Here is a 115,038-nt window from a genome sequence, read left to right as displayed (position 1 = left end):
TGATAAAAATGTAAATGTAAATTATCTTTTTTAAAATCATCTGTATAGTGAGACGCGTATGTAATGCCAATTATATAATTACAGTTTTGATATTTATTTTACTCGGGGAGGGGGTGGGGAGGGGATAGGATATAGCTTGTTGTAATAAGATTGAGTTGTATGATGTATTTTATGACATGGTTTGTTTAAATAATTTGACTTTGGCATTTACAAACACATGTACAAATTGATGGGTAAACCCAGAGGGTATTATCATTCCATTGTGTGTTCAGTTAACAATTGTAATAATAATAATATTCAAGACTCCCAAATTACCGCTACCGCTCCAAAAATATTCTACCGTATTTCCTTGAATAGTCTCCCGCTTCAATTAAACGCCCCCACCACTTTTTTCAAACAAGATGTTTCAAAAATGCTGATAATTTCCACGCTATCTTGTGTAGTAAGCTTAGGGCTCTTTTTGAATTTCCCTTACACAGGAAGGTGTGCGCCATCCTGCAGCTTTCCTGTGCTAGCCTTCTTTTGTTAAAATCCTTCGTGATTATAACACTGCAATTAGCCACTTCACTGACTTAAATTAGGAGCACGCTTTCCTAACCGAGCTTTCCTAAGGTGCGCACTTAGCGAGGGGAATCCTGCCTTCTTTCTGTGTGAAAACGTGGTAGGGTATTTCAATATGAGCCCTTACCAAAGTGCACACATGGTCGCTAATGGCATGAATAATTTGCGAAAATCTGGTCGTAAACACAAAAGTGGATCGCAAGTCATCATTCCTAAGTTCATAGTTCATCATTTCAGCGTGAGTTTTACCTAATGATTTTAACAGGAATTATTGTTCTAAAAATGACCCCTAATAAAGGCCCCACCCTTTTTGGAAAATGCAGCGGCCCAGGGGCGACTATTCGAGGAAATACAGTATTCTGAAAGTCAGCTATTACAAAATCCAAACATAGAATAGTGAACCCAATTTCATGGGCAGTCAAGAGTATGGATAGTGTTTGTTGAAATAGCATGCCTATGGAATGGTGACACTTTGGATTATTACACGTCTTGCATATTCATGAGCTAATGGTGCCAATTGATTATTAATATTTTCTGCTATTCCCCTACAACCTCAATCCCAGTGTCAAAGTTGGGTGCCAGAATAACTTGCACGTCAGAACCATATTGAACGTAATATTTTTACTGCGATGCTACTTTCTAAAAATGAATCTTTGTTAGCATACTGTAACTTGGAACTTGATTTTGTAATGTTGTATCAATGAATAATGGTAAGTTAATGTGTATTTATTTAAATTAAAATAAATGAATAATTGGCACCATTAGCTCATAAATAATTATGTAAGAGATGTAATAAAACAAATACTACATGGTGCAATCGGTGAAACGGGTCAAACTATTTTTTCGTTGGTACTGACTACAGCCTATCACCACTCACCCTCCGAGGGGTTGGGGTGATAGGCCCGTAGCCAGTACCTTGGGAAAACTAGTTTGCCCTATTTCCCCTCTAGCCATATAGTATTTGTATAATACAGTGCGCTTATGCCCTTATTCCTCTGTGTCCATACTTTGTCGGTCATAATGAGGAATTGGGAGTCATGCACCATCATACACTCCTGAAAAACAAGAACTATCTGCGTAAATTGATAAAAGAAGCAATGAACTTGTTTACATGTGAAAGCATGTTGGTTACTATTGTTTGCATTTTGTGATACTACCGCAATCAATTTTATATACAAATCTACTGGTTCATGTATGTACAGGGTATATATATAATCTGTCACTCAAGAGGTTGTAGGACCCTGGTCTGCCATGATGTAGACACACAGCAAGAGGTCCGCTCTCACATAGAACACCAAAATTGTTGGAAAAGCTTTGTGTGCATTTGCAAATCACATAAATCCAAAACAACAAGATGGTGTGGGGAAATCGATGTACCTGATGATGTTTGACATTTATGAATGTGGCATGATTTAGCAAATCAAGTCTTATAAAGTTGGACAGAGCCTAAAAACATGCATTATTTGTTGTAACTTTCCAGTGTTGGTGTGATAACATTTTGCATGTGTCTTGCTGCAATATGAAATGCTATTGACTTTTAACCTGACCTTTCAGGTCATCATTGTATGGGACATTCCACGGTTTTGGGACATAGGTAGGTAAAGCTGAGTAACCAGCGCTGTGTCTCTTCTCTCTTGTAGATGATGCAAGGCACACAGTATTAGGTGTCGTATCAAGGTCAATAATTTTGGTTGTGTCCTTAGTGTGATATTTAGAGAATAAAGGTATTGTTTTAAGCCACTGGAGTGCATTTATCGTCTCATATAACACTGGCTAAATCATTATTTCAAGTAAAACAACAAGGAGAAGCCGTTTTGTTTTACGCCAAAAATAATGATGTTGCATCTTGTATGAGACAATAGATGCACGACAGCGGCTAAAACAATACCTTTATTCTCACTCCTAAACACTTCAATTCAAATATATATTTTAAAATCATAAGTATACCAAATTGTAATCAAATCAAATCCTACATTTTACAAGCAATTACCTAGGGCTTAGAATCGATCAGTCCCGTTGTTGCTATGCACCTCCGATTGGTTCAAATAGCGCGTACATGTACGAGTATCACATCGACACACACGCTTAAGTGTGTGATATTGTGTCATATCACACGATTAAGAACCAATAAGATTGCAGGAACTTTCTTGTGCATTTAAGAATAAAAATTCTGATGACTTGCTACAAGAGAGAAGAAAAAATGTTGGTTACTCATAATTAGTCCAGAGACAGTGGAATGGCCCTTCTGTTTTGTAACTTTCTGTGATACTTCATTGCAACTTTTAAATAGACAAGATACCTCTGTCTTTAACTGAAACATCCCATCTACATAAACTTCTGCTGCTGAATCAGAGTTTTAATTTTTTGTAACAAAAGCAACATTTGTAGCAATTTCTCATATGTGCCCATCCACCACAAACTGGTCGTAAAGTCGGCATTTTCCATTTTGAGATAAATCAAAAATAGTATATGGATTTCTATGTAAAATATATGAGGAATTTGACATTAGATGAACCATAACTTCACTTCCAGATGTCCGATGAAGCTGGTTGAGGTGTCATTTTAAAGCTGAAAGTGAATTCTTTCAAAATCTGCAATAAACAGAAAATGACCTAGAGCCGACTTTACTACCACTTTGTGGTGGATGGTCACATATACTGTATCATAAAAGATCTCAATAACTTCAAAATCTATGCACACTTTTTTGGGCATGTTTCATTTTTACTGTAAATTTCTCTCCTTGTAAACTCTACACAGATGAGCAGATCTTTGATGTCACAAGCTATATCACTTGCCATATGTGTACTATATTATAATTCCTGGCGTTCTATTTTGTATCATGTCCATTACGCTGGTACCCTGCATTGTATGTTTCACTCGCTGTCACCCTTGACCAGATCTTCAAGCAGAGGGCTATTATAGGGCACCATAGCGATGAATAACACCCAGTCAAAAATCTGACCCAGAATTAGCCTGTGATTTGCCTGTTGTACATGGTCTACATATGCAAGTCCTACGGTCCACTAGTCCTAAGGGTTGCTAGTCAAAAGTGCTCTAGTACCCTTATCCAAACCTTTAACCTAACCCTAACTTTTGGGTAGTGAACTAACACATTTTTGTAGACTAGCAATTCTTATTGTCGGACTAGTGAACAGTAGGACTAGCGGTCAATTCCCTTGTATGGAATAGTTCTGGTATACCATGCGCACAAGTCTAACCCTAACCCCAAGCCTAACTCTAACCCTAACCCTAAAAAATAGGGTGCACAGGGTAAACCAGAATTGTACCCCTTGTACTTGGGCAGTCAGAGGTGTCATCAATGTGCCAACATGGAGGGTACCAGCTTTGTTACTGTGTCCAGTGGCCTTGTTTGTATTGTATGTTGTATTCAATGTATGCAAGCAATTACCAATGCTATTTATATCCTTGTTGTCTATGAGTAATAGTACGATTAGTATATCTGTTTGATCCCCATATTCCTACATGTTTTTGTAGTCAATGTTACATTTTACCTTCTAGTCTTGTAACTGCTGACAAATGAAAAGTTACAGTTTCTGTAGGCCTATTCAAGTCTTTGTAGTAACTGCTGATGAATGAAGAGTTACAGTTTCTGTTGGCCTGTTCAAGTCTTTGTAGTAACTGCTGATGAATGAAGAGTTAGTTTCTGTAGATCAGGCATTCTTACAAAACTAAGTTCTCCTTTCAATTTGGTCTTATATTTTAAAAATATGTGTTTAATTGGAATTGGAGACAAAATCGAAAAGAGAACTTACTGTTTTATGGAAGAATTTTAATGGTTTATGCATCTTGCTGATAAGATGACCGATCAGAATCTGTCAAATGTGAATTTGTTAATGTGATGTGCTGCAAATGTTACAGATGATGGCTTGATTTTACAAGACTGGAATTGTATTAACACTTGAATTGATTCCCTTAGGCTGCGATCACAGAAGTATACGGTATTCGCTATACGAAATCCGCTCATTCGATCAGGAGTTCATATAGGAGTATACTATGTGAACTCAGCCTGATCGAATGAGCATATTTTGTATAGCGAGTATAGGTCAGTTTACCAATTTTCTTCGTCTAATCAAATGCTTGTAACTTTACTTCTTGAGGTCACATTGCATTCAACGAGGTGTCACAATGTGCAGAATTAGATAGTGCATCTACTAGTATTCAAACCAATGAATTTACCCACATATGGTTTAGTTTTAAAATTAGGACGGTATACGCTGCACTAAAATCGAACACGCACATTATACTATACTATACGCAGGTATACGGCCTTTTCGAATAGTGCCCTCTTATGTGACCCGGTACTATGAAATTACCTTGCTCGATTTAAGCTATACGCGTGCACCTGCAAAACGTGCACCGTATACCCGAATAGTATACTTAGATGTGATCGTAGCCTTATGTGACCCGGTACTATGAAATTGCCTTGCTCGATTTAAGCTATACGCGTGCACCTGCAAAACGTGCACCATATACCCGAATAGTATACTTCTATGTGATCGCAGCCTAATGGATAAGGGAATCAGTTGATTCCGTCAGTTTCGATTCCCTTAATGTCTTGTGGCTTTACCACAGATAAAGATACTTTTGATAGGTTTTTAGCATGATATCAATGCAGAGAATCAACTTCATATACCGTAAAAACGTGATAGTTAGCATATGTGCTTACTATTGAGCGCTTTTGAAAACATGAAATTGTACCAAAGTCCGGTGCTTTACCAACTGAGCTAAATGGGACCGAGACATAAATTTGCTGGTTTACTTGTTCGTATGTAACTATGTGAATTGATGATTTGCTCAAAACCCTTTACACTTTTGTGAATGGAGCTCCTCATGTTTGCATGTTTCAAAAGCGCTCGATAGTAAGCACATATGCTAACTATCAAGGTTTTACGGTAACATATTTACCTAAATTGAAGTACTGTAAGAGTGGGTTTTAATTTGGCATTCTTTGTAGTCTTACCTTCATGTAGCCTCCAGAGTTTACCTATAGACCCTATCGAATAAACTCAACCGGAACAGTATAACAATTGAAATGGCAGACATATTGGTTCTAAGCGACACAGGGACAGGTCTCTAGTTCGATTCCACAACCAATTTCATACCTATCACCTGTCATCATGCGAATTGCCCCATGCTACCTTACTGAAAGCAGAATTTTATTTAAATGAGGATCTATAGCAGAATAGTCGACTGCAGATCCGTCGGATAACGCTTTTCAATGGGAAATGAACTTTGCTGCTGGATGATGTCACAATGAGGTTAGCATTTTTTCCGTATTGAAAAGCGTGTTCCGACGGATCTGCACTGGACTGGCTTCATAGTGTCAAGCTTACTATCTAAGTCTGCAATAAATATAAGCCTGTTGTCATTGTATAATCCCTCAATGACAATAGGCTTATATTTAGTGCAGACTTAGATGAAGGATACACACTCTTAGTAAGCTTACTCAAAATCAAAACATGAGATATATAGTATCTATCATTTTGGGTCAATGATAGAAAACGTGATAAGCTATATGTCAAACAAGCAAGAAATTCAAATAGTTGCTGCCCGAAAAACCAAAATTGTACAAAATTTAGCGCTTGTTACATAGTGTTGCATGTGTTTGTAGAATGAAGTCTTGGGTCCCCCAAACTTTGTCAATAAATGTTCTTGCAAAAGGATAGCACCACAGTACCTGTACTTTTAGCAAAGATCTGAACATAATGTATTTTGGTGTAGAAATGAGTGCAAAAATGATTTGCTCCAATATAATGTCAATAATATGTATATACTATACATAGCAAAATGATGACATTCAATTCATGATAAATTTTGTGATTGTGCATTATTCTAAGAAAATGATTTTTAAAAAAATGAAGAGTTATACAATTGCAAATGATAGTTTCTATGTTACTAATGATACAATGTTGATCATTGAAGCAAAGAATGCAGGACTTATTTTTGTGGACCAATAAGAAGTTGGTCGTTTTAATATTTTTCTTGTTTTCTTGCTGGATATAAATATAAAATAAATTTTAATGAGAGTTATTTAAATTGTGAGTGATTGAGATTTTATTTTTGTCTTGTGTAACAGTGCATAATTCGCTGTCGTAGTGCACGTTACAATATGACCGTTGCTAGGTCAACTGGATCACGATTTCTTTGTTACGAACCAATGATCGAAATGATCACAACACAAATCCTATGGCATATCAAAATTCGGAACAGGTGTATGAGCCCAAGCTTGGAGCAGTAACCATTGGTTACTAACGTGCACTACCACAGCGAATATTCAATGGGGTTTACTAGACCTTTATCCTGCGACGGCACTTTATGGATATTGGGATCTCAAATGTAAACAAACAACATGGGCGTTTTCCATGTGCCTGTGATGTGAAAACACCAAACACAGCATGTTTTCTACTCAATTTTGTCATCTTCCACTCCAGTTTCCACAAAATAATTACAGTCCAACCTCTCTTATCCGGACCTCTTTTATATGGATCTCTCTGTTATCCGGCTGTGAAATCTTCACAGGAAAACATGTTTTTGATGAGCATAAAATTAGGTGATAAAACACCTTATTTCATGCTCTGAATGCTTAGCATGACATATCTGTGTTGCATAAAGCACTCTAAAGCCATCTTTTAGTGTTATTACCCCATGTTAAAACAATATTTGTTGTCACAATTTCAGTACTTGGGCCAGTCAATGCAGAATTACATGTAATTCACTTATCCGGACAGTGCTTGGTCCCATCATGACCGGATAAGAGAGGTTGGACTGTATTTAAAATGGGAACTCTATACTGGTTACCTTTGTTTCAGCTTGTTTTGTTACTACAAAATACAAAAGATATGGAAAAACCGCAAAGCAATTTGAAATCAATCTTTGTTTTACTTTTATGGCGTGACAAACTTCAGGTGTAATGCGAGCTGGCCGTATCGTACAGGACGCCTATCGTCACGCAAAGTTGATCGCGCACGCCAGTATGGTATTAGACCCAATATCAATTGATTGGTGACATCTGGGAAAAGGGAGATGCTTCAATACCATAAATATTTGCGTAATGGCGCACATAGCTATAGGCTCCTCATTGGGTAAATTTCACTTACAATAGAGAGCTCCCTCCTCTGAAGATCCCAACAAAAATGAAGGGTCTCTATCCTTATTTCCTGGTGGGATTATTTATGGGCAGGCACTTTTAGTAAAGTTTTATTCGCTAATTTTCTGTGACAGAATAAAAAAAATCAACAAGAAACATCATGTAACATAATAATAACCATTTTATTGCACATTTGACTTAAATGCAAAGTGGCAGGCAGCAAATTTGCTTAATGACACTTTTAATACACACAATAACATAATGGAATTCGATATAATAATGGGTTATATATGCGTAACTATGGTAACAAAATTCACTGACCAAAATTATACAAATTATATCTAGATACAAGAGATGTACATGATTAATAATATATTTGAATTTCATTTGACATGTTGAAGCCCAACTATGGCATATTTGCTACTACATTTACATCACATCATTGTAATTTGGAAATAAAACTTTGAACTGAGTCTGCAGGTAAGCTTGTGAATTGGTCCTTATAATGCAGTAAATATAATAGTCATTTCAAGGTTAAGCCTGTTATTATTTTTATAAATCTCTACTGTAACAAAGGAATTGATTTGTTAAAAAATTCATGAAAGGATAACACTGATTTGGCTGTATGCAGAAATCATTGTGGCATTATTATGCGTGCCAATAAAACCTGCAGTGTTGCTGAACTTTTCAGTGTCAAGATGGTTTCCCAGACTGCATTGAATTCAAGTAGCCCAATTTTTATGAATCCAAAAAAGCACCTAATACTGAACAATATAGGGGGGGTTACCCAAAATTAGGATGTAAATCTGAGTGGAAAACCACTTAACAGCCAGGCTGCGTTCACATAGAAGTATACGGTATTCGGTATTCGCTATACGAAATACGCTCATTCGTTCAGGCTGAGTTCATATAGGAGTATACTATGTGAACTCAGCCTGATCGAATGAGCGTATTTCAGATAGCTTAATATCAGTATGTCAGTTTACCCATTTTCTTCGTCTTATCAAATGCTTGTAACTTTACTTCTTGAGGTCACATTGCATTCAATGAGGTGTCATAATGTGCAGAATTAGATAGTGCATCAATTAAAAAAATGAATTTGCCCACATATGGTTTAGGTTTTTAAAATTTGGACGGTATCGCTGCACTAAAAAATCGAACATCTTGCGATTCCCACTATACTATACTAAGCGCAGGTATACGGCCTTTTCGAATAGCTCTTATGTGACCCGGTACTATGAAATTACCTTGCTCGATTTAATCTCTACGCGTCCACCTTCAAAACGTGCATCGTATACCCGAATAGTATACTTCTATGCGATCGTAGCCTTATGTGACCCGGTACTATGAAATTGCCTTGCTCGATTTAACTATATACGCGTGCACCTGTAAAACGTGCACCGTATACCCGAATAGTATACTTCTATGTGAACGCAGCCCCACGGACCGACACTTGCAGCAGTAGTCCAATTTTGGGCAAGTAGCAGCATGATTTTTTTCAGTGCCTACAGCAGCGAGGAGGGGGTGGTCTGAAGAAGATTTTACAGCATCCCACAATACACAACAGTGCAAGATTCCTATTGCACCCACCTGCACAGATACAGTGTTGTTAAGGTAACTGAGTGGTACTCTGTACCACCAGCAGTGGTACCACACTGTTACTATACTGGTAATCCTCTGGTACTGCACAGTAACAGTCAAGTATCTTGGCAACAATTTACCTGTGCAGGCAGATACACTAGAAATCTTGTAGTGTAACATTATCAGTCATACACACGCACTGCGTGTTAAAAAAATGTGACGCGTAAAGAGTGTGGTGCGCTCGGCAAGTAAAAATCTCGCAGCTGTTGGCACGCCAAAGAAGCATTTACACACGCATTGCACTGAAATAATTATTCTCATACCTCCAGTTTCTGAGATCTATTTACTTTGTACTTCTATGTGGACAGACTGTATGTGTATATTCGAATGAGACCATGCCAGACAGTGCTGAATCAACAAGTGTGCACAGCTTGCAGCTGTGTGGGGTGGGATACTGCTGGTATCTTTATTGTGTATTTGCAATATATAAAAATACAACTACAGGTAATTTAAAGTCAAGAATGTATAAACTGTAATTCTATCTACACAGAGGTATATTATTTCTAGAGATGTATGACGTCACACCAAAAACACCCTGAAAAAACAATTGGTGTGAAGTCATATGCTTATTTAAAAAAAAACATGAAGGGTACACTAGCAGTACAGAAAACATGTGAACTATGTTTTATAAAGACACAAATGAAGCAACTTACAAATGGATTATGGATAATACACACACCCCAACCCCTACTCGTAAAACATGTGAATCAGGGATATCTACATATAGCTATCCAACTGAGACTATCCAAATGTGCTTATGCTATTTAACATTGCATGTGTGGATATATCCCTACTTTGCTGGAAAAAAATCATGTGTGTGTATCCCCAATTAAATAGTATGTAATCAGATTGGTCTGATTCTGTACTATGCAATAGGGGATCTCACCCCCCCCCCCCCATGCCTAACTTATGCGTTTAGTGCCCTCTAGGGGGGTTGCATTGCCACATTAGCATAGCAAGTAAACCGGGGATATCCCCATTCACAGGCGTATCCCCAGTTTATTAGTATATGAACAGAAGTGTACCCCCCATTTCACACGTTACACACCCCCCATATAATAGCAGGTGTATTCTACATTATTTTCTACATGCAGGGATAGCCTTATATAGTCAAATTTGCAATGTGTGAAATTTCTGTTGGAACTAGAACTTTGATGATCATAATGTGGAAAAGCAGAGTACTGTGAAAAAAAAATTACCAATTCTGTCACTTCTATATCTTATTCAATAATTTCTGGTATCAATTCACTACCATTACCATGACAATAAAATGTTGATGGAAAAAAAATGCAATTCTAAAAAGTATGTTCAACTTCCTTCACCAAACCCGATAATGATTTATCACTGTCGGTCATTGATTTTGCATGACTTGGACCCGTAATGTTTAACTCACCCTTATTTCCCACAAAGATAAACCAAATTTGACTCAAAAATTGCAAAATTCCCCACAATTTGATATGCATTTATTACACTGGGAAGCAAAATAATCCAAATTTCCCTCAAAATTTTGAAGTGTCTGTGGTGAGGCATTCTCTTATTTCCATGGGCATGATTAGGAGACATTTGTACAGATAATCTTGAGATTCAGATATCTTACTTACTCCATTATCATACCTGCTGTTTATAGCAGTATAACCTAGTCTTGCCAGTTGGTTTACATTATAGTGTTGCCACATATAATACCACCCAACAGTGTCCCTGATATAAGCTTCCTGGATTCCACTTGGCCTATTCCAGTTGAAATCAAGAAGACATGACCTTTATCTACCATACAGGGAGTGTGACTTTCAAATGTAGTTACCATTGGTTACCTGAATGGGCAATGCCACTTGAAATCTACACCCCTTGTGTGGGAGGTTAAGGTGATGTCTTCCATAGGGGGAGTATGGATTTAAACTCAAATAGCCCAATTTTTGCCCGGTGTGGTGACACTATACAATCAACTTCAGATTTGGACATTTAGGCTGTAAAATGACTTATTATCACTACCCAAGAGCAACTGTTATGTCATGGAAATTTCATTTACTAACTCCCTGGTAGCATTTCATCAAGGAGTTCTGGTAACCATGAAGGAAATTGTAGAAATTGATGTCAAATCTTTAATCTTACCAATTCTACTACTACCTACTAATAAAATTCAATGTATATATAAATCATACAAAAATCCAAACCATATAAAATAATTGGAATAATGCTTATAAATGGAATGTAGTACAGAAAACTATGACAATTTACTGACCTTACCTCAAACATGTGACACAATCTGATCCCAACCAAGCCAAAGGCAGCAATTTTGAAAATTGAGTTAATTATCATCACTATTTTCCCAATATAATCAAAGCCTACTATTGATGATATACTTCTATACAACATACTTGTTTTCAAATGAGCTATTGCGGTGCCAATTTTCTTGCACATTTTATTGTTCTTTCCCTATAGGAAAATTGCTAATTGTGTTCAACGTGGAACTCTCGGTATGCCAGCAACTTCGCAAGTAGCAACACAAGGGCATATGCTGCAGCCCAACATTATCAGAACTGACCAATTGCATGAACACGTGTCTGTGTCCTACGCTGTATAGGCCACTTGTACGCAGTGGGAAAGTTCTACGATGAACACAAATTATCTAATTTTCCTATAGTGTTGGCTGTACCTCAGTTTCATAATTGCAACCTTTGACCTAGTTAGACCCGATCGCATATTTTGATACATCAATGCCAATCCTATCAACCTCAATTTTATGCTTGGAAAAGAACAAAAAGTTACGGTTCCCAAAGATGGCCATACATTGAAAATGGTCATATGCCTACTGAATGACAGATGTTTGTGGGTTATTGTTTTCAGTAGGAATAAACTGCTGAAATGGTGGCCTTGCAATATTTGTTATATAACTTATATTATATATGACCCTTCAATTTTAATTACAATATAATTGGCTAGTCTATTTGAAATCCACACTCCCACTGAGGTAGATGTTGGAAATCCAAACAATTTCAACAGTTTAATTCCAGATCCAATCGCTTTCATCCAAAAGTAGTGGAAAAAGTATGCAAGTTTTTGGAATTCCAAAGACGATTTGTCATTGGAGGTCAAATTGTGTAAAAATCCCAAATGTATTTTTTAAATTTTAATTATTTTCAACTGGAATTTATCACAAAACTGGCAAAAATTTCCCGCTGGACTGACTGTGAAACTGGAATTATGATGGTAGTGTAATCTTCTGCAGGGGGTGTGTGGATTTTGATTAGAACAGCCCAATGCTTCCTACTACAGTTTGTCCACTTTGAAGTATGAAGTAAAGTATGCAGTAAATTACGCAGTTTCTGTCAAGAGGAATTAACAAGCTGCTAGGCGCACATAAATGCATGAGCGTCTTAATACGCGACGCACGATACGCTTATGCAAAATGCGCGCACCTTACTTCATACTTCAAAGTAGCCAAACTGTACAAAAGAACTTTGACCACCACAGGCATCATAGTTTTAATATAAAACCATTATGCCATCAATTATTTAATTCCTATCACTATTTTATCACTATCCTCTATTACACCTTAACTACTGACACTGTAGATCAGAAATATCAACTGTACCAACAATCCAATACGTATACAAATATTATTAAGCCATTCTTTAGGGATGTAAAAAATGTTGCCATGGTAACGCTGGATCCTTTGATGAAAACAAACATGTTGAGCATTTTTGAGGAATCAAGTCAAAGAAAATTAACGTATACCTATCTAAATGACCTTCCAGTTTATAGGTTGTAACATTGGAAATGTTTCGGACACCTCAAAGAATGGCCTTGTTACATTATATTGTGGGATAGGCTTTTATGAAGAGAGTTCATAACAATTGCCAAGTTTTTTAGCAGGTTCGCCAATCGCCATCAGATGAGTTTAGAACTGTCTAAAAAACTTAACCAAATGTTATGAAAACCCACTAAAAAACTTACCAATTTTTACAATATATTATATTGTTCACCTTTTCCATAAATGTCATAATTTTCTTTTAAAATAATAAACACAGTACTGATAATACAAAATGAAAGCAATACTTGCTCGAGGGTTTCTATAATAATTACAAGATAATATTTCAAAATGGCGATAAATATGTAGTACATAATACATAATGTTAACATAATCAATTAAGATAATTAGCAAAAATCAAATTCTTGTACACTTGTTGTAACACATCGTTGGGCAGGAAAAACCTATGTGTCATTGGCCCCTGAACATGTTTAAAGCAAAACCCCTTATATAAACTGGTTGGCAGTTTTGTGTTAAACATGTTCAGGGGCCACAAACACATGCCAATGAGGTAGAACCAACGAGTACCAACTTCACCATCTTTGCGAGTTGCTTGTGGATTGCAAAATTGTGTGCATCCGGCTTGTGTTATTGCAGTTGATATCCATATACCCCCTATGGAAGACATGACCTTAATCTTCCATACAGGGAGGGTGAATTTCAAAAGGGGTTACCTACCTGAATGGGTGACTTCGTTTGAATTTTACACCCCCTGTGTGGGAGATTAAGGTCATGTCTTCCATAGGGGGTGTATGGATATCAAATTGAATAGCCCATTATTTCACTATGCAGCCGACAACATATGATTCAAAGAATATGTTTGCATGTGATCTGCATGTAACATGTAACATTTTGTGTCAAACAAAAACACTAAATGCTGCATGCACACACAATTCGTCGGACGCATCACATACTGGTCTATCTCGAAAAACACGCATTTTAAAGAGAAAATCGCAATTGAAAATCTTAGTATTAAGTTAGCCTTTCTATAATTTATTTAGACTATGGATTTTAATGAAAGTGGTTTTAAATTAAAGTATATACTTAACAGATTTATTTAAGTGGAATCTTGAATTATATTTACCTTTGCAATATTGCTTAAAACTACACTAAAGGTGTAGTTCTGTATGTGAAATAGTTAATTTCCTGATATCGTATTTAAAGTGCATTTCATACTGGTCTATCTTGGGGCTATCTCGATTTCGCGAACAATGACGTGATTTTAGGCGCATCACATACTGGTCTATCTCGAGATAGACCAGTATGTAATGCACTTTCAATACGATATCAGGAAATTAACGATTTCACATACAGAACTACAACTTTAGTATAGTTTTAAGTAATATTACATACGTAAATATAATAAAAGATTCCACTTAAATAAATCTGTTAAGTATATGCTTTAATTTACAACCACTTTCATGAAAATCCATAGTCTAATTAAATTATAGAAAGGTAAACTTAATACGAAGATTTTCAATTGAGATTTTCTATAAATGCGTGTTTTTTTCGAGATAGATCATTATGTGAAAAACGTATTTTGAAAAAATCAGAGATAGTTTAAATTTAACATTTTATTACTAATTATCTAGGAAAATTGAGGTCTGTAATTTGTTGTATTGGAAGAGCTTCGTAAAAAAGAACTATATACCAATTTTCTCAAAAAAGTATGTGATGCACCCGACGAATTGTAACACTGAAGCTTAAAGCCATATTGTAACATTTCCATAAAATGTTAGCTTTTACAGATATATAAAGCAAAGAAAATTGGAATTAACTACCAGCGCCAATGTCGCCAATGCGTATCAATCCAACTGTTATTCTGCGGCACGGCCCTTTGATGTGTCTGTGTGAAAGTCCTGCACGCCATGTACGTACTGTGTTATAAACATCGCGTACGCGTTGGACTAATATTTCCATTGTAATAATTAGACAACGGTTCCTGCATTTTATTCACAAAATCTTTGACAAACCTACAGCTAAGTATTCATTTTCGCAGGGTGTGATGTGCCCTGAGTAATTTGATTTAATTTAATTATTTAACTTTGTTTACAAGCTGAAAGTATTTCATGAGATGGGAAACCCCTTATGCGTGCAAGACAATGGTGTGGAAAGTCATTTTGGAATTCCCCCAAATTATTGTAAACAAAGTCAGATCTATGTTTGGAACTTGGAAAGCCCCAGTTCATTATTGCACCATCAGGAAAACCCCCCAGGAAGTGATGTAATGTGAATGTGTATAATTAATATTGGGAAATCCCAAGATTGCAGCAATGTTGTGAAAATGTGATTGAAGTAATGGTTTATTAATAGATGATGGGTTTTTTGGCATGAGTACTGATATAAAAAGCTGGAGGTTTTTGTTGGGACTTTACAGAATGTCATGTGAGATTGAAAACTCCACATGTGTGTGATGGTCTTCGTGCTTCAAAAAAGAAGTACATTTTAACCAGTTTATATAGCCAATAATTGAGCTAATTTTAATACAGCAACGAAGAAGACAGCGAGCACACAAAAGTGCTCTTCCTCATCAAAGGATTAAAAGTTCTTCTGTCAAATTGCTGGAGTTTGCTGGGTTTGTGAAGGCCACGCATCTGTCAAGAAACAGTGGAGCTGTGTTAAAGAAACCGGTTCCCTGGAAAAAGAGTGATTGGTGAAAGAAACACCATTTTGGGAGAAAGCAGCGCAAGGAGATGTATTTGAGAAGAAAGCAGCGCAAGGAGATATATTTGTGGAGATAGCAGCGCAAAGGAGATTGGAGGAAGCATCATCATTTTCGTATGAGGATTTTATATGCAAGGATTTATAAGCGCAAGTGTACACTGGTTTTCGCAGAACAAGTGGATAAGGATATATTACATCAGTCGTCCGGAACATTGCAAGAACTCTAGAATCACCAACAAGAAGACCGCTGGTTAAGTACCGATATGATAAAACTGATTGTGTGATTTTATTGTAATTGTTGTTTTATGTACCAAGCATACACTATTTTCAATTAAAGACTTAGATTTGTTAGCTTAAAACAGTGTATTTGTGTTGTGCATTCGTGTGAGTTCGGGTAAAAGGTGATTTTGGCCTTGAGTCAAGTACGACTCGTAACAAAAATTGGGGGCTCGTCCGGGAAAATACACTGTAAAAAAAGTTAACATTCATTTACTGAGTCTTGAAAGTGAAAGTACAGTATGACAGAGTTCAAAGCAGAAGAGTTTCTTGAAACTATAGATTGGGAGAAATTTGATAAGTTGAAGAAGCCTGATTTATTAGCACTTGCCAAACATTATGACTTGAAAGTAAAGCAAACTACAAGAAGACAAATAATCAAAAATGTCTTGATTGAGGTTTTAGTTGATGAAGAGTATTTTGATGAATCCATTTTGGGCAAGAGAAAAGAGGTCGAAACTGAAATCGGTGGGGACTCTGCAGTTAAATTGAAAGAGTTGGAAATTCAATTAGAACTGAGGAAAATAGAAATGGACCAAAAAGAAAAACTGGAAATGATCAAGTTAGAGAATGAAAATAAAGAAAAACAAGAAAGGCTAGATATGGAAAAACAGAAAATGTTTATTGAAGAAAAGGAAAAGGTGGCAAAATTGGAACTTGAGAAACAGAAAATGGCAATGGAAGACAAAGCGCCATGAAAAGATGGCGCTGGAAGCACATTTGAAAGAAAAAGAAATTGAGTTTGAACAAGAGAAGTTGGCTAAGCTAGGTGACAAATACTCATCAAGTTTCTCCTCAAAGTCAAAGTCAGGCTTTGATGTTACAAAGTATGTAAAGCTTGTGCCTAAATTCAAAGAGAAAGAGGTTGACGAGTACTTTCAACATTTTGAAAAGGTAGCTACAAATTTGAAATGGCCTCCAGAGCATTGGACCCTACTGTTACAAAGTAGTTTTGTGGGGAAGGCCAGGAAACTTACTCAGCTCTACCAATAGAGAAGTGTAATAATTATGAAGAAGTCAAACAGGCAGTCCTTAAGGCCTATGAACTGGTGCCTGAAGCATACAGACAAAAGTTCAGAGATTCAAGAAAGCAAGCAGATCAAACCCATGTAGAATTTGCTAGAGTAAAAGAACAAATGTTTGACAGGTGGCTTGGGTCAAAAGAAGTCAAAGATGATTTCGCCAACTTAAGCAATTAGTTCTTATAGAAGAGTTCAAGAAATGTGTCCACGTTGACATTAAAACCCATTTGGATGAAAGCGCTAGCAAAATTAAGACGCTAAACGAAGCGGCGACAATGGCGGACGACTATGGTTTAACTCACAAATTGAATGCCAGTAGATTTAGTCATAACAGAAGTTATTCAAACAGGTTCAGCCATAATCAACCTAGAGCAAATCAGGGTGGTACACAAGAAGTGAAACCTCAGTCTAATTCACAGCATAGTGCTGGTGGTAGAGGGACCCCAGGGAGTTCAGGTCACAGAGCAAAATTTGGGACTGAATTTAAAGCCTAAGTAACTTGTACTCATTGTAAGAGACCAGGGCATACGATGACCCAGTGTTATTTCTTAAAAGGCAGACAAGACGCACAAAAACAGCAGCAAACTGCTAGTAATACTGTAGGATGTGCAGTGTCACTTGAGTCAAAGAAACAAGTCAGTCAAATCAAGAAACAAGAATTCCCACAAAAGGGAGGTGAGACAGACAAGGTGTGTGAAGAATTTGAACCATTTGTGTTGGAGGGAGTAGTATCACTTGGTGAGAATGGTAGTCCAAAGCCCATCAAGATTGTGCGAGATACGTGTTGTGCACGGTCTATGATTCTGGAAGGAACTTTGCCCTTTAATGAGGCTAGTTCAGCAGGTAATGCTTTGATCCAGGGTATTGGGATGGAAATCATTAGTGTACCTCTCCACAAAATTAACTTGACATCTGACTTGGTTTCTGGTCCTGTAACCATAGGAGTTAGACATGAATTGCCAGTCAAAGGAGTGTCCATGTTGCTAGGAAATGATTTGGCAGGGGGGAAGGTTTTTCCTGACCCAATAGTCACAGATAAGCCCTGTATACAGGATGATAATAGTGAGGAAGAGGAGATATTTCCTGCATGTGCAGTGACACGGGCAATGAGTAAGAGAGCCTCATTAGAAACAATTGAGGACAACCAAATTGATGACTTAGGCTACAATTTGGAAGACACATTTGTGTCACAGTTGAATGAGAAAGAAGATAAACTTCCTTCTCCAGGGGATAAGAAGACCCTCAAAATGACACAGCCTCTGAGCATGAACAAATTAGGGAAACCATGAGAGACCCATTAAGTCATGACAAGCTAATTCTGGAGCAACAAAATGACCCAGAACTCAAAGAGATCAATCAAAGGGCATTGACCCTAGAAGAAGCAGAACAAAATTCTGTCTGTTTTTACAAACAAGATGATGTGCTAATGAGAAAATGGCGCCCCCTTGATGCACCTGCCGATGAAGAGTGGAAGGTAGTGCACCAAATTGTGGTACCAAAAGTATACCACACTGAAGTAATTAACATAGCACATGATAGTCCCATGGCAGGGCATTTGGGTGTTAAGAAAACTCATGAAAGAATTCTGAGACATTTCTGGTGGCCCACTCTCAGAAAAGATGTTTCTGAATATTGCAAAACATGTCACATATGCCAAGTAGTAGGGAAGCCAAATCAGAAAATACCTCCTGCTCCATTGAAGCCAATTCCAGCCTTTGATGAACCATTTAGTAGGGTTATTATTGATTGTGTAGGCCCCCTACCAAAGACTAAGTCAGGTAATCAGTACCTTCTGACAATTATGTGTGCGTCAACACGCTTTCCTGAAGCCATACCCTTGAGAAATATTAAAGCAGTGACTATAGTGAAAGCTTTAACCAAGTTCTTCACATTTGTGGGGCTCCCCAAGTCCATACAGTCAGACCAAGGATCAAACTTTACTTCTGGAGTATTTCAGCAGGTCATGTATCAATTAGGTATAGAACAGTATACCTCAAGTGCTTACCATCCGGAATCACAAGGTGCACTAGAAAGGTTCCACCAAACTTTGAAAAACATGATCAGAACATACTGTTTGGAATTTCAGAGGGACTGGGATGAGGGAGTACACTTGTTGTTGTTTGCTGCTAGGGAAGCTGTTCAGGAAACTTTAGGATTTAGTCCTTTTGAGTTAGTGTTTGGACACACAGTGCGCGGGCCCTTAAAGTTGTTGAAAGAAAAGTGGCTCAATGAGAAATCAGATATCAATTTGTTGGATTATGTCTCCAATTTTAAGCATAGGCTTAACAGAGTAACTGATATCGCCAAAGAGAACTTGAAACAGGGTCAGGCCAAAATGAAACAATGGTATGATAAACATGCCAAAGAGAGAGTGTTCAAACCAGGTGACAAAGTTCTAGTACTGTTTCCAATTCCAGGACACCCATTACAAGCCAGATATCATGGTCCATGTGAAGTGGAGTCAAAAGTGGGTGAAGTAGATTATATTATCAAGACTCCTGGTAGACGCAAGATCAGGCAGTTATGCCACATAAATATGCTCAAAGAGTATGTTGAAAGAGGTGACAGTGGCATTCCAAAACCTGTGTGTACAGTAAAACATGCTGATAATGTAGACAAACATGCCGATGTAGACAAAATCGCCAATGTAGACAAGAGTAAAGATGACAATTCTGATGTCACATTTGACCAGGATAAAGAGCTAGAGCACAAAGAGTATAATGTAAAATTGAACAATTCTGATGTGCTCACTAATTTGGACTCAAAGTTAGGTCATCTTTCTCAAGATCAACAAAGTCAAATTGCAAATTTGATTCACAAATTTGACAATATATTTCCTGATACGCCAAGTAGAACAAATGCTGCATTTCATGATGTAGATGTTGGTGATACTAAACCAATTAAGCAGCATCCTTACAGAGTCAATCCATTGAAAATGGAACATCTCAGAAATGAGATCAATTACATGCTAGACAATGATATCATAGAACCAAGTAGTAGTGAGTGGAGTTCACCATGCATTCTTGTTCCCAAGCCTGATGGTTCATACCGATTGGTCGCAGACATGAGAGCTGCAAATGTTCATTCAAAGACAGACTCGTACCCAATTCCAAGAATTGATGATTGCATAGACAAAATTGGGAATGCAAAATTTGTTAGCAAATTTGATCTTTTGAAAGGGTACTGGCAGGTTCCACTCACAGACCGTGCCAAAGAGATTTCTGCTTTTGTACACCATTTGGTCTTTACCAATACAAAGTTATGCCATTCGGGTTGAAAACGCCCCAGCAACATTTCAGAGAATGGTGAACCAAATTGTGGCAGACATAGAGGGATGTGAAGCGTATGTAGATGATTTGATTGTTTACAGTCAAACTTGGGAACAACACATGGAACAACTCCATCAATTGTTTGAGAAGCTGTCAGAAGTACAATTGACAGTCAACCTGGTAAAAAGTGAGTTTTGCCATGCCACAGTCACATACTTGGGATATGTTGTAGGTCAAGGTCAGGTGAAACCTATCAAAGCCAAAGTTGAAGCAATTGAGCAATACCCCACACCTGTAAACAAGAAGGCACTCATGAGATTTCTAGGAATGGTTGGCTATTATAGAAAGTTCTGTCCAAACTTTTCAGAGATAGCAAGTCCTTTGACTGATTTGTTGAAGAAAGATGCAAAATTCATTTGGTCAGAACAATGTGAAAATGCTTTTCGCAAAGTCAAATCAATACTCATGAGTTCACCAGTGCTAACTGCACCTGATTTTCAGAAGCAGTTCAAGTTGACTGTTGATGCCAGTGACATAGGCTGTGGAGGTGTTGTGATGCAAGAGGGTGAAGATCAAATTGACCACCCCATATGTTACTTTTCAAGGAAGTTCAACAAGCACCAGAGAAATTACTCCACAATTGAGAAGGAGTGTCTAGCAATGCTATTAGCATTGCTACATTTTGATGTGTATTTGGGTACCACAGTATACCCTGTGCTTGTTTTCACAGATCACAATCCCTCACCTTCATCAACAGGATGAAGAACAAAACCAAAGACTGGTGAGGTGGAGTTTGACCTTGCAAGAGTACAATCTGGACATCAAACATATTAAGGGAAAAGACAATGTAATGGCTGATGCCCTGTCCAGAATTGCATAGAAAAACCTGAAAAACAAAAATTCCTTTTAAAGGGAACATGTGTGACAAGTAGTCACTGTGTATGATGAGTTAAATACTCAAAGTTGATAATATGTTGAAGTTGATGTAAAAGAAGAAAACATTTAAGAAAGTTTTCATTACATTGAACTTTCTTCTTTTAAGGGGAGGTGTGATGTGCCCTGAGTAATTTGATTTAATTTAATTATTTAACTTTGTTTACAAGCTGAAAGTATTTCATGAGATGGGAAACCCCTTATGCGTGCAAGACAATGGTGTGGAAAGTCATTTTGGAATTCCCCCAAATTATTGTAAACAAAGTCAGATCTATGTTTGGAACTTGGAAAGCCCCAGTTCATTATTGCACCATCAGGAGAACCCCCCAGGAAGTGATGTAATGTGAATGTGTATAATTAATATTGGGAAATCCCAAGATTGCAGCAATGTTGTGAAAATGTGATTGAAGTAATGTTTTTTTGGCATGAGTACTGATATAAAAAGCTGGAGGTTTTTGTTGGGACTTTACAGAATGTCATGTGAGATTGAAAACTCCACATGTGTGTGATGGTCTTCGTGCTTCAAAAAAGAAGTACATTTTAACCAGTTTATATAGCCAATAATTGAGCTAATTTTAATACAGCAACGAAGAAGACAGCGAGCACACAAAAGTGCTCTTCCTCATCAAAGGATTAAAAGTTCTTCTGTCAAATTGCTGGAGTTTGCTGAGTTTGTGAAGGCCACGCATCTGTCAAGAAACAGTGGAGCTGTGTTAAAGAAACCGGTTCCCTGGAAAAAGAGTGATTGGTGAAAGAAACACCATTTTTGGAGAAAGCAGCGCAAGGAGATGTATTTGAGAAGAAAGCAGCGCAAGGAGAGATATTTGTGGTGATAGCAGCGCAAAGGCGCTTGGAGGAAGCATCATCATTTTCGTATGAGGATTTTATATGCAAGGATTTATAAGCGCAAGTGTACACTGGTTTTCGCAGAACAAGTGGATAAGGATATATTACATCAGTCGTCCGGAACATTGCAAGAACTCTAGAATCACCAACAAGAAGACCGCTGGTTAAGTACCGATATGATAAAACTGATTGTGTGATTTTATTGTAATTGTTGTTTTATGTACCAAGCATACACTATTTTCAATTAAAGACTTAGATTTGTTAGCTTAAAATCAAACAGTGTATTTGTGTTGTGCATTCGTGTGAGTTCGGGTAAAAGGTGATTTTGGCCTTGAGTCAAGTACGACTCGTAACAAGGGTATGTAAGTTGAATAAAGTACATTACAATCAAGTAAAAAACAGAAAAATATTGAGGGCGTCCTCCTCAGCAAATGTTAAAATATGGTTTTAAAGACACCAATTATCATTCCATTTCAAGCTTTCGCCTATAAATACTGAAGCTACACAATTTACCCTCCTTGAGCGACAAACTAATACAGTGATAGTATCACACAGGGCAAATTAGAGTTGGTACTCTTTGAGTCTATTCTCTTTGGTGTATGCAGAGTCTAAACCATAGATTACATCTGAACAGTCTGACCCTAATAAAAACCAGGTCCCAATAAAGATGTTAACATCTTAAAAACTATACTGTTCTGCTGTGAACTTCCGAAGTGCTACATGCTTTACCTTCCTTACACTATACCCTTCCCCAGATACCTGGTTATTTCAAGTTATTTGAAAGTATTATTATTTCGGCATTGTCCCTTAATAGGCCCGTAAAATGGCGGCACTCCTAGCTTACTGAAAAAAAAGTGCACGCGAGTTCATGCAGAGGGTGCTGGACGTGATGACGTTAAAATTTGAACGGTTGCATGCCGGGCGGGCGAGCGCCGTATGAATAGGCCTATGAAATTTTATTTTTTATTTTATTTAAATTTATTTAGGCCTAAATTTATTTTTATTTTATTTGACAATAAACAAAAGTAAAAAAAGAAATTGGTCTAGACCTATAAATAAAAGCAGGCCTAGTTATAAAATATAAGTAAAATCAAATTATGAAACCGTAGGCCTAGGTCTAGACCTAGGCCTATATGCCTAAATTCCGTTAAACAAAAAATAATGAATGGGCCTAGGCTAAGACGCTTAGTTAATTAATTTCTAATACAATCTACGGAATAAATGCCATATTTTTAGGACAAACATAATTTCCATGTATTAAATCATGCTATTTATTCCGTCTAAATTGGAAAGGACTAAGCAAATGAGAATTATTATATATAATTTTTTAATATTTGTCACAATTGGTTCTTAAACTTTTATTGGGCTTATAAAATATAGACGGAATAAATAGTAGGCCCTATTTGTCATTAAATGTTCATAACATTCTATTTATTCCGTTGGAAAACACAAATAATAATGATCGAAAAGCCTAATCTTAATTTACACGGAATAAATTGCATTTGTATACGGTACTAGGTAGCCTAAATGATCATTATACTAGGCCACTAGGCCTTACCCTCTATTGTCTAATTTATGCCCTAATGATAATAAATGCTATTTATTCCGTTGAAACAAACACAAATATGAAGATCACATTAAATAGGTCACTTACTGTTATATGCCTAGGCATATGATGCTTGTGGACTCATGGACTCAGTTCAATAAAATATCCGGGTAATATGCAATACATTCATGCATCGGGGCCACTGCATCAACACGAAGGGGTATTACATGTATGGTACAAACACGCAGCTTGTTGTTGAGTACAAGAACATTCAGCAACTCTACCATGCATGCATGTCTAATATACGTGTTACGGTGAAAATATGTTTCTGCACTGCTCAAGCAATGAGTGCACGTACACACATGCTGTTGAGTGCAGAGCTGTCATGGCTGTGTAGTACAACTTCAAGCATACCCGAGCCAACGTTCAAGAGTGCAATGCTGTGAATTGAGCTCTAATAACATGTACGGTCTATGTCGTGTACGTATTTTGCATAGGCATGACAAGCAGTGCGAGTGAGTGCAGAGCTGTTCAAGCATACCCGAGCCTACGTTCGCTACACAAAAGTTTGCGATTTTCTCGTCTGTATAAACAAGCCCCCCTGGAACAAATAGGTCCGTCTAAAACAAATAGATCGTAACCACTTCTTTTTAACCTTCTTCCCCCAAAACTATCCTAGCCCCTCTTTTGCTGGTCATAAAATCCCCAAAGAAATCCCTTTTCTCACCCCTCCGGGCGGGTGTTAATTTAAGCTTGTTTGCTATTTTTATTTTGGTGGACGCTATATATTAGTCCTTAATAGGCCCGCCCTATGGAGCTTCAACTCGTAAAAATCACCAATACGGGCTTATTAAGGGACTAATATAAGTGTGTTGGATATCGTCAAGCTTTATATTAGTCCCTTAATAGGCCCGCCATCTGGAGCTTCAACACGTTAAAATCACCAATACGGGCTTATTAAGGGACTAATATAAGTGTGTTGGATATCGTCAAGCTTTATATTAGTCCCTTAATAGGCCCGTCCTATGGAGCTTCAACACGTTAAAATCACCAATACGGGCTTATTAAGGGACTAATATAAGTGTGTTGGATATCGTCAAGCTTTATATTAGTCCTTTAATAGGCCCGTCCTATGGAGTTTCAACACGTAAAAAGTACCAATACGGGCTTATTAAGGGACTAATATATAGCGTCTGACCATAATAAAAATAATACAATAGCAAACAAGTTTATATTAATACCGGGTCCCGGAGGGACGAGAAAAGGGATTTCTTTTTGGGGATATATTTTCCAGCAAAGAGGGGCTAGGATAGTTTTGGGGGAAGAAGGTTAAGCAAGAAGTGGTAACGGATCTATTTGTTTCAGACGGGCCTATTTGTTCCAGGGGGACTTATTTGTTCTGACGGACTTATTTAAATTGGAAGTGGACAAGCCTACAATAAATCAAATGTTATTTCATAATTAATTATTACGGTCCTATGGAATACGGAATAAATGCTATGTTCATAGGATAAAAAATGTGTAATCGTGCTATTTATTCCGTTTGAAATTGAAAGGTCTGAGCTTAGAAGTAGGCCTAATTATGATAATTATGTCCTTATTAATTCTACGGAATAAATGCTATACTTATAGGACAAATTATAATTTTTATATAATCGTGCTATTTATTCCGTTTGAAATTGAAAGGTCTGAGCTTAGAAGTAGGCCTAATTATGATAATTATGTCTACGGAATAAATGCTATACTTATAGGACAAATTATAATTTTTATATAATAATGCTATTTATTCCGTTTGAAATTGAAAGGTCTGAGCTTAGAAGTAGGCCTGATTATGATAATTATGTCCTTATTAATTCTACGGAATAAATGCTATACTTATAGGACAAAATAATTATAATTTTTATATAATAATGCTATTTATTCCGTTTGAAATTGAAAGGTCTGAGCTTAGAAGTAGGCCTAATTATGATAATTATGTCCTTATTAATTCTACGGAATAAATGCTATACTTATAGGACAAATTATAATTTTTATATAATCATGCTATTTATTCCGTTTGAATTGGAAAGGTCTGAGCTTAGAAGTAGGCCTAATTATGATAATTATGTCCTTATTAATTCTACGGAATAAATGCTATACTTATAGGACAAATTATAATATTTATATAATCATGCTATTTATTCCGTTTAAATTGGAAAGCGCTAGTTATTGAAAATGGTCATTATTGTTTCATATGTCAACGGAATAAATGCCATGTTCATATATTTATTTATTAAATTATTTAAAAACATATTTACTTAGTTTATTTTTTTATTTATTTAAAATATTAATTAAATAAATAAAATTTATGAAATGTATTGATTAAAATATTTATTAAATCGTTTATTTATTTATTAAAATATTTATTTATTTATTTATGAATTTATTAAAATTATTTATATATTTATTTCATTATTTATTTATTTATTAGATGTATTTATCAAAATATTTATCAAATTTTATTTTAAATTATTAATTAATTTATTAAGCAATTTATTATTATATTAAATGAATTTAAAAAAATTAAATCATTTATTTAGCTATTTTATTTTATTATTTTTTTATTATTTATTAAATTATTTTATTTATTTTGGCCTATTATTTATTTAGGCCTATTATTTATTTAGGCCTATTATTTATTTAGGCCTATTATTTATTTATTTATTTATTTATTTATTTATTTATTTATTTATTTAATTATTTATTTAATCATTTATTAAATCATTTTTATTCACGCTATGCTGTGTGTTGTGCAGAAGCGCGTCGAAGGCGACCTTTGCTTTGAGTCTACTGCAATACGCTGTATATTTTCAGTAAGCTAGGGGTCTTTATTTCATACGGGCTTTTTAGAGGACAATGCCATTATTTCCGGGTGTTCTCTTTTGGTCACCATTACATAATGGTCCAATATGGAGGATTCCCCATTGTCATAGCCATTGGATTCAATGGAGAGTCCACTTGCTCCTTTCTAACTTCTTTGGTGAATACAATTTTTGAATTGCTTCACAAAATGCAAGCATGCACAAATTAAAGGCAACACTTGCCCGGTGTATGGCAAAACAATCCATAGATTTCACAAAATAGTCAAGTCGACTGCTCAGTCCCAGAAGTGGGCAAGGTTGTGCAATTGTTGCCATGTGTAGCTGCCATGTATAAATCAGTATAATATACTGTGTGTAAATTGTTCACAGGGCAGCTACTGCACTTACCCACTTCTGGCACTGATCAGTTTAAGTGGAAACAAATATTCACAATGAAGGATGATTCGATGAACGAGATGTGTATTGCTTTTCACACACAAGGCAAAAGATATGGGTTATATCAAATGCACACACCAAATAGTAATGAGTAGCGACATTTATAACAAGAATAAAACATGGAGAGCTCCCTCTATATTTCCTGGTACTAAATCGGGTCTAGTCAACTAATTGAAGACAATGTTACATACGTGAAAACTGCTACATATTGCTTTTAAGCTGATAAGGCAGTTTTACAAAACAGTTCACATGAAAATATACATGTTTCACAAGTTATTGGCGTTCCTCAGAGCAACAAGCACACACAGTTATGTAAGGGCAACAAAATTGTATTGACTGAAATCCATCCTCCTTCCTCCTGACATCTTTTATATGGATCTCTCTGTTATCTGGCTAAATGATCTTCAAAATCAAACCATGGGCTCTTCTAGTTGAAATCAATACACCCCCTGTGGGCGATACACCCTTATCTTCTACACAGGAAGTGTGAATTTCAAATGGGGTCACCTAAATGGATGACTCTATTTGAAATCTATAATCCCTGTACTGGAGATTAAGGTCATGCCTTCCATAGGCAGATAGGGGGGTGTATGGGTTTTAACTGGACTAGCTCAATGTTTTTCGATGCCATGACACCTTATCTTCATGTTCTGAAACATTGGGAGGACATCTCTTTGTAGTGCGCAGCACTGTCTTATACACCCACTCTTGTAAATGCCGCCAAGTGTGGAGGTGTGTGTATATTCCAACTGGGGAGATTCACACACCCACATTCAAACTGGGGAGATTTTTTTACACAAATCTCACAGCAACCGCCATACTGTGGAGGTTGCTCTAATCAGAAAATGACAGGTGGTATACCCCCCTCTATGGCTCAAAAACCCCATTTTTGAGCTTATCTTCAACTGTGGAGCTCCACGGTTGTTAGCAGACTCCACAGTGTGAATGTGACAAAACACACACACCTCCACAGTTGGAGGCATTTACAAACGCTGACATACCATCTTTTCCATGTTACCATAACCACCCCATATTCGCAGATCACACGGTCATCTAAAAATGAGGTTCTACCCGCAAAGGGTGTGTTGCATGTGCGTACGCCTGTCAAACGTGTGCTTTAACTGCCATGTATGCTTTGCAAAAGCCTTCTGACATGTGCTAGAAAAGCATGTGAAACACACTTTTTGTGCACGCATTTGCAGGGAGAACCTCGTTTTGGAAGCAAGATGGCGCATCAGTGCAAAGGGTGAATAAGTTATTTGTTGGTGTACGATTTTCAATCCATTGAATTCAATGCAGAATTACACCCAATTTATTAATCTGGATGTTTGACTTAACTGGCCAATGCTTAAATTGGATTTGTTAAGAATTTTCAAAAATGCCCACGGTGATGGCCATATAGAAAAGAAACATCAAATGTAAGCCAGCGCATAACCCACTTCACCTAACAACATATTCTTTACTCAAGTGGTAATGCAATGTTTGGCTTGAGTTTATAGAATGTCAAAGAGCCCAAGAAACCCATGACAACTATGTTTTGATCACACCACAAAGCCGTTAAGTATGTAATTGGTCACATCAGTGCTTATGCACATCATTGCTTTGTAGTTATCTAGGAGGCCGGTCGACTGCATATCCGTCAGTACACGCTTTTCAATACGGAATAAATGCTAACCTCATCGTGACATCATCCAAGCAGCAAAGTTCATTTCCCATTGAAAAAGCGTGTATTGACGGATATGCAGTTTACCGTTCTGCTAGTTATTTTGGTCAAATGATGCATATGCCCATCATTGCTTTGTACTTAATTTGGTCAAATGCATATGTGCATCTTTAATTTGTAGTTATTTTGGTCACATGAAGCATTTGTGAAAATACACCGATTGTGTCTTTAGATACTTTACTCTGATCATAGTACTCAGAGATGCCAGTTTTCAGGAAATTTCCTGACTTCAAGGATTTTGCTCAGATGATCCTGCATGAAAGTTATTCCTCCTTCCACCATCTTGTGGGTGCAAATCCATTTGTGTGAACATTCGTTGGACACTACGCACTGTCGTCAGTTTGTGCGGTGTTTTGCATCTGCGTAAAGGATTGAATGCTGAAGGCACCTAAAACAGGCCAGTACCTACAAGATGATGGACATGTGATATCACTGGAATAACATTCAAGGCAAGAGTACATATTACATATCTCTTAGACATATATAAACCAACTTGAATTCAAATGCATTTACTCAGCTGCATTATGCATACCATGTGTTGCCCAAGCTTAGCTTTGCAGCTGCACACAAAAACATACATTTTAGTTACAGGGACTTATGATCAATCTGGTGCAAAACTCTCTGAGACAAATTATTATTCAAAATTTTATATCCCCTTGAGGCTGTATACAAACATTCATCAGCCAGGCTTGTAATGGGCTATTCCATTTAAAATCCACACTACCCCTTTTTGATTAATCACACCAGTCTAAAATGCAGATACTCCTGAAATTTTACCTGTCTGACAGCGAGGTTTCTCACCACCTGCTACATACAGCCTGCATCCCTTCCCTCCACCATGCAAAGATAATGTATGTGTTACAAATGTGCTATAAATTTTCATAGCTTGAGTGGAGTGGGGAGTTACCATATGTGTTAAAGTGTCTCTGTAGTTTTGCGCTTGATTACAGATGTATAAACTCCCTGGACATTACTGGTCATCTAACAGCATTTCTGATTGGTTGATAACTTGAAATTCTCCTTTCAACTGCCAATTATGACTAGGCTTTAAACTATTTATGGTCAAATTTGCATTTGCAGATGATTTTATTAATACCCTCCTTGATTGGTTCAAAATTTGACACAATATTCATTTTGGCCAATCGGCAGGTAATTCTCATGGGGTTAACCCACCTGACATGCTCAATAGAACTTGAATCTGTCATAACTTTCATAGGATACAATACCTCAAATCATTCACAAAACTTTTTTCCCACATAGAAATCATTGGTTAAAAACATTGAATCAATCAATTTATTGGTACAACTAAATTACTCCAAATTCCTGCTGTGATCAAGCTCCATTCCTACAAAATATCGCCAGGACATTTCTTTTCAATGTACATACATGGAAGACTGAAAGTGGTAGGGTATCACCAGACTCTTCATTTCTTTTTCGCTTGAAAGACGGTCGCCATTTTGTTTCTCTGCGCTCCAATCTTATTGAAGAGTGCTCGCCTTGCATCCTCACTGCCTAGCCCTGGATGAGACTCCATGGAGGAGCTTCTGTCAGGGAAAAGAAACATATAATGTTGCTATTAGTACAGGTTTTACAGGGATGTATCCAAAAGATACAAGTATATAAATTTTGCTAACGAGCTTTGCCCATCACAACAAAGTAGGTTCAACGCCATCGATTTACATGGTGTATTCAATTCTTTCATAAGTTTCATTGTCATAGAGTGCTCTTAAGATAAAGGAAAATTGTTCTTCTGATGTGCACTTATACTATATAATTATAAGTCCAGTTATGGACACATCTTGGCACCTGCTAGGTGTTCTATGCACTGTTGTTAATTGTACTATGGGTGATCGAAGTTTCAAAGTTGTCGCCGCAAATGCCTGGAACTCTTTGCCGAGACAAATGCGGACTACTGGATCTACAGACATTTTCAAGGGAAATCTTAAGACTTTTCTATTTTAAGAACTTTGTAATTCATTTATTTGTTGTAAACGCTATGGTACCTTGTGAATAGCGTCCTAAATACCTGTTTGTTGATGTTGTTGTTGTTGTACATGCCTCACCCAAGAGAACATTGAAGCATATGTTGCTATTTACTGATGTTGGTGGCCATGTGACATAGTCATAACTTAGTGAGCCTATATTATTATATAGCTGAGCCATTCCATGTCAACTCCTGGGATGTGCACCGCAGCACCTCTTCAATTTTTTTTCTTTTTCTGTGTGGTGGTAGATATTGATGAGAAAGAAAAATCCTGAAAATTTGAGCTTTATACGCTATTTCATTTTCCCGTGACATCAATTTGAAATTTAGGGGGGATCAGCGTAAAAAATGTGTCGCAACGCGAAAGACGATGTTTGGAGGTCCATAAATGTATAAAGAGAACCCCCTGGGGGTACTTAATTGTCTAGGGTTCAAATCTGGCATCAGAAAACTTGTACCTCCTTTACTTTAAAAGATACAGGGCCCTCAAAATGCAACTTTGTCCATCCAGGACCAACTTCGGGGGGTCAGAACTCCAAAAGTAAAAATAATTTTTTTGTCAATTTTTTTGCCAGTCGGAACCCTTTGGTAGGACATTACTCTTATCCAATATTGAGTCAATTAGGATAATTTTAGCTGAGATATTACCCATGCAAAACTCCAATAGTACATTTTTTGTACATTTTGACCCCCCTGAAAACCAATGTCAGACAATTTGCACCACCATCAACTTTAGGTATGTTGAAAATATGTTCTTGGACAACATTTCTGAGAAATAGTGGCTTGGGGTCTTGATGACTTGGCATTAAAAACATCAGTTAGGCTTGCCTACTCACATAGGAGTCATTCCAGCCACATCAACAAAAAGGGTTGGTTGGTCATTGGTCATCCCCTCAAATTTTGCTGAAAATCATTTCTAGCATACCACTATGAGCATAATGAACACATGGAAAAATGAATGCTCAACTCAAGCGGTTTTGGAGATATGGCTTGTCAAAATTTGGCCCAGATTCCCACTTTTTTGCTCTCTCGAGTTGCGTCGTTGAATTAGTAGCGTTTTGGGACATTCATATTTTGACTTTGCAAAAAAGATATTATACTGAAAAGTACTAACTGGGGTGACTTTTACCCAGAAAAACAGAATCTGGCCTCAGAAACATTGTATCTTATCTACTGAAGACGTTATGGGTCTCTCAAAACCTCTTGTCGTTTCGTTTTTGACAAATTAATTTTTAAATTTTTTTTTAAGAGACCCATAACTTTATAAGTAGATAAGATACACTGTTTCTGAGGCCAGATTCTGTTTTTCTGGGTAAAAGTCACACCAGTTAGTACTTTTCAGCATAATATCATTTTTCAAAGTCAAAATATGAGTGTCCCAAAACGCTACATATTCAACGACATGACTCGAGAGAGCAAAAAGTGGGGGTCTGGGCCAAATTTTGACAAGCCATATCTCCAAAACCGCTTGGAGTTGAGCATTCATTTTTTCCATGTGTTCATTATGCTCATAGAGGTATGCTAGAAATGATTTTCAGCAAAATTTGATGGGATGACCAATGACCAACCAACCCTTTTTGTTGATGTGGCTGGAATGACTCCTATGTGAGTAGGCAAGCGTTTAACTGATGTTTTTAATGCAAAGTCATCAAGACCCCAAGCCACTATTTCTCAGAAATGTTGTCCAAGAACATATTTTCAACATACCTAAAGTTGATGGTGGGGCAAATTGTCTGACATTGGTTTTCAGGGGGGTCCTCACCTCACCTCACCTCACAGGCTGTGTCACCCACTGTCGGATGTAGCCCTCCTCAAGTAGCTTCCATTTGCTTCTGTTCTGTGCTTCTCTTGCCCAGGTTGTACCCAAATAGGATGTGAGATCGTCACGCCATCTTCGCTTTTTGTCTTCCCTTCTTCTCTTTCCTGTTCTTGGCTGCCATTCCGTTAACCTCTTTGTCCATCTATTGTCCTCTCTACGAGCTATGTGTCCCGCCCATCTCCACTTTGCCTCCTTGATCCTTTCCATGATATCTTTGACATTTGTTTTGTCCCTGATTTCCACATTTTTTACTTTGTTACGTATGGTGATATGCAGCATTTTCCTCTCCATAGCATGCTGTGCTACCTTGAGTTTTTGTTCTAAAAACTTAGTTGTTGTCCAGGTTTCACAACCATAGGTCATTGTAGGTAATACACACTGGTTGAAGACTCTCGTCCTCAGTGTCATTGGTAGTCTTTTGTCACATAGGATTTCTTTGTGTCTGCCAAAGCAACTCCAGCCAGCCTTTATTCTTAGCATGACTTCTTCTCTCGTGTTGTCTTCCATCTTTACTGTCTGGCCTAGATACTTATAACTTTCTACATGTTCTATCTGCTCATTCTCTACTTCAATGGACTTGTTCGTCTGGTAATTTGTCATGAATTTGGTCTTCCCCTTATGTATATTCAGTCCTATCTTCTTACTCTCCCTGTTCAAGCTGTTTAGTTGCACCTCCATATCCTCAACTGATGCAGCTGTTAATGCAACATCGCCTGCAAATCTCAGGTCTGTTAAATAATCTCCGTCAATGTTGACTCCTCTTGGTTTTAGGTCTAAATTCTTGAACACTTCTTCCATGGCGGCTGTGAAGATTTTTTTTTTTTTTTGTATCACCCTGTCTTACACCTCTTTTTATGTGTATTGGTTTGGATACATCATTTTCAAGATGAATAATGGCTGTTGCGTCTGTGTATATGGGGGGTCAAAATAGTACAAAAAATGTACTATTGGAGTTTTGCATGGGTAATATCTCAGCTAAAATTATCCTAAATTGACTCAATATTGGATAAGAGTAATGTCCTACCAAAGGGTTCCGACTGGCAAAAAAAATGGACAAAAAATTATTTTTACTTTTGGAGTTCTGACCCCCCGAAGTTGGTCCTGGATAGACAAAGTTGCATTTTGAGGGCCCTGTATCTTTTAAAGTAAAGGAGTTACAAGTTTTTTGATGCCAGATTTGAACTCTACACAATTAAGTACCCCAGGATACATACTTTTGTAAGTTGTAGGGGTTCTCTTTATACATTTATGGACCTCCAATCATCGTCTTTCGCGTTGCGACACATTTTTTACGCTGATCCCCCTAAATTTCAAAATGATGCCACGGGAAAACGAAATAGCGTATGAAGCTCAAATTTTCAGGATTTTATTTTCTCATCAATATCTACCACCACACAGAAAAAGAAAAAAAATTGAAGAGGTGCTGCGGTGCACATCCCAGGAGTTGACATGGAATGGCTCAGCTACAATTATTCAGTGATACATTGTATAATATTGTTCCACAAGATTTCTCAGGATGTGTAGGCACTTCCATTGCAGCCAAGACTAATTTGCACAGAATAAGTAACTCATATATCTGTAATATGAAAGAACTGATTATCTTACCTTTCTTTACTAAGCAATTTCTCCTCCATTTCTTTGATCATTGAAGATACTACAGCCTAAAACAATAATGAAAATGTAAATAGTTATTTATCCAGCATTCTATAAGACACATTAAATACACATTATTTTTCATTAACTTATTTTTTGGTTTAAAATGTGTTTATTCTCAAAGTGAAATTACCCCTGGTAAGATGACGCACATCAAGCTGGAAGTATTGCAGCTGACGCTTTGCATCGAAAAATGGAAAATGTCTAGTTTGCTTCTTAAATCAATAGGGAATGAAAAACCACCACAGGTAGGGAGGTTAAAAGAGCATGTGATAAAATCAGGCTATCCATATTAAGGTTACGCTAGGATTTGGGTGGACTTCACCATCCAGGTTTTAACCTTAATATTTCACTGATCTTGTGCTCATTTTTCATTATTTGAAAAGAAATCAATTTTTTATAAAAGTAAAAGTAAACAAAAAGGTGGAGCATCATATTTTATTACAACAATTTATCAGCTCCCAATTTTGTTTTCATATGCCAGAAATGTGTTTTGATGTACTTGATAAATTCAAGAATGCAGGACCAGTACTCAAATGGCACAGAACTATCACATTAAGTTCCCAAGTTCGAAACAGGTATTCAATGGTGCTGTTCCATTTACAATAAATAGCCTTGAATAAAATCGAGCTAGCATAACCTTAAACCTATCAACTTACTTCATGTGTTGGCATGAGTTGTTCCATATCTTGTCTCAGACATCTAAGACCAGGTAACATTGCTTCACGAATCAAATCATCTGAAACAACTGTGAACAACAGTTAAGGAATTGAAACTTATCCAATATTGTCATTTAATTTATTCAGACAATAATAACTACACACTGTTTTGAGGTCATTGCGGGAAATCAGAGGGGTTTGTTTTGGGCTGAGGCAATTTTCCGAGAGAGCCCAAGCTCCCAAGGAAAAATACTGTGGCCCAACACAAATCCCTAAAAACACTACCTAGAACAATTTTTTTACAACATGACTGTCTCCTAGAAACAATAATTCCAATGCCCAAAAGTGGCTTAGTTGCTTAGATACATAAAAACCAACAACAAAACCCTTCCCCAATCATATTTTGTTCAAGATTTGGAATAATATGTTCCTTAGTGTTGTCCAAACTTCACAGCGCTAAGGTGCGGCATTGGCTCACCATTTCTCAAGTAGCCCAATTTTTTTCAGCTTCCAAATAAAGCGAACAATACAAGATATTTGGGCGAATTTTCCCAAATTTAGACGTAAACCACCCAACGTGGCAGAAAAGCACTTGACTTATAAAGTTACTGATACTGACCAATCAATAAATGGTCACAAAACCCATTGTAATTGCAATTTGGAGCTTCAGAGAATCAAACCTTTAAAAATTGGCTAAACTGAAAGGAAAATACGTAAAAGAAAAAACTACTGCTGCAGCCTGCCACAGGCAAAAGTAGCACAATTTTCGGCAAGTAGCGGCATGATTTTTTGAGTAGCGGCAAGTGATCGCCAAGTAGCCCAATTGTGCGCCTAAGGGGCAGCTTTGGTATCACTGTTATTACTCAATACAACCAAGTAAAGGATACAGCAACATGATAGTGCACTGTATGCTTCAAATAGAGCAGTGGCTACATCAGACTTCCTCGTATCATTGGTAGTGTTGTTGTTTCCATGTGCTATGGCTGCTAGTCTAGGTAATACAACTGCAAAAAAAATAACAGTAATATTTTATTACAGCAAGCTGCCAGTACTATTACTACTAACAGTATACAAATTTCCCGGGACAAGTTCTCACCGACCAAAAATACAAAGTAGGACTGAACAGTTTAATGTATTATGTTGCTTGACACTCATAATTATCATGAACATGTAAAGCAAGACACAAATTGTCCATGAATTATAAGTTTGATCAGCCCATACACTCAGGCACACACACCCCTCTCTCATTCACAGGAACGAGCACCGCTGACAATCACACCCTTCCCCTATGTGTAAACACAAGCAACCATGGACATTGACCCAACTGAGACCGATTTTTATAACAACAATAGAGGACACACTCTCAAATGCATTTTCAGGCTGTTTGCAGTCAATTGCATATCTTAGCTAAATGGGGACGGTCCCTGGTTGCAGTACACGGTTGGATCATAGTTTTATAAAAAATGTCCCTGTTTGCCAGCAAACACATGCAAATATCTGACTTACATTCATCTCTGAATTTTGGTTCAGCATTAGGTCCAACTTTGCCGAATGTATGAATGAGTTGTACCAGTAACGAGTGTTCCTCTCTGTATGCTGGGTCATCTAAGAATGACTGGAACTGAATATAAACTCTGTCCAATGTCTGAGGAAAAAACAGTAGTGAGAAAATTTAACTGCAAATATTTGTAACGATTTTGAGGGCGAAACACAAGACCGGGGATAGTAAGCCACGGGTATTGCCCTGGCCTGAAAGCATTTTTGCAAGTATATCTCTGCTCAGATTATTGTGCATTCGCATCATGTGGGATGCTTGGAACTTTGTGCTGTAGTATTTTACTGTGCTGTGGCATTTTGAAGGATTTAGCGAGGCTAGGGTTAATACAAACCTCTTTCTGTGTTGTGTTCTCCATGATGGTCCCAAAGGCAGGAATGGTAGCTAACTTAACAGCTCTGAAATTATTAAAAAAGGAAAAAAAATTACATATCAAGGTTAATCAAACATTTCTTAAAGGGATGATACCCAATCGATGCCTAAACCTCCATTTTCCTTCATCAAAACTAAGATTTTAGAATCAGATGATAGATCATATTTCTCATCAATAATGTAATCCCCGAGATTTAGCTGATACTGTGATGAGACTGAGAGGCAAGTCATTTTTATTTAAAGGCTTCTAAGCTAAGTTTAATTTTGGAAAGAACATACAAATAAGCAAACATCTACTTACAAATCTTGATCCCCTGATAGCGTGATGAGGGCAGGTGTCACCCTACTCGACACGAGGCCCTCGTTCATTCCTTTGACCAACACCTCAAAGAGCTTTGCACAGAATACCCGTACTGATGCCGACTGGTGTACCACACACCCCCACAAGGATGCTAGCAGTAACTCATGATATGTTGGATGTGTGCTGTGTAAGGGAGGTAATAAAGACAATATACCGTAATAATTACTGATTTATCCCAGCTCACCATACGTGTCAAACATAAGTCATGATGCGTAGTATATCATGACACCCTTTTGTCAAAACTCATACTTGACTTGTTTTTGTAAATCATTTACAGAAAAGTGTTACCATGGTTACACTGGATGGAATTGTAATTGAATTTGACTGGACTGTAATCTATTTTATTTGTTTTCAATGTAATCAAGTTTTCAATTTTTTCTTGTCTATCCTTCCTGTAAGCTTACACCAAATTAGCCTATTGACCAGACTTCATTGAGGGATAATTATACAGCTTTGTATTCTGTAAGAGGTATAATCCCTTTTTTGATACTAGGCTAACTCTTCAGGTGGGCATGGTGGTGCAGCAGTCTAAGACTTCAAACTCATAATCGCGATTTACAAATGTAGCTCGAGGTCATGGGTTCCAATCTGTATGTTGCCAACGTATGGAAGACTTAATAGGCAAGGCTCATCACGACTATGTCCTCTCCCTACCCAGGTGTACACATGGGTACCATCTTAATTCAATGACGGGAAGGTAACATAATCTATGCTATTTTGTGATCATTGGTCATAACTGAAAACCCATGTCAATTACGTCAAATTATATTACAACTTTCTTCCAGTGTTAACATAGTATATATCTCACTCAAGAAAAAAATGACTTATGCAGAATTCTGAAAATTTTATAAAAACATGAGTGCATAATATGAGTCTTCACACATGTCCCACATTTGGCCTGTGTGAATCAGACCATGTTAAATAATGAAATGTATACAATGAATTTGACATCCAATAAGTTTGTCATTCCCATATATATGTGCTTGTGGGTCATATGTCGAATAACCAGTTTTAGAAAACATCCTCCGACAAGCTGCACCTCCTACAAGCTGCAACACCATATATGGAACCATTTATTTCCATAAAAATTGAAATGGAAGTTTTGAACTTCCAACTGAACCAAGGCCCACATTACAAAGATTTACCATCAATCTTAGTTGTGTGATTTATTGCATGTACAATCTCATTTTATTGAAATTATGAATGATTGTAATTGTAATTGTAGGTCTTTGTCAAACAGGTCTCATGTTCTTTGTTACCACCTCATTGCTGTTTTTGAAATGATCAATGCGTTATTTCTGTTGAAATCCATACACATCATATGGCAGACATATCCTTAATCTCCCACACAGGAAGTGTAGATTTCAAATGAAATTCACACTCCCTGTATTTTTTGCGAAAATGAGATTTTGGTATCAAAATTTTCAGAAAAATGAGCACTTTCCAGTAAACATAAAGATGTAACTCCATTCAACACCATTCTCATGTCAGCGTAACAAAGACGTATCTCCAACAAATTGCCCTTCTCTGTGTTGTTCATAATTATTGGGCTAATTAAATATATGTTAGCTTATTTAAACACTATGACCCTTTTATAAAGACACCATTTTAATATAATCATTTTATGAAATACAACATGACCATAAGCTAATCAAAATGGACCATTTTCTTCTTGTTTTTCTCAAAATGACCAAAATGGAGTTACGTCTTCCATATTATATGGGGTGTATGGATTTCAACTGGCATAGCCCAATGAGAAGATAATTTGGAATGGCTGTGTACAGTCAGTACAATAAATAGGTAGCAGCTCATATATCATGACCTTATAGGCAAAGTGAGGGTCAATTTCAAAAATCAAGGTGAACATAATGATCAGGATGTATTCTTTAATTGGAGATATCATTGACTCCAAATTATGCAGAGATAACAAAGTTATGAAACTAAAATGGATGGAAGGTACAGATGTAAAAGTTGCACTGATAATAACCTCATTCAACATGTTCAATCATGGTGAGTGCCACGGACAATGGGCTGCTGCGGTAATCGTTGACCATGCCGACTGAAAATTAAAACTCATGACATGCATGTGTACAAGGGTTGCAACTTTTGAATCTGTACCTTCCATCAGTTTTAGTTTCATAACTTGTTTATTTCTGCATCATTTGCCATCACTGATATCTCAAATGAAAGAAAACATTCTTGCAATTATGGTCACCTTGAATTTCAAAATTGACTCTCACTTTGGATATAAAGTTATGTTTTATAAACTACTACATTATTAATTGTACTGACTGTATGGCTTTATTTGGTTGATAATAGGAATTGTTTGGTATGATAATGTCCCACTTCAATATCACTGTTTAGATGATAAATGTATTCCAATGGCAAATCATTGTTTCAAAGTGATATCGTTGGGCAGGAAAAACCTCTTATGTGTCATTGGCCCCTGAACATGTTTAAAGCAAAAACTCCTATGTAACCTGTTGGCAGTTAAACATGTTCAGGGGCCAAAAGCACATAGGAACACAATATGTGTGTGGGGAAAAAGACAAACACCCAATTGATATGGGTTGTATTTTGGCATGTCATTATATTAACAGCAGTTTGATAACATTATAGTCATCAGTATACATCTTTCTGTCAAAAAACTCGGGACTGAACATAGACCAAACATTTCTAGTGCCAATAATTTTCTCCTTACCACAATTTCTTTAGCACTCTTTCAGAATGAATTAAAATAGCATTGATAATGTACATTATTTTCAAATTAGGCCTATGCGCCACAGCATTCCGATTGTTTTTGACAGAGAGTATATTCACCCAAAATACTGATGTGTTCCACATGAATCAATAAATATACAATACCTCAAAAACAGTTCCACAACAAAATTTTACAAAACCGTGTGTGCAACTACTAGTCTACACAGCTTGTCAAAATTTAATGCAGAAGTGTACACAATTTGCTGTGGGGTCAACTTGCCACTGCTGCTGCTGTGTTGAAGCGGGTGACTTTCAAATAAAACAAAACAATGCGCTTTTGCTTGCTGCAGTCATAATAAAAACAATCATTTTACAGCAAAATGGTGGAATTAACTTACATCTTACAGCTAACTTATCATTATTCCCACTCAAACCAGGTTTAACACCACCTAAACCAGATTTAATACTACCATAACCAAAGTTTGTACAACATTAACCAGGTTTAGTACCATCTTAATCAGATTCAGTACTACCCTAACCAAGTTCAATACCACCGTAACCAGGATAAACCTCACAATCACCTAATAAAAATAATAACAACACCTTACAAAATCAATAAAATGATCACTGAAATGTCCGAATTCACAAATATTAGCAGCAAAGAAAGAAACGATGCGATGGAAAAGGAGTGAAATTCACAAGATTTGACAACTCTTTTGATGTGAAATCTGGCAGGATATTAAAGGGAAATAAATTAGATTATCTATCTACCACATGGTACATGAGTTGACAAGAAGAAATAACTACAGAGCAAGGTGCTTCTAACACATGGACTATTTCAATGCCAAAGGCAGCTGTGAATATCATTTGGTTTGTCATACGTGAGAAAATGAAACAAAATATTCTGCCTTGATCAGGAATTGAACCACAGGCCTACATTGCCACACCAGTCAAGGTTCAAGTAATTGGTTATATTGCATATTATTTTGTTTGTTTGCTCATATAAAGCAAAACAACACAATTTTAACATTGGTAAAGTTTCATCAGGCTGTGCCTAACAAATTACAAAATTTGCAGCATATTGTAGACCCCATTTGAAAACCACCCCCTTGTGTTGAAGATTATGGTCATGTCTTCCACACGGGTGTATGGATTTCAACTGGAATGATCCATTGTAAGTCTATGGGGAACAGGTTTGTAGATGACCAATAATTATACCTATTTGCCAGGCCTAAATTATTATGGACAACTCCTTGGCTAACCCGAAGTCTTGGGTTCTGTTCCTGTGTACAAATTTTTCCATTTTCTCACGTAATGACAAACCTGATATAATATTCATATACAATACACAAACGTTGATTGCTGACAGTGTTTCTAGCAGTACTACGGACCTAGCAATAAATGACATCAAATTATCACAGGTCACAGATTTCACATAATATTGTAGACTTCTTTATTCTGCAGTATTCTATACTGTACCACACTAAGCAAAACCTTTTGGGATATTATTTTCTTAGAAAACAGTATTTTTTGTGTGTAAAATATGTGGACATTCTGAGAGTCAAAAATCTTATTACCTGGCAAACTTGACAAAAGCTGCCAACTGTCCATACTTTAATGAACAAAAATGATAAAAGATGCACAGTAATGATAATTAGATTCAAAATATGAAATGATCTGCTCCATGGGGGCCAAAGGAGGCATTTTTGACAACTGAGTTACCATTACATTTTCTTGATTCATGTCGATTATTGTAATATAAAATTGTTATTTTATCATTAACTTTGCCTACAAATGACATATATTATTTTGGTGTCTATTTTAGTTCATGGGATGTAATTATCTTAGATTGAAGGAAATTTAAATGAAGCTTACCCATAAATATTTTAATGTTTTGTCAGGTTATTAAATAAGAGATCAAACAATTTTGTTCATCATATGCAAGACACAACATAATAAAGGCAAATTTCTTTCTAGATTCTCTTTCTTTCAACTGTCATTTTGACTTTCAGAATGTCATACAACAAAACATTTTTAAAAATCACTAAATATCTACAAGGAAAGGAAAGCCGTAACACGACTTTAAAAAAAACAATACTTTTGCTAATTTGCGATTTGCAGAACACTGACAGAGAGGAAACTAAAACAATCCATGTGTCAAAAGCACCTTGCACAAGAAATCAACCCATATATGGTGGAAGGGTGTATCTTCTGTGTACATCACTAACACTATACTTCCTTTTGCCATTGCAGAGGTTAACTTTTCTATTTGACTCACACGGAAAAAGGTTGTAACATACAAAGATATTCAAAGCATGTTACTGCCTTTTACTATAGGTTAACTGTATCTTCCTCTTTCTTTTATATGTGACCCGATCTGATCCACTCAGGACAAAGTCTGAAATTTTGAAAATTCAGTTACTACCTTTACTACAGTTTCTGACAGAGAAGACCGGCAGTTGTTTATATTTTGAGACACAGCATAAACACGGAAGTGGGGTTCTGATTGGCTGATTCAATCATCTGACAATCATCAGAATAGACCGATAATCTGATTGGCCGATCATGCATAAAAATGTTGGTCTCTTGAAGGGAACACAAAGCTCTGTGTATGTCGCTCATTAACAGGGCACTTGCATCAATCTGAGCTAAGCAAGGGACTGCCTTTCTTCTCTGAAAACGAGTGTACCTTGCTCTGTACCTACACATACTGATGACAGAATCCCCAGGTCTCTTGAATACTTGGTTTCAAGTTGTGAACCTTTTACATGTCCATTCTCTTAGGTTTTTTATCATTTTTTCCCTCCTCACTTTTTGCCTATATCTCAGTTTCATTATTGGCTACTTCAGCCTGATTGGATCAGATCTGGTCATATATACAAGTTAACATCCTTTAACCATGCGAGTCTCATTAAAAAACACTTTGACCAAAGCTACGACAAACGGAAGTAACATGTTAATAAAAGTAAATGTAAGATGCACCCTTTTATCATATTAGGGTTGTAATGTAATCTACCATGGCTATGGCATGATAAGAGGTGGAAACTGAAATAACATTTGGAAAATAAAACAAACGAGAGAAAAAAAATGCATAAAAACGACCCATTTGGCAGCAAGCATGAATGACATTAGGGGAGAAACAAACCTTGCAAGAATACCCATGTTACAGTTGAGCCTGAAATCGCATAAAAACAAACCAAATACCCATTGGTTAATTACTTAATTAACTGCTATTTCATAGTCACTGCAGCAAAGTGCTCTAGATCTAGTTTGGTCTAGATTAATTGGTGAATGTTTCACATTCCTTTAACCTTGGAACCAATAATAAATTTTTACATACTGCAGCAAGTGGGCTAGATCTAGTTTGGTCTAGATTAGCTGATGAGTGTTTTACATTTCCTTTAGCCTGGAAATCAATTTTGGTTTGTTTTGATGTTACCACCAAAATGAGATTTTGGTGGGTTAGTTGCTTTAAGCATTGGAGCTGGGTTACAAATTTTTGCCATCATGTGGTTAGTGATTATATTTTTGCATCCCAGACATAAACCAAAGCACTATACTTCAGTTTCAGGTTTTGGAATTGCACCAATGAATGAAAGCAGCAAGTCAGTCTATAATTGATTAGCTAGTTGACTTTAAGCTCTCACATCCCTTGTAGCCGAATGGTTGTACCATACTTAGCAGCCACTACCAGCGGTGTTGCATTCAGTGTTCAAAATAGTCAAACAAATCTTATATCCAATTTCCATGGGCCCAAACTCAAATGGTAAAATGTTATTACACAAGCTCACATTGGTGACACTTTTTTTCAGACAATTCAACAACACGTATGCATTGGTGTTGAAGTCTAACTTTGGTCACAAACATTTCTCTGGCCCTGTAGCATATCGGTGGACCCTTAACTTTATTTTGAACACTGGTAACATTCTTGATAATGCGTTCAGTTCTACATCCGATCAGATCCAGTAAAGTGAGTTGCTGATATATGGATTGGAAGTTGTTAGCATGCCAAGTGCCATACTATTGCCAGTTGAACTTGATTCATCATCAGAATCGCTAGAAATAACTGAATTGCTGGTGGCTTTTACACCTCATCAGGGATTTGGCCTCTGTTTGCTATGACTACTAATATGATAGAGGAATTAAATTGCATGAATCTTTGCACTTCCCATTATAATATTCTGGCAACTTATGTAGTGCAAGCATTGACAGCAATTAAGAGTAAAAATGCTAGAAATATTGGGATATTTCAGTTGAAATCCATATGGAAGACATGACCTTAATCTCCCACACAGGGAGTGTGAATTTCAAATGGGGTTACCTGAATGAGTTACTCATTCTAAATCTACAACCTGTGTGGGAGATTAAAGTCATGTCTTCCATAGGTGTATGGATTTCAACTAGAATTGCCCATTAATGACATCAATTGTTAGTAAAAGGTATATTGTATGAAAGATTGCCATTTTCATCTTTTTGATTATGATAATAAATCTGCAAGCCCATATGCTATAATAATATGAGCTCTATGTTGGTCTATGTTGGTTAATGAGTATACTGTTATTAAGAGGGCGGGAAAATCCCAGTCAACTGATAAGATAATGGAAAAGCCAGCTCAGGAAACAAGTGCAGCAATATAGGTTTATAATATGCTTCAGCTCCTTCCAGCAGTCATTTTGTAAGAGTATTAGTTAAGGTCACGTTAGTAGTGCCAGCTGTATTCATGGGAAGGTAAATGCATATCCACTACTGTGGCATTTGGGGCATTTTGGTAATGCAGCGTAAAACAACAGATAACTTACTGTTCATGTTGCAAATTATCAAGTACAATAGTCAGCACAGCACTGTGGTAATAATACAAAGGATGTGAAGACTTAGGTCTTAATTTCAAAAACATTTTTACCAATACCACATTCAGGTCTTCATTCCTTTACAAATTTGTTTCATTGGAAATTCTATGCTCCAAAAAGATAACAGTGACAAGGGGTCATACTTTCATTAATTTTTTTACCAATACCACATTCAGGTCTTCATTCCTTTACAAATTTGTTTCATTGGAAATTCTGTGCTCCAAAAAGATAATAAAGATCAGTCCAGGCAAAGGAAAGGTAGTTAATAAAGTTGAGAATTATAGTAGAGATATATCAAAAGTTGGTGACAACATTCTCAATATATTTTGTATTAAAATATACAATGACAGTAAATGAGACACATATAAATGTTCAACATGGTTATCAAAATATATACAAAACTAAAAACGAATGACTTATTAGAAATATTACTAAAATTTGAATTTTTTACAAATTTTCCGGCAAAATCAATCAAAATTGATCTGTTTGCAAGGTCATCTTAAGAAGCTCTGGTAGTCTCATCCCCAACATCAAAGTTAAACAATTCTACAAACATTTGTACTTGACTCACTGCAGTACCATCTGCGAATGATACAAGTACGATCAAAGGCAGTGTATATGCAAGGCGTAGTCATTTTGCGTATATTGTATGCAGCAGATACACCACCTTTAATCGTGCATACATCACACACAGACACTACTGTCTCGAGAAAGCCATATCGAATAGTTCTCATTTTAAAAGATTAATAATTTTACGGTCAGTCATATTCACCTGTATGTATGCATAAGTCAGCAAACTTTGACCTTAGGTATGAGACTAAAGGAGTATATATAATCAGCAGGATCAAGATGGGTGGTGCAATAATGGAATATCTTTAGCTTAAGAAGCAAAATAACAAATATTGCACTACATAACGTAAGTAAAGAACTAGTGGAAAACAGTTTTAAATATCGAACTAACACTAATAGTGGTGATAACTGAGCACTAGGTTTCTAAAAGAAATGGGATTTATAAACAGACTATGTCACACAAGTTAGATCAAAATCAATCCAACTTTGAAGTCATCTTTTAACTTGTACTAGTTGAATGTTTCCAAGTTGTGAATATTCTGATTCATCTTGGTAGATAGATAAAGTAAAAATAAATATTAAACTGTTCATCTGGACTTACTGTTTTAAGCTGACTACAGTATCACGTCTCATCCAAGACGCATCTTCAAGCCTAAATGGGCTGGCGCTGAAATGTTGACCAGTGACTCGGTTGGAGTGGAGCCCATTTAGGCTTGAAGATGCGTCTCTGATGAGACATGATACTGTAGTCAGCTTAAGACAGTAAGTCCAGATGAACAGTTTAATATTTGTTTTTACTTTTTGCAAGTTATACCAAAAAAAAATTTTCTTCCAAAATAAAGTGACTCCCATGTTGAATTAATTTCATCTAATTTCTGACATGTTACTAATAAAAGGACCATATTTCAAATAAATTTCAAAACCTAGGATGGTGAAATTCAGAACACTATTAATAGCATTATCTGTGACAAGAACCAAACACAAGTAACAACAAACTTGATAACAAGTTGATAAACTTTTAAACCACAATTAGTATAACAAATAATAGACAAAAAAAATGTTGCAGTATCTTTCCCCCATGCATAACTTACTGTAATTCTAGGTAGGTGACTCTAAGACTATCGATAGGTGCATTGCACAAGGCAAGCATGATGACAGATTCTTGTAGGAATTGTTCCAATTGTTTCCTATCTTCTTCTCTATTATGGCTGCCCAGCACCCCTACAGCGTACACAGGAAGTGTTGCCTTGGTGATAGACGTTTGACCTGATTGCACTAACATTTCTGGATTGAAACAAAATACAACATCATTAATATATACAAAAATAGTGATACCTTATGGGACAAACCAAAAGTTTGAAGTCAAACGTCCTATAAAGGAAAATCCGCTCATTAGGAAGCTGACCCACTCCATCCCTGAAATGTAAGTGTGAAATGCTGAAAATTACGACCCATAGGTCAATTTCGAAAGATGTTTGAATAGTTTTTTCCCCATTGTAATCAGAATTTTTGACGCCTTCCCAACGAAAGGATTTTCATTTGTAGGATGTCATCATCCATTTGTGGCTGGACGCGGCGAATGAGCCGTAAACTCGGCAAACTTCATTTCGAGCTACAGGTGAAAATATATGCAAATCTCGTATTTTGGCGAAGTTGAGATTTTTGCAGATTTTAAATGTTTAAGCTTTCTTCTAAACACATACAAAGTTTTATTTTAAAGAAATAAGTGGAAATATGAAATAATCTACATTTTCTGAGGCCCGTCTGATGAATGGTCATTATGCTTCCCTAACTTTGAACACGTTTTGCTCAGTTTCGCGTTTTGATTCATGACAACCTATAACAAGCCATAACTTCGCTTCTGATTGTCATATGAAGTTCATTGAGGTGTCATTTTAATCCCTGAAACATGCTCTTTGCAAATATGCAAAAATGTAAAAATGACCAGAGGGGGACTTTACGGCTTATTCGAGGTGTCCAGGCACATTTGTTCTGTTCCCCTAACTTCTAAACAAAAGAACAAATATACCAATTCAAAATTTACAGAAGCCTCCATGGCATAAACAAATGTTTTTTTTGTAAACAAACATGCAAGCAAACAAAAACAGTACAGCATGAAAAAGACAAGAATTACTAAAACAAAGTTGCCCATCCCGTGGTTTAAAAAAATTCCAGCAATCATGAAATTAAATTAAATCAATAATATACCAGAAGTTCAAATGCAAAACCAAGAAGTAGTTGAAATAGTGCAACTCCTGCCCTCATCAGGATTATTGATACTCCCCATTCCATAAAAATACTGAACTAATTTTTTTGGATTAAAACAATATTATCCTGTTTTGCCAAATGAAACATAGCTAAACCCTAATCCTTTAGTTAGTCCTAACTGGCAATAAAAGTCAAATTTTAATATTTTTGCAATTTGAGGGAAAATGGTCCAAAAACATGCAATTTTGCATGTTTTCTTACAATTGTAGTCACAAAATTGTAAGACTTGGCATAAGTCTAAGCATTTAAAATCTTGAGTATGGGGTAAGAGTTAGCTCATAATTTTAATGTTATATGTTATTTTTGCTAATTGGTTATGAAAAAGATTGGAAAATGTGTTTTCCAAAAATTAGAATGCATAACTTGAAATCTTTGTTCAAGTCTTTGGGCTTGATTGTCACAGAATACGAAAAAGGTCGAAAAACGCCTTTAAAATGCATGTTTTTGGCCCTTATTTCCAAAAATTGACCAAATATTAAAATTTGACTTTTATTGCCAGTTAGGACTAACCTAAAGGATTAGGATTAAGTTATGTTTCATTTGACAAAACCGGATAATATTTTTTTAATCCAAAAAAATTAGTCCTGTATTTTTCTGGAATCGGGAGTAGACCTGGTCCACATGAATGTGTTTTTTTCCTGTTGACTATGATTGTGTCATAATCGATCGTATTATGAAATTAGTATCATGTGTTTGCTCAATGTCATCTGCATTACTACAATCATGTCATCATTTCTGAATGATGAAAATTTCCATTATTAGGTCGGTTCGTAGCATGATTGTGCGTAATTACCATGAAAATTACCATGTGACCACATTTTGTCGTTATATCGTGTTTAATCAATGGACTCCTCAACTAGATATAATCCATATCACCCCCAATCTTCACCTAATTACTAATAGTATGCGTATCATGCAATTCAGATTACAAGATGTGAAAACTGAAACTGAATAGTTCACTTTGCTATGAATGTTATTAGTTTCAAACATAACAGGCATATTTTTGTAACTTACCCCGCTGATCATCTGGTACATTTAAAACAGCTTGGAACTTGGGTTTAATCTGAAAAAAGGGGCAAATTATAATAAAAGATGTTAATGGTTTCTTCTGATATGAACTAGATTGCATACATAAAATGAAACATTGAGTTAAAAGTATCATATGTGACAGTGAAACAAGGCAAGCATTTAGGAGCTCTGGAATTGAAGGCAATTCTTCTTTGAGCACATTCAACAATTATTTTATACCAGTATGAGCATTATGTACTATCTGTACAAACTAAGCAACAAAACAATATTTGTCACACACAAACATCCTACACCAATCATGTGCGAGTTTTTGTCTATATCAGAAACTTGTGATCAGTAATGGTAGTCCATTTTATTTTTTATTATTTTCATGTGACCCACCTTTGCGTCTGTAAATACCCTGCCAAATGTGCGACAGATATTGAGGAAGAGTTTGGAGAGAGCCTTGACGCAGTCAGTCAATGAGGCATCTAGTCGACCAAGGACCTCCAGTAAACGTGGAATGCTAAGAATAAAAAACATATCAAATTGTTTAAAAAATACCATGAGTCATTTAGAAAGAACTTTGCGAGCTGTAATGCTACCAATAAGAAAAGTGTCTAGGTTACCAAGCACCTCAAATGGATTTGGAATGCAAGTGCTGAAAGTTGTAAGAAACACAATATACCTGGTGCCAAGATATAGTATTTGCACATTTTTCATACATTCTGCTTCAAACTTCACAAATAAATTTCCTGTTCAGGTAATATTTATCTCATTCTTGACCGAACATGAACATTTGTTATACCTGCAAACATCTCTCTCTTGCTACAGTCATTTCGTTTTTGACAAAGCTTTGAAGTTCAAGATTTCAAAATTGTACACTTGATTTGGAGAGAAATTCAGCTTTGAAGCTCTGTACTTATATGCTGTACTAGTACTTTAATTCATGAGATACATATCTATTATTAGTTTATACAGTAGTTCTCTACTGGTACCTTTGTGAAAGGGATACAAAGTTGTACTCAAGTTCAAATTCTGATTCAAAACTGTGTACTTGGATCATATTGTCAAGGCTTCAAGCCAGCACTTGCAAAATATAGGAATAATACAGGAACATTTTGAATGAAAATAGAGGACAAATATAGGACAGTGGAAGTCAAATACAGCAGGTATCGAGTAACTATTGTTAAGGGGGGAAAGTCCCAAAGAAAGTAACTTTTGCATGATATACTAGGCAAAAAAATAGAGGCCAGTAAAATATACCCACCGACTTGCTGAAAATTTACCACGACAGCACGCGAAACACACAGAAATTTTCAATTTGACATAAAATTCACCAGTGGAAGTGAAAAAATATGTTAATTTCTTAAATTTGGAAAAAATAAAGGAATAGAGGTAGTCATTGTGACGTCAACGTCACCATCTTGTGGGTACGGAGTGCCTTGTTGCCAAGATCACCGCATTGACGTTTGACTGAAGAGGTGCGTCACTCGCTGCGATTTCCTCGTAATGTCTAACGCATGACATGCAGAACGGCAATACCCACAAGATGGCGGATCCTGCGGAAAAGGCTGACGGCCTCTTTTGAAGGACATTTTGTAATGATATAGGAAGAGTTAAAAAATACAGGAAAAATTGGAAATATAGGGCTGCTTGAAGCCCTGTATTGTTATATACTTACAATTCATTAGTAACCCAGCTATAATTAGCCCATGGTTCTATGCTGGTATCACCTATGTGTGACTCAAAGTTATGTACCCTCACAGCCAACTGATCTTTACTGCCAATAATCACTGCAATGTCATGTAGCATACATAATGGTTTGGGGAATCTTGTCACTGTAAGCAAAAGAAAAATCACTGAAGTTAAAAATAGTCACTCATAAAATCAATTGTAAAAAGAGAGATTTTATGCTGATATAAATACCTTGCTTTCTGTGAATTTCATGGTCAGATACAAAAAGGCTTGAAGAATTATTATTTTCCCACTTTTGGATATTTTTTAAGCTTGTATTTCCGTAAACCCATAGTAGTTCCTTCCACAATGCATTTCTTCCATTACAATTTTCTGCACAAATTTGATATCTAGTGCAACATGGGCAGAAAGACAAAAAGTACCTCAATGAACAGATCTTGCAAAATCGTTTTATTCTTGACTATCAACCCATGTTTAACCAGTCTAATCTTAATATGAATACAAAAGAAACCTGTACAAAGTAATGGGAGTGTAATTTGATTAAATGAGGTGATATATCTTGTTGCAAAGGATTCTGGGAAGGGTAAGATATCTTACTATGTGTGCAAAATATGAAAAAAGAATAAGGTTTTTCCCTGTTTTCTAATATTTTTAAGCTGAAAAAAGTAATTATGGTAAAGCATGACCTTCTATCTATGTGTTGTTACCTTCTAACGATGCGATATCACTTTCACTTTTCTCTTGAGTTTCTGTCGTCAAGGGAGCAGCCATGATAACTGAGACATATAAGGCAGGAATGAGGCACTGTAAGGTACTACAATGAAGCTGGATCTTTTGTTCTATGGCGGAGGTGTCCGGACCAGATCGCTGCAGATCCTGTATGGTACAAGAAAATTAAAGTTTGATTTAGTTTGAATTTCCAGTCTGCCTAATCATGAAGCTCCATGGCAAAGTAATTAAGGCGCAGTGGCAGGTCTTGTAAACCTGAGGTCCTGGGTTCAATTTTTAGAACCTTTGTTTTTGTTAAGTCTTCACTAAGAAGCTCAACTTGATGATGTGCGTAGTTAATCGACAATGAAGGACTCAGCCTACATCTTGTTTCCTGTAAAGACTCATTCCTTCTTATTTGCAACATAAAAAGTGTCAGAACTTGCAACCAGATTCTGTTGTTTCCAAATTGACCTTTTGACCGTGTTTGCTATTGAACACGGAATCATATCTTTAGAATTTCAGAGTGTGATCTTATTACAACGGTGTGGTACAACAGCGTGATACACATGGGCCGCTAGTCAGTCGCGCTACAGCGCACAACCAAAGTCACGCAAGAATATAAGATTATCAGTCGTCACTATAAGCACAACACAAATACATGCTCAATGTAGACGGCTGATGGCTATAGTCTATTGGGCTATTCCAGTTAAAATCCACAATACCCCTGTGGAAGATTTTGGAAATATCTGCCACAGGGGGAGTATGAATTTCAAATGGAATGAACACATTAGCAGCTCCATTTGGAAATCACCCTCCCTCATTGGAAGATTTGTGTTGAATCTTTCTCAGAGGGTGTATGAGATTCAAATGGGCTGCCTAATGAATTCATTCCATTTTAAATTTATACTCCCCCTGTGGAAGATATTTCCAAAATCTTCTACAGGGGTAGTGTGGATTTTAAATGGAATAGCCTAATTTCCCAGCATACAAATTTCCACTGCTAAGACTCACCATAGATGCTAGTTCCATTCTCTTGAGTATCGATGCAATCAGATTGGTTTCTAATCTATCTAACTCATGTGCCCAGTGTGCAAATGCTGGTAAGAAGACTTGTTGTACTGCTGTAACTACGCACTCAGCAGAGTCATTGAGTGCTGATAGTATTAATTCTAAACCCTGATAAGACTCACCATAGATGCTAGTTCCATTCTCTTGAGTATCGATGCAATCAGATTGGTTTCTAATCTATCTAACTCATGTGCCCAGTGTGCAAATGCTGGTAAGAAGACTTGTTGTACTGTTGTAACTACGCACTCAGCAGAGTCATTGAGTGCTGATAGTATTAATTCTAAACCCTGATAAGACTCACCATAGATGCTAGTTCCATTCTCTTGAGTATCGATGCAATCAGATTGGTTTCTAATCTATCTAACTCATGAGCCCAGTGTGCAAATGCTGGTAAGAAGACTTGTTGTACTGTTGTAACTACGCACTCAGCAGAGTCATTGAGTGCTGATAGTATTAATTCTAAACCCTGATAAGACTCACCATAGATGCTAGTTCCATTCTCTTGAGTATCGATGCAATCAGATTGGTTTCTAATCTATCTAACTCATGAGCCCAGTGTGCAAATGCTGGTAAGAAGACTTGTTGTACTTCTGTAACTACGCACTCAGCAGAGTCATTGAGTGCTGATAGTATTAATTCTAAACCCTGATAAGACTCACCATAGATGCTAGTTCCATTCTCTTGAGTATCGATGCAATCAGATTGGTTTCTAATCTATCTAACTCATGAGCCCAGTGTGCAAATGCTGGTAAGAAGACTTGTTGTACTGCTGTAACTACGCACTCAGCAGAGTCATTGAGTGCTGATAGTATTAATTCTAAACCCTGATAAGACTCACCATAGATGCTAGTTCCATTCTCTTGAGTATCGATGCAATCAGATTGGTTTCTAATCTATCTAACTCATGAGCCCAGTGTGCAAATGCTGGTAAGAAGACTTGTTGTCCTGAGGTAACTACGCACTCAGCAGAGTCATTGAGTGCTGATAGTATTAATTCTAAACCCTGATAAGACTCACCATAGATGCTAGTTCCATTCTCTTGAGTATCGATGCAATCAGATTGGTTTCTAATCTATCTAACTCATGAGCCCAGTGTGCAAATGCTGGTAAGAAGACTTGTTGTACTGTTGTAACTACGCACTCAGCAGAGTCATTGAGTGCTGATAGTATTAATTCTAAACCCTGATAAGACTCACCATAGATGCTAGTTCCATTCTCTTGAGTATCGATGCAATCAGATTGGTTTCTAATCTATCTAACTCATGAGCCCAGTGTGCAAATGCTGGTAAGAAGACTTGTTGTACTGCTGTAACTACGCACTCAGCAGAGTCATTGAGTGCTGATAGTATTAATTCTAAACCCTGATAAGACTCACCATAGATGCTAGTTCCATTCTCTTGAGTATCGATGCAATCAGATTGGTTTCTAATCTATCTAACTCATGTGCCCAGTGTGCAAATGCTGGTAAGAAGACTTGTTGTACTGCTGTAACTACGCACTCAGCAGAGTCATTGAGTGCTGATAGTATTAATTCTAAACCCTGTAACATCAAAAATGTGGAAAATGTTTAGTAAATTCCAATTGTTGTCCACCGAGCTTAAAATATGTGACCTGCTCCCACAAAATGAGCGTTAAGTCGCATATTGGAAGATTTAAGACCTCCTTGCTGCTGAGTTGATGTTCTTTGTTTGATGCACACATGAACAAGCCAATAGTATGTCCTATGTGAGTGTCCTATTTGTGCATGTTGTGCCCCATTTACAAAGAACATACTACTGGCATACAGATTGCCCTATTCACAGAAACATACTTATGGCATGTGCAGGTACGTGGCAAAGAAAGAACATAAATTCAGCAGCCAGGTGTCTCGAAACTACCAACTTGCAACTTTATGCTCATTACGTGGGAACAGGTCACATGTTAAATTTGAACAGTTTTCATCATAATTTGCCACCTATTGACACGATTCTGGGGCGTTGAATAAAAATGATAGGAAGCACATCAATGCCTATGAAATTTGGCACTAAGGCGATTTCTAAGAGAGTCCTGGAAAGGCAGAAGAACAAACAACTGGATGTTGGGAAAAATTAACCTGATTTCAAAGAGCACCATCAGACATAGAAAGCTCTGTTACTTTGGTTATGTAATGAGAAAGGGGACAATATTAAAAAACAGATAATTCAACGAGCAGTGAAAGGGTGTAGAGGGACAGGATGTCCAACAACATCATGGGCAACTTCAATTCTGACTTATGTTAAAAGTATTTGCAACATTTGAATTTACAATACCAACAAACTGAACCCATACCATTGCAGTCACAACATATTTTAGTGGCATTTTAAAATTTGTACTGCATTTCATGTTTGCAAAATGTTTTAGCACAAATTAGTCAAAATTTAGTATGTAATTTAGATGCCAGATATAAGAATGTTCATTTAATTTCTTAACATATAAATATATTTTATGTATTGTCTTGTCACTCTGCCTTTAATCCTGCTAGGATCAAAAGCTCAGGCCATTAACCAAATTTGAATTTGAAAATCTAGAAAAAGTACAAAACTTTCATCCAATAGAGGTAGTCATTGTGACGTCAACGCCACCATCTTGTGGGTACGGAGTGCCATGTTGCTAAGATCACCGCGTTGACGCCCCGACTGAAGAGGTGCGTCATGTGCTGCAACTTCCGCGTAATCGGAGGCATAATGTCTAACGCATGACATACAGAACGGCAGTACCCACAAGATGACGGATCCCGTGGAAAAGGCTGATGGCCTCTATTGGCATACCTGATTATATTTATCTGTATCTTGGATTAATGAAAACACTAGTCCCAGACTCTTAATGGCCGCTTCCCTGACAATCTCCACTTTATCATCTAACATTTGCTGAAGCATGGAGAGTACTAAAGAACTACGGATCTCACTCTGCAGAAAGAAAATATATACACAAAATGTTAGTTCCTTATAAATCTGACTGTATTTGCAATTTACGACTAATGAAGGCAATATTTAAGAAATAAATGGTAATGCAGTATCCTTTACACCCAAATAATACGAGACAGTAGAAACTCATTTTTCGCATGCACTGCACAATGTACGCCAGTGTGTGCAACTGTACGTGCATATCATTGAAGTCAATTCAACCATGCCACCTCACATCGTGATTGGTAAGTATTTTAATTGCATCCAAGGTTGTGTGTTAGCACTGTCAGGTCTGAGAGTGTGTCTTTGAAAAAATATCTGTTTTTAGCAAAAAAAATCCTGAAATTATTTAAACCATACACAATATGTGACGTGTCATGTCAAAAGGAGACACTTTTGGGCAGGTTATCAATTCTGAGGTTTTTACATATCTTAAATATAGAGATATTTTGCTCCACAACGCCGCTTTTCCCAAATGAAATCGGACATTCCTGAGCGAAGATATCGAGTTCGTAAGTTATGGTATTACAAAATTGGAAATTGAGATATCGGCCTTTAAAAATATTATTGACAATGTTGAGAGTAGGAATTACCTTGAAAAATGTCTCAAAAAATACAAGATGCCGGTTATATTCCGGTCTGAAATTTTCAGACAATATTTTGAACATTAATAACATTAAAAATTCGCAACAATCCCAAATTGTGAAAAAATCACCCCGGGCAGATTTTTGGCTATATCTCCATTTACGATCCTGCCCAAAAGTGTCTCCTTTTGACATGACACGTCACATATACATTTAAACAGTACACAAAAAAGTGTAGAAAAATATCTGGAAGTTGAAAAAAAATATCTGGAAACAGATAAATATCTGGTCTTTCACACCCCTGCATTGTAGTTTGAAATATACAATATACAATCACGGTTGGATCAAGCACAGCTGTTGAAAGCTGTGTTCATTCAATTGAAATTAGTCAAAACACATAAAGAACATACCTCACACTCAGTATTGAGTACTTACTGGGAGATAAGATGCTAGCACACCACATGATTCAGCTACTAGTCAAAACACACACAGAACATACCTCACACTCAGTATTGAGTACTTACTGGGAGATAAGATGCTAGCACACCACATGACTCAGCTACTAGTCAAAACACACACAGAACATACCTCACACTCAGTATTGAGTACTTACTGGGTGATAAAAATGCTAGCACACCACATGACTCAGCTACTAGTCAAAACACACACAGAACATACCTCACACTCAGTATTGAGTACTTACTGGGAGATAAGATGCTAGCACACCACATGACTCAGCTACTAGTCAAAACACACACAGAACATACCTCACACTCAGTATTGAGTACTTACTGGGAGATAAGATGCTAGCACACCACATGACTCAGCTACTAGTCAAAACACACACAGAACATACCTCACACTCAGTATTGAGTACTTACTGGGAGATAAGATGCTAGCACACCACATGACTCGGCCACTAGTAGCCTTCTTTCTGGGTACTTGTGAGTAATTTGTTCCCAGCATTGAGGTAATAGTTCTGCTTCTGCTCTTGTTAGTCCTACATGCTTAGCAAAAGCCACACACCCACTCAAGATAACTTGCCTGTGAAAAAAAAAGGTTTGAAAAGAGTTTACTAAGGCGGCAAAAAAAAAGCTGTTCAAGTTGGGTCGATTGGGCGCCTTTTTAAGGTGGCTGTGTACTCTCAGACATGCATGTAGTAAAAGTGCAATAACTTTGTAATTATTCACATAAAACATATAAAAGTATACATTTTTATGAAGGCAAGACATCAATAAATCTTAATATAAATACAGATTTGGGGTAAAAACAACAATTTTGAAGAAAATCACAAAAAGTGAGTTTTTGGCAATATTTGTTAGGTACATCATAACAAAAAACACTCTTTCCAAAATATTTTTTTTTTTTTTTAATAGCTCAATCTTGAGGCTCCATTCCAAAAACGGTTTTTTTATTTTTTTGATATTGGCCTTATTTTTTGAGATATTGACCATATAAGGCATCAAAATGAACTTTTAAAATTCAAAACGCCTATTTGCACAAAATGATGCCCAAAATCGGAAATAGACCAAAATATAAAAAATGAGAAAACCGTTTCTTGAGTCGATCATGCTTTTACGATGATCATATTTGCTTACCTATAGATGCTGTATTTATTGAGTTATTGTGTACCTAAATCGTCATTTTACCGAGAAAATGAACATTGAAATAATGGCCGTTGAAGATTAAAGTGGTCACATTTTGCACTTTCATCGAATCTCACAGGAGAATGCGACAGTTTTCGTTTTTGTAACTTATATTACGTGAACATCGGGTAAATCCACAGCCCCTTGAGAAGTTTGAGCGAAATCCATTCATAACTTGATAATAAATCGGGGAAAGAACTTGAAAAACCCACATTTTATCAGCTAAAACGGAGCCATTTGACCACTAGGTTTTTGTGAAATCAGTGCTTCCGTGGTGTTTCCATAAGATGCGCGCAAGATGAAGATAAGCGTCGCAGATGCCTCGCGTGATTTGTGCGTTAACAAATTGCGCGACACGCAACGCGATGAGTTGTTTGCGCGTGTACCTTGCTGGTACAACAAAGATTTTCTTTCCTTTTCAATTTCAAACACGAGTGGAATAGTGAAATAAAATCCTTAGAATATTGCAGTTGGAGTTTACAAATCTGGATTTTCATTCCTTGTATTTATAAAAAACATAACAAGGTACAAACATATCATAAAAACTCAATTTTGAGAAAGAAACAATGGCTAGAGTACACAGCCGCGTTAAGCAAATGACTCTAAAAATCACCAAAATCTGTAAATAATTGATATTTTTGTTGCAATTTTCCCCTAATTTTACATGCCTTGTTTCCCCTCGTTTTGAACGCGTTTTTTCAGGTCAAAATAAATATATTTTTTGCCCAAAACAGCTGATTTTATATGCATACAACAATTTCTGTCAAACTCAGTCCACTTTTGGCCAAAAAATGGCTGATTTTACATGCATACAGCATATACAGCCAGTCAGCCACTGCTCCACCAAATCACATCATTGCACACCTTACCAGTTCTGAGAAATCGCAACCTCAGACGGATGACCGAATAACAGACGGAAAGACAACTAGAAAAAACATTATACCTCCAGTGGTGGAGGCATAAAAATTCAGTTGATAATCTTACCTTTGTTCTTCATCAGGTTTCTTGATGAGATTAAATAGAAGATTAAGCAGCTTATCCCTTTCTTTAGGATCTGAGTTTAGAGTTGCTGAACATAGAATTAGAGGAACCAGTTCCTAGACAATGCAAAAAAAACCAAATATATTTTGGTGAAATATTTCATCTGACAGTAGCAGTAAACTTTCAACAACAATGTCTGCTGCATACAAAAACATAATCCTCTGTCATTGACTAACATACATGCCTGTATTGTCACAAATATGTGATAAAATGTGACAAAATGGGAGATGTAGCTATGCTTAATCTCAATAATGGGATTGGTAAATTGTTGAATCTGTAGAAAATCTCATCCCCAAATCCAATGTGAATTGATGCAATTTGTCTTGTAACATTACAGGAGAGACAAGGTGAATATTATCAAAGACAGAGATAAAAAGATTTTATCACGTCTGATGTCACTGTCAATTATGATCCTTGATTAGTTTACACAGGTTAATAGCGTGTAAAAGGAAGGCCGATTTATCTGGTGCCGATCGGAGAAAAGGAATAGCAGCAAATGGCTAAAAATTATGTACTTTTACAAGGCAAAAAGCAGCTTTTCTAGGCATTGTTGACATGGTGCCTTCACGAAAGAAAGTTTCCTACTACATAGACCTAACTTTTGAGATGGTTTGCATGTTTTAAAGGTGCAAAATTAACAATAAGGCGCCCGGTTATACCACCGCATTCAGCAAGTCATCATCACGACACTTGTAAACAAACTGTGTTCGAGTTTGATTGACAGATTACGTCAGATGCGATAAAAAAATTTTATCTCTGTCTTTGATAATAGTTCTACTTCACATTATATTGTTATGTGAATCATACTTTCTCACCAGGGCAACAGAGAGGATTTCTCAAATGCTGGCAAGTGTGCCAACTACTTCTCTGGGTTGAAGGTCAACATGTCATAAAGCTCTTGGCAGCATTTGGTGAAAGATACCCTCTGTACTACCATAGAGTACTAGGTGTTCCAGCTACAAGATTAAACCATTGAACCTATGGGTCAACCAGAAACCTAGGTCAACATGTATGAAACCTACCTCTCTTTTGGCAAGTAAAACATTTGGTACAATATATGGTAGGCATCTTGCAAGCATCTCAATGACCCCGTCTGTATCGCTGGGTATTTTGGACACTTCTTCACGCAATCTAAGATCTGATGATTCTCTTGCTTGTAGTACTGTTCCTATTAATGCTCTTTGGAATGGTTCTGACATTTGCCTACATTGAAACAAACAAACGAGTGATTTAAGATGAAGTATATTGTACATACTCTAAGTTTATCTAAATGAATGGTATTGATAAGAAACATCTAACTCGTTTCCAGGTCCTCTAAAATAAATCCGCTCGCCTTACCCTCAGGTAACCCAGTCACAGTCATGTTTCTCCTCTTTTACACTCTCTCCACTAGTCTCCTGTTGCCCAAAATATGATACAATTTAAGAGTCTTGTCCAGACATTCAAAGCCTTCACTTGGTTACATATCTTCTTATTTTCAATCTTGGACAAAACTTCCTATGCACTCTGCTCTGACTCTGCTCTCACATTCAAAAAAATCTCATTTTTATTCTATACTCCTAAACACACAATGTTTTATAAAATGATATAACAGCTATAACAGCCCCAGCAGCGGTGCACTGCTCCATGAACTAATTCAAACTCAATCTGAATCAATTAAAAATAGGTAATTCTGTGGGTAACATCTATATAGGACTTACTTTTATACATCTATTTATTGGTTTTTAGCCTCTGCCATGTTTTTATCATCTCACATAATATGTAAATCCATATTTGAACCTACAATATTGCCGGGATTTATGAGACCACAGATGCAAGTAACTCATTAATTGTTTACCTATGAATGGGGATATCATCTTCTTTATGATCAACCCTCGATTCATGAGCTGGTCCGTTGATTTCAGTAGGCACTGCGTGACCCTCAGGTAAATCACTATCGATAGTCTCGGCTAATGCCGACTCATCACCCCCTTCGTCACCATTGGCTAAGGTAGAAGCCTCCTGATTGGTTGCCATATCTGCATGGTTACTGAGAGTCTCTGCATCTGCACCAATAGGCTGCCTTCTTTCTCCTGGTCCAAAGGTTTCCTTTCGTGGTGTGTTTATTGGGCTGATACTTGGTGTGGAATTCTTTGGTGCCTGGAGATGCTCGATATCTCTGCAAAATATATACAGAAATGTTTAGTTGTATTATTTGATTATAGTAAAATACATGTTGATTTTGAATTACACAAACAAATACACAGAAACTATAGTCCATTGGCTTTCTAAAGGCAGTGACATCAGTGTGTGCACCAGTGGGCGCAGTATTGTGTGTGTAGACTCAAAGAACTGGCATACTTTTTTAGTATTTAAATGCACAATCAAAGGCACTTTTTAATTTGCTTGCTTCCATCTATATAACATTGAAACTCATCTTTCAATTTCCCTTTAATAAATCAAATAGCCGACCCATTAGCAGTCATTTACAAAGTGCTTTATCATGCGATGTACAAATACGGTAGTTGCATGCACAGATTTTGTCTCAAATTCTCAATAATTAATTAAATAAGAGAAATGGAGCATAAATGGAGCATTTCTTTTCCTGGAGTAAAATTGGTTTAAGTGTTGTCATGGTAAATATTTGATGGACTAACCTTTCCATATCCTTGATCTGACTCTTAAGTGTTTCATTCTCCTTCGTCAATCTCATAATCTGTTCATCTAATGTCTTCATCTTAGATTCCTAGGACAAAAAAGTTGAGTAGTACTAGTAAAGAACGTTATAGGCAAAGATGTTAAAACATTTGAAGAGATTATATTGTGTGTCATTTTTATAGTCCGTCTAGTTTAAGATTAAACATGACCCCAGCCATTAGCCTTTTCGAGATATGGCGGGCACAATAGGATGGTGCTGAAAAAGTGGATAGTCTTTTGAATTTGCCGGGTTTTACACAGAAGACTCCCCTCCTTTTGTGTACGTCATACTTCGAAAAGGCTAATTAACCCTAACCGCACTAAATAACACAAAACCACAGTTCACAAAGCATGGGCACAAGCAGGTATCCCATGTGATGCGACTGCATCATCATGCAAACAGTCATATGGTCGCGGAAAGTTTGGCGGGCAAGCTACACCCCGTGACAAGGTATGGCACCGAGGGTCGGTAGTTCGAACCGCACCGAGAAACTTTTTTTCTTCTTCTTCTTTCTTTGTTCCTTCCTCCTTTCCTTTCCCCTTGCCAAAAAGCAGCATTAGGGTTAACCTTTGTTATCTCATACACTCTGTCCTAATTCATGTTCCATCTTTCTCTAAATGAAGTTTCTAAAACAGATACATATACCTACCCCAAAGGTAAAGGTAAAGGTAAAGGAGACGATCCTGTTTAAACAGTGATCGGAGTGCCCATCTCTCTTTCATTGGCGATTGGGCCAGACTCCTCTATGTAATATTGCTATAGGGGGATCGCTACACCTCCTCCACAGTGAGCCTGTTACCTTCCCAGCATTTAAGAATTCCGGTACCCATTTATACACCTGGGTGGAGAGGAGTAATCGAGATAAAGTGCCCTACTCAAGGGCACAACTCGATGGCGTCGCCGGGGCTCGAACCCGCAACCTTTCGATTATGAGTCGGAGCTTGTTCCGCTCGGCCACCGTGCTCCCTATAAACCTACCCCAGAAGATATCTTACACTTCCCATAATGCATTTCTTCGATTTCAATTTGCTGTACTGATTTGCTATCTAGTGCAGCAACAGCACACATCCAGATCTTGTAAAATATGTTTACTCTTGACTATCGACCCATTTTTAGCTAGTCTATTCTCAACATGAAAACAAAAGGAACCTATACAAAGTAACAGTAGTATAGTGTCATTTGATGTAATGAGGTGATGCATCATGATGCAAAGGATTCTGGGAAGAGTAAGATTTCTTCTCTGTACCTACCCTATTCTGTCTTTCTTCATCCAACGCCATCCCAATGTCCGCTTCTACTTCCTCTGGCTGGTCACCATTAATACTATCATTACCGCAAGCAACATCCGCAGTTGCCGTGATGATGATGGGGACGACATGCCGGCCGTAATCACGGTAAAGGTGGAGTAGATCAGGTGGGCGTGGCATGTTAAGGCCTACGTCATCCCAGTCATCAAAATCCTAGGACAAAAATAAAATGTGTTAACACTGAATGAAGATGCAATTCTGATATCTTTGTGAGTGACAAATATAGAATGCTGGGTCATGACAGGTTTCAAGCCATACCAGTGTGGGATGATAGGGGATTAAGTCCCCAAGTGGGAGTAGTGACCTGACCACAGATATTCTGTGACCTGACTGAGCATTTGTTCAGTACCTATATGGGACCATGACAACCCCTCTCTGACATTACAAAATCCACTGGTCCTATGGGACCATGACAACTCCTCTCTGAGATTACAAAATCCACTGGTCCTATCCTGCGTGCCTCGTTGGGAAGCAGCCATTGAGGAACTAGAACTAGCTCTAACCTGACTGAGCTGTGAGAGGGTAAGGTTACTAAATACAATATATAGATTGAGTAAGTATCAACTTCCATCTTCAAGTAATTGCTTGTAATCCTTTTATGCAGTGTTCAAAATGAGGAAAAAATTGAGGATCTCCAACTGACACCCAACATACAACCTGACTCCTCTTAATTCTCAATTTTAGGCTATTTTGTATTTTTTTGCTTCAGGATTAATGTTGCTGAAGTTTCTACACCCCCTCTCTACATGACAAAAACCTTTTTGACCCCCCCACTGCTCATATACCCAAAACTTTTAACACCCTCTATTCAGAACTCTAAAACATTTTACGACCCCTACATATTTTATAGCCCACCTCCCCACCAATGTATTTCTGAAGACTCCCTAATAGACAATTAAACAAAAGAATGGATTGACTTACCTGGTCTTCATTTTCATCAGAGAATGTAATGGATGTGAGCTTGTAATTATTATTCAGTAGGTATTCATTGATGAGATAATTCAAGGCGCGGGCTTCCAGTGGTTTCAATGCTTCCTGTAGGATTACAAACAAATACAATGTTGTTTAAAAGAATAACAGGATCTTCCTGAATGTAATACAAATTTTGAGTTCACAAGTAACATGCATATAGAGCCATCCAAAAGTACTCAATTCTAAAGTCATTTAGGTCAAATTATTTAAAAAAAGATTTGTCTCTAAGCTCCCGCACACATTAGGTTTGTTCAACCACATTAGTAAAAATCTTCTCTTTTTTTCAGAAAAAGTGTTTAAAAAACGTACCGGTACTGAAATGCTGTTTTGACAATTTTGGACCCCTGCTCTTAGATTACTTCACTTCAATACAATAGCAGCATCACTTCATTGTTCAATACAACACTTCATACAGTATAGGACTTAGGTTTTTTCACATTTGAAAAAAATCTTTGGAAAAAAAATAAAAACACATTTCGCATTAGTTTTTCAGAGTTGGACGGCTTTGAGACAAACCTTTTTTTAATGTTTTTGGGATCGTAACATGCAAGTAAGATGTTTATAATAGCTGATTAAGAAACATCTCTGAAAAGTTGGGAACACAACAGCCTACACAGCACTGATTTTCCCCATACTACTGGTTTGAATAAAGCAGACACAACTATATAGCATACATTTAGTTTCAATAATAATAAGTACTAACCAACACAAAAATTGATCATACTTTTATAACATAAAATCTACAACAAACATTTTCATTACTTTTCATCAGAAAGCCTCATATAGGATGCCACACAGACTAGTGAACAAAGAACACAGATACAGTTACAGGCATGCAAACAATCAGCATGTAGAGTGCTTATATTTCATGCACAACACACAGTTCATTCCATAGATTGCCCACAGGAACCTGTGTCATTCACCAGTTGATAGTCGCACAAGCTTGCACCACGGCTAGGATTATGGTTCAGGTTAGGATTAGGATTAACCAATTTTGATGTTGAGATGCTATCTAAGAGATCAGAATATATTTAGGGTTTGAAGTTAGGTTACAATTATGGTTAAGGACTGTGCAATAATTATCTGTCCCCACAGGGCGGGCAAATTTTAAAATGGCCTGCCGAAGTATGCCCCCCCCCCCCACTTAGGCATGTCAAACCATGACCTGTCAAAATTGCTATCTCCTCTTAGCTTGCAAAAAAATCCCACCTTGCACAGGCCAAATTTTAAATCCAATGTGCTCACTATAATGTGACCGTAGCATGTAGGGAAATTTTACCTATTAGAAAGTTTCCATATTGTTTTAGCATGATTTTTTAAGGGGTATCCCTTGAATGTGTGCCAAAAGCTCTTTGACTTGCCAAAAAATCTTGTCCCCTTTGACCTGCCAAAATTTGCTTCCCACCCTTTTGCCATGCCAAAAATTGCTTTCCCCTATTTTACCCAGGTGGGGGGATACAGAAAATTATTCCACCACCCTTAGGATTAGGATTAAGATTTTCTGATGTTGAGATAAACATTTAGGTTACGGTAACGATAAGGGATACAGCATACAGCCCACTAAGCTGACAGTACAGCATTCACTATATCGAAAATAAAGTTGGCTATTCTGAATACGAAATAAGGTATGTGCTAGTCCTCTGCCATGACTAGCCGATACCTCTCCTCCTTCGTTGAAATCATATTTCAAAACTCTTAATTACCAATACAATGGGGTATTGTTCATAGTCGGATGTAGTTACGGGATCTTCATTTTTACAGCTGTTTTGCTATTTTGTGCTGTGTATATCAGATGCATGTTTTATATTTATTTTGTATGAGTGCTCATGAGTGGATTTTCCTCTTGGATCCAATATTACTTGACTTGAGTATGTTTCTAAATTTTATTTACAAAGATCCCAAGAAGAAGATCCTGTGACCATAACAAAGTTTACTGTCCCACTTTTGTTTCCCCATAGACATGAAATCTTCCAATATCAGTATTGAGGCCTGTGGGTTTATGCCTGTGCACAGTGCACTACAAATCACTGAATTTGTTCCTGTTTTTTTTAAACAGGTTTACAAAATACAGCCAAATTTCAACACACAATTCATTATTTGATTTCAATAAAAAAATTTCATATTTGCAAGCCCGGTATAATGTTACAACCAATTTGGTAAGTTGCACTGCTGACAACAATAACAATCAGCAAGAGTATTAAACTGATCTGTTGCCAGCTTTTCCACCACAGGCTGAGGACAAAAATATGTACAGGTGCTAAATTTTGCATTTTTTTTTTCGTTCTTTAAGGGGGTACTACACCCCTGTCCAATTTTGTACCCATTTTTGCATTTTTCTCAAAAAATTATAGCGCATTGGTGACAAGTAAGATATGTATATTATAGGGGCAAGGACTACAACTACTGCACTGGAAATTTTATTTCAGCACAGACAACAGTTGTGGAGTTAGTCAAAAATGAGGGAAAACCAATATTTGATCAATAAATCAATAACTACTTGCTTTGAGTTGCTGAATTTTCAGTACAGTAGTTGTAGTCCTTGCCCCTATAATATACATATCTTACTTGTCACCAATGTGCTATAATTTTGAGAAAAATGCAAAAATAGGCACAAAATTGGACAGGGGTGTAGTACCCCCTTAAGGTTCTACAAAATGCATATGTAAGAAAAATTGTATTCAGAGTGTAGGTCTCTAATGAAAACCAAGAACTAAAACTAAAAGAAACTGAACATTTTGGCAACTTGAAAATGTTTCAAATATGCTAAAAATCACTTTCATGAAATTGACCGGTTTGCTATCACACCCGCATCTTTCAAGCCAAGATTAATTTTCTTAATTGCAATCTCAGGTAATACCATCCAAACCTCCAGCAGCAGATATACCAAGGGAGATTAAGAAATCTATATCGACACTCGGCTGAACAATGAATAACTGTCACTGCTATTGAACAGCAATATGCAAATTTATCTAAATACATGTGTACAGGGATGTAAATGGCCAACATATCCAATTATCCATTTCCTAAAAATCCATCTGGTCCTTGGCCCGGTCCTTGGACAGGTGGCCAAGGGTTTGTATGCGGTATTGAAAATTTAGAGGGGTTTGTCTGGGAATATGTTGCAGCGTATCACCCCCTCCTAAAAAAATAATGAAATATTTATGATGAAATATCATCAATCATCCAATTCTGTTTTTTGTTTTTTTACATGTCATCACTTGACGTCATGCCAATGCGCACATCATTTAGCGAACATCGTTACTGCACATTGCAACAGTGGCATAGCGTCATAGGGGCATGGGGGCACGTGCCCCCCATTGATCTGAAATTTTTAAAAATCCCATAGGAAAATGGCTGAAAAATGGCTTGTGCCCCCCCATCAGACCCGGTGCCCCCCCCAATCGGATGACCCACGCTACGCCACTGCATTGCAAGTCGGCGTGACGTCAAATTATGACATCTCAGGTCTAACCACAAGGAACTATGGGATTTACAAAAAGACTATTGTTCTTTTTATTATTCGCTGATCACCTGAAGAAATACATTTTGCATCGCAACTTCTTGAACACAACTCATGGCACACACAATAATGTTCTCATTTAATGAATATTCAAGACAAAAATATTTGTTGGTTTATGTAAGAATGTTTTTTGGTATCTGCATTTTAAAACTGAGGCTATTCTTTATGTTCTTTCATTGTCACTTGTATTCTCTGATTTTCAATATATACAAAAATTGATTGGCTATGTACATGCTTGAACAGCCTCTGCCGTGTCTCATTCCTTTGCATACAGCTAGAATGGACCTATATCATAGCTACTACTAGGTTTAATTAAGTCTGAGTGAAAGCCTCATTGATTTTTATCCTCAATAACCCTTGTTTGTGTTCATTAAGCATGTAATCATAATTATACACACTCTCATCTTATGAGCTTTCTAATTATCCGAGTCAGTGCAACCAGGGATGTGGTGCAACAGGACATATGGACTGCTTGAGGCACACACTGGTGAACTACTTGTTCAAATCGTTCACTTGTATACTGGACTATGATGAGCATGGTCATTTGCAAAGCCTAGCCAATCAGACAACTCAAGTTTGGTTTTGGTAGGGACGTGCCGCTGAGATTTTGGAAGTAGACCCATAAATATACCAATTTTTCAAGACATTTGGACCCATTGATATACCAAAAGTCAAAATTTTCGGCCGAATTTACCCAAAATTGTCTTAGTTTTACAAATTTTCCCAAAATTTTGGGAAAATTTTGAAAATTTTGGCTAGATTAAGGAAAAATTGGGCTGTTTTTCGAAAAAATTGAGAACATTTTGAAAAAGGACCCATTCATATACCAAAATAGGCTTTGAAATTGATATACCAGAAGGCTGAAAATGCTACCCATGTTTGCGGCACGTCCCCGTATGGTCATTTGTACTGAGTACCCCCCGGGGGGTACTTAAGGTTGGTCTGAACCCTGGAATTATGGAAACTTTCGGGCCTCATAACTGCTAAATTGTTGGTGTAATTTATAAAAGTATACATATTTAGAATGGCAAAGACTTGATCAATTCATCTGTGAGGTCAAATTTGGGCCAAAATGCCAAAATACGTTTTTTGGCCCACTTCTTTTTCATTAATTGTAACAAAAAAATTCTTTTCATTAATTTTTAAAAACTAGATAAAAATATCTAGGAGCCATTTTAAAGATTTTATTAATCATCAAATGTTTGCCATTCTATAAATATATATTTTTATATACTTTAGACCAACAATTTAGCAGTTATGAGGCCCGAAAGTTTCCATAATTCCAGGGTTCAGACCAACCTTAAGTTTGGTTTAGGTAGGGGTGTGCTGCTGAAAATTTGAAAATGGACCCATCGATATATACCGAAGTTTCGACCAAATATAACACAAATTGGCATAATTTTTACAACTTCTCCCAAAATTTTGGAGAAATTTACATTTTTTTGGCTACAGTGAGGCAAAATCGGGCTATTTAATTTCCAAAAAAATTGAGAATTTTTTTTAAAAGGAAGCATCCATATACCACAAATTGTCATCATTTTACAACTTCTCCCAAAATTTTGGGGAAATTTAATTTTTTTTGGCTACAGTGAGGCAAAATCGGGCTATTTAATTTCCAAAAAAATTGAGATTTTTTTTAAAAGAAGCATCCATATACCAAAATTGGCATACATGTAGAAAAAAAGGGTCACTGATATACCAAAAGGCCAAAAATACTAACCATGTTTGTGGCACATCCCTGTATGGTTATTTGTATTGAGTAACACCCCCTACCCCAGATCAGACAGTACTAAGTCCTTACAATCAGATTTTATAACAGCACTAATAAATGCCACTAGCTTTACATGTACATATTACAATGATGATACCGTATCCACTTTTAAAGAGCACTTTTTTGTGCCGATACGAGGCTAGACAATTAGAGAAGATTGAATGTGATAAGTTAAAGTCTCTTCTTTTTTATTACAGTATGAAAAAAAATGCCTAAAAAGTAAAACAAAAATAAAAAGCCCAATTTAGCAACTGAAATGTACAATTTTGATCAAGAATGGCAGCTTTTGAGAACAAAAATTGTCCAAAGTTTATCTGTGTTTGATTAAGGGGTACTACACCCCTGTGGTTAATTTGTGACTATTTTTGCATCTTTCTCAAAAAATAATAACACACTGGTAACAAAAGTTATGTATATTATTGGGGCAAGGAACCAAATTACTACACCGAAATTTCAGTGACTCAAGACAAGCGGTTCAGTATATATGGTCGGAAATGAGGTACATCTTAGCGGTACCTTATTTCTTATCATAAATAACGAACCGCTTGGCTTGGGTCACTGAAATTCCAGTGTAATAATTGGATTCCTTGCCCAATCATATACATAATTTCTGTTACCACTGTGTTAATAGTTTTTGAGAAAAATGCAAAAATAGACACAAATTTATCGAGGGGTGTAGTACCCCCTTAAGCAAACAGAAACAAGCATTTCTTGCTCTGTTATCCTAGACATTGAAGCTCTCAACACATATCAGTCAATAAGCTCAATGAGAAATTTGAAACAAAAATGATTTGGTTCAACTGAGAGAGCAACCAGACCTACTTATCAATGCCAGCAGAAGCAATCATGATTATTGATGTCGGAAATACTGAATGCTAAGTAAGGTTACTTTAATACTGAATTTTGTTGTCAATTTCAATTATTCATATGGTAGTTGAACAGCCATTACTGTCAGCTGATCAGGAAGTTGAGTCAAATTGTTGGTCCATCTCAAATAATAACTGAGAAAAGTGTATGGTCAACAAATATTGGCAACAACATTTGGTGAGTGTTGAAAATTTGAATTCATTTATCCATATCTTTGGTCTGGCTATGAAAAATACTTGTATTGCCCGCATCAGTAGGGATTTTCTTTCTAAATTTAAGTAAAGAATACGTCTCGAGTAAATTGCTAGTACTTGTTTTGCTACTTAAGGTCCAAGGGCATCTAGATGTAAGATGGTAATATTGGATGAAGTTTTAATTTGATATATACAAGTATATTGTATATTTCAATTAACTGAAAAAGTCAAAATGGTTGCCTAGAGCTTGTCACACAAGAGTGGGGGAAAGGCTAAAGCCCCAAATGTTCTGCTTTATGAATGTCAAATTTTGCTTTCTTCTGCTTTGTACATTTTGCAATTTTCAAAATTTTTCCTTTTTTCACAAAAAGCTTTGATTTTTACATGATGTAGAATCTACATTTATGGTAAAACATTGTTTAATATGTTACATTTTTAAGCTGATTTTAATAAATAGGCCTATATCATTTTATTGATAAGATTGCTCATTATGATTATTTTAATTTTTTGTGGGGTTTTGGTATTTTTTTATTCTCTCTTTATCAAAACTTCATTTTCTGCTTATCATTGTAAATCTGCTTTTTTCGCGAAAAATCCGCAATTAGGGAAGGCCCCATCCCAACTGCAAACACCACAATCAGCTCTTACTTCTTGAACTTGGGTAAGGGAGTAATTGTGGAAGATATTTTGCCAGCAAGAATCTTATTCTGATAAATTCTGTGCAAAATCCAATGATTCAAACCCATAACACCCTCTTAAAAGCAGCATCATCTCTCAACCAACATCCAGTTTCGACTGATGAGTGTACACATTACCATAAGAAACCGCTGCTAGGAGAAGTTTAAACAACAAATACCTCCCTACTTCAATTTCTCCTGGGCAGTGTTTACATTCTGTGATTCTACTCATTGCATCATGCACAGCTAAAAGGAGCCTGTTTCATCAAGACAATAGATGCTGCCTCCTGTTCATGCTCAATTTATTTCATCAAATTTTGTCAATATTTGTTGGCATTAAATTCAAAACCTGATACTACTTGACAAAACTCGCATCAATCTTATTGAACGGGTCTCAGCAAAAACTCCCAATTTCTCCAAAATCACAAATTAGCATTTCTACTTTTACTCGTTTTGTTTCCAGTTTACAACTTATTCTTTTATTAAAGACATACTTTCCTCCGGGACTTTCCTCTCCCACTATCCAAATACTAATTACTATTGCACTATTCCATCTCAAATTCATCCACCCTCTATTGAAGATTTGGCTTCAAATGAGTAAATTTTGGTTAGAATTCCAAAATCTTCCTCAGAGGGGGTGTGGATTCTATATGAAATAGCCCATTACAGTCCTTACATAACTGGGTATTGTTTATCAGGGACAATCTGTGCAGCTCAGTGGTTAGAGCACTTGCCCGTCAAGCGAGAGGTCTGGGGTTCAAATCCCTGCACAGACATGTATGCCCAGAGTTTTTTCTCCGATTTATCTCCATGTTATGTTTCCATTGTAATTTCATATTTAATTGTGCTAGTGTGCGATGTGTGATTCTTCTGTCCCCAGTATATTGATGCAAAGAATAACAATTGAGCATCATTAATTTGATTTTGTGCGCTAGTTTGTAATGTTTGAATGTTTTATATTCCTGTGTATGATGAGTAAGCCTCTTCCCTTGTTTGTAAACAATCTTAGTAATGTGCAAGATTTTCCATATGTATGTACATTGTACAAGATCTCATAAACTGTATTTTGAAAGAGAGAAAATGAGGACATTGTTAGGATGAGGCTGCTAATCTCAACATCATCCCGAAATATATTACGAGTATTCGCTAATCAATGATTTATTCACTTCAATCAAAACAAAATAATCTACAAAGAGCAGCATTTGCACTTTGAACTTTTCATCTTCGTCTTGTTTTACAGCGCCTGTTTATGAAGACTTTAACTGATACTAAAATAAACTCAGCCTTAGGTGTGCTTCTATTGATACTGCGTGTGATGACGTATGCGTAGATTTCATTGCACGGAAAACTAAGAATATATGCCAAGTGTTATTATAGCTACGTCAACACTCCAAACTACTATAGAGGAAATTAAGTCGTCATACTAATTCTTAGTAAATGTTGTTGTTAAAATGTGATTATTTCTAAGTATTTTTGGAACTTAAATTGTTTATTTTGAGTTATTTTGAGAAAGAATTTGATGGCTAAGTATAAGTATAATTATGTGTTCTGATTGCAATTGAATAATATGTATGTAGCACTACATATTTTCCTCAGAATTTCAAAGAATTTGTTTCTCAATATATTTACAAGTACATATGCACAACAGATTGTACACTGAATGGAAACATGGTGAACAAAACAAGACTGTAGATTGAAAATTGGTGTCAGGTCAGCCAACTTGTTGATAGCAAAGTAAGCCAGGAGCTTCATTTCAGTTCATGGAAGCAGTATTTTTACAGAAGGGCTCCATCTTATTTTAAAGAGATACTAACCTTTTTCTATGACTTAACATGTTTCTCAATGGGTAAAAGAGCTTTTATCTTCCATAATTTCCAAATTGCTTATTTTTATACCCAAAAAGTACAGAATTTACAAGTTTATACATGCCTGCAATGTTTTACCTTACATATACATTGACCTTTAGTTTTAAAGTGCAGGAAGTTATGTGCAGATTAGAGACACTTTGTGAAACAAATGCAACTCCATGCTAACTATTGCAAGTTCTCAACATTTTGAACATACATGTATTTTCATGCAAATTCATACATAGGGAAGCAATTAAGTACACAAGCATACATCCAATAAAATGCACAAATCAAACCTTGAACAAATAATGAAATAATAAGGAAGAACAGATGATTAATTGTGTTTTCAACTGATTGAGTGTCCCAGGTTAAAGAAGAAATAAAACAAACAAACAAACAAAATAAATAATGAAAACATGCATAGGGGCTGTTTCACAAAACGTGCCATTTTACAGTCAGCACAAATAAGGTAGCAGTTCATATATCATGACCTTAAAGCCGAAGTGAGGGTTGATTTCAAATCTCACAAGGACCATAATGATGGCAAGGATGTTTTCTTTAATTTGAGATATCAGTGATGGCAAATGATGCAGATATCACCAAGTTATGAAACTAAAACAGATTCAAAAGTTGCACCCCTATTGGTTTGTGCACTTGACAATGACCTTATTCAACATTTTCTATCGTGGTAACGGACAATGGGCTTGCTACGGTAAATGTTAGCCATGTTGACGGAAATTGAAAACTCACAACATCAGACATGCCAACTTTGAAATCCAGATTTCTGTACTCAGAAGAACAAAAAAGCTGTATTTTGCACCCTAAAACCGTATTTTTTAAATATGTACCTTTTGCATACCTGCCAACTCCAGAAACTCCATAAGTAGAACACATAATTGAGAGGGAGCACTTGTGCGACCGAGCACATAACCCCGGGTCCAGGGGCCCACTTTACAAATTTGCAATCAAATTTGGCAATACCAAAGAACCATTCCATCAAAGTAATAAATCAATACAGAAAGATGCTTCCTTTACGAGTTATCACTCATTGAAAGTGCTACTTTGCTATACTTTACATGGAAAGTGACCATCTTAAAGTCGTCATATTTCCTTAATTACATAACTGATCAAGCTGAATTCGAATATATGATGCACAGTTGAAAATTAATTTTAAAAGATTTGGTGACCTCAGTCGACCTTTGACCTTGTATGTGACCTTTGACCTTACAAAATTGGATAAAGTATGTAGACCAAACAAATTGGGTTTTGTTACTTCTAATGTTGTTAGAAGCATGCTTTGTTAAAACTTTCAAGTTCAGAAAATCATTGATCATCATCATCTGAATCCGCTGAATAAACAAAGTGGGAAAGCATCTTGTAGGCCTATACCGGTACATATCTTTAATGTGCATGCATGGTGCGAAAGTCGGAAGTAAAAGGAGGTCCGAAACCTTCTTGTAGGTTTATTCTTTTGCACCAATAGAGCTAAATAGTTAACTAAATACCTTCAGAAGACATAGCATTAGATGGTTAATAAAAAATATTAATGTGCATGGAAAAATCTGCAAGTCACAAGAAAATTATTTCGGAAACCATCTTGTAGGCCTATTAAATATTTCTTTAATGTGCATGCATGGTGCGAAAGTCGGAAGTAAAAGGAGGTCGGAAACCTTCTGTTATGCTTATTCTTTTGCACCAATAGAGCTAAATAGTTAACTAAATACCTTCAGAAGACATAGCATTAGGTGGTTAATAAAAAACATTAATGTGCATGAAAAATCTGCAAGTGGGAAGAAAATTATTTCGGAAAGCATCTTGTAGGCCTATTAAATATTTCTTTAATGTGCATGCATGTGCGAAAGTCGGAAGTAAAAGGAGGTCGGAAACCTTTTATGCTAAGTTCTTTTGCACCAATAGAGCTAAATAGTTAACTAAATACCTTCAGAAGACATAGCATTAGGTGGTTAATAAAAAACATTAATGTGCATGAAAAATCTGCAAGTGGGAAGAAAATTATTTCGGAAAGCATCTTGTAGGCCTATTAAATATTTCTTTAATGTGCATGCATGGTGCGAAAGTCGGAAGTAAAAGGAGGTCGGAAACCTTCTTTTATCCTTATTCTTTTGCACTAAATAGTTAACTAAATACCTTCAGAAGACCTAGCATTAGGTGGATAATAAAAAAAACATTAATGTGCATGAAAAATCTGCAAGTCGGAAGAAAATTATTTCGGAAAGCATCTTGTAGGCCTATTAAATAATAATTTTTTAATGTGCATGCATCGCCGAAAGTCCAGAGAAAAACGATGTAGGCAACCACTTTAACAGACCAAGAAAGTGCATGGTCAAATGATACCAGTAATTCAGTCGGTAGTCTAATCTTGCAGCTGTTTATCTTTTAAGACTCAACATTTTATTATTTTGGTCAAAATTCTGGAATACCGTATTTTTTTGGGGGTGACCGTACTACCGTATTTTACCGTACAAAATACCGTGTACTAGTTGGCATGTCTGCAACATGCATGATTTGAACAAACCAATAGAGTTACAACTTTTGAATTTACACCTTCCATCCATTTCAATCTCATAACCCAGTTCTTTCTGCATCATTTGCCATCGCCGATATCTCAAATGAAAGAAAACACGCATCCTTGCAGTCATTATGGTTACCTTGATTATCAAAATCAACCCTCACTTGGCTGTCAGGTCACGTTTCCCGAACTGCTACCTAATATTTACTGTGCTGACTGTATCTTGATCATGTTCAATGTAGACCATATAAAGGACGTACCATTGGATATTATCGGGGATAGCGTGGATTTTTTTTTTTTGCCTCCTTTGAGGGCAAATTTCTTTTCTCCGAGTTAGGTAGGGAAATTTTTTAACTCATCAGTGAGGCAATTTATTTTCGTCTCACTAGTGGGCAATTTTTTTTTTCAAAAAACTCCCTTGTCCCCCCATAATATCTAATGGTGCGTCCCTAAAACCCGATTGAATCTGATTGTAAATCTTCATGAAACAGACGCCAAAACAAGTCATTACTATGCAATATGCACTCCGGAACTAACCCCCATTACGACTTAAATATTTAACAAAATGCAATTAAACAGGCATTTAAAGAGCATTAATACACATGCACTGATCTAAGTACAGATTCATGCTCTCATTAAACCAAGAAACTATGAAATTAACTTTGATACCTTTTGTTTCTGGATACCCCATTATAAAAACAAGATAGAGATAGAGGATAATACCATGAATTAATGGAGATTGATGAACCCATAAAGAAAAGTAAATTTCTATAATCTCAGTCAACATCTTAAAAGTGGAATACACTTATTTTCTTGCGTTTTTTTATATATCAGGTATCCAGTGGGAATATGGCAAACAGGCAAACATTTCTGATGGAGCAACTTAGCAAAGTCATCCCGGTATATGCCAGAGAAGATACCTTACACTTCCCACAATGCATTTCTTCCTTGTACTGATTTGCTAGTCAGTGCAACATGGGTACCGGGTTTGACAGTGACAAGAAATATCTCAATTGCAAGATCTGGACGAGCTTTGTTAATTCAAGTTTTGTCTCTATCGGGATACCGTAAAAACTCGATAGTTAGCATATATGTGCTTACTATATCAAGCGTTTTTAAAACATGCAAAAATGAAGTGCACCATCCACAAAAGTGTAAAGAGTTTTGAGCAAGTCATCGATACACATAGTTATATACGAACAAGTAAACCTGCAAATTTGTGTCTCGACCCCATTAGCTCAGTTGGTAAAGTGCCAGACTTTGGTACAATGTCATGTTTTCAAAAGCGCTTGATAGTAAGCACATATGCTAACTATCAAGTTTTTACGGTATGTCGCATTGAATAGCAAATCAATACAGGGAAGAAATGCATTGTGGGAAGTGTATGGTATCTTCTCTGCCAGTACGCTGCCTCCAAACCTCACATTAGTGAGACTAATGTTCATGAGGTATTGTAAAGGTAAATCTGGTAGCTACACTTTTCAATGCATCCTGGAGTACCAGAGTCTATGTAATGTTGCTGCAACATGTGTGTCAACCTACAGGCCACTGGACTTTAATTTTCATCATATTTTAAAAGGTAACAAGTAAAGAATATCAAAAAGCATAAATTGAACTGATGTACAGATTACAACAGAATCATCAGAATTTGGGGAAAAAAGTGTCCGATTTTGAGAGAATCACAAAAAATGTGTTTTGAACTATCCAAATCTTTATAAACTGAGCTCAAAAAGAAACTTATAATTTTTCACAAGGTCATATCTTGAAATCCTGTCCATCAAATTGGACCAACATTACACACAGATTTACTTCAATACTCTACTCTTAACACATGTCAGTAACCAAGCAGTTATCCAACTGACACAACAGCAAAATGCACTGACATGGGACAGCTTCCTGGACCACATTCACAGCCCAGCCCTGTTTCATGAAAAAAGTGTATGTAAAGCAGAAAGCAGCACCGTTTTATCATCTGTGCAAGGATCTTGTGTGCATTCTCACAGATTTTTTGTCCTGGGTGCCAAATGTTGGGCTGTGAAAGTGAAGGAAGTCCAGGAAGCTGTCCCATGACAGTGCATTTTTTGCTGTTGTGTCAGTTGGACAACTGCTTGGTTACTGACATGTGTTTTGAGTAGAGTATTAAGGTAATCCTGTGTGTAATTTTGGTTCATTTTGATTGACAGTACTTTAAGATATGACCTTGTGATTCACAAGTTGTAAAAAATTATAAGTTTCTTTTTGAGCTCAGTTTACTTCTTATTTTAATCATTTTATAAAAAGAAATATCATGATTCTCAATATGAACAACCTTGTCCCAGCACATCCATTTTAAAGGGGTTTTATTAAGGGGGTACTACACCCCTGTGGTAAATTTGTGACTATTTTTGCATTTTTCTCATAAAATAATAACACACTGGTAAAAAAAGTTATGTATATTATTGGGGCAAGGAATCCAATTACTACACTGGAATTTCAGTGACTCAAAACAAGCGGTTCGTTATTTATGATAAGAAAAGAGGTACATCTTAGCGGTTTTGGGTCACTGAAATTCCAGTGTAGTAATTGGATTCCTTGCCCCTATAATATACATAACTTTTGTTACCACTGTGTTATTAGTTTTTGAGAAAAATGCAAAAAATAACGAAATTTATTGAGGGGTGTAGTACCCCCTTAAGGTAGGTTGCCACTTTAACCTCTCCTCCCTGTTCCAGCAAATCAGTGTTGGCAGTGATTCCATCTCATCATGCTTGCAATGAATCAAATCTTGATTTTTAAGGGCAACTTTAAGGAAAGTCGTTTGTTTCTCACCAATATGAAAATATTTGGGACTTGATAAAAAAATATCCAGTTTTGACAGATTCACTGGATCAGCAATAAATATGTGGAAATTATTTGGTGTTGGGTTCTTTCACAAAAAAAATCCTTCCTTCCATGCAAGCACAGCGATCACAACCATACATGGTTAGTGGTTTGTGCATACTCTTCCTCTTGTTTTGTTTGTGTTACAAGATGTTACTCTGTTACATTCAGCATTCATTGTATGAGGATGTGGCACAGACTTTCTGATGCCGACTTTCTCTGTGCCTAATTTTGCTATTTTACTGTTTTGCAAGCCATCAGTACACCAATTTTTCACAAATAGCATCCAAATTGGATGCTTAATTAAGGTCAATTTTGACCAAATACGCTCAATTGGGAACATTTGGTCTCCACTGAAAACCCACTCATGGACGTACCAAAATCAATGAAAAGTGTAAGCGTTAGGATTAGAGTTATGATTAGGTTTTGGGTAAGACTTAGGGTTATATTTAGAGTTAGGATTAGGATACAGATTAGGGTTTATAACCAAATTATTGGGGTTTTGAACTGATGACTCTTCAAACTATCAATTGTAACCACATCTTGCCCCTCTTTGAAATGTTAACCATTACGCTTGTGATTTAGTGTCCTTTGGATTTTAACAGATGGTTAAGGTTTACAAATTACTAACTTCGGGAAAGCATACAACTGAGAGAATTGATCTTTTCGGTTAATCCCATAAGCCTTTGCGAATAGACTTGAGATGTCGTCAATAGACCTGAGATGTCGTCATTTGATGTCACCCCAATGTGAACATCGTTAATGCCCATTGCAAGTCGTTGTGATGTCAAATGACGACATCTTGGGTTTCACGGCAAGGAATTATTGGATTTACCGAAAAGGTCAACAGGTAACCGAAAAGGTCAAAAGGTTAATTGTCACTTCATTTGGGGGGTGGCATAGTGGTAACCTGGTTACATGGGGGTTAAGTCTTTGGGTCTAAGGAATATAGTTTGAAATCAAAATAATTCATTGAGCATGCAATGATCCAAACCCCACAACATTTGCCAAAGTGCAATTAACCAGATCAAAGAGACTAGCTGCAGCTGAATGTTCCTGCCAATACCTCTTTAACATTTTGCGAAATGTACATTGAGCAGGAAAACCTCTAATAATGTACTTGTGGCCCTTGAACATGTTTAAAACAAAACTGCCAAGAGGTTACATACATAGACCCTAGGTTAGGTTCCATGTTCAGAGGCCAATGATAGAAGATTTTTTCCTTCCCAATGATGTGGAAATTGCAAAATTACTCTGCCTTGCAGTTTTTGGGTTTTAACTACAAAAGTACATTACTTTGATACAATTTTTACAACCAAAAAGTTTTGCGATTATAACTGCATTTTTTTTTTTTTTTTCAATTTTGTAGCAATTGTAGCTTGTCTCTTTGATCTGGCCCATATGTGTTAGGTTTATATAATTGAATTGAGGCATATCATTGCAAGAAAACAAAACAAAACAAACAAGAAAAATGATACCTTTGGTTTCTTGGTATTCATCAACAAGATAGATAAACAACAAGATATATAAGTGAGTTACATCTTCAACATTTTTTCTGTGCTACATGTACAATGTGCTTTATTTTGCCTGATCTAGGGTATTCAAGTGCTACCACTCTCAAGTGACATTTTTCATAACCACTGAGAACAAGATAACAGGCATTTACATTTATTGAATACAACTTGAAGCTGTGAGTGAAAGTGTAAGTCTTTAACCATACATTGTGTATAAATCTCTAAACATTAACACTATCACAACATATTCTAGATATCACACATTATATTACAACATCTTATACTCAGGTTTTAAAACCTATATGCCTACTCTTTCTTTGTGTGAAAATTATATGTCAACAAAAATACCCAATAATTACTTCACTCTCATCCATGTCTTCTGGTAACAAACAGTAAATCTATTGGGTAATTCTAAGTCTAACAAGAGGGACACAATTTCCCCTTGAAATTTACCCATACAACATACAACCACCATAGAATGCAAGTAAGATATATAAGCTTCGGAACTGGGGATAGCTGGGGCTCAGTGCCCTCATTCAATAATTTGGGTGAGGGGGCTCAAACACCCTTCATATCCCCCCCAATACTTCCAGCTGAAGTAAAAAACTGTGATCAGGTACTGGGAAAATGGCAGTTTTGACCTATTTTTTGTCAAATTTTCTACTTTCTGAACCCCACTCAGGCAACCAGCAACAGGCCAGCAAATATGGGTTTGTTGGCCCCCATGTTGAAAATTTTACTACTGAGAAAACCATGTACATGTAGCATAGAAGAACAAGAACATCACTGTCTGTGGACATTTCTGTCTCTTTGTTTTTCAGTGTCAAACTGGTCCAAAATTTATGACCATTTGTGAGTGATCCGATCTCTTTCATGCATAGAATGAAATATTTCCCTCCTCAGAACTGGCAAAGTGGCAAAATATTTTGATTGCAAAAATGTACCATTTTAACAGCATGTTCAATGACAAACGCATCACAAGTATGAACAGTCAAGGAAAGAGAACATTCCTGTGCACTGGGACTATTCAATCCTACACATACACAGCACACAGATAAAATACTTTGACAAATCCTCCTCTTTGTCGGATACAATCCCCATTCCTTCTGGCAAAACACCAAGTTTGATTAGTGACCCACTTTACTTCTCCCTCTTCCCAGCTGAAATTATTCTCAAATCTTTTTGATTTCTGCATGTTACATTGGGTTACACATTTTAAGATTCATATCATCTCTCCAATAAGCTTGGTAACAAATATGCATATCTTTATGAGAATCATATTGAAGCTTTAATAAATTTTTGAGAATCAATTTTTCGACATGCCATATTTGAATCAATGTACCTAACAGAAGTTTGAAGCCAAGAGATCCCACGTCACTTGACAAAATGTCCAAAGTTGGTCATCTTTAACTCTCTTCACGCGGGTGTCGACTGCAGTCGACATGTTTCAAAAAAATTCAAAAATTTCAGAAATGTAAATTTTCATGACCATATTTGGAATCAGCATGAAAAATGCATTAAAATGAGTACAAACAAGCCTAGTATTGGTTCAGTAGTTCATGGCTAGCATGCAGAGTATTAATATCAGGCATGTACTATGCATATTTTCCGCCCTACTTATGATAGATGAGCAATTACTTGTTATAATTACTTGAGTCAAATATGATTTAATGTCAATGATGGCAAACTCTCACACCTCTTCTCACCAAGGGCTACACAATTTAATCATGTAAATTTCGCAAGGTGTTAGTATGCGTAATTAAATTGCCACAAAACTTGTTTCAGGTATAAGGCCCCTGGATGGAGTTCTCTGCAGTTCTGCATTCACATATTCTAACATAGTAAATGTTTTATCATAGACAGATGAAATATCAAGTGTCTTTAGTTCAATGGTGGGTGTAGGGTGATCCAAAAGCTCTATGGTGGTTGTACATGTATGGGTGATCTAAGGAAAACATTCGTTCCCACTGGCACTCATCAGATTTTATCAAGTCTAACTACAGACTACTCTATGGGGATACAGTTTTACTTGTCAATTGGACCATTCCAGATGAAATCCATACACCCCCTATGGAAGATATGACCTTAATCTTTCGCACAGGGAGTGTGAATTTCAAATGGAGCTACCCCAGTGGGGCTACGGGCTACCTGATTGAGTGACTCTGTTTAAAATTCACACTCCCTGTGTGAGAGGTTAAGGCATGTCTTCTATAGGGGGTATATGGATTTCTGGTGTAATAGCCAATTCTTAACTTAACTTAATTCTTAACTGAACTATCTGAACAGAATTTACAGAAAAAAACTTATTTTGCAAGCATTTTTATAGTTCTACAAATTTTGCTAATATTTTTAAATTTCCACAATGGCTATGAATCGAGGTGCAGGTAACCCTCAGACTGCATCCCCCAGATGCAGGGTCATCAGGAGACCCATCAAACATGTTAAAACTTTGCCCTAAACATGCTAAAGAGTCTTGGTAACATTGTATCTCCTCAATTCTTCCACAGTAACTCTTTATAGAAGTGCTGGTTCAAACCCATCAAAATGTTTTATGAAAATTTCTGTGTTATTCAATGTATATGGATAGCTATAGTTTGTTCAGCTTACAATTGGCGAAAATTATTCCTTTTTGTTACTGCATGTGTCGCAATTAAGTCCCAACTTACGCTCACGTAAATTCACATAACGCACACCAGTCACACATTATGCAACTAGCAAAAGTGCTGCGCCCAACTGCATACATATAATTCTATATTGATGTTACAAGTCTCATTTTTTGCAAATTATTAGTCGCGCAAACTATAGGCAGAGGTTGGCCAGTTCACAAGACAGTCAGAACATTACTGCAAGCCAAATTGAATTGCCAGACATTATGTTGTCAACTTGTAAATCCAACTACTCTTATATAAGATCATATTGATAGCATGTGTCTGGTCCCTGTCTCCTCTTCACTTCATTATTTATATACACACAGCTTCAAAGTGAAATTGATTTGTTTGAGCCTTTTAGTCAAGTTTGATCCTAGGCATTATTTTGTATAAATTTAAGAATTTGGCAAAAAATACAGTACATATATGAAATAAGCTTTAAATAAAAGAACAATTCATAACCTCATATATGCGGTACGTGCGATCCAATCATTTTTATTTATTTGGCTAAACGCAAACGCTGAACGCGGTCACTATTAAACAACAGTGGACCTCCCCGCCGTCAGCATAAATATTAGTAACCTCCGCGCGCTGTGTTGTGCATCGAAGAAATTGCGAGAGAGTGCTAGCCGCTGTATTTAGATTGTGCGCTACCATATTTGCACAGATTGTGATTCGCACTTCTGTTATTGGTCGTCCTGTTTTAGCCTGATCGATTTTTGGAGAGGCAAAACGTTAAAAAAATTAATTTTTGAGGAAAATTGTGTGTTATTTTGTAAAGTAAAGAGATGAAAGTGACAGTTATGAATGAGGTTAATAACTTTGCATCGGTAATATGTAGGGCATTGTGAAAAATCTAAACATTTTGCTTTAGCCCTCGGAATATCCCTCGGTTCCAAAGGCAAAATGTTTAGATTTTTCTCAAAGCCCTCCAAATAACCGATGTGCAGTTATTAACCTCTAATTATATAATTCTGCAGGTTATCCAAAGTTTAAATGAAAAATGTAGCACATTCAGCGTTATTGGTCCTGCAATAAATGTTAGGAGCCCACTGGTACAAACGGAGAAGGACATGTTTAATAACATCTTCCTTAAGGCCATAAAAAAAGTCTTACACGCCAAACCAACCCAGATTTTGTATGTTGTACAAATTTTTTAACTTTTTGTTAAATAAAATCATGTAAAATCATTGATTTGGACAGAAAATTTTTGAAAAAAAATTCAGAACATTTTCAAAAAATGTTTGCAAAAAATCATCCAAAGTTTTGCCAAATTTTCAAGCATTCTGTGATATTTTAGAGTCATTTATAGCCTCCAGAAAAAAAAAATCCCATCCGCCCGTAAAACAGGGTTGTTTTTTGTCGCCTTATGTAAAATATATTCACTTTTAGTATCCTCATTTAAAAGCTGAAAAAAGAATTAAAATACTGACAGGCACACTGCAGCATAGAAGTATACACTTTCTTTTTCAATCACCCGGATATAATTGATCAGATATGCAATCCAAGAGGCAGACGTAACCCACTTGATACTAAATACTGCTGTAATTCCTCTTCTATTGATTAAAGGGGCTTCTTGTTGTAACCGCGCAGGTGGCTTCTTTGAGTGTAACTTTTTCTTGCCTCTTCCGTTTACATTTATTTCTCCCTTTTATTCTGACGCCATTTTTGTATGCAACAACCAAACGATAAATTGTCTTCTATGACAATACATGAAAATCTACAAAAATAATGTTAAGTGAAAAAGCCCTATATCACCATGTAAAACAAATATTAACTAAAAATATTATCCTAAAAACTGAAAGACGGACAACTAAATCATCCTGCACAATTTCTTCTATTTCATTTGATCTGAAACCACTCATAGTAAAATTCCAAGAAATCTCACTTGTTTTCCATACAGTTTCAGCAATGCCTAAATTTCTCATTAGACTCATTGTGAATGCCAATAGATTTTTTGTTGGATGGAATGACGTCATCAGATGGTGAAGCCCTCTAGATCAAGATGTAAATGGTGACGAGGGGGGCATTACAACTTAGTCAAATCTACAGACAACTGATTCTGAGGGTGCAAGCCTGGAAATAAGCAGACTGGAACCAGGAGCAATTTATTTTTGAACATTGCTCCTTGTTCACTGGGATTTTACAAGCACCAGGAGCAACATTTGAAGAAACAGGAGCATCAAATGCAAAAACTGGAACCAGGAGCAATTTTCTAAAATAAATTGCTCCTGGTTCATGTAAATTTTGCAAGAACCAGGAGCAATTTGTGGCTCTACAAGGCCAAATTTGCTCCCTGCACCCGCTTATTTCCAGGCTTGTGAGGGTGTCATCATTCGGCGATGTCATTCCATCATATTCACTTCTGAGAAAGACAACAGATAGGATTGCAAACACTGTATAGAAAACAAGTTTTTCTTGGCATTTTAATATGAAAACTTTTAAATACTGTTTACGTTGTTGTTGTTGTCACCCTAGTGGCTTTCCAATATATGCGATCCAAATAATATTGTCAATTTAAGGGGGTAATACACCCCTGGCCACTTTTGTGCCTATTTTTGCATTTTTCTCAAAAATTATAGCGCATTGGTGACAAGTAAGATATGTATATTATAGGGGCAAGGACTACAACTATACTGCACTGAAAATTCAGCAACTCAAAGCAAGTAGTTATTGTCTTATTGATCAAATATTGTTTTTCCCTCATTTTTGACTGTAACTCCACAACTGTTGTCTGTGTTGAAATAAATTTCCAGCGCAGTAGTTGTAGTCCTTGCCCCTATGATATACATATCGTACTTGTCACCAATGTGCTACAATTTGTGAGAAAAATGCAAAAATAGGCACAAATTGAGCAGGGGTGTAGTACCCCCTTAACAGACTACAATAAGCTGAAAATCCTGCCAATATTGGATGTGTAGCCCGATGAGTAGATCCAGAGATGTGAACAGAATTGGGTTGCTGACACAAATGAAATGCAAAAATAAATAAAATCATGCATTCTTTCAACTGTAGGTAGAGCAACTCCAAAACCACAGGCATGAAAACTAGTCTTGAAAAAAAAAACACTGAAAACCATGGTTTTTTTTGGATTTGATTCAGAAATAGGCTGAAAAACACTGGGAAAAAAAACCCCGCTGAAATCAGCTAAAACGCTGAAAATTTTCAAGCCCGAAATCAAATTTAGCGGATGGCAAACAACTCATTTTGTTTTACCATGTCACATTAATGACAACTGGAAAAGCAGCCCATTGTTATAATGTTCACCGCAATGTTTGGACAACTCAGGTAACCAAAATACCCTGAAGGAGTCATGATTTATTGCCCGAGATGCAAAATTTAGGATATTAAAAATTTTCTCTCCTCCCAATATCAAGCTTCTTTCCCATTTAAAATACAGAAACATCCGTCACCCTAGAGTAAATTTTGTAATACAAAATAATGATAATTATTACATAAAGTTACCTCATTTGTTAACTCCTCAGCATTTCTTTTCATAAATTATTAATGCAAAATTTGTGATATTTTAACAAAATGCTTGCAAAATTAAGTTTCTTTCTAGTAAATTTTAATAGAATCATTACTTGCCCAATAGTACATTTCACAGTCTAAAATATGTGATGATTTTTAAAAACAAATTTATACAAAATTACCTGATGTGATAATCCTTCAGCGTCTCTCTTCATATGCTCAGGTGATGGAACATCGCTCTCTAAAAGCAACAAATAGGGTAGAATAAATCAAATTAGTCCCAAACAGAAATGTTTGGTAGACTCATAACCGGTGCGATCTTACCTTTCCGATGTTGATTAAGATACTTCTTGCATCGATCCCGAGATGCGGAAAAACCAATAGTCATTTTGTCCCACATAAATGAATAAATAACAAAACCCCGATCCCCGGTGGACTCACCCAAAAGGTGACGTCACACCATATGATAAATCCCTTATCCGACTTGGGATCCCCTACCGGACCAAACTTGTAGGGGTGGCGGGGTCGGGATAATCAACATCGGAAAGGTAAGATCGCACGGTTATGAGTCTACCAAACATTTCTGTTTGGGACTAGACTCAGTACACCGGTCGATCTTACCGTTCGATGTTGATTAAGATACTCTTGCATCAACATCTGAAAGATCGATCTAGCAAGTAACCGGCGGATGGAGGTACAAGATTGGTCAGCATCTGATCAGGGATCGGGAGCGGTAACGATGGTTTTCGCGAGGTCAGAAAATATTTTCCCCCAGCGGTCGGGAAACAAAAAAGACCACGCGATCACAGACATAAACCTCCTTACTTAATAAGTTTGGTGGTTAAGAATAGCGACACTGGTTCTTACCATGCTGAGTATTCTGTATAGTCTGAAAACCTGGTACCCGTACACCACCGTATTATGATCGCCCGAACAATGTCCCGGTAAACCTCCCGCCCGTCTCTGATTACTAACGTAAACGGAAGTATCGTAGAGAAGGCGAAGGTGGCTTCGGGACACCGCCTGCTAGATCTCCTCAAGGGACAACCGAACGGTATACCCAAGATGATGAGATAGCTAGGTGTCGAGTGGGTCGTGGGGACGCTTGAAACCTTCGCGATCCCGGACCCCACCAACACCTGGACCAGCCATTGCGACAGCGGCTGGACCGAAAGGCTCTGTAAGGGTGATGAATGCGGTCGTGAGTCCCTCGCAAGGCTTGTGTTCGGAAGAAATAGTGCTGCAGCGCCTTATCGGACACCCCAGCCTATCTTTGGCTCCAGCCGAACCTTGCCCAACCCTGGGGATTGGAGAGGGACGAATGTCGGTATGCACCGCGCCCGTTCGTAGTCACGAGAACAGAGCGTCGAAACAGTGTCGCTCCAGTGTTTGTGAACACGGAAGCTAACCTCGAGACCGTGTGCAACTCAGCACAGCCGTCCAGAAGCAAACGCCAAACCGGAAAGCCATCTTGAGAGTTACGTATTTAAGCGTCGCTTTTGACGGAAGGTCAAAAGGGTGACCCTTAAAGTAATCTAAGACTGTGTTGGGATCCCTTAGGAGGATCACTCTCCTTTTTGGTAGACACTCGTTGAACATACCGTCGGCGTAGACTAATAAGGTAACCATCGGCTATGATAGTCGACCCGTCTCGAAACCTCGGTGAATGGAGAGGACAGCTGACTTATAGCTGGCCCCAGTGGCCCGCTGAAGTCTTGCTTGGAACTTTTCTGTCAGAAACTCCGAACTAGCAGCACAGAGGCTCTAGCGGAGAGCTATTTGTCTCATTGCACCAAGCGTAGTATGGAGCCAGACTCTGGCTATACGCACGGAGGGTAGACTTCCGTCTAGCCCGGCGATGAGAAAAACAGCTTCTGATGAAAAGTATCCCTCCGCTGCGTGTTCCTGGTAAGGGCCATGCAGCTAACTGCAGGTGCTCTAGTGATAGACTGGGTACCTCCGCTCCGGGCATCCGGAGTAGATCTGGTACCTCGGGGAGTGCCAGCGGCCTTGCCGCTAGCAGAATGACAATGCAGTCTTCCTACCCGATCTTGGCCACCACCCTCATGAGTAGTGAGATCGGAGGGACTGCATAAGCTGTCATCCCTCCCCAGTCTATGGACAGAGCGTCCACGGTGAATGCTTGGGGTCCGCGACCCTTGAGCAGTACACCGGCAGTGGATGATTGCGATGAGATGCGAACAGATCTTTCGAGGGTGGTACATCCCTTGAAGATCGTCTGAGCGACCTGCGAGCAAGGGACCATTCTGCTGGTCCCGACACCCTTCCTCGTGACAGATTGTGCGCGAGGATGCTGGTGACGCCAGCGATGTGTATCGCTCTCATCGTAATCTGCCTGAACTTGCACCACCCTATCAGGTGTCGTGCATGCAGGCTCAATCGTGGTGGCCCGGAGTCCCCTTGTCTGTTGGGGTAGGCTACCACGGTTGTGTTATCCGTCAGGACAACGGTATGTGATTCCACGATCACCTCCTCGTAAGCGAGGGAGGTTGATGTGAAACTCTGTCTCTATGGCCCCCATAGGCCCGAGCGGAGTCTCGTGGATGTGGACCCCCAGCCCCGTTTTGGCGCTTATGGTCGTCACTACGTGACATACCGGGGTGCAGGAAACCTGACACCCTGGGTCAAATTGGGCTGATGGGTCCACCACCAGAGTTCTCTCGCGCGATCTCCGACAACGGAACGCGAGGGATATTGGTGACGACTGGGCCTGCAAGCAGGCTAGAAGGTGTAGTTGGGTAAGCCCTAACGTAGAAAGCGGCAGTACAGTACGAGGTCTACCATACTGGCCATTAGGCCTACCACCTTCATCCATGCCACAGCGGGTTTTGCCGAGACTCGGCCAAGAGTCAGGCACACCGCACCATGTTAAATCACCCGCTCGGGTGAGAGCACCGCCGAACCCCTCCGTGAGGGTGATCTGGGCCCCTACAAATAGTGGTGTCATGCGTCGGGACCACGCTGGACTTTTTGAGCTGATCAAAAAATCCAGGGTCCCGCACCCTCACGGACTATCAACCCCATGAGACCCGTAGTCTTCAGTGGAGTGCGTCCGTATATGAGCCAAACGTCCAGGTAGCAACTGATGTTGACACCCCTGTGCTTCAGGTGCGCTGCCACCGCTCTGACCAAGAGTGTTAAACACCCTGGGAGAGATGGACAGGCCGGATGGCCGGTATCAAAACTGGTAATTTTGATCCTGTACCTAGAAGCGCAGATGCCTCCGATCTTGAGAGGCGATTGGCATATGCAGATAGGCGTCCGAGAGATCTAGCGATGCTGCTCCCATGCCCCTGATGGGGCAGGCTAGCACCGAGGCGAGAGTCCCCATTCTGAACCTCTTGGGCCTGAAGAACGTGTTCAACAGCCTGCGGTTCCGGATGGGGCTCCCGTCGCCGGTCTTCCTTGGAGCCAATGGCTCCAAGATCACCCGGGGGAGAACGGGGGGGTAGATCCCCTGTCAGTAGTGCCCGACGCTGGGGGCCGTCTGACGGCACTACTGTGGACCTCTGAAATGTGCAGACGAATGTGGGGTGACTGGGTTGCCAGTCTGTAACCCCCACTCACCACTGACCATACCCAGGCGCTCAAAGAGATGGTTTCCCACCTCTGGGTGAAAGCCATAGCGGTCGATCCACTGGGAGATCCCCTGTGGAAAAACCGCTGAGCCCCCAGGAATGCTCTGCCTAGCTTCCCTTGGAAGAGCGCTTGCTCTTCTTCGGGCTTGCCAGCTGTTCCTGTGCTACCCTTGCGCCTCCCAGAAATGGGTGCTGCAGAGGTAGTGGGCTCGGGTACTGTTGGTGGTGCACGGCCTGCTGAAGTCGGAGCTCCTACCCATGGTAAGGGCAGTTTCCGACCTCTTCAGAGTGCTCCCGTTGGTAGCTTCTTTGCACGGTCCTCCACCGTAGCGCAGAAGCATCCAAAGAGAAAAAGGACCCTGCCTTTCCATCGCGTTGAGCAATTGGAGTGGCAGGCCCCTCCCCCCGGCGCTGAGAGGACACCCTATGGGCTAGGCCCATGGAGCTCTCGTTGAGGATAGCTGTTAGCACCGCTAATAGGCTCACCTCATGGAAGAGCTCAGATGTTGTCTGAGCGTGATACGCTTGCGACATCTGGGTCCCTCTCGGATCCCCTCAGGTAGGTCCGTGGTCCTCCCTGCGTTACACGCAGAGGAAGGCGTGCAAGCATCGCTTGGCGTCATAGCTCTACTGAGCTCGACAGCCCACGATATCTACCCGTGAGGTTTGCCGGGAATGAGAGTGCAGGCGTCCCCTGTGAGGAAGCAGCAGCTGAGCATCCTACTGAAAGGATCCCTGGTCCTCCTCCATGGACTCCCCCTTAGGGGGTGTCCGGAGGAAGATCAGTGCTGTTGCTCCCCTCGCGAGGCAGCGGGGGAAGGAGATTGTAGTGATGTCACTACCGGACTCAGCTTCCGACTCCTTTCCCTCGCCCACAGTATCCGTATCATGCTCCGATGATGACGGTAACTGAGGACGGGCATCTGAAAGCGGGTAAGAAGGCATAACCACTGTGTGGCTCGCCGACTACCTGCCAGCAGAAGAGGGAGTACTCCCGCAAGACCCTGAGGTATCCGCCATGGCACCACTGGGTCCGCGATGCTCTCGCAGCCGTCGTCCTAGCGCTAGCAGCACGGGCCTACCCTGATCAAGATCTGGGTTAGCCCCATGCCGGCTGGCCTGGTCAACAGCTGATGTTGGTACTGCGTGGCCATCGCTGGCGACACTTGCCACGGTGCTGGGCCGTGGAAGAAACACCCTGCGGCGGGTACCACGGGCATACCCAGCCGGCAGCTGACCCTGAAAGGATCCGCCACCAGGGTAACCCCATGGTACTGCAGTACCAGCACCGCCTCCCCCTTGTTGCCACAGAGACTGTGGCGACTAAGGCGAGTGCTGCGGTACCGGTGCGGTATCAGCGTGGGTACCCGTGAGGGTTCCCAACTGTGGACCGCTGTACCCTCGCCACACTGCGTTCCCTGTTTGGGGATCAAGCTGTGTGCTGGCGGTACCGGCGCGGTACTAGCATGGGTACCCGTGAGGGTTCCCGGTTGTGTACCGCTGTATGCGTGGTTCCAGCGTAGGTGCCCGTGAGGGCTCCGGCTGTGTACCACTGTACCCATGCCTCACTGCGTTCCCCGCAAGGGGAATCAAGCCGTGTGTATGGGTACCCGCTATACCGGCTGTCCCTTGGCTAGAGGGAGCTTGCCTAGTACCACGGGTAGCTGGCGTGCATACCCCGATCAATCACCTCGCCACCTGAATAGGCAGCGTCAATCAATGGAGCTATGCCCTGTTGATTTGACAGTGATCGATCAAGAGAGGGTAATTGACCCATTGACGGTAATGGATCACCCACGCTCCGCTGGCTCTCGAGGACATAAGTGGGTTGTTGATCAGCTAGGCTGTTCAAGCTACTTACTGTACCCTCTAGAGCTTCGCCTAAGGTCGCTGTGTGTGGCGGACCACTCACGGCAGCTATGGGCGGGTGCATAGCGGCTACCACTGAAGTCAAGCCGTAGCTCGTCTTTGTAGCTGCCACCGAATGCACCTGGGTCGCTGTCCCATGAGAGACTGCGAGCCCAACCCCTGAATAATCGCCAGCCAGTCCCTGTGGACAGCCAGCAGCTATTCTAGGGCCCAGGGTATCACTCGGCGGTCCCGCCATGGAACGCTGCCGTGTGACAACCCCAGTTGGTTCTGCTAAGACTACACCCACAGCGTTAGCAGCGGTATCGTCTCTGCTGAACCCATGCATGCTAGGGTTCAACCCAGGCAAGCCCGGTGTACCCTTGTATGCTGCCCGTCGCTGGTTACTACTGTGGCTGTTTGAGCCCGTAGATATTCCTGCAACAGGCGGGTGTCCTCCTGCTAAAAACCCGTGAGGATTTTCGCTAGAGGACTGGTATCCTCCTGCTACAAAACCCGCTAGGGTTTTCGCTGGTGGTTACCGCTCTGCTGCCTGCTACTTTGCTCCGGACGTATAGTCAGTGCTTTCGCTGGCTGCTGAGCCTTTGGACGCGCTTAGCAGTCCCGAAGGAACCGCCTGCTTGTCCGGGGACGGAGCCCCCTTAAGCAGACCTGCCATGACCCATAGGGGCTGTCACAGCAGAATCTACCGTGTCGACTGGTATCCTCCTGCTGCAAAACCCGCTAGGGTTTTCGCTGGTGGTTACCGCTCTGCTGCCTGCTACTTTGCTCCGACGTATAGTCAGTGCTTTCGCTGGCTGCTGAGCCTTTGGACGCGCTTAGCAGTCCCGAAGGAACCGCCTGCTTGTCCGGGGACGGAGCCCCTTAAGCAGACCTGCCATGACCCATAGGGGCTGTCACAGCAGAATCCACCGTGTCGACCTTACCAGTGCCCTTGGTAGATTTCTTCTTCGTCTTATGGCGATGACGGAGCCTATCCCAATCGTCAAGCTGGAACTCGGAGAGTCCTAAGCAAAAGAAAGACATCTAGAAGATCGTGAGCACTCCTGTGGGTGAAACAGAGCGGGTGTGGGTCCCGCTCCGTCACCAGGGAAGGGCAAGCCCGACAGGGCCGAGGCGAGCGAGGAGAAAAGGGAGGGCACTACCCCCCAACACGCGACTCAAGCCCAGTAGGCAAACCTGAGCACGGAGGCTGGTCGCTAACGTTAGTGGTAAAGTAAGGACTGGCTAACTTTATTACTAAAATGTCAGGCGGGTCCCTACCAATCCCCACCGTATGAATATCTGATTAACTCGTCTTTATTGGACGGTAATGAAGACATAACGATAGAGTAATCACCCTAACATAGCAACAATAACCTACCGTACATGAAATACAATGTGTATGTACAAACATCTATTGTAACTTACAGGCTGCAATGGTTGTTTTACGTGGGAAACAAAATGAATGGCGTCAACGAGCGGCCATTTTGAATTGCTCGTGTGTCCCGTGATACAAACGGAGGCACGATATGTAGCTAAGTTTTGGATCGTTTTTGTCACTTTTTCGCCAGAAAATGCCGTCAAAACTATCCTCAGCCGAACAATACCGGTTTGGTTTTACCTAAGGTGTGAAACTACAACCGTATATCTCGCCTTTGGTCGAGAAATTGATACACAGTGCTATGAACAATCGATAGGCACGTCTGTGTCAGTCGGAGACCAAGGAGGATAAGGGACGATCATATGGTGTGGCGTCACCTTTTGGGTGAGTCCACCGGGGATCGGGGTTTTTGTTATTTATTCATTTATGTGGGACAAAATGACTATTGGTTTTTTCCGCATCTCGGGATCGATGCAAGAAGTATCTTAATCAACATCGGAAACGGTAAGATCGACCGGTGTACTGAGTCTTAATATTTTGAAGCATGAATTCCTTAATATTTTTTGCCATTAACGGCACTTAAGTCATTAGGGTTTTTCTATGTGTTGGTAAATGGACTTGACAATACTACCATATCAAACAAACTCATCTTTGTGACACAGTTCTTGACCTCTAATATGTGTGTGCTCTCAAAGAATGACCTTATGGGGTTATGGATACTAAATGGAGGCTAATTAATAAGCTATACATATTGGCCTATATATGGTATTGGAAATGAGACAGATTTGGTTGATAATACTCATATATAGGGCTGCTACAAATGCGCATTTACATTATATATGGTGCAAACCGCATATTTTGGTAACAAATTCGTTTTTTTGATAACGAAATGTGTACAAAACCAAATTTTTATATCTTTAGTTTAGATTATGAAGTGAACACAAATGTTTTTGGATACAAAATAAAAATTGTAATATTTTGGGGATTTTTTTTCCATTTTTTTAAATCAAACATGAATGATTGCAGCATTTAGCTGTGACTCTCCCAAATCGACCAAAAAAGAAATAAAAAATTTGGTGGAAAATCGCCTATTTTTGTGATTTTTTGAAAAATTTTGGCCTCCAAATTTTGGCAGGCCTTGCATACAAGATGTTTGTTGCTTTCAGTATCAAGTTTTCTATGTCAAGAGTTATACATATTGTTCATGTTCATATTTGATCACAGTTACAATGTAAACATGAATATACAAGACGAGAACATTTTGGATATTTTCATACAAAATATCATGTCAATTTTGAAGAAATAGGTCTCCCAATGTTCACATTGGTTTTATTCAAATCAAACAGAGTTGCTAGTGATTGAATGATAGTGCAATTATCAATCTTATTCAATTACCCTCTGTCGCTTTCAGTTTGGTAGTGACGTCATGTATGCATGTGAAAGAGTGTTCCAATTGTGCAGTCTTTACATACGAGCGCATTATGCTGCGATACCGAGAATGGCACACATTTCAAAACTACGCAACCTAAAAACACAGTAACATCAATACCAAACTCCAAAGTGACATGAGTTAATCAGAGAAAGGAAACTTAGCAATAGAAGGAACATATGAAGATTATGGAATACATGTATGCACTGATTTTGGCATATCATTTTTAGTACATTTCACTGCATGTACGTACATACAGTCAGTCTACTCTGAAGTACAAAGTACCAACGCGGACGCACACATTGTGCCGACTTTGAAGGCACGCATACCTGCAGTACAGACGCAGCACTATGCACTGTTTATGCGCGAGTTGTTACTTTGTACTTCAGAGTGGACAAACTGTATACATGTTTGCCACCAGAAGTTGGACAGTCTGGACACACCCTAATCTCTGCTGCAAAGGTGGACACATGCCAAACTAAGGATGGTCCACAGTTCCATTCCTGTCATATACAATAGACTAGAAACTTTATAAGAAGGCATTTGACATTACATGTACTCAAGTCCCATGTTGCTAGACTACGGTACCGTAAAGCGGGGTGACTTTGGACACTGGGGTGACTTTGGACACACATATACATGTAGGACAGGGTTGCTTGATTTAAATCACAATTTTTTTCAAAAAAAATCATTGATTTAAATTTAAATCAATGATTTTTTAACGATTTCTATACTAATAAAATAATAAGCGGTCTCTATCTGTGTATCTATCTGTCTGTCTGTCCGGCTATGCGTTTACTTGGCAGGCCGACGCATCGCGCTGAAATTTCGTGATATAGATAGGTATCGGGAAAAGCATGTTGGCCATGTGGTTTTGAAGGTCATCGGAGGTCAAGGTCAAAGGTCAAAATTTCAAACTTTGTCCGATCGGGCCTAAATTTGGTGGGTGGAATCCTTGATAGGAGGGGAATATAATCGCTGAAATAAAATCAAGGTCAACCGAGGTCAAAGGTCATTACGGAGGGGTCAAATTTCAAACTTTGTCCGATCGGGCTCAAACTTGGTGGGTCGAAACCTTCGTATGAGAGAAGCATGAAAAACATTATATGGAGGTCACACGAGGTCAAAGGTCAAAGGTCATGGATTTCAAACTTTGTCCTATCGGGCTCAAAATTGGTGGGTGGAATCCTTGATGCGAGGGAATATATGCATAAAATAACATTGAGGTCAACCGAGGTCAAAGGTCATGTAGGGGCTAAATTTAAACTTTGCCCTATTGGGCTTAAACTTGATAGGTGGAATCCTTCAGTATGACTGAGGGGAGCATGACAAAAATTGCACCAAGGTCATCCAAGTTCAAAGGTCATCTGGGGTCAAATAGTATCGCTATCATGCCAGTGCTCTCACAGCATCTGGGCTCTCATAGCCGCAGGTGCACTAGTTTTAGAAAAAATCATTGACTTAAATTGAGCAACCCTGTCCTATAAGCGTGTCCAAAGTCACCCCACTGTCCAAAGTCACCCCGCTTTACGGTATATCATTTGCATTTACATTTTGTATGACAGTGTTCCATATTTGAATACAATCACATTTAGGGGATGCAGGGTGCTCATGTGCGGGGGTGCGTTTGTGTGTGTGGCAAACATGTTTGACGTATTTGCTTGCCTTAGTGCATGACATTTAGTTTCATTTGAAAATCGAAACTTTACAACAGTGTTTGAGTTTCCTTTCCCTTTTTCTTTAAAATAATGACAACACAAAACACATAATGCACATTCCAGACTTGTTTACTCCCATTCTTATCTAATGAATCTGCATAATTCAAAGCCCCATGATTGATCCATTGCACTGCCTTACAGTACACGCTAATCACAGAATGATCAAATATATGCATGTCAGGATGGGAATTATACCGTAATGGATGGCTATCAATAATTAACTCATGTTGTCTAGCAACTGCATGGCTCTATCTAGATAGCCCACAATTGCATATTAATTTATGACTAGTTCAGTCTCCATCATGAGAGTATACATGTATGTCACCAATTTCAGGTACGGTATGTGAAAGTAACATTGTCTTGCGGTTCTTGATATGTGTCAAAAAAATCAAAAAGAAAAAAACTAGATGGACCACGGTTCTCGGATGTCGCCGTTTTCGATGCATAGCGTCGACCGTGATGCCTCCACCAAAGGGAGTGATGTGGCACTCACAAGTTGATACAAAGCTTCAAGCCTAAAAGAGGAGACTGAATTTGACCTTAGATGACACCTGGATGACCCCAAAACAACCTTTCAATGACTCCTGGGTGACCCCTGATGACCCCAAAATGACCACCCAAAAATTTGGCTCTAAATGTTGACTGTACCTACCAAGTTTCGTGCCCATATAGTACTTTTTACTAATTTGACCTCAGATGACCTCTGGTGACCCCAAAATGACCTTCCAAAAATTTGGCTCTAAATGTTGACTGTACCCACCAAGTTTCATGCCCATATAGTAGTTTTTACTAATTTGACCTCAGATGACCTCTGGTGACCCCAAAATGACCTTCCAAAAATTTGGCTCTAAATGTTGACTGTACCCACCAAGTTTCATGCCCATACGATAGTTTTTACTAATTTGACCTCAGATGACCCCTGGTGACCCCAAAATGACCTTCCAAAAATTTGGCTCTAAATGTTGACTGTACCCACCAAGTTTCAAGCCCATACGACAGTTTTTACTAATTTGACCTCAAATGACCTCGGATAACCCCAAAATGACCTTCCAAAAATTTGGCTCTGAATATTGACTGTACCCACCAAATTTCATGCCCATACAACAGTTTTTACTAATTTGACCTCAGATGACCCCTGGGTGACCCCAGATGACCCCAAAATGACCTTCCAAAAATTTGGCTCTAAATGTTGACTGTACCTACCAAGTTTCATGGCCATATGACTATTTTTGCTAATTTGACCTCAGATGACCCCTGCATGACCTCAGGAGACCTTGACCCACTAACCAATCCAAACTTGTTCTGTCTGGGGTCAAGATGCACCCACCCACCAAGTTTGAGGAACGTGCAACCCCTAGTCTCCGAGAAAAGAGGTAAATAAGGAAAATGGGCCCTCTGACCTCAAATGACCTTTTACCTCAGTATATGACCTTGAACCTCACCCAAAAAAAAGTAGCCAGAGTTTTTGACCATGACCCACCTATCCTGAAAATCTGAAGTCAATCCGCCCATCCATGCCCGAGATATCGCATCCGGACGGAAGCACGGAAGCACGGAAGGACGGAAGGACGGACATTGCAAAAACAGTATGCCTCGCGGTGGAGGCATAAAAACACCTCTTGGCATGAACCAAAAGATCTACAGACCTTGGAAGAGTAATACAGTGGCATGCGCAGGATTTCTTCAGTACTGCCAACTGAAAAGTTTTCCCAGACTGACAAAAAGGCAGGGAAGTGCCCCTTCTTTGTGCATGGCACTGGTGCAATATTCAGCAACAAGTTTCATTCAAAGAAACCAATCATGCTTTGGCAATTTTATTTCAAACACAAAGTTGAATGCAACTCAAAACATTTACATTCAGAGTCGTAGCCAGGGGTGCAGGGAGGACGGTGCCCCCCCATTTGCAAAAGTATTCAAAAAGTCCCAAAATTTAAGCGTAGTGAGCAAAAAAATCAGATATTTAAATCTTTTTGGTTAAAAAAAGGTCCATATTTGTGGAAGAAAGTACACTTTTCACAAAATTGCCCCCCCCCTCAGAAAAAGTCAAATTTTTCAAAATCAGCCCCCCTCCCCCACACACACAAAAAAAAATCCTAGCTACAGACCTGTTTACATTCTTTGGAGTTTCTGCCTTATTATCTTTTTCATCATTTGATCGAGAGCAATTCTAGGAATACTTTCAGAAAGAGTGAAACACCAAAAGTGCATCTGGATCTTATCATCACTCTTCATCAAGAAACCAGCCAAAAGGTTATTAAAGCACTATGGACCACAATGGCCTCATCCCAATTGCATAGTTCAACAACCTTAAACACTCATAGTGCAAAGTTTGACCTCAAGTTGCAGAGTATGAGTTTTTGTACCCTTATTTTCTAAGGTCATTCAATGATTGTACAAATGTGGACAATCGCAAAAAATTTGTCCAGAAAAATTATGTCCTCAAAAATTCTGCGGATATTTCTTGAATAGTACCCCTAATTGAAACCATCATGTGTACCCATCGTCAGTCAAACTGAAAGCATCAAGCAGAACCTCTTCCAGGAACTAATTTCCTAATGCACCTTGTGAGATTGCAATATCATGTTCCATTCAATTTGCACTAAATTGTCCAGAACATCTGCTGAAGGCAAATGCCAGATCACTCCCACACCATGTTCTGAAGGTGTTTTATTTATTTGGAAAAAATGGAAGACAACAATTTGATTTTAAAACAAATGGTTTCTTGGTGAGCCATTCTCATCTGTCAATGCAATGTAATACACTTTACTGTCTATCATCTTTCAACTCGGCTTTCACATGACAATTGTCTAACCGAACCCATGTTGTTGTTTTTTTGTTATTATTTTTGCTATCGGAAGGGAAGAAGAAACCAAAAAGGAGAGAAGATGAACAAAGAAGTCACTTGATTCCCCCGGGATTCAAACCTCTGACCCCTTGCATGCCACACAGAAGATCACGGACCTGTAGCCACAGGGGTTATGCTGGCCCGGCCAGAGGTTCCCTGGGTATATATGACTTAGGATGATTGCACAATCGCATCACATGGAATGCATGCACGCCCAGTGTGGTTTTAATAGTGAGCTTTAGTGAGACTCGGTTCGGTTAGGGTTAAACTAGAACTTGTTTCAGTTTAAACCTGAACTGTGTCGTTTCAGATTGCTTTGATCATAAAAGAGACAAAAGAACAATCTTTGTATTTGTTTTGATCACATTGTTTATGTTTATAAATGACATGACTAACCAACGCAATGCATATCATGCACTAGCCCTACTCTACACGGGTAGGGTTGGGGTTAATGTTGTGAAGAAATGGAACAAATTAACAAACAAATCCTTGTATCATACCTGCTGCTTCTGTCAGGTTAGCTCGTAGTGACTTGATGGTCTCCCGTGCCTTGCGTAGCTCAAACTCCAATACAGCGTGTCGTTCATCTGCCTGGTTGGCGCCATCATCTGAATACCGTGCCAGGTCCAAGGAATCAAATGTGGTCTCGCTTGAAGTACGATCTACAAAATAAAGTGGAACACATTTCATATTATGAATTTTATACAGCCAATATATATATATATATAACTGCAGTGCCGCCGACAAGTGAGGTTAAGGGGGTGAGTTACCCTGGACCAGGGGTCCTAGGGGCCATAAAAAATAATGAAACCATACCTTAATGGCCCACAAAAGCAAATTATATGGGCCAACTAAGGCTCCTTTCTTTATTTTTCATGGGCCCACTATAAGGGATCCTTTTCTCAAGTTTTAAGGGCCCATGATATATTTTATTTCCTTTTTGACGGGTCCACTACAATGACCTTGTGTTTAGTATATATTTTGCGCAAAAAATCCAATTAAGTCAAGAACCAAGTCACATTACTGTAACCCATACAGATCTCCAGATAATCTGTTCTGTGTTCACATGGTTATTTTGCTTGATAAGCATAAATTATGCAAATTAGCTACTTAATTACCACATTTGGCGACAAAAAACCTACTGGAATTTGTAGACCGCCAATTGCCACCGCTCCACCAAATCGCATCATTATGCGCCTTACCAGTTCCGAGAAATTGCACTTGCAACCTCGAATGGACAGAATGAAGGACAGACGGATGGACGGAATGACGGACGGACGGACAGACACCCGGACAGACAACCAGGAAACATAATACCTCCGGTGGAGGCATAACAACAATAAAATGCATAATATTATGTTTCGTTTGAAAGTGTTAAGCCTGCTCTTGGTTGGATAGTAAAGAATAAAGTGGGTCCACAATTTGGAGCCTAGCTTCGGGTGTGCAAGGTCTCCTCGGTCAGCCAGCAAAAAGTAAGAACTCATTCTTAACAAGTAGATGTGTGTCTGAGTTTGGTTTCAGTTGGGGGAATAGAGACATTCACATTGCCCCCTCCCCCCACCCTAGTATGTAATCCTGTGCATGTATGGAAATTTATCCAAACAGACAGACAGATGGAGACTTGGTATTTCATACATCATTCTGCTGTGTTCGCTAGCCAAAATTAATTTTTTTTTATAAGTCTTCATGAGAACTACCTACCGTTTTCATTACCAATTAGCAACATTGTTCTAATTTCACCACGCAAAATAATTGGGATGAATTATTTGCAAAGCTCCATTCTGATTGGTGATTAGAGTGAAAATATCATGTAATTGACCAATCAGAGGCAATGTTAGATCGGCAGGTAAAGCTCAGGGGATTAATTTGATACAATTCTGTGTCATTACATCCTGTTTTATAGTTTCATTATTTCATATTAAGGGGGTACTACACCCCTGCCCAATTTTTAAATGCAAAAATAGGCACAAAATTGGCCAATTGTAGTACCCCCTTAAATCTAGATATTATTAATTTTGTATTCAGTGCAAGGTTTCTCACAAGATGCATGGTGTCATTGATAGCTACATAGTATGTATAGCAACGAGATGCCCTATCCAGTAAATTGGACTAATACATGTAAGGTATCAACTGTATCGTATCATTAAATATTGAAGTACTCATGACTGCTACATGGATGCATGGCCTGCAGGCTGGACCAGAGATGATATCTTACACTTCCCAGAATCCTTTGCAACATGACACATCGCATCACTATATTATATGACACTAAGCATATTTGTACAGGTAACTTAGTACAGGTTCCCTTTGTTTTCATGTTGAGATTCTTGAGAATAGACTGGCCAAAACAAGTGTCAATGTCATGAAATAACATATTTTGCAAGATCTGGATGTGCTCCGCTCATTGAGTTACTTTTTGTCATTATCAACCCATGTAGCACTATATCAAACTAGTATAAAAAATTGAATTGGAAGAGATGCATTGTGGGAAGAGTAAAATATCTTCTTCTTGACTAGATACTGAATCAATTTACTCATCATACTACTAGTCTGCTTTCCTGGACCCAGGGGCGTAGCCAGCTTTCTTGGTCAGGGGGGGCAAAATAAAATTTTGGGGGCACAGACAAGAAAAATTGCAGTTGCATCATACAATACATAGAGACTGTATGTCTTCGAGCTTTCCGAAAAGGGCCTTATTGAGATGATGTGTGTGCAGTAAGCGCAAAAAAATGGTATTTTACACTATTTTCGCCCATTATCCGCTAAAAAGGGCTTTATTGTTATAATTTGTGCAGAAGCTGGAAAAGTTTTGTATTTTACACTATTTTGGCCCTGAATTTTGCTAGAAAAGGGGCTCCTTGCCCTTTTTCTTTTCCTTTGCCCTCCTGATTTTCTCTACATTTTTTGTCAGAGGGGCACTTTTTCTTTATTTTTTGTCAGGGGGCACTCTGCCCCACCTGCCCCGCTGGCTACGCTTACTGCCTGGACCCATATGACATCAAGAACCTTGCTTCATGTCATTTTCTAAATGTTCCACCTCTACTGACGAAAGTGGCTGTCTGAACATGGTGCATGTATGACTGTGGAAAAGGAGAATTGGATTGTGTACATGTTGGACTGATTTGATGGGGATACAAACTAATGAAACAAATATATAAATACATCAATTTAGAAGATGTAGTGAAGTGGACTGTGCACAGAATTATGTCTCTATTATATTAAAGACAGGTGATGTATATGTTATATTTATTGAAACTAAATTTCTTTTATTTAAGGAGTAAAAGGTTTCTTTGTTCATCTAATTTTAGTACAGAGTATTTAAACTTTAAGATATTTGCTAACAAATTGAAATCAATTTACATCAGGGTTTGTGGGTTTTTTACCCTTCAGTTAGCTTTACCCCTCAAATGCTCTGTACATTTAAATAGAAGTCTTCAGCGTTATGGTTTTCCATGAAAATCTCGGAATTCAGGAAGAAACACGGAAAAGGCAGTTTTGCTGAAAAGAGAAAAAAGTAAAAAAAGCCATAATGTACGATCTTATAATATGAAATTGGTTAATTTTTTTCAAACCTGATTTTTTTGCATATTTTTAATGTTTACACATCTCACCACTTGCACCTAAATGGATCAGCCAAATTTGTTGTCTTTGTAGGTCAACAGAGCAAAGTTGATAACAGATAATATGTCCTCCCATAGAACTGCTGTTAAATGGCCAGGGTTTCTTTCACTTAACCTTGTTATTTCAACCTAAAATGGACAGCAACCCTTACTGTCAGTTATTACTAATATTATTTCAACATTTTGAATAAAGAATAATAAAATCAAAATGACGGAAATCGTACAGGCAAAAAAAAAGTCAAATTAATGAAAAAAATATTTTTATGGACTTCATCGGCTTCAAAATTCAACATAATAAAGTGATATAAAGTTAATAAACTATCATTTCACCAGCAGGCCCTCGAAATCCACGGTAACGCGGCCGCGCCGTTCCCAGAAAAAAAAATTGAGGTCACAGAAAAAAAAAATTGAAAAAAAAAAAAAATCCTATAATCCTTTTTTTTTTTTTTTTTTTTTTTTTTTTTTTTGCTTTTAATTTTTTCAAAGTTTTTTTGAAATGTTTTCCTACACACCCACAAACCTTACTGCATGTATTCAAACCAACCAAGCCCAACTAACCTTTAACATAACCCAAACCCTTGCCCTTACCCCCAAAAGGGAATTCTAAGGTAGAAATTGATTTCACCTGAAAATGACAGAAAATCTGACCTATATTTAATGTTTTTAAATGCATTGCATGAATGTGTTTATAACGTTTTAATTATTTTAAATTGGCCTCGTTTTAATTTTCATGGAAATTGTTATTTTTATTGCTAACAAAATAAAAGACAAACCTTTCACATAATTTTGGAAATACAAAAAAAAGACATTTAAGTGCAAAAGCTTTTTTCTTCTGGGTAAGAATTTTGTTCTTACATGCAACAGCTTTTTTATTGCAGGGTAGAAATTTGATAAATAGGTCATCAACTCATCATACAAAATGCATGCATGAACCTATTTATCAAATTTCTAACCTGCAAGAAAAAGGCTGTTGCATGCAAGAAAAAAATTCTTACCCAGAAGAAAAAAGCTTATGCACTTACATACATGTTTTTTTTTGTATTTTCAGAATTTTAGATTTTTTTCTAAATTTCCAAAATTATGTGAAAGCTTTCTCCATAAAAATAGCTATTTTGATGAGATGAGGCTAAATAAAGTCATTGAAACTTTATATATTCATGCATTTAATAATACTAAACATGCTATACATGTAGGTCCGATTTTGGGTGAAATCAATTTCACCCCTAATTCTCTTTTGGAGGTTGGGCAAGGGTGTTAGGCTTGGTTGGGGTTGTATATTTATAGTAAGGTTTGTGAGATGGGTTAGAGTTTGTGTAAGGCCAGAAAAAACATGTTATTAAAATTTATGCTATAATTAGTTGACCATGTCGGAAATGAATCCCACAAGATAATTCTGAAGATCGAGGAAGTCCAACACTCAACTCTTGTTCATTGTTGTATTGTAGAGCATAAAATGTAGCGTATTTTACACATTACTCTTTACAATGCATTCTTCATGCACATTAGTACCCCCCCCCACATGGGGGCCCCCTCCCACATACCTGAAGAGGGGGGTGTCAACAATTTTATGAATCATCGTTTTTATATTGTGCATTAAATATATCAATTTCAGCCATGTAGGCCATGTTATTAGGCAAAGAAAAAACTTTGAAGAATGCCTCTCATGTACAAAAGTATAGGAAACTGAACATTTAAAACCACTTTAGGATGAAGGAAGCATTTTTTTCAAAAACGTCCGAAACAGGTCAAGAATTACTTTTAACGTAGATATATGCATTTTTTATGTCACAAATGGCCTCTTTTGGGGTGCTAAATCTGCTAAAATCACCTGGGCTCGACCCCTGCGGGGGGGGGGGGGGGCTCTCATGGTGATTTCTTACTTTAAAAAGTCTAAAATCCATGAGTTTCTTAGGCTTTTGAGCCCCTGGACCCCAAGGATCGTTAAGGGCGAGCGGTAAGCGCCATGAATTTCAAAGAAAATTTAAAGCAACATAGTTTAAGTTCCCAGACAGGAAATATTTTTCCTATGCCCTGTTCACCAGCATAAGCCCTATATAATATCGATCTAAGAATTGCCAATCACGGCCATACCCAGTCTCTGTTTGCGATATTGCAATAACCTTATCGGAATTTTCCATCGTAAAAGTTACAAAGCAGAAAGAAGTGGAATTTGACATACACTGCAAAATTCCTGGCGACAGAGTGACTACATCACACTGGAACTCTGAAGTCACCACCGCCGTCACTCCAGAATAACCTACCCTATAATGGCCGACAGAGTCACTACAGGAGAGTGACTACATCGGAAACAAGGCAGTAGGGTACTATGCAGCAGTGTCATCACGTAGTGACTACAACTGCTAGCATCCAAAGTGTTACCTGCTCGATGCCGCATCGGCGACTCATGATGTACACCACCGACTAGATTCCGACAGTGGTCCACATCTTGTAGTCACATCAAAGTGACTTCCGTAGCCAGTGCCCCATGCGTCGCCTGCTCGGTGCCCAGTCGGCGAACTTCAAGGTGACTACGCTGCCGAAAGGTCGTTGACCGAACCCTGTTATGAGTTATGAACACTCTGGGGACGCGCGCGTATATCTACCTAATACGCGCTGATGATGACAAATACGCGTACATCATGCTTGTTTACTGCTTGTATACGCTCATGAATGGAATGAGTTTAGTTTTATAATTAATTGATTGATGCATGCTGTACAGTGGGTCTGTGGTTCTACTGTCGTCTTTGGGTTTTTTTATCGTGCTTTTGCATTCTTTATCATTTATATTTCAACAGTGAGACTTCCGATTCATTTGGTTTCATTTATTTATTGTTCTCTTTTATAATATTTTTATTCTTTTCGTGCTGCCTGTTTAATAATCTCATCAACTTTGTGTGTTTTATTTGCAGTTCTTGTTCTTGGTTTATTTGTTTGCTTCATTTCAAACGTTTTTATTTTGTTTATTTGTTTGCTTGTTTTCTCACAAAACTTATATTGCTTTGTTTACTTCAGTGGTTAGGCCTAGATGATGTTTTGCTATCAAATTAGGCCTATTTTTCATATTTTGCATGATAACGTTATATAGGCCTAATGAAACTTTTTTTTATTTAAAACGAATTGTTTTTAAATGTTTTAAAAGAGATATTAATTTTCAGCCGAAGTTCACAAAGTATGCCTATTATAGGCCTAGCATTTTCAATTGATACATTTTGATTTGCCAAAACTTTACTTATTTTGAAGCAAGAATTTTTCTGTTATATTTAAAATTGATTTATAGGCCTAGCATGCATTTTGTTTTACTTCTTGTCACTTACCTGAAAGGTCTATGGTCATGTGTCATATGGTGGGACCCCAAAATAGTGGGAGGCGTTACATTTTTCTCTCCTCTTCCAGATTTAACTTGTTGGTACAGAGCTATTCTTTGTCCAATTGTATAAAGTTTGGGCTCATTATACAGCTTGATTATTCTACTTTTCAAATATGTTTCACAATTTGAAATTATCATTTGTTTAATTAGTGAACAATATTAAAATGTTAACGAGGATAAACCTGGAGGATAAGCGGTAGAGGATAAGCGGTAGAGGAGTATGTGCAATCTCTATGAGAAATGTTGTGGAAACATGATATCTTTTTGAATTTTAAATTTTATCATTGCCAAATTCTGTGCTATACATGCAAATCATTATCTCAAATCAAAGCTTGTTCATTCATTATTCATATTTAACTATTACCGGTAGTTTGATCTATTTCATGTTTTCAAGTACTCACTGAGAACTGCAAGTCACAAGACCCACAATTTTTCCCTATTCACTACACACAAATGCCAAGATTTTCAGTCACAACATGCTTTTGGCTTTAAATTGTTGTTACTTGAGAATTATACACCCTAAGATAGGAAAAGTATACATTTTTGGAAAGCATTTTACCCAGGGAATCCAAATATGCAGTTAAAATAAATGTAGGATACACTCTAAAGAAAATATTTTCAAAAATGTAATCAACATTTGTGCGTAGTTACGTACATTTTCACACCCTGTATCACCACTTTGGCCAATCATAACATAGTAAAAGTACACATTTTATTAAAGCTCATAGTGTTGCCTGCCACAAAATTAGATTACATTAGAGGTATTCCATATCAGTAGCAAATGCAATAAATTATCAATTTTCTAGTAAAATTATTTTTTTTCATGATATCACCCTATATATTTTCTTACACACCCTGTATACCAACATCAATTTTGCATTGTTGGATTCCTTGGAACATTAGCTTTCCAAAAATGTATAGTTTTGTTGGTGTGAGATGTATAGTTTTAGACATGTATCAATTTAAGTGAAAATGAAGACAAATGATCAAAATCAGTGTTTGTAACGCAAATGTGCCCCACCATATGACATGTGACCCTATACTGCAAATTTATACTTTTACTGCCGTAAGTTTATGCAAAACTTTGGCTTGTGCTATTTTCTTTTTCCGTTTTTCAAAATGGTGTTTTTATAGGCCTAGTATTAGTTTGATTCGTTTTTCATGTTGATTTTTTTACGTTATCAAATTATGCCTATAAATCGGTGTCACATCAATATAGGCCTATTGCAGTGTTTGTTTGAAATTGTGTCTTGTTTTTTATCACACAAATATTAATGCTTGTTATGAATTATTATTGTTATAATTATTTATTTATTTTACACATTTAATATTTTAATTCATCAATAGGCCTACATGCTTCTTATAATATTCCTACTTTTAACTTCTTTATTTGCAATTTTTCTCAAGTTGTTTTCTTTCGAAGTGTTTCTTTGTTTCTTCCATTCTTCGTTTTATTGGTTTCTTCCAGTTTATTTATTTCTTAATTTTTTATTTATTTAGTTATTCAAATAACCACCAATTAAAAAAATGTATTTTATTCATCATTAGGCCTAGTTTATTGAATTATACTTTGTTTCCTGATCATGTTTATTTCTTTTACTAACAAGTTTATTTTATTCATCTAATATTTCCCTTATTTTTAAAGTCCAGTTTGCAATTTCCCCTCCCTAATCCCCTAAAAAAAGCAAGAAATAAAGAATTTTATTTGAATAAATCAAGAGAATATAAAAAATATGGCAATAAAAGCAAAACCGGCAACCCAAAACGCCGGTACTGAGCACCCAGGCCCAGTCGCGTAGTCACACCGGTGTGACTCTCCTGCGAAGTCACGAGGGCGCACCACCAAAGCACTCCACGATTTATGTACCAGTGAAATTCGGTTAAAATAGTCCACCGCTTATTTGAGCTTGTTGCGGCTTTATTTTCAAAACGTATAGCCAAAATTTGCCCATCTTCAGCTCATTTGCTTCCGACAAGTGTCTACATGACAAAATATGAGAAAAAGTCCCAATGTTTTATTTCAGAGATGGAGTTTTGGAGAAAATTTGGACAATGTCCGGTTTCAAAAATTGAGTGATTTTTTAGGGTTAAATTTGCACGTTTTTTCTTTGCGCCAAATAGCAAAAAAAAGTAGATGGTCACCAATATATTCTGTTAAAAGAATAATATTCTACACGTGATAAGCTTTAATTTGATACCAAACTTTTTATCTATATTACGCTTTTTTGCAGTGACAAAACGCCATCCAAACGTGAGTATTTCCCTGTGTAATCCAATGGCGCAATCATTGGTGGTGCGCTCTCTTATAAGCGGCTTTTAAAGTGTGTTGCTATGTACGCGCATTTTTACAAAAAAACATAGAATAAGGGCAGAAGTCTTAATAAATCATTTTATTTCATTCGCAAATGCTTGAAATAACATTTGTGATTAGTTTTAGCAATAATGTTTTTTTATTTATCCAAAAATACAGGTCTCTGACGTTAAGAAAAGCATCAAAAATCTACTTATATGAGCGCTTTTGCTATAGATTTATACCAAATCAGAATAACGTATAAAACTTGTATTTTTGCTTAAAATGCCAAAATCAGTAGGCCTAGTTTGAAGGCAGAGAACGAGAGGGGGGGTAATTTGACTCAATTATGTAAATAGGCCTATATTTAAGGTATTAAAAATATTTGTACACACATAAAGTACTTTTCACAATTAAAAAAATAAAAATTAAAGAGTATCTTTTTGCATAAAACATTCAATTTTATGTCCAACCTCTTCAAACTTCTGCATGTTGATAAACACGTTGAAATTTGGGTCTTTTGGTGATTCGGAACTGATATTTAGAGCACCATTTCTTCCGAACGGAAAGTCGTAGAGGGATGAAATCTTGGGAAATGACTAGAAACTGTCTCTAGTTTACTTAAAAATGTGAAAAATTGGATTTTGATAACTATTGACGTTTATAAGAGGGCGCACCACCAAAGCACTCCACGATTTATGTACCAGTGAAATTCGGTTAAAATAGTCCACCGCTTATTTGAGCTTGTTGCGGCTTTATTTTCAAAACGTATAGCCAAAATTTGCCCATCTTCAGCTCATTTGCTTCCGACAAGTGTCTACATGACAAAATATGAGAAAAAGTCCCAATGTTTTATTTCAGAGATGGAGTTTTGGCGCGAATTTGGACAATGTCCGGTTTCAAAAATTGAGTGATTTTTTTAGGGTTAAATTTGCACGTTGTTTTCTTTGCGGCAAAAAAAAAAAAAAAGTAGATGGTCACCAATATATTCTGTTAAAAGAATAATATTCTACACGTGATAAGCTTTAATTTGATACCAAACTTTTATCTATATTACGCTTTTGCAGTGACAAAACGCCATCCAAACGCGTATTTCCTGTGTAATCCAATGGCGCAATCATTGGTGGTGCGCTCTCTCACCGCGCCGCGAAGTCACTCTGTAGAAACCTAGGGGGCTGGCTACCCGGCTATTTCGGACCGGCGATATGGAAAACCGAGGTGTAGCTTCCGATGGAGTGACATTGCGGTGACATCGGCGTCACACAGATGAGAATCTTGCAGTGTAATTTGTAAAGCAAAAAAAAACCCTGATTTACATTTTCTAAACCAAAATTTAGCCTTAGAATAAGACAATTTATTTTCAATTTTCACCCATTTGATTGTGATTGTTATACAGGGCAAAAAATGGCCCAAAATAGCTAGTGAGCCATTCATGTCAACTCCAGGGATGTGCACCGCAGCACCTCTTCAATTTTTTTCTTTTTCTGTGTGGTGGTAGATATTGATAAGAAAGTAAAATCCTGAAAATTTGAGCTTCATACTCCATTTCGTAATATATTAAAGCATCTAGTCTGAGTATGCCGACTCAATCGAAGAAGAAGTAATACAGTGTAAGGCCAAGTAAAATAAAAACATGTTTCACATCCGGGTTTTTGAAGAAAAAAAAGGAGGAAAAGGGGGCTTTTTATTTTTTATCGCAAAATCAGTGTAAATACCCATAATTAGAGTTGTTTTAGCGTATACAATAATGCCTGGAAAAAGGAGGAGGCCTCTTTTTATTTCTTGTTCTGAGAGATAAGCCCCCTCTAAACTATCACAAAACCTTATAAAAGTGTTTCTTGTATAATTATTAGCAAGGCTATAGAAAGCATCTCTACTTCCTAGACATAATTTGAAAAGTTATAACTGAATTTCAAAAAATAAAAATAAAATTGAAGAAACTTTCAAAAAAGGAAGAGGGAGGGGACGTGAAACATGTTTATTTTTTTTATTTGGCCTATAAGATAAAGTAATACAGTGTAGTCAGTACATTTGTAGACTGTACATGTATGTAAATATAAAATAAGATTTATGTAAACAAAACAGCCATGAAAATAAACAGAAGCAAATTTGGTTGGTCATGTGAAATGCTACTTCTTCATTTTTAAGCTTACTCATGTACTGGGTAAGGTCTTGAGGATATTGACAAGATGTATCAGTGATGTATACTTACGCAGTGGCTGAAGCTGTGATTCCTTCTCCACTTGTCTCTCAAAATTGCCAGGATTCGAAAAATAATCCCTAAGTCGAGGTAGCTCCCTCCCACTCTCAACTAACTCTACATGTAATTCAAGTGCAGTCAACGCAAGGTGGTCTTTCAATAGCTTGGCCGCTATTGCATCGTAGGATGGCTCCTCTTTTACAGGAGATGATTCCTTTGAAGGAGCAGGGGATGGAGATTCCGTTGGTGTCGGCTCTGATGGATTTTCAGCTGCAGCAACGATGCTATCTTCGATCCCTTCCTCATCATCCTGCATAAACGGATTGTATGCAGTGTCCGCCATGATTCCACCTATGCTTATAAACTGTTCGCGGTTTGTAATAATCACCGATATATAGCGTGTTATGAGGGTTTTGTTTTTTGAGAACCAGCTAAAAAGAAAAACAAGCGAAGTGGGACAACGACAGGTGGCGCTATATGACACTTTTGCGACGCCCTTTTTGCACAGCCCTTTTTGGCAGGGCTTTTTGGTGCCGCTTTGGTGCCAAGTTTGGTAGGGCATGGTGCCGATGGATTGGTGCTGCCTGGTACCCACTCACGATCACGGTATCTTTCAAATTGATTGGAAAGCGAAGTTTTTGACTATAGTGCTCAGTGGTTTTTTACTTGCACCCCCTCAAAGTATATTTTTGAGCACGATTAGCACGTCAGCACAGCACAACTCCTTGGACAAGTTTTCAGCTTCTTCTGGAGTATACAATTCAAGATTCAAGATTCAAGATTCAAGAGTCATATAAAATATCTTTTTAAACAGATAATAATGTTCATTAAGAGAGTTTTTCTTTTGTCAAAACCAGTTTGAAGAAAACTTACTAGTTTTTCTTGCTGACAGTTTCGTCAGTGAGCCACTGACTTTATCAAAGCTTGGTGTTGTTGTGATGATCCAACAGCTGATAATATAAAGCCATTTCTTTTACGGTATAGTATCTCTCTATAAATCATGCTGTTACCATTCTCATCTTTCGAAGTGCAGAATAAAGCTATTTTAAGTCTGGTAAAACCTTTCTCCTTTTTGAGGAAGAAATCACAATTTAGCAAGCAAAAAACATGAAAAAATAATAATGTTTCACAAACACAAAACCGCATTGACCGGGGCTGTGCGCTTAGAGAAAAATCGGCATGAGGCCGAATGCAAAGCTATATAGAAATGTTAAAATGACGAAGCTGACCAACATTGCTATCTTCAGATGATAGCAAGCAAAAAACATAAAAAATAATAATATCCCAAAAAAACAAACAAACAAAAAACATTGCCTAACACGCGTTGTATATGATGATTCAGTACGGCACGAAACGGCAAAACTGCATTGACCGGGGCTGCGCGCTTAGAGAAAAATCGGCATTAGGCCGAATGCAAAGCTGTAAAGAAATATTAAAATGACGAAGCTGCGCAAAATTTAAAACGGCACTTATATAGCAGAGATTATTAGGAACATGAAAAAAAAAAAAAAAAAAAAAAAAAAAAAAAGCAAAACAAAACAAAAAACAATAATAATTCAGTACGCAAGAAATTACATTTTGACTTGTATAAACCCGCCGTAATTGCTTAATTCAGTAGAGAGTAAAAATAATAATCATTGCAAAAATCATTAAACATAAAGAAAATATATGTACATAATTTATGAAAAGATGTTTTTAACAGATTCCGCTGGAGGTATTAGTTATTTTCTTCGTAGGCCCTAAATGCTATCTTCAGAAGATAGCAAGCAAAAAACATAAAAAATAATAATGTTCCAAAAAAACATTGCCTACGCGTTGTAAATGATGATTCAGTACGGCACGAAACGGCAAAACTGTATTGACCAGGGCTGCGAACTTAAATAAAAATCGACATTAGGCCGAATGCAAAGCTATTAAGAAATGTTAAAATGACGAAGCTGACCAAAATTGCTATCTTCAGAAGATAGCAAGCAAAAAACATAAACAAATTATAATATTAAAAAAAAACATTGCCTAACACCCGTTGTAGATGATGATTCAGTACGGCGCGAAACGGCAAACTGCATTGACCAGGGGCTGCGCGCTTAGAGAAAAATCGGCATTAGGCCGAATGCAAAGCTATAAAGAAATGTTAAAATGACGAAGCTGACCAAAATTTAAAACGGCACTTATAAAATAGAGATTATCAGGAACACGAAGGAAAAAAAACAAAACAAAAAACAAACTAGATCTGGTTACAGATCTGGACCTAGCCGGGGCCGGAAATGCCAGTCTTAACTTAAAGTTTGACCTTTGACCGGCTATTATGGACATCTCACACCATTAATGGTGCGGCATTACTGTAGCATGTAGGGGCTTTATCCGTCTTCCAAGATGTTTTTAACAAATTCCGCTGGAGGTATTAATTATTTTCTTCGTAGGCCCTAAATGCTATCTTCAGAAGATGGCAAGCAAAAAACATAAAAAATAATAATGTTCCAAAAAAACATTGCCTTGCACGCGTTGTAAATGATGATTCAGTACGGCACGAAACGGCAAAACTGCATTGACCAGGGCTGCGAACTTAAATAAAAATCGACATTAGGCCGAATGCAAAGCTATTAAGAAATGTTAAAATGACGAAGCTGACCAAAATTGCTATCTTCAGAAGATAGCAAGCAAAAAACATAAACAAATTATAATATTAAAAAAAACATTGCCTAACACCCGTTGTAGATGATGATTCAGTACGGCGCGAAACGGCAAACTGCATTGACCAGGGGCTGCGCGCTTAGAGAAAAATCGGCATTAGGCCGAATGCAAAGCTATAAAGAAATGTTAAAATGACGAAGCTGACCAAAATTTAAAACGGCACTTATAAAATAGAGATTATCAGGAACACGAAGGAAAAAAACAAAACAAAAACAAACTAGATCTGGTTACAGATCTGGACCTAGCTGGGGCCGGAAATGCCAGTCTTAACTTAAAGTTTGACCTTTGACCGGCTATTATGGACATCTCACACCATTAATGGTGCATTACTGTAGCATGTAGGGGCTTTATCCGTCTTCCAAGATGTTTTTAACAAATTCCGCTGGAGGTATTAATTATTTTCTTCGTAGGCCCTAAATGCTATCTTCAGAAGATGGCAAGCAAAAAACATAAAAAATAATAATGTTCCAAAAAAACATTGCCTTGCACGCGTTGTAAATGATGATTCAGTACGGCACGAAACGGCAAAACTGCATTGACCAGGGCTGCGAACTTAAATAAAAATCGACATTAGGCCGAATGCAAAGCTATTAAGAAATGTTAAAATGACGAAGCAAGACCAAAATTGCTATCTTCAGAAGATAGCAAGCAAAAAACATAAACAAATTATAATATTAAAAAAAAACATTGCCTAACACCCGTTGTAGATGATGATTCAGTACGGCGCGAAACGGCAAACTGCATTGACCAGGGGCTGCGCGCTTAGAGAAAAATCGGCATTAGGCCGAATGCAAAGCTATAAAGAAATGTTAAAATGACGAAGCTGACCAAAATTTAAAACGGCACTTATAAAATAGAGATTATCAGGAACACGAAGGAAAAAAAACAAAACAAAAAACAAACTAGATCTGGTTACAGATCTGGACCTAGCCGGGGCCGGAAATGCCAGTCTTAACTTAAAGTTTGACCTTTGACCGGCTATTATGGACATCTCACACCATTAATGGTGCATTACTGTAGCATGTAGGGGCTTTATCCGTCTTCCAAGATGTTTTTAACAAATTCCGCTGGAGGTATTAATTATTTTCTTCGTAGGCCCTAAATGCTATCTTCAGAAGATAGCAAGCAAACAACATAAAAAATAATAATGTTCCAAAAAAACCAAAAAAAACGGCGCGAAACGGCAAAACTTCATATTTGACCGGGGCTGCTCGCTTAGAGAAAAATCGGCATTAGGCCGAAGGCAAAGCTATAAAGAAATGTTAAAATGACGAAGCTGACCAAAATTGAAAACGGCACTTATAAAACAGAAATTATCATCAGGAACACGAAGGAAAAAAAAAAGAAACAAAAAAAAACAACCGAAAAAAACAAAAAAGAAAGCAAAAAACAAAACAAAAGCAAAACAAAACAATAATGATTCAATACGCAAGAAAATACATCTTCAGTAGATAGTAAAAATAATAATCATTAAACATAAAGAAAAAATATATAATATATAATTTATGAAAAGATGTTTTTAATAGATTCCGCTGGAGGTATATTAATTATTTTCTTATTTTCTTCGTAGGCCCTAAATGCTATCTTGAGAAGATAGCAAGCAAAAAACATAAAAAATAATAATGTTAAAAAAACATTGCCTAACACGTGTTGTAGATGATGATTCGAAACGCCAAAACTGCATTGACCGGGGCTGCGCGCTTAGAGAAAAATCGGCATTAGGCCGAATGCAAAGCTATAAAGAAATGTTAAAATGACGAAGCTGATCAAAATTGAAAACGGCACTTATAAAACAGAAATTATCATCAGGAACACGAAGGGAAAAAATAAGAAACAAAAAAACAAAAACAAAAGCAAAACAAAACAAAAAACAATGATGATTCAGTACGCAAGAAAATACATTTTGCCTTGTACATATAAACCCGCCGTAATTGCTATCTTCAGTAGATAGTAAAAATAATAATCATAAAAAAAAATCATTAAACATTAAGAAAAAAAATATACATCATTTATGAAAAGATGTTTTTAACAGATTCCGCTGGAGGTATTCATTATTTTCTTCGTAGGCCCTAAATGCTATCTTCAGAAGATAGCAAGCAAAAAACATAAAAAATAATAATGTTCCAAAATAATAATGTTCCAAAAAAACATTGCCTATTTATAGCACGCGTTGCGCGTTGTAAATGATGATTCAGTACGGCGCGAAAACGGCAAAACTGCATTGACCGGGGCTGCGCACTTAAATAAAAATCGGCATTAGGCCGAATGCAAAGCTAATGTTAAAATGACGAAGCTGACCAAAATTGCTATCTTCAGAAGATAGCAAGCAAAAAACATAAAAAAATAATAATATTAAAAAAAAAATAAAAAAAAACATTGCCTAACACGCGTTGTAGATGATGATTCAGTACGGCGAGAAACGGCAAACTGCATTGACCGGGGCTGCGCGCTTAGAGAAAAATCGGCATTAGGCCGAATGCAAAGCTACAAAGAAATGTTAAAATGACGAAGCTGACCAAAATTTAAAACGGCACTTATAAAACAGAGATTATCAGGAACACGAAGGAAAAATTTTTTTTATTTAAAAAAAAAGCAAAATGAAACAAAAAACAAAAATGATTCAGTACGCAAGAAAATACATTTTGCCTTGTATAAACCCGCCGTAATTGCTATCTTCAGTAGATAGTAAAAATAATAATCATTAAAAAATCATTAAACATAAGATAATGATTCAGTACGGCGCAAAACTGCATTGACCGGGGCTGCGCACTTAGAGAAAAATCGGCATTAGGCCGAATGCAAAGCTGTAAAGAAATGTTAAAATGACGAAGCTGACCAAAATTGCTATCTTCAGAAGATAGCAAGCAAAAAACATAAAAAATAATAACATTCCAAAAAAAAACATTGCCTAACACGCGTTGTAGATGATGATTCAGTACGGCGCGAAACGGCAAAACTGCAGTGTTAACTTGTCAATAACCCACGGCTGTTTTCCTCCTTTGCCAAATTTGTCATTTCCAAGTTACCTAATGACA

General features: G+C 37.7%; 1 protein-coding gene across 1 annotated transcript; it reads right to left on the bottom strand.

Annotated features, from left to right (window-relative positions):
- Positions 1-29,427: 29,427 nt before the first annotated feature.
- Positions 29,428-109,674, bottom strand: LOC140135567 (RAB11-binding protein RELCH homolog). Its single transcript, XM_072157106.1, has 24 exons — positions 109,325-109,674; positions 98,336-98,497; positions 85,195-85,253; positions 63,064-63,177; positions 62,086-62,295; positions 60,795-60,883; positions 59,996-60,316; positions 59,181-59,361; positions 58,102-58,214; positions 56,353-56,515; positions 54,753-54,890; positions 53,342-53,506; positions 50,895-51,063; positions 50,174-50,330; positions 48,892-49,015; positions 48,496-48,544; positions 46,305-46,497; positions 37,037-37,219; positions 36,698-36,761; positions 36,315-36,453; positions 35,696-35,812; positions 34,809-34,897; positions 34,102-34,157; positions 29,428-30,237 (listed from the first exon to the last, which is right to left on the bottom strand). Exons 1-24 carry the CDS (start codon positions 109,653-109,655, stop codon positions 30,117-30,119), a joined length of 3,507 nt encoding a protein of 1,168 aa, XP_072013207.1. The 5' UTR covers positions 109,656-109,674; the 3' UTR covers positions 29,428-30,116.
- Positions 109,675-115,038: the final 5,364 nt, after the last annotated feature.

This window comes from Amphiura filiformis, chromosome 16, assembly GCF_039555335.1.
Source record: "Amphiura filiformis chromosome 16, Afil_fr2py, whole genome shotgun sequence".
Lineage (NCBI taxonomy): Eukaryota > Metazoa > Echinodermata > Ophiuroidea > Amphilepidida > Amphiuridae > Amphiura > Amphiura filiformis.
Note: the sequence above shows the minus strand (reverse complement) of the source record. Positions and strands in the feature narration are given on the sequence as shown.

Bases quoted from the DNA above. Each gene is read 5' to 3' on its own strand.
- LOC140135567 (XM_072157106.1), bottom strand. From the start codon at position 109,655: ATGGCGGACACTGCATACAATCCGTTTATGCAGGATGATGAGGAAGGG. The intron at 98,498-109,324 runs GTAAGTATACAT...TTTATTTTGTAG, and splicing joins ATCACAGCTTCAGCCACTGC to ATCGTACTTCAAGCGAGACC. The intron at 46,498-48,495 runs GTAAGTTACAAA...GTTTCAATCCAG, and splicing joins TGTACCAGATGATCAGCGGG to AAATGTTAGTGCAATCAGGT.